We start from the raw sequence: 107,198 nt of genomic DNA, 5'->3' as shown, positions 1-107,198 counted from the left end.
TATATCTTCCTCAAATTATGGCAGGCAAAAAGTCTGTAGCACAACAATGGCACTTAATAACATTCAAAATAAGATTCAGATAGGCAATGCAATGGCATAATTCAGTGCCTCAAGTTAATATGATACAATAAAAATTTCTTAGATTTTAGATTTTTTTTCACCCTCTCAAAGAATTCAAAAATTTTTCTGTAAGTTGTTGATATTTTTTATTTGCTCTTAATAAAATGGAAAGCTTCCCTAAAGGTATAAACATAGACATCTGATTTACACAGAACTGTAAAAAATTTAATGTACCTTTTAAAATGGTACTTGGGGTATAAGTACTTGTCATAAAACTTCTTCCTTGTGTTTCATCGTTTGCTTGTTTTATGTTCCATGTAGCACTGGCCTATTAATAATATCTTTTTACCTTTCACCTCAATGTTTCTTTTCTTACTTCTCAAAGGGCAAATGTGTTTATCACAAGTATTAATGTTGTGTCCAAAACTTCTTTTACATAAAAAATTAAGGTGCAGTTATGATTTTTAAAAATATATAAAAAATTAATATTACTTATGGTTTATCATTGTCAAATCCTATTGAACATGATGATAACTTACAAATATTTGCCTCAACAACATAAAACGTCTTCAAATTGTTTTATAAAGGATAAAAATTCCTATTTCTGTTATTTTCCAAAGTGGGAATATACAGCAGGTAAACCCTAATATAAAAAAATCACACTTTAATTTGCAAAGGAGGGACTTATTAATATTCAACAGCCTAACTAGTATCAAAAACAAAATGCACAGCCACTAATGAGAGACTAAGAAAAAAATGGAACCATGAGTGACTGGAGGAGCCTGAAAGTATATATCCTTTGAAAAATATGGAGCTTGAAAGACTGGACAGAATTCAAATTCCATCAGTTTCTTTCTTTTCTTTTTTTCTTCTTTTTCTATCAGTTTCTTTAGCTAGGTTATATTGAATCCAATTCTTTGGCAAAGTTCTGAGAAGTTAGTTTGATTACACTACATTTACTATGAGATGTGGATTATAAATTTTGTAGGATTATCTGAAATTAATTTGACATTTCCCTCATTACCTCTAGCCTCAAAGTGTAACTATTTGAACTTTGAAGTTAGACTGAATACTAAAATGATTATAATAAAGTCAAATTAGGAGAATAGGGTTAAGTCCATAAGTCAAAAAGTGAGAGTATTAATGCCTCACTTTATGTGTCTGAGTATCTCTGATGAGTACATTTCTATAGTAATTCCTAACTGTATCAAAATTTAAATACAAATGAGCTTTAGAATGACTATGGTTTCTTTTTAATCAGTTGTACTTCCCTTCTCCATTTCTTCTTATAACAGAGAAAATAGATTAATGCCTTAAATGTATTATAAGAGCACAGTCTCAACAAATATTTTTTATAATATAAGAGGAAGCCAAAAATAATAATAATAAATTAACTTAAGCATCCAGTGCACTTCTCATAATAGAAACATAAAAAGTAATATAAAATATTGCTATAAAAATATAAGTTCATGGGAGCTTTCTTATACATACATTCCTATTTTTAAAACATAGATTAACATATAATTTATGTAGTGGTTTTCTTATGAAATACTTTTATGCCTCAGATAAAAAGGAGAGAAAATGAGGGAGGAAGATATTAAACATATATACACACACACAATGAGACAGGCAGAATGTGGAGTTCCATTTATCTAACTAACTGATGCATTTTAATGAAACGTGGAGGGAATCTTTTTCTTGCCAGTAACCATTATATTTTCTGGTGGCTTTTTCTTTGTTGATTGTAAAAAAATATATTATAGCTATGGGTAGGCTTTTTAAGTGAATCTTCCTGAAAAGAGCTTTCAAAACTAGCAGTTTTAGGATTACCAAATAGCATTGTCTTTTTTCTAAAGCTTAAATGCTGAGAGTGCTGAAACCTGCATGAGCTGGTACAGGGAAGAGATAAGATAGCAGTGACTGAGTGCACATCTGAAGAGAAACTCATTGCTTATTCACTTGCAAATTATTGAGAATCTGCGCCTTATTTGGTTGCTTTTAAGTAAAGCAACCCATAGATTTAAAAAATAATAATAATAATCCACTTAGCTAAATTTGTATCAAACATTAAGGTAATCACTTCTGTTAGTAGGGTTGTGAAAAGCAAATGCGGCTTCTATTTTATTACCAGGAAGGTAAAAAAGACACCAAGCATTTCCAAGTCTTGTTTTCTAAATGTATCTATGAGCTTCTGTGCTATTCTTCTCCCTACTTTCAACCGGTTAGATCTCTCTCTTTAAACTTTGTAATTTATAAGTATCACAGAGATATACACAAGCCCACACTCTCCAGTCCATGTTCATCGCTGTACTTGACACCATGTGGAGATTTGGAAACAACATCTTCCACTCAAAGGGAATGTTATAAATGCTTCCAGGATATTAAACAGTGTGAAATGAACTCAGGAAAGTTGTTGGAGCATGGATGGGACTTGGAGATTATTATGCTAAGTGAAATAAGCCAGTTAAAAAAAAAGACAAATATCACAGGATCTCACTTATAAGTGAAATCTAAAGAACAAAATAAACAGAAAGACAAAATAGGTCCAGAGGTATGGATGCACAGACAGAATAATAGACCTCAGTGGGAAAGGAGAGAGAGGTTAGAGGGAGGAGGACAGAAAGAGATTAACCAAAGAATAGATAAGCATAAACCAGGACGTAGACAATAGTATGGGGAAGGCCTGGGGTGGGATGGGGGTGAGGTGGAGGGGGGCAAAAAGGGAGCAAATGAGAGACATCTATAATACTGTCAACAATAAAATAAAAGAAAAACATTAAAAAAAACAAACAAACAAAAACACAAACACAAAATGGTTGGGCAGTAAAATTGCCTGTACCTACAAGTTATGTAAATTTCAAGAGCTTTCTAATAAGGAAGAATTTTTAAAGGAATGGTTCTTGCATTATATGTCAGCTATGACTAAAACTATTGCGAAGGAGCATATGGACACCCAAGTTGTAGAGGAAGTCATTCTATTCATTCATTTCCTTTGTGAGTACATTCAGTACATTCCTTTGTGAATGTTTCTGGAACTGTGCTAGGTGCTAGGATGAAATGATAACAAGACCCCGCCCTTGTTGATATCACAAAAAAGGAAAAATAATTTCCCCTCCATCCTTCCGAGTGCTCAGCTGAGACTTTCTATAACAAAGCACAAATTAACAAGAGAAAAACAAATAGGTTATTAGTGTGTATACCTCAGGGAGAAACCCAGGGAAAATAACCCTCTGAGGTGGTTTAGAATTCAGGATTAAATAGCATTTTATTAGGGAAAGGAAGAATTGGGGGATGTAGGCCTCTTAGAAGAGAGTAAATGGTTTTTAGAGAGGATGGATAGGCCCTTAGAAAACTAGTTGGGAGTTATGATATTATGTGGCAAAGTCTGCCAGTGTGGTATTCTCTTCTCATCCCCTCTCTAAAGACAGGAGTTGACATAATTCCTGGGAGAGGACTTATGACCATTGAGTTCCTCTGAAGGACGTATGTTTACTCAAGTAAGAGAGTTCAGAGAAAGTCTGTCCTATTATTTGCTGTTTTTCAAGTGCCTAGAGATCAAAATAATCACTACCACGAAGAGGCATGTTTCGGTATGGCATGTTCTGCCACCCTTCGCTATCTATAATGTCCTTGATGACTTGGACCCAAAACAGGTAGAAAGTTAAGGAACCTGATGTAGAGTGAGATACATTCTGGAAAAACAGTATAGTGCTCAGATCAGCAATGAAATGGTGATGCGGTGGTGGGAGGTATTAATATGGTGTTGAAGAAAAGGCCTCTAGGTTAAGAGAGACACACGAGGACCACAGAAGGAAGAGCCAGCCACGCAAAAAGCACTCCAGGCCTGGGAAGCACCCATAGATTTTCCCTGTGAATATAAAGGACCAACCTATCTGATTTCCGTAAAATTCATGGATTTTAATTGTTTCCTTCCACTATTACTTCAGGCCTTTGTGTGATTCAGGGGCCAAATTTTTCTAGTTGTTTTAAATTAATGAATAGTTTATCATTCTTGGTTTCTGTATCTTTCCCTTTCATAGTTAAGTGGCAAAAATAAAGGTCTTTCCATAAAAATGACAGCAAACATTTATTCACTGAGCAACCAACAGGAACCATTTATTCCCTCGCAATTTTCTGCTGCTACTAGGATAACCAACTGTTTCCTAGGCGAGGAACCTGCAGTCAAGGGAGGTAAGTAACTGGCCCCAATCACAATACTGGTAAGTGATTAAGATGGAATTCAAACCCAGGTCAGACAGCAAAGCTGAACTCTTCCCCCTGTACCAGACTCTCATTATTAAACCTGCATACAACACATAATTCTGGTTTCATCACTTAAATACAAGTTTAGGAGCATCTTCTGTTGTTCTTACATCTGTATTATTGTGGTTTTTATTGTTAAAATTACCACTAAGTTGTATTTTTTTTATTCTGAGGACATGCTTAGAGCGGGGAAGTAGAGGGGGAGAGAGAGGAGGAGGAGGAGGAAGTTGGTTGCCTTCAGTATGTTCCCCAACAGAGGATCTAACCCGCAACCCAAGTATGCGCCCTGACCACGAATCTACCCAGCAACCTATCAGTGCACAGGATGATGCTCAACCAACTAAGCCACTCCGGCTGGGCACTTCTAATTATTTTTATAAGCCAGAATTCATTAATCTACTTTGTTAATTCAACAAAGTTATGTTTGAGGAATTGACATTTACTTGGTCCTAAATGAAAAGTAGGAATTATCCAAAAATTTGAAAAAACATTTCAGGCAGCAGACATTAGAAACAAAACTGTAATTCACAAGACAGGAAAGCTCTGGTAACATGTGCAAACCTGTTAGAAGGCCTGAGTAGTTGAGCCAGAGTAAGAGGGGAGTGACTATTAACTGGAAAGTGGACATGGCAAAGGACATGCATGAACTTACAGACCCCTTCACTCCAGGATTTTAGATTTAATCCTCAGTCCAGTGGGAAACTAGGAAGAATTTTGAGCTGAGGAGTGACAAGATCCATCTTATGCTTTTAAAGGAACATTCTAGTTGCTGTGCTGAAGAATTGGGGGAAAGGACACAAGAGGAAGCAAGGAGACCAATTAGGAAACCAGTTCAGTGACTCCAGTGAGAGACGCAATAAGACAGATTTAGAGCAGCACCTGAGAAAACTAGACAATTTAAGGGACATTTTGGAGTTAAAGTCAAGGAGACTTGGTAGTAATTGGTATCAGCATGAGAAAATTTTAGAAAGCTGATCACTTCTGATTTAAGTAGCTGAGCGGAAAGAAGTGTCATTTGCTGGGATGATCAGGAATTCTGCTTTGAATATGCCATGAATCACCCAAGAGGAGGGGGCAAATAAAGCAATAATAATAAAAAATTAGTAGATATTTATTAAATGCTTAGTATTAATAGTTATTAAAAATTTAACTGGGCCAGCCACTGTTTTTAAGAGCTTTAAATGTATTAACTCATTTATCACCAGAAAAGCCCTATAAAGCATTTACTACTAGGTTTTCTAGTTTATGGAGTCATTTTTCCCCCCCATAAACATAGAAATGTCACATAACTTACCTAAAGTCACACAAAAAATAATTTGTAAAAGGTGGATTGAATCCCATGTTGCTGACTCTGGCTCTGAAAATGTACCCACCCCTGAGGTCTCTCTCTTTGGTCATTATCCAGGGATACACAGCACAGACGAGGATTCGAGAAGTATTCCTTTTAGGAATCAATATCATGTAGGAAGTATGAAATCCAAGGGAAAGGAATACAGTGGAGAATGAGAGGATTCCTGGAAATACCCAGGAGGAGCTAAAAAGAAGTCTGAGGAAGAGTAGCCAGGAGACTGTGGAAGTATGTCAAGACAAGGGAAGGCTCAACTCAAGGAATCCTGCGGAAATGTCTGTCGGGTAAGGCACAGACTGAAAATGGTGGCGCCATCTGGCACCAGAGTGGTCATTGTTCAACTGAGCAAAAGAACAGGACATGATGTATTGAGCACAAAACAGACCAAACTAGAGACTCAAACATTCTTGAGCTGCTTGACTCCGAAGGACAGCTTTGAGATGAAATTTCTAAGGGACTAGGGGTGAAAGGAGGTGAGATTTATATTTTCTCCATTTGATGGGATGTAATATGGCATGTTTCAATCTGGTGGGTGGGAAAGGAAAAGTTGGAGTTGCAGGAAAAGCAGGAAGAATGTAAATAGTGAAAGAAAGGAAGACATGGTCCTAGCCTGTTTGGTTCAGTGGATAGAGCGTCAGTCTGCAGACCAAAGGGTCGAGGTTTGATTCTGGTCAAGGGCATATACCTTGGTTGCAGGCTTCTCCCTGGCCCTGGCCCTGGTCGAGGCTTATGCTGGAGGCAACCAATTGATATGTTTCCCTCACATCGATGTTTCTCTCTTTCCCTCTCTCTTCCACTCTCTCTAAAAATCAATGGAAAAGTATCCTTGGGTTATGATTAACAAAAAAATAAAAAAAGAAAAGAAAGAAGGAAGGAAGGAAGGAAGAAAGGAAAGAAGGAAGGAAGGAAGGAAGGAAGGAAGGAAGGAAGGAAGGAAGGAAGGAAGGAAGGAAAGAAGGAAGGAAGGAAGAAAAGAGGGAGGGAGGAGGGGAGGGAGGGAATTAGAGCGCAGAAAAAGGAAGAAGCCCTGGGTGGGAAGGGCCAGTGGCCCCTCTCTGAAAGGCATTCTGTGTGGCAGTGTGTGGCTGAGCATGGAATAGTCACTGAGTGTGCTTCCTTGAAGCCCTCTGCTTGTGCTCACCTGGGAACCAACTTGCCCCCCACTGCTCTGAATGAAGGAGGAGTGACTAACTCTAAAGAGCACCTGGGAACTTCTGAAGCACAGAACTGGATCAGCTACATGTGGCAATCAGCAAAATAGGGAAGCAACTGAGTTTTTCATCGGCTTCCTCTGAATTCCTTCTGTTTTCTCTCATTCCCCGGTGTTGGCCAATTCCGTGGATGAGAAGGAATCCCTGTGACCCAGGGAGATCATTCAGGAGATGTCATCTCAGCTATCAGGCCAACCCCCCCTCCCCCTCCACCACCACCACCACCCAAGGGTCCCTAGGTTTTCTTCCTGAGATTCTTGCATTGGTTCAGATCTCTGATTGTTGTCAGCAAGTGTTAAGAGGAACACAGCCTAATTATCATAACTCACAGGAATTTACAGAAGAAGGATGCAACTACTCCCAGCATATTTGCAATTGAAAATAGACCACTTAGATCTAATGAGTCTCTAGAGATATATTAATGTTGAGAGAGAAGATGCCTGTAGTCCCTCAGTATTCTCGAGGGAGCTGTCTATACTGCCCAATCTGCCTACCATCAGGATGGCCCTTTATACACAGAGGCACACCAGATACACACAGGCACACAAACACACACATGCAGAGACTCAGACACATGCTAATTCATTGAAACATGCATATTTATTCACAACGTGCACATAATCACATCTATGCATGCAAACACACAAAACACAGATACACATGTGCACACAGTGTGTGCTAATATACCTAAATACTGTGTAGTTTTTTACATTGAATACACCTTTTTTACTAACACATATTGTCATCTTTATCTTCTTGTCATTCACAAAGTGTATGATCCCATCCATTATTCATTAAATCAGAGTTTCCTACTGGTGTGCCCAACTTATTGGTCCCAAATATAGTTATGATATATTTTTTTACATAGTCTGCACAAATAGAAAATATCCCTCACTTTTATGGGATATACCTGACTTGGGTATTCTGTCCAATTGCTTCCCATAATCACTATTCAACCTATGGATTCTAATTATTTTTTAAATCAATACTCAGATTTTAGTGCATCTTTAAAATATCATAAATAAATCTGAGGAATCATCTGGCTGTTTCTATAGCTGGACAACTTAGATCTTGTTCATCAGTCTTCTCAACTGTCCCTTTTTCAGAAACATAAATGCCATCCAAAATTGTTCTGATATTTGCTGAATCAAAGTGCTGAATTTAATAAGTTCAATGTCCCTTCTTTCAAGAACTAATTTCATCTTCCTCAGTATTTCTGGGCTTGAAATATAAACAGGCAACTCCTGACGTCACCTGAACCCTGCGGTTGTATTCTTCAACCAAGAAATGTATGAGTTCAACAAGTGAACCATTCTCCTGAGCAGCCCATTGATGGGGACGTGAGCGTACACAGACCTCATCTTGTAACAGAGGCCCAGTGTGGCACCGTGATCATGTTCTGTACCTGACTGCAGAAAGTGCAGACAGTGACCAGTGTCTTTCTATTTCCCCACCATTTGCCAGCCAGGAGCCTCTTCTTCTCACTACTGAGTTTTACACTGATGTGATTGAAGTCCTTTCACAGCGTGTCTGTGGGGCCCTTCACAGTAACGGTGTGTCCCGCCAGAGTGATGTTGACATTTCCTGATTGCTGAGAATGGTCTTCTTCCTCTCTATAGATGGGACAAAGAGCTACATATTCTAATTTTTTAAGTTACAATTGAAGTAAGATTTAAATTCCAATTTAGATTTTTTTTTTTCTTACCAAACCATATCACATATGTGTGTGAAAGAGTAGGAGAGAGACAGTATAACTGGCTAGTGGGCAGGAAAAAAGAATATGTAAAAATAACTCTAAGTCAGAGCAAGGAGTTTGCATTTATTATTCTAAGTGAATTAGAAAGCCGTAGAGAGTTTTAAACAGAGGAGTGACAAGAACTGATTTCATTTGCAAAATACTCCAATGGCTGTACAATGGAGAATACTTACAACAACCAGAGAAGAAGGTAGAAAACCCATTAAGAGGCAATTGCTATGGTTCAAATGAGAAGAGAGGTAGCTTGAACTAGAGTGGGAACAGTGGAGATGGAGAAAGTTTGGTAGATCCAGGAAAGATATTGAAGGAAGTGCTGACAGGCTTGCTGTGGGATTAGTCATAAGATAAAGAGGCGCTTAAAACAAGTGGGTGGATTTGTTAAAAAGAAAAGGCTGGGAAAGAAGCAGGGGGAATCCAGAGTTGTTAGCCATGGTACATTTTAAATTCATGTAATCTGTGAGGAGATGTCATAGAGCAGCTGGAGCCCAGCCGGTGTGGCTTAGTGGTTGAATATCAACCTATGAACTAAGAGGTTATGGCTTCAATTGCGGTCAGGGCACTTGCTAAGTTATGGGCTCCATCCCCAGTAGAGAGTGTGCAGGAGGTAGCCAATCAGTGATTCTCATCATTGATGTTTCCATCTATCTCTCCTCTTCCTTCCTCTCTGAAATCAATTCAAATAATTTTTTTTTAAAAAGAAGCTGGATATACTTATAAATCTGGGATTTCAGGGGGATGTCAGGGCTGAAGACAGTCGTATGAGAATTGTGAGAATGGCCAAGACCGGTTTGGCTCAATGGATAGAGTGTCGGCTTGGGGACTGAAGGGTCCCGGGTTCGATTCCGGTCAAGGGCATGTACCTTGGTTGCGGGCATATCCCCAGTAAAGAGTGTGGAAGAGGCAGCTGATTGATGACTCTCTCTCATCGATGTTTCTAACTCTCTATCTCTCTCCCTTCCTCTCTGTACAAAATCAATAAAATATATTTTTTTTAAAAAAGAATTTTAAGGCAAACAGAGGAGGAGGGGCAGCAAAGAAAATAGGGAACACTATCAGTAAAAAATGAGATATAGCAACAGAGAGATTTTTCTTTACCAGTTTTTACCAGTTTTACTAGTATGTGAAACAGCCTGAACAGGAATACATTTATTTTATGTGCTTCCTCCTACAAAAGCTAAGAATTTGGACAAGGCATTGCGGTGGTATTAAAGATATATCCACAAATTCTTTGCTACTTCTCCCTCCAAGAAGTGGAGCTGAATGCCCTCTCTCCCTCATTCCCTACCACCACCCCTGTAAGCCTCATTAATGAGTCACTCCTGGTTAACTGAGTTTGTAAGAGTGATAGATGGGTTAACACTTCAAGATTATAAAAAGATTGCAGCTTTTATCTTGGGTGAGCCTTCCCACTCTCTGGGACCAATTGCTCTGAGGCAAGCTGGCTGCTGTTTAGTAAGGTGACCCATATGGGGTGATAGTAAGACCCCCAATAGAAAGCTAGTATCCACTTGCTACCAATGCGAGCGAACCATCCCGGAAGTGAGCCCTTCATTTCCAGTCAAACTCCCTGATACTACAGCCTCATCTAATGTCTTCATTGGAGGCCCTTAACCAGAGCCACCAGCTATGGGGTTCTCTCAGAAACTGTGAAACAATGTTTGTTGTTTTAAGCCACTAACTTTTGGAGTAATGTTAGGGAGCAATGGGCAACTAATTCATCACCAGAATGGAGACAGAAAACACTATGGAACTATGTGTGAAAATCTTCCCCGTCTAACGTTCTCATTGCTTTACTCCTAGGGAGGAAAAAAAAAAACAAAACAAAATCTGCTAAATGTATTTGGAGAGACCAAAAATGATATCATATTTTTTCTCCACAGAGAAATGCAATCTTGTGGCATGGGTCCATGTGTTTAACATCTTCTGCCTTCAGCTATTTTGGTCAAAGTATTGCCTCCCTCAATTAGTATTGCTGGTAATAAAACACAGCTCTAGAGATAAGTGTCAACACACTGTGGGTTTCACAAAGAATCTTCCAAAGGAATTACTTGTAACCCTCCTCAGTATTCCTGAAATTAGAAGGTCAAGATCAAGAGAACACAGAAAGGGTAAGGAGAATGAGGAGTCGTGAGATATAAAGGAAAGGGCAGACACCCAGGTTCTACCACCTCCTAGCCGTGACGCCTGTAAGTTGATCCAACCTTTGGAGCCTCAGTGTCTGCATCTCCAAATGAAGTTCTGCCTAGCTCACAGATAGACAGAGGGTTGAATAAGATAAAGCATATAAAGGCCCCTTTAAACGACAAGGCTTAGGATGATCACAAAGGCCATTCCTGTATACTCCGTTTGCGATTAATATGTTGATGGGGAAAACAGGATGGAGGTCAGTGGTTTGTTGGAGGGTAGAATACATTTATTCAGGTGACCTTGAGTGTTCCCCTCTCAAATTGTTCAGATTCTGTATGAGCTCAGCACATTTCACTCCAAAGCACAGTTCCCTACACCTGATTCAGCTAGTCTTCTATTTTATGTTTTATTAGTATAAGTATTTTTCCTCCTCTCGAGCAGTTATTGGTATGAGCTGTTTTATTCGAATTAAAGGCAGAAAATCTTGGGGTATAGCTGCAGAACTCAAGTCAAGTTAGCAAGCATTTTCAGCATCAGTTTCTACTCTCATTTCTCTCTGTTTAAATCATTAAAAACAATCATACTAATCGTAGCAGCCACCTATAAACAGATGACCACTTAAAAAATCACCTACTGGACTTTCAGGATGGCTACAAAGTAGGTGAAGGCAACACATACCACCTCCCAGCGCCAAATTGGATTTACAGTTAAAATTTAGAGCCATCAACCTAAATAAACAACTGAAGGGCACCCGAACAGGAATATTTTACCTGAGGCTTGAAAAAAGAAGCTACACGGAGAATAGTAAGAAGGGTGGAGAGGCAGAGAGGGCCGATCCCTGAACCCAGGTGCAGAAGCTGGAGGGATACTGTGGCTGCCAAAGTCCTCCCTGAGGAAAGAGGGGTCTCAACTCCTGAAACTAGAGCATCAGGATCAGGAAGAAGAAATATCTGGAAGCAAAAATAAGCTGCGGTTTTTACCTGCTGGAAAGAGGAGGGAGTCTGCTAGACAAGGTCTCTCCTTAAGGGTCAACACACAGGAGCTGGGAGCATAGCTAGGAGCTTGGGAGCTTTGGAATGCACTCCATCTGGGTCTCTGAAGGAGTGGCAGCCTCAGAGGTAGGGGAAGGAGGCATGCAGCTTTCTCCCACCAAGCAGGCTAGTGCCACCATCAGTGGAAGACTGCCTTGACCTGTTTTCAGAAGCCCTGCTAGCCCTGTCTTGCTGAGCTCAAGTTTGAGGGGAAAGGAGGCTCTGCTCAGAGGAGTGCATCTACCTCAGAGATCTCCAGTCCATCATTTGGTCTGGACTGGATATCTCTGACATAACACGAACAGCATGGTTACGGAGCTAAAAGAAAGAGTCTAGCTTGCCCCTCTCCCACAGCACAGTTGGTGCCCCCCCCCACCTTCCTCCAAAGAAGGCTTTCTCAATCTGCTTCTCCAGGTCCAGTGACCCCATCCTGTCCTACTGAGCTTGCTCCTATATGTAAGACAGCTGGCTACACCCAACTTGAACAGGCAATGCACTCCTCCTAAGGAAGCTAAAGTTGGAGACAGAGACTGAATGTTATGGCTCTGGAGTAGGGGCCACATTCTCCCCATTGAGTGCCAGACAACACTTGCCCCAAACTAGAGTACCCACTAGCCTGAACTGGTCACCTTTACCTACGGAGCTTGAACCCTCTGGAAGGGTTAGTGGGGCATGGCCAGTTCAGGCCCACTCTACAGCCTTTCTGCATTAGACTCTGGAAGAAATCCAGGCAACATTGAGAAAGAGTGGAGTATCCAACAGGTGGACACCAACCTCAGTGAGCCTTGGTCTTTATTGATCAGACCCCAGGTCAGAGCTCTAGGAAGCCAACCCATATACATGGATTGGCCTCTCCTATGAGGTCCAGCAGATACAGACACAAACAGTGAACAGCATGGTACTTCCAGATAGGTAGCCACAAACAAGTTACACAGAACATCTCACAGCAACCTGTACCTGAACCCCACCCAAGTGGATCCAGAACCAACACAACCAATGGTAGACTTCAGACCATACCACAGCTCAACCAAACCATTCACACAAGTGACACACTCAAAGGAAGATTTCAATAGGCACTAGACTCTGCTGGGAACAATCCTATATTACGGGGAAGACCCTGCACAGCAACTCATACATGGTGATCGAGATTTACCCTTATAGCCACCCAGCTTGAAGGATCAGTTCCACTCATGAAAGGGCCAACTGCATTCATCAAGACACACAAGGAACATTCTTAGAGCACGGAGCACAGGGTGATCTGGATGATTGTGTCACTGAGCCCAACAACACACCTTCAGACTATACCTGCACTGCAGCTTGCACACAGTAATTAGTGTTGAGCCTCAGTCAGTCAGCCAAAGGGTCAATCATACCCACAAATGGGCCAAGAGTAATTAAATACCAATTATAACAGGAGGGCAAAATAGGCAATACAAGAGACATTCCTAGAGCACCCAACTTAGGAGATCAAGGAGATTGCACTATTGGGTCCCATAGGACAACTACTGCAGAAGGCCACCCCACCAATACTGGGAGTCGTGGCAGTTCTATCTAATACATAGAAACAAACACAAAGGTAAAGCTAAAATGGGGGGAAAGAAATAGGCACTAAATGAAAGGACAGGAGAAATCTTCAGAAAAAGAGCTAAAAGAAATGGAGGCAAAACATTTATCAGAAATAGAGCTTAAAGTAATAGTTATAAAGATGCTCAGCAGCATGAAAAATGACATATAAACCACTTAAAATAATAAAAGCATAATATGCTAATTAGACCAGACATCCTTCTAGACAACCTTCCAGACAAAGCTGGGGCTGCGAGGGAAGCCTGGGTCCCAGGTGCCTGTCAATGGCCAGAGGGAAGCTTGGGTCCTGGGTGCCAGAGGGAAGCTGGTGTTGGCAGCCAGTGGAAGGAAGGCCTACTCTTGCATGAATTTCATGCATCAGGCCTCTAGTGAAAAATAATCAAATGAAAATAAAGAATGCCATAGTGATTATAAAGAATACACTGAAATGAATAAACAGTAGGTTCCATGAAGCAGAGGATCAAATCAGCAATTTTGAAAACAAGGTAGAAAAAAATGACCCAATGACAGCAGCAACATGAAAAAATAATTTAAAAACATGGTGACAGTTTAAGGGAACTTTTAGAAAACATGAAACATAACATCCACATATATGGGTACCAGAGAAAGAAAGCATGCAAGAGCTAGAGGAAATGTTTGAAGAAATAAAGACAGAAAACTTCTCTAACCTGGTGGAAGAAAAGTCACTCAAGTTCAGGAAGCACAGAGAGTCCAAAACAAGATGAACACAAAGAGACATACACTAAGACACATCATAATGAAACTGGCAAACATTAAAGACAAAAAGGGAATCTTAAAAACAGCAAGAGACAGTTAGTTGCCTGCAAGAGAGTTTCCATAAGACTGTCAGCAGAGTTCTCAATGGAAACACTTCCAGCCAGAAGGGATTGGCATGAAGTATTCAAGGGAATGAAAAGCAATGACTGAAATGAAGATTACTCTATCCAGCAATGCTATCATTTAACATCAAAGGTAAAATAAAAAGCATCTCAGATAAAAGAAGGATAAAGGACTTCAATACCACCAAAGCTGCAATGCAAGAAATGTTAACAGGTCTGCTCTAAGAAAAATAAGAAATAGAGAGAGAGAGGAACATAGGTATAAAGAAGGGAAAAAAGGCAGTAAATAAGTACCACTCTGTAATAACCTTAAATATAAATAGATTAAATGCTCTAATCAAAAGACATAGCTTAGCTGAATCGATAAGAAAATATGACCCATATATATGCTTTCTACAAGAGATCCACCTCAGAACAAAAGACTCACAACAGGCTGAAAGATGGAATGGGGGAAATATTCCATGCAAATACAAACAGAGAATAGCTAGGGTAGCAATACATATTTCTGACCAAATGGACTTCAAAACAAAGGTTATAAAAGGGACAAAGGTCACTATATGATACCAAAGTGATCAATCCAACAAGAGGATATAATCCTTATACATGTATATGCACCTAATATGGAAGCACCTAAATATATTTAAATTTTATGATGGACTTAAGGGAGAAATCTAGAGCAATACAACCATAGTAGGGGACGTTAACACCCCCACTGTCATCACCAGATAAATTTTTCAGAAAAAAAAGTTAACCAGAAAATAACGACCTTAAATGACATACTAGATAAATGAATAAACCAGTAATTGATACTAGAGAAGATTTATTCATCCCAAAGCAGCAGAATATACATCTTCTCAAGTGTACATGGAACATCCTCAAAGAATGACCACATGTTAGGACACAAAACAAGTCTCTACAAATTAAAAAATATTGAAGTCATACCAATCATCTTCTCAGATCACAATGGCATGAAATTAGAAATAAACTAAAAAACATTCAAACACATGAAAGCTAAATAGTATGTTATTAAACAATTAATGGGTTATCAATGATATTAAGGAAGAAATAAAAAATTACCCAGAAACAAATAAAAAGAAACACAGGATAATCCAGAATCTATGGGAAACAACAAAAGTCATCCTGAAAGGGAAGTTCATAGCATTCATTACAGGTCAACCTCAAGAAGTAAGAAAAATTTCAAATAAATCATCTAACTCTACAACTAACAAAAAATAGAGAAAGCACAACAGGAAAAGCCCAGAGGAAGTAGAAGGAAAGAAATAATAAACATCAGAAGAGAAATAAATGACATTGAGACTAAAAGAAAACAATTCAATAGAACAACGAAACCAAGAGCTTGTTCTTTGGAAAGATAAACAAAATTGATAAACCTTTAACCAGACTCACCAAGAAATAAGGAGAAATTAACTCAATAAATAAAAATCAGAAATGAAAGAGTTAAAGCAACAACTGACATCACAGAAATAGAAAGGACTGTAAGAAAATATTATGAATAACTATATGCCAACAAGCTAGACAACCCGGGCCAAATGGACAAATTCCAAGAAACATACAATCTTTCAAAACTCAATCAGGAAGAATCAGAAAACCTGAATAGACCAATAACAACTAATGAAATAAAAATAGTAATAAAATCTCCCAGCAAACAAATGTCCAAGATCAAATGGTTACGCACGTGAGATTTACCAGACATTCAATGAAGAACTAATACCTACTCTCCTCAAACTATTCCAAAAAAATTTAAGAGGAGGGAAAACTTCCAGGCTTTTTTAGGAAATCAACATTATCTTAATTCCAAAACCAGATTAAGACACTACAAAGAAAGGAAAATTTAAGCCATATCCCTGATAAAAATAGATGCTAAAATCCTCAACAAAATATTAGCAAACCAGATCTAGCATTGCATTAAAAAAGATCATACACTCTGACCAAATGGTATTGATTTCGGTGATGCAAGGTTGGCACCATATTTGCAAATCAATAAATGTGCAAAAGTTCTTACTTATTTTGGAAATTAACCCCTTTTTTATAACTTTTGCAACTCAACACCAGGAAGACAAATAATCCAATTAAAAATGGGTAAAGTACCTGAGTAGACACTTCTCCAAAGAGGACATACAAATGGCCAATAGACATATGAAAAAATACTCAGTCACTAATATCAGAGAAATGTAAATTAAAATGGCAATGAGGTATCACCTCACTCCTGCCAGTATGGCTGCCATCAATAAATCAACAAACAATAAGTGCTGGCAAGGATGTGGAGAAAAGGGAACCCCAGTGCACTGTTGGTGGGAATGCAGACTGGTGCAGCCACTGTGGAGGACAGTTTCCTCAAAAATTAAAAGTGTAACAGCCAACTGGCCCAGTGATCCCACCTCTCAGAATATATCCTAAGAATCCCAAAATACCAATCAGAATGAATATATGCAGCCCTCTATTCATAGCATTATTTACTTTATCCAAAATCTGGAAATAGCCCAACTGTCCTTCATAAATGAGTAGGTAAAAATTCTGTGATATGCCTGGCTCAGTGGTTGAGCATCGATCTTATGAACTAAAAGGCCATGCTTTGGTTCCTGGTCAGGGCACATACCTGGGTTGTGAGCTCAATCCCCAGTAGGGGGTGTGCAGGAGGCAACCAATCATTAACTCTCTTTCATCATTGATGTTTCTGTCTATCTCCCACTCTCCCTCTCTGAAGTCAATGGAAATATGTATATTTTTAAATGTGTGGCATATTTACACAGTGGAATAATAGGTGTCTCTTTTTTCCTTTTGTGACAGCATGTACATACCTGGAGGTTATAATGCCAAGAGAAATAAGCAAGAGAAAGACAAATGCCACTTTTATGTGCAATCTAATGAACAAAATGAACTGACAAAATAGAACCTGAGATATGGATGCATGGTACAGTCTGTCAGATGACAGAGGGTGGGGTCCATGGGATGAAAGAAGGTGAAGAGATTATTCAAAGAACATATATGCATATTCCATGTACACAGACAACAATGTGGTGGGGGCCGGAGGGAGGGGAGAGTGGGTACTAGGAGGAGGGGTAAAATGGGGAACATCTAATAATGTCAACAATAAAAATAAAATAAAATTTTAAATTAAAAATAACTTACCAATAATGCCTTTCAGATAAAATATGTATAAACAGAACACAAGTGCTGATGGATGTTTATTGTGATGACTGTTGCTTCAGACTTAGTTCTTTTATTTTATTTTCTTTTGGCATCTTCCTCTAATCTTTTGTATAGAACAACATGCTGGTCTTTAGGAAGAAATGCACAAAAACATGATGCCAAGATCGATCCACATAACTAGTCAAAGAAACAGGCAGAATTAGCATCTTTTCATTTAAAACAAATTAAATTAGAACATGCATTTCATCTATTTCTGACTTTGTCTTCTGAGAAGTTAATTTTTTTCTTATAATCAGTTCATTATAAGGGCCCTTATTTCCAAACTGTGGCAAACATTTTCCAATGTGATCTGTACTACAAACATATGTACTTTGTAACTCTTGGCTTCATCTCAACTGTTTGAGATTTTTAAATATTTTAATATGAAATGCTGTGAAAAGTAGGAAGAATAAGGAAACAATCATGTTCTCACCACCAGCATCCAACAAATGTTAACATTTTGTCTCTTTGTTTCAGCTATTACAGAGCTTATTGAACTGGCTCAGAGCTAACGCTAATCCAGGAGCTCCTCTATGTCAGTGTGGACTAGTAGTCAGAGTAAGAATTTATGGAAGTCAATTACCTACATTCAGTGGGGTTGAGAATTCAGAACTTCTTTATTATAATGTAGAAAAGGAATGCAAAAATCAGAATCCATCTCACGGTGAACTGAATGGCTCTGTGAACTCTCCTGTGCTTAACTACTCCATTTCTAAATGCAAATCATGCATTATTCAACAGGAAATCTACCCATTTTAGCTCTTTGATCTATGGAGCAGGAAGGGTCAAATGAAATTGGCTAGAATAGCTCCTCCCTTCAAAAGTACAAAATCACCAATAATATTTGAGTGATTAGTGCCCCTATCAAACTTGACAGATAAAGGGTGGGGATTTCTAGCAATTCTCCCATTTAATTCACCTAGGAGGTGTATGCCAAATAAAGATGGGTTTTGTAGCATTATGTGATTACCGTAAGTATAATCAGATAGTATTGCCACTTGCACAGTTGTTCAAGATGTGGTTAACAATATGTCACTATTAAATCTGGCCACTGCTTTTTCTCTAGCTCAATTAGTAAAGATCAGAGAAGCAATTCACTCTTGTGTAGCAGGGACAGTATTGGATTTCCTGAATTAACTCAGGACTTTGAAGTCTCTCTGCCTCTCTGTGATATTCAATGTCCATGGACCTTGATCGCCAGACATTATGTTGGTCCACTAATTGGTAACATCATTCTAACTGACCCTGGAAGCACATGTGTGGGAATATCCTTCCACTGAAATGGAATTCCTGCAAGTCATCCTTTCCCTTGACAAATGCTGCCTTTTCTCAGGTTGCATCTCCTTTCCTTCATTTTGTCACTGACCTGATAAACATTTTCTTTCCTCACAATTTCCCCTCAAATGGCTTCACTTTAGCGTGTTCATTTTTAAAAATGTTTCTGACCATTCCTTCTCTGTGTCTTTCAATAGTTCTATTTGTTCTCCAACACACAAAATAACATAGCTCATTTTTAGTCATTGATCATCACCATTACAGTCAGTGTTTATGTCTCAGGATTCATGAGGAAAGGGGACTCCAATCTAGAAAGGGGTTTAATGCAGGAAATTAGAGTCATACACAACTTTAGGGTGAGAGGAAGCAAAAGTTAATCCAGTCCTGTGTTTGATAGCAGTTCCAGAGATCGAGCAGGTCACGATGGCTTCATGGTTTCTAAATTCCTCCTCCCAGGTCCTTTTTCTAATGGGAGTTAAGTTGCCCAGGTGTGACACTCATTCCGTTTAGGATTCACACGTTAGGACATGACATGCTTGCATAGAACAGCTTTTGTGTGGAGGATACCTGTGAGTAGGGGAATCAGCGGTGAAAGGACCCCATGGCGGATTTAGAATCCACCTACAGGGAACCTCATTCACCCCCCACATGTCTCCCCACTGCAGTCTCTGCATGTCTCCCTCAGCGGCTGGCCTGGGCATGCGGGAGGCTTGGCTTCCTTCCTTGAAGCTCCGTGGCTGTGGCTGGCACTTCTATCTTTGTGGCTATGGACACCACCATCTTTGTCTCAGAGTGATGGTTAATTTGCATATTACCCTTTTATTATATAGGATTGATGAGTACTTAGCCCACAATAACCCAGTGTCCTCTATTCTAGGCAAGAACAGATGACCTCCTTTAGTGCAATTTCTCCTTATTGGAATTATTTTGGACAATGGCTTTCTTTTGTCCTCACTTGAGGATATATTTATTGATTTTAGAGAGAAAAGAAGAAAGAGGGAGAGACTAAGAAAGAAAGAAACATCAATGTAAGAGAGTAACATCAAGTGGTTGCCTCCTTTCTGCACCCCGATCAGGGATTGAATCTGCAACCTAGGTATGTGCCCGAGTGAGAATCAAACCTGCAACCTTTTGGTGTATAGGAAGATGTTCCAACCAACTGAGTCACCCAGCCAGGGATGGACAATGACTTTTGATTCATTAAACTGACTCATAATTCACAAGCAGTTGGGGGGAACCAGGCCTGCAAGGGAGGACAGTTAGGGGTGACCAGGCCTGCAGAGGAGGGCAGTTAGGGGCAAACAGGCTGGCAGGGGAGCAGTTAGGCATCAATCAGGCTAGCAGGGGAGTGGTTAGGGGGTTATCAGGCTGGCAGTTGAGCAGTTGAGAGCCAGCAGTCCTGGATTGTGAGAGGGATGTCCGACTGCCCGTTTAGGCCTGATCTCACCAGGCTCGGTCCTAAATGAGCAGTCAAACATCCCTTGAGGGGTCCCAGATTGGAGATGGTGCAGGCTCGGCTGAGGGACCCCCCCTCCTCCCCCGTGCACAAATTTCTAGTAGTAAATAAATATGCAACTGATATATAAGAAACACTACCTACTCTTATGTAAAATGTTGAGTGGGATATAAAACAATATAATACTAATTCTCAAGAGAGACCAGACATATAAACAAAAATAAAATAAAAATAATACTATGAAATAAAAAAAATGCAAGGATAAAACAATATAATACTATAAGATAGAAAATATATGAACCAAATTAGCAATAAATAATTGCTGAACTCAGAGCAGGAAGGGTTGCTGTGGGTGGGGTAGTCAGGGAAAGCTGCATATAGGAAGTGACTGCTGAGCTGAGACCTGAAGGCTGAGTGGAAGGTGAACCTTGAAGATGAACCACCAAATAAGCAAAATGAAGGAAGTGCAGGATATGCAGGGTGTTAGAGGCAACAGGTAGACTATGGTTGGCCCATCTGGCTGGTGTATAGTGACATGTAGGAAAGTATTGGGATTTGGGCTTTGAAAAATAAATTCAAGTAGATTTTATTATGCAGGTATTGAGAAATATGGCAGAGATTGCTAGTTGACACAAATAAGCCTTTCCCCTTTTTCTGCAGTCACAGAACTTACTGGTTAACGGGATACATGGGTGTCAGATCGAAGAATCTACCCCCTCCCATAGCTGTGCCATGTGAATGGAAGTGATGTGAGTGTGCTTCTGGGGACATCCCTAAAGGGGCACAGGCCTCCTTCCCATTCACTTTCCCTCCCCGGCCTGCTGCCTGGAATACGGAAGTAGAGTGTGTCATTTGGAATGAGGTGAACAAGGAAAAATGATACTTAAAATAGGTGATATATATTTCCTCCATAAAGTTGATTAAAGAAATTCATTTCACTGTGTGTGTATATATATGCAAGATAGATCATTGGGAAGAGACAAGAGATTGGCAGGGGGGAAGAGCAATGTATGGCTTCAGTCAAAGTCTTAGATAATTAGGACTTGTTCTGGGAAAATAGGAAGGATGACATTAGAGCAAAGAGCTGTCTTGAGGGAAGAAGTAACAGGCTTTGGACACAAATCAAACCTAGAGACATTGGTTCCGGTGTAGAAGGATCTGGCTTTTCTATGAAGGATCAGCCGAGCCCCTCCACTGGCTGACAAAGACGCCATGTCACAAAGTGGAGAGAACGGACCCAGAGCACTCCACTTGTTGAATGTGTTTCCTTAGTCTCACTAAGTCCCTTTTGTTCATGTGTAAGATGGGGTTAGTGATGCCTACAGGTTGCACAACAGTTGTAAAGAGCAGAAAAAATATGTGTAAAACACCTAGCGCCCTACAGCCAGTGCCTAGTAGGCTGACATAAATGCCTGAGATAAAGAATGATCACAAGGCGTATTGGAATAGAAAATAAATGCACTCTCAAGATGATATCAAAAACTCTCCCATCCATGTTTCTACAAGGTGCTTGGATATAAGGAAATAAGAACTCAGTTAACTTGAAAGACAAACCCACTTATAAATCACAGTATGATAATAGGAAGGGGAGCTAGGGGAAGCCAATAGCAGTTGGCAGTGTTGTTTTAGAGAGGTGGCTTCTGCCCTGGCTGGTGTTGCCAAGTGGTTAGATACTGACTCCCTGCACCAAAGGGTCTCAGGTTCGATTCCAGGCCAAGGGTCTTGCAAGTTCTTCTTGGCCATTGATATTTCTATCTCTCTCTCCCTCCCTCCCTCCCTTACACTCTTTCTAAAAAAAAAAAAAAATCAGTGGGGAACATATATCCTTGGGTGAGGATTAACAACAACAACAAAAAAAAAGGGTAGGGGGGCTCCTTTTGCCACAGATGTTTCAGAGATGCATTTTTATTTATTTTTATCTACTTTTTACCTCCGTTGACTCATCCACAGGAGTGGGAGTTCATACAATAGGAAGTTCTTGCAGCATCCTGCTTAAGATTCTCCTCACAGAAGATTTGGTTCTCGGCCCATTTTCTGTCAGGCTTCCTGAGTTCAGAAGGCAAAGCACAAAAATTCTCCGGCTCCACACTGAGCTCTCTGGAGCTCCCGCCTGGAAGGTTACAGCCGCCCGCAGACATCACCATCTGCATGTCCTGCAGGCATGTCCAACGCAGTGCGTCCCACCCAGATTAATCACCCTCCCACAGCCGTCCCCACTCTTCTCTTGTCTAGGGCAATGCCATTGCCAATGTGCCAGGCACAGAATGTGGAAATTTCCATTCTTTCATTTCTCCTGCGACATTCTCCAAGATCCATCTGCTGCCCAATGTTGGAGATTCACCCTGTGTAACCTGTTCCAAGCCCTGTGCTTCTGACGCCCATTGTGCCCGGGAGGGTCCTTCTCTCTCTCCTGGCCACAGCAACAGCAACCTAGCCAGCCCGGCTCTGGAGTCTCTACAACCCCAGACAGCGCCATGCCCGGACTGGCTAATGAATGGTCCACCTTGGGGAGGTGGATGATGGACACTTTCTCACTGGGTTACTCCAGTTACATTTCTGAAACACAGATCACTTCTCTTTCTGAAAATACTTCAGTGGCTCGCCATCGAACTTACAGAATGAAGTCTAAGCACCCACATTTCACCCATTTCCTCTTCCATGATATCTCTTCAAGCACTCTACTGCAACCACATTGAAAAACAGGCCCTGCCTCACAAATAACATGTGCTTTCTTCACTTCAGGGTCATGGCCCATGGCATGTTCTCTGTGAGCCAGCTAAGCTCCCCTCCTCTTTCCTGACTCCGCCTGAAGGTCATTTCCTCCATGGAGCTGCATTAATTCTCCGCTCCTCAGTCTCATACTGCTAAGAATGGCCCCACTGACTGTATGTTCTTGTACATATTGATTTTATAATTCACAGAGCTAGAAGATACACAGCATCTCTTATTGTCATCTCTGAATCTCCAGGGCACTTTGAATTGATTCTTAGCTTGAGTAAAAATAATCTTCTTACATGTTACTTTAAAAAAAAAAATGGTGATTTTCACAAGAGAAAGCTTTTAAAAATTCACAGAACCAGTTAACAATGTTGTTTGCAAAGGAACCAAACAGTGAACTCCCTGAGCTCTGCCATATTAAATACATTTTTTGTTGTTGTTAATCCTCAGTGGAGGCTATTTTCCCATTAATTTTTAAGGAGAGTGGGAGAAGGAGAGACAGAGAGAAACATCAATGTGAGAAAGATAACATCGATTGGTTCCCTCCTGCATGCAACCCAAACATGGCCGGGGAACCTGCAACCAGGTACGTGCCCTCGACCAGAATCAAACCTGGGACCCTTCAGTCCATAGGCTGGAGCTCTATCCACTGAGCAAAACCAGCTAGGACCTAAATATACTTTTTAAAGTCCATCCCAGTATTATTATTCCAGGTGCACTGCTACCATAAGAGGCTTTTGTAGACCTCTGCTAGGTTTCACTTGTTTCCATTAAGCAAGTGCAAAAGAATATAAGATGATTGTCTTTATGTTGACTAGTATTAAAGCAAACAATATATCAAAATATCTGAAGTCTAAAGATGTAGAAATTGACTTTTATCTACAAATTTAATTTTTTGGGTGTGTGTGTGTGTGTGTGTGTGTGTGTGGTGTTTTTTTGTTTTTGTTTTTTTTACCAAGGTCAATAAAACATTTGCTTGTTCTTTCTGTGCAGAAATTTGACTGCTAGTCAAATAATTCAAATAACACTCATAACAGCTTCATTTACTTAGGCATTTTAGGTAAAATTATGAAAATTTGAGGTGCTAAAGAAGTTATAAAAAGGGTTGCTTTTGATTCTGATTAAGCAAGTTATTTACTGTCTTCATTTAAATCTATGGAATAGATGAAATCTAGCTGTTGATTTAAAATATTATAGTCCTTAGGCTATTTTTCTCTTCAAATTACTTTAAAAACTGGGATATGAAAATATTGAGGAGATAAAGATAAATGGGTACTTTTATACATTATATCAATTAATTACATTATCATTTAGCTCAAAATCAAACTTGAAAAGTAAATGGGCATCTTTTATCTTTTCTCATTGAAGATGCACCTTATCTAATAGAAAATATACTAATTTACTGTCACACCCTCACAAAGATGGCAGCGCCAACAGCCAATAAGGAGGAAATATGCTAATTAACTGTCACACCCTCAAAGATGGCATCACCCACAAGATGGCAGCACTCAATCCCTTATGCCCCCCAGGGCTAGCCCAAGGTGCAGGCAATGATGGCTGCCCATCTGCCCAGGGCTGCCCAAGGCTCAGGTAACCAGGGCCGGCCCAGGCTTGCACTGCCAGCAGTGGCAGCAGCAGAGATTTGATGGGGGCATCCATTTCCCCCAATTGCCAGGTACAAGGTTGCCATCTGCCCCTAAGGGCTCTCAGACTGTGAGAGGGGGTAGGCCAGGCTGAGGAACCCCCCATCCAGCACATGAATTTTCATGTACCAGGTGTCAAGTATTCTATATAATAGGTTAGCTTGAGTTTGAAAATCATTATTATTACTATATTAAATCATTTCTTCTCACATTTTTCTCCCTTTGCTAATCTTCTTGAGTGGTAAAAGGACTTATAATTAAATAAATTAGACAGACAAATTATTACTCTCTAGAAAATATTTATTGACAAGTTTTCATTTTATTTCCATTTTCTGAGAAAAAAAACATAATAGATAAAATACAGTAAAATGCACTTTTCCCATTTTAAATAAATATATTTACTCTTGTAAAAAATTTAATAATCTGTGTATTTCACCATAGTATCTTAATCAGTGAAATAAAGCAAAGAAATTCTCTGGTTAAGTTGCCACTTATCTTAATGATTCTCACAGCATTTCCCTGGAGAACGGGAACACTATTCTCTGAAAAATTATATTCAGACTTGGATACTGTCACTTTTTTTTTTCCAGAAGGCAAAGATAAGCTTTTTAAACAAGTGTTTAATGTCAAAAAGCGTCTTAGTTTGAGAGAAAGATAGCATCCAGGTCTTTGCTAAATGAGCTAAGTTGTGTGTAAATTTTCTTATTAACACTTCCTAGGAACCAGACCGCATTCTGAATTATTATGACTCCTTTTGTATCACACTAGCAATTTTTCAAAATCAGTGGTTACGTATTTAAATTAACAATTATGTAATGTACTGTAATGTAAAAACCAAGACAGATTTTTAAAACTCTATTAACAGGAAAGGTTAAGAATAATGCTGTTATACAGGACAAATGTATCCTTTTCACAATTGTTATTAACATTATAAGAACTGAAATCTAGTGGATTATACAGACTTAACACAGATTCTCATATACACATAGATCCCTGATCAGCTTAAGACAATATGTTAGTTTGCTCTTGGAAGTAGTTAAGAATATTTTAGTAACTAGCAAAAATCACATTTAGGTAGTCACCAATCTTCAGACTTTTCTTACGTCTAATCTATTTTACCCTCAAAAAATATATCACCAAAGAATAAAAATCATTAGTATTGTTTTACTTTCTACGTTAGCAGTTAACTGGTACTTTATATACTAGAGAGCTTTCAGAAGTAAATAGAGCGTTACTGTAGCTCCAATCCCTCCATAGTAGGCATGCAGAAACATTGGTCAATCTGTACCAAAGCAGAAACCTCAAAGCATAACTATGTTTAGTAAAAATCTGGCACAGCTATAAAGTGGATTTTAGATCTGGCCTTGGCATTGTAAATGGCATCAACTATTGTCCATGTGGTAATATAATATATATGGAACTTTTACCTCTTTGTTTTAAAGATTTCAAAATGACATGCGTAGTCGTCGATTTATAACATTTTTATTTCTACACATTTCTGGAACAACTCTGTGCTCAAAAACTCACAAGTAAAATAAAATAACTGGGTGGGTTCCTTCTTTGACATTCTCTATAATTCCTCCATTTCAAAGTGTGTATCGAAGCTGTTTGCCATGGAGGTGTGTTCAAAGATCCTCGTCAGGCTTGGTTTCAACAGTTCCACTGAGTGACATGACAGGTGCTGAGTCGTGTCATTCTTCAGGGACATTATTTGGTCTGTCCCAGGCTCCCTCCTATCATAATAGAGAGCCCAGAGCAAAGTGATGGTGAGAATCATGGCCAGGATTTGTGTCACTCCAATGGAGATCCCCAGAAACCTTAGCACTTGCAGTTGTTTGGTTCCTCTCAGAAAGGAGTACATTTTCTTCCCACAACCCTGTAAAAGAAATGACACAGTCAAAGTTACTTTGGATGAGTTACAGAGGGCCAAATGGTGAAAACAATCACTATCAGTTAATGGAACAAAACGACTAAATCCTAAAGTTTAAAACAGTGACTCTCAACAGGGACACCTGTGAGAAGCCAGAGGGGAGATTGAGATGGGAACTCTTTGAGATTGAGATGGGAACTCTTTCTTCTTTCTTCCTCACAACTTGAAGTTGGGAGCTGCTGGTAAAACACACGTCTAGAGTAAGGGTTGGTGAACTTTATTTTTGATAAAAGGTCAGATAGTAACTCTTTTATGGTTTGTAGGCCACGTGGTCTCTGTTCCACCTACTCATCTCTGCCACTGAAACACCAAAACAGCCACAGACAAAATGTAAATGAATGGATGATGTAGCTGTGGTCCAGATTTGGGGTACAGGCCACAGAGTGCCAACTTCTGACACAGACTGACTCAAATTTTTCAAAACTAAAGTTTCATCATTATTATTATTTGTGTAGACTGTTTGATTATTGTTCATTTGGTCAGAAGCTTTTCCCCAGAAATCAGGAATATTTCCCCAGGCTGCTGCTGAAGCATGCTGGTGAGCGGAAGTCGATTTGTTCCCTTCTCCCTACCTCCCACATGCACACATGCCTCTGTCCACTGCCTGCAGCAGATGTTTACATGGAGGACTTCCTGACATGGCTCCAAGTTCTAGTTCTACCCGGTAAGAATTTGACATCTGACTTAAAAAAATAAGCAATATTTTTGTTTGCGTTTAGTTTTAATTTGAAAGGTTAGCGAGTACCTATGGTAGTCAAAGAAGATAATACAGAAAGAAGAGACAAGAAGGAATAAAAAGAGGGGGAAAAAATCCATGAGCAAGGAAAATGGGGGGTGAGGGGCAAATACATGGAGGTAGAATGTGGCTAACAACTGTCATAAGTCACCTCACAGGTGACCGAAGTATAGGCCACCTGCCATGTCGCTAATGAATCCACAACAAAGAAGTGAAAATTCCCTCTTCTAAAAGGAAGCTGGTTCTAGATTAAGGTAAAAATATGGAAATTTTATAACAATTAACAAATTTCAAAAACTTTGAAGATTCTGAGATGTTACTCTATTTGGAAGCTAACAAACTAGCCTGTGGTGGTTTGGTGGATGCTGGCAGAAGGAGAAAAAGAACTTTATCACTCACAGCAATAGCAATAGCCAGAGTATATTTCAGTTCCTTGAGTCCCCAGAACAACATGAAGATAGCGAGATGACCCCTGAACATTGAGTGGGTTGCACAACCCCAATCTTTTGGGAACCCTAATCTTTTATAATGGGCAGGAAGAATACTTGCTCTTTGCATTGGAGAGAAACATTATCATCATGGTATTGAACAGTAAGAAAACCTGCCCTTTTCTCTGGAGGGACACACTTTCTTCGTTGTGAAGGCTGTTTGCTATGCACAACCAAACAAAATATAAGCAGCCAGTGACTCTTCTCTCACAAGACAAGAGACACATGGAAAATTATCTCCCAACAAAACCTTGACTTTTCCAGTTTTTACTCTAGGTTCAGGGTAAAAGTGAGTCGGTGCTTACCCTATTAAGGCAGCTACTTGAATAAAAAGAAATTGATCATTATTTATATAACTGCTTCCTTGTTTTCTTCTCTAGATTCCACAAAGAACTCAACTAAAGCAAGGAAGGCAAGAGTCAGTTGTTAGAACTTCTGCATTATATTGAAAGAGGGAATGAATGATACATAATTATTAGATTTCCAAAGATAATGATTAGTAATTATACCCCAATAACTCATAACTCTCAATAAAAAAAATCATGTATAACTACTCAGACATATTTCAATAACTACGGTTTTTTTCTAATACATAATGTAATGCAAATTAACAGTAAAAGATAATCCATGTTTCATCAATTTAACCAAAAGTAAAATTAAAATATTTATAATTTACTATTACTTAACATCAATATAATAAGATCACTTCTCTGGACATCTTACCTATTTGATACATACAAATATGCATTTGCACCAGACACTCTGGAAAACCAAAATAGATTTCACAAACACAAATTATCAATGTTCAAATATTTTTCAAAGAGTTCAACTGAGCTAGTCTATCAGAAACCCATTCACACTTAGGTTTGTGTGTCATTTCAGCAAGCATCCTTTTGTGACACAGCACAGAATGTTCAAGATCATGAACTGCAGAGCCTGAATTCTGAATTTCAAATCCCTGCTCAGTTACTGATAAGTTATATGACTTTGGGCAAGTTACTTAATCTGTCTATGCTCCAGTTTTCTATCTGAAAACATTCATAGTAATACAGCCTACTGTTAGAGACTTGGAGAGAATTAAATGACTGAACATATTTAAACACTTAGAATGGGGTTTGGTACATGGTAATGAGGTTTTGTGTACCCTTGGCAAAGGCTGGGAGACTTACTGGTTCTAGGCATCTAAGGAAATATCTGTTCATTCATTAACTGACCACGAAGCTAACAGAGCATAGACTTTAGGGGCCACACATGACAAAGAATAGAGAACCTACAAAATGAGTTCAGAAAAGTCATTAATGAACAAATAACAACAACAATAAACCACAAGCTTTTGGGAGGAGGTAGAACCTGATTTACAGAGTTGCCACATTATATTATTTAAAATGTCCAGTTTTCTACAACAACAACAAAAAAAAAAAAACACAAAAAATCACAAGAGGTGCAAAGAAACAAGAAAGTATATCACACACACACACACACACACACACACACACACACACACACACAAGATACATCAAAGAAAATGCCTTGACATCGAACAGGCCAATCAACCTGACAGGGAAGGCATGAGTGGGATGGGTAAGAGGTCAACTAAAGGACTTGTATGCATGCATATAAGCAGAACCCATGGACACAAACAGTGGGAGGGTGAGAACTTGTGCTAGATTGTGGGGGTGGCCAGGAAGAGGTCAATGGGGAGAAAGGAGACATATGTAATACTTTAAACAATAAAAAAAATTTTTTTAAAAAAGAAAATGCTTCTAATAGAGGAACTCAGGGCCTCACTAGACAGCTCTGTCCACACTTGAACACAGTAGTTAAAAATAAATAAATGTTTATTTTTAACTACTCAATATATATAATTGATTTCAGAAAGAAATAGAAACATCAATGATGAGAGAGAATCATTCCTGCAACTCAGGCATGTGCCCTGACCGAGAATGGAACCAGTGACCTCCAGGTTCATAGGTCGACACTTAAGCACTAAGCAACACCAGCCGAGAAAAAAACAGTAGTCCTTAACAAGCATTTCCTTGTTGGAACCTGTCTTTCAATAAGATACAGTTCTGCTCTCAGACAATCCTTTTTCCAGAAGGTAGAGAGCAATGCCTGATGAGCTGTCACAATCACTTTAACCATCCTCTTCTCTAGACTACGTATTCCTACTGCCTCCAAGTTTTCCAAGTATATACACTTCATCATCTTGATGATCTCTTCCGGATTGCCTGGATTTATCAACGTTTCTTAGGAAAGAATACTGATTTTTAACTTGAAAAAAACTAGAAAATGCAATATAATATTAAAACAACTAAGGTCTTATAAATGGATTTTGAGTCCATGCAAAAAGCTCTTCAGGTGCCCCAGGAGAGTGGACATGGCATTGTATCACATGGCACATGGTTAGGCCCTGGTCTCCTTCCTGATAACTGGGACCTGAATGTTATGTCTCTGCTGAGGGGGCCAGGGTTGTCTATTCAAAGCAAAGATCCTAGTTCGATTCCTCAACTTTTATAAAAATGTGTCAGTATTATCACTTCCTCAGTTTACACAACATATAGATAACCCCTCAAAACAAGATGGAATTTAAGTACTTATGTCTGTCATCAGAATTCATTAATTAAAATTTACCCTTCTCTATCAGAAAAAAAGTTATTATTTAAAAGATGAAATCAACTGACATCTCTATATATTTTTAAATTACATCCATGTATCAAACCAGACTATCAAAATCTGCTACACTGGAATATATTAGCCTATTCCTTGTATATTTTTCTCCACTAATGTGTATTTAAAAATACCATAAGAGCCAAAACCGTTTGGCTCAGTGGATAGAGCGTCGGCATGCAGACTAAAGGGTCCCAGGTTCAATTCCAGTCAAGGACATGTACCTTGGTTGTGGGCACATCCCCAGTAGGGGGTGTGCAGGAGGCAGCTGATAGATGTTTCTCTCACATCAATGTTACTAACTCTCTCTCTCTCTCTCTCTCTCTCTCTCTCTCTCTCTCTCTCCTCCCCCCCTTCCTCTATGTAAAAAAATCAATAAAATATATTAAAAATAAAAATACCGTAAGAAACTGCTCAATAAAATTAATGCAAAATAATATTGAAGATATTATCTTAGGTAGTAATTCAAAGTAGAAGATTTTTTAAAATCTCACTTGAAAAAATACTTTCAAGTTTCATTCCCTTTGAAAATGTAAAATATTCTACTCTACCATTAAATCATGCAAATGATGATCTCTCCTTTTCATCTGAGCTTTCAGAAAACTGTGGGGCAAGTATGAAACTCCACAACCCCATCTGTCCTCATGTTAGGCATGTCTAATTATTCTGTTCTTAACCCTGACTTTCCAATGTTATTTATATTTCATTATTAATTCATTGCATCATTCTTGTTGTGTACTGCATTAAACCCTTTGTTTAATAAAAAGATACAGGTTGTAAATCTCTCTATATAAAAGCCTAAGCGACTATTCAACTGGTAGCTACGACACACACTGACCACCAGGGGGCAGACACTCAACACACATGGAAATATGGAACAAATTGATAAATCTCCGAGGGAATGGGGGAGGGGAGGAGACGGGAAGAGATTAACCAAAGATCTTATTATATATGCATACTAGAAGCCCAGTGCACAGATTTGTGTACTGTTGGGGTCCCTCGGCCTGGCCTGCACCCTCTGGGGGGAAAATTGGAATGCTGGTTTCAGCACAATCCCTGCAGGCCAGACAGAGGGACCCCGCCATCCTCTAATATGTAATAAAAAACTAGTTTATAAATAAAAGCACAAATCTTTCTATACTGACACAATTTAATATTTGATGACTCAGACGGCATTGTAGAAACTTGCAGCATATTGCTCAATATTAGTGGTTCATTACACAATTACTTAATGTTAAAGGTTAACTTTCCAATATCCCTCTTCTTGATAAGACAGTATTTTCCCAGACTTCTTTGCATAAAATAACTGTTCTCCTCAGCCACTCTCTAAATTTTTAATAGAAACAACTGTGAGCTTATGGTCCTTTCTGCATTATCCCCATTGAAATAATTCAGTCTGAACACAAATTGTGAACTTAGTTTAAGCCAATCAAATAATCATGCATAGTGTTTACACTTCTCAATGCAAACTCTGGTAGTTTCATTGAAAAGCAAGACACTAAGTCTAGAGGAAAAACAAATATAGATGTCTTTCCATATAATCTATTGTACTATTCATAGATATTTAGTTACATAAATTAACATTTCTGTTGAGTCAAAAAGAGAAAATAGAAATGTTAAGAGTTCAAAACTGCATTCTACTTCACAAAAGTTGTTTTAATCAGAATTGGAAAGAAATGAATTGCACTTATTTGCTTTTCTCAAAGTAAAATACTCTGAGTTGATTTACCTTGAATATGTTTTCTTCCTAACCAAAGTTATGCTAGCCTTACATTAATAACCTCAGATAATCCAAAGCTATGAAGAAGACATATTGGCTAACCTACTTTACTTGCTGCAATATTAAAATTCTGATCACCTATTAACAGTAAATAACAACATTACCTTTTTATCAAAGAAAAATTACTAATCCCTACATTTCCTGGAATCTATCTAAAGACATGTCAGATGCCTCATTTCACTCGAGGAAATGATACACTTGAAATTATTCTCTAATCTATCTTCAAAATGAGTTTCTAAAATTAGAAAAGCACCGATAGCTTTCCCAGACCTCGGCAAAGAGTTAGACAGCTCTCCTGGGCTTATGAAATAAAAGTATAAATACAGTCTAGGTGCCATACATACCAGTACTATATTTTCCTAATGGATTTTTTTATAATAAACACGACTTTCAAGTTTGAAAGGACTGTGCTAATCATCAGGTACAAATATATAATCTCTGCACTAGTGCTTCTAAAATTAAAAAATGAATGATAGGAGTTTATGAGTTTTAAACAGTTGGACCACAAGTTCTCCACCGACAACCATAAGCTTTGCAGGGAAATAAATGTGTCCTTTAAAAAAAAAAAAAAAGCTCAGCAGCAAGTAATAAAATTCACTACGGGACTTTCTGTTCTCTTAAAAGAAAGGTTAACCAAATCCATGCACAGGAAATGAAGTAGAGAAAGTCTTATCTTATATAATAAAACTCCAATATGCAAATCAACCAAACGGTGAAACAACCAGTAGCTATGACACACACTGACCACCATGGGGGCAGATGCTGGACACAGGCATTGCCCCTGGTGGTCAGTGCTCCCACAAGGAGAGCGCCGCTCAGCCAGATGTCAGGCCCAAGGCAAGCACAGTGGTAGTGGCAGAAGTCTTTCCCACTGATGCTGCAGTGCTAAGGACCCCTCGGGGAATGTCCACCTTCCAGCTTAGGCCCACTCCCCGAATGTTGTGCATCAGGCTTCTAGTATTAGCTAATAATGGACAAACATGTATATTGACAGTACCTCTGCTACGTCCACCAGCCAATCAGGAGGGAATATGCAAATTAGAAAGACAAAGATGGCAGCTGCCCAACTGCCCCAAGCATGGAGTGGCCAGGCGGGGCAGGACGCCTGCTATGAGAGGGAGGGTGGGGGGTGAGGGGATCTACAGGAATGGCACTATGGCCCTGTAGTGAAGATGAAGAAAGCAGACTCTGGCTGGAGTTAGAGTCTGCAGCAAAGGCAGCAGACTCTGGCCGGAGCAAAGGCCTGGGTCCCGGGTGCAGGAGGAAAACTGGTGCTGGAAGCCAAGGGAAGGAAGGCCTATTGCTCGAATCTCTTCATGCAACAGGCCTCTAGTTTCTTAATAATGGCAGACCCTCAGGTCTCATTTAATCATAAATATATCTCCATTAGATAGCAAAACCATTGAATTGAAAAGACTACATTTGCCTAACATTTTTCTTTTTCTTTTTCTTTTTTAAATATATTTTATTGATTTTTCACAGAGAGGAAGGGAGAGAGATAGAGAGCTAGAAACGTCGATGAGAGAGAAACATCGACCAGCTGCCTCTTGCTCACCCCCTACTGGGGATGTGCCCGCAACCAAGGTACATGCCCTTGACCGGAATCGAACCCGGGACCTTTCATTAGCAGACCGAAGCTCTACCACTGAGCCAAACCGGTTTTGGCACATTTTTCATTTTTATGGGGGAAAAAAAACAAACAAACAAAAAACGAACAAATAAAATGTGGTCCTAGACTAGAGTCAGGAAGCCCAGCAGGTGCTGGCCTCCCAGTGAGGCCAGTTCCAGGAGCAGCACTCGCTGCCAGACGGAGCAGAAGAGCCTTCCCAAGCTGCCCATTCACACTGTCTTTCACTGGGCCTTCCGTCCACTGTAAGAAGTGGGAAAGTGTTGAAACAAGAAAAGTGGGAGACCACACGAAGCCCCCAAAACCTTGACCTAAAAATCTAGCTTCAGCCAGACCAAAAATATATAATCAGGGGCACAACCAGGGGCAATTTGGCTAGTGTAAACTCCAATCAGAGGCTGCTAATTTTTCTATTGACTTTAATAAGTTGTTAATAAATAGCCGAAACCAGTTTGGCTCAGTGGATAGAGCATCAGCCTAGGGACTGAAGGGTCCCGGGTTCGACTCTGGTCAAGGGCATGTACCTTGGTTACGGGCACATCCCCAGTGGGGGGTGTGCAAGAGGAAACTGATCGATGTTTCTCTCTCACCAATGTTTCTATCTCTCTCCCTTCCTCTCTGTATAAAATCAATAAAATATATATTTAAAAAATAAAATAAAATAAAATAAATAAATTACTGTTATTATTGTCATTAGCTACTACTATGCTTTGAAGATTTGTATTTATTATGTTCCCAGTGGTTTGCTAAGGGTTTCCCATTAAGTAGCCTTATTTCATCTTTGTAAGACTATAATGAGGTAGATACTATTATTATCTCACTTAATAGATAAAAGTGAGGTTTAGAAGTGGGGGAAAAATATCTATAAAAGCTCAGCTTGCTCCTCACCAGTATTTCACATCTCAAAATCTTGGGATCAATTAGATCTGAGCTAAGTCACTGACTAGCTCTATGACTAGCTAGGTCCCTTACCCTCTTTGGGCCTCATTTTTCTCATCTGTAAAACGGAGATAACAATACTGTAACCTTCAAAGAATTGTGTCAGGGCTTAAAGGGGATAATCCATGTAAAATACTTGCTCATAGATCTATTAAATAGGTATCCTATTAGAAAAACGCAATGGGTACTTTTCTGATTTACTTTAACTCTCAGCTATTACCATAAGCACATGCTACAGACAGGCACTGTTCCAAGGGTTTTTAAAAGGTTAAATTCACATAGCTCTCCAAACATCCCTATGAGATAAGAACTCTGGCAATCCTCTTTTTTCCAGGTTGGATCTCACCAATAAAGGTGAGAAAAATGAAGCACAGAAAGATTAACAACTTGCCCAAGGTCACATAGCTAGTAAGAAGCAGATCAAAGATTTAACCCTAAGAGTCTGGCATGGGAGACTAGTCTGAACCGCCAAACAACACTCATTCCTAAAATCCTCTTCTCCTTTGGCCTGCAGGACACTGCTTCCCATTTCTTCTTTCCTACAGTTGGTGACTCCTAGTGTTGCCATCCCCCAACTTCTGTCCTTGGCCGCACACGTCACCTCACCTCTTGGCGTGGCATTCTTTACTCCCATGCATTCAATTGCCTTATGCCCTGTAACCTGTTAGTGCTCTGACTCACCCCAGTCTGTTCTCCACCTCTTAATAATGAGTGAATCGTGGAGTCCAGTGGTTGGCAAACCGTGGCTCATGAGCCACATGCAGCTCTTTGGCCCCTTGAGTGTGGCTCTTCCACAAAATACCACGTGCTGGCGCACACGTACAGTGTGATTGAAACTTCGTGGCCCATGCGCAGAAGTCGGGTTTTCGGCTCTCAAAAGACATGTCAGTCGTTATACTGTTGGTATTTGGCTCTCTGGACTAATGAGTTTGCTGGCCACTGGTGTAGTCTATGGGAACACAGACTACCATCCAGAGGCCACATTCCCCAGCCTTCCTTGAAGCAGGGCCCAGACAAGTGAGCCCTCCCCAGTGCAATGTGAGCAGAGGTGACGGATGCAGAGCTTAGCGCATTGGTTGTGCTCCTTCCCAGTGCCTCCTCTCCCCACTGACTGGAACTGGAGGAACACAGGAGCCACTCTGGAAGGCAGGGATTACAAAGAAGGTGAGGTGTCTCACCATCCCGGGCCCCTGGATGGACCTGTGCAGCAGAGTTGCCTGACAGACTGGGTCAGCGACTAGTCTACGAGAGAGAAATACTAGCAAACTCCCACCTTCTCCAAGCTATTGTATTTTGAGTTAGCTCTTCCCCTGATTCATACACACAAAATCCACATCTCTGAGTTCTTTCTCCTCAGTTTCTTATTTTTTTTACTGGGAGTACATGGACAAGGACCCTTAAAAGCCAGCATTTCCAAAGAGGAGTAATCAAAGCCAACCCCCGCTCCCTCAAAAAATGGTTTCTACATCTATTCAGGGCCCAAGTCAAAGTCAAGTGTCCTTGTCACTCACTTCCCACAGCCAATTCATCACCTAGTCCTTTTCATCCTCCCTCTTTCATATCCTTCACTCCCACTCCCTCCTCTCCATCCTGAATGGCACAAGAGAACCCCAGCCTTTACAGTCACCCACATGAGTGACCTGCAACAGTTTCCTACTGATTTCCTTGCTTCAAGCAAGACCCCATTCTCACCTCAACCCATTCTCTGCCCATACAATGATTTTTAAAAATATATATTTTATTGATTTTTTACAGAGAGGAAGGGAGAAGGATAGAGAGTTATAAATATCGATGAGAGAAACATCAATCAGCTGCCTCCTGCACATCCCCCACTGGGATGTGCCCACAACCAATGTACATGCCCTTGACCAGAATCAAACCTGGGACTTCTCAGTCCACAGACCGATGCTCTATCCACTAAGCCAAACCGGTTTTGGCTATACAATGATTTTTAAGCACAAATCTAAAATTGTTATACTTTGTGAGGTACTTCCCAGGTCAAACCTATTATAACGGCTTTCACATGAGTAAATTCTAAAGGCAAAATCTACAAATAGAGCAGGGGCGGGGGGGGGGGGGGGGGGGGGGGGGCGGAGAGTGGGGGTGTTTGAATAGTGAATAGGTAAGGAGAAACTCACCATTGAATTAAGTTGAGGAAGAGAATGAAAGGAAATAAGAAAGCATTTGTAACCTGAAGTCAAGCTGGCAGGATAGTTCAAGGCCTGATTAGATCAACAAAGCCTAGAGATAAAAGGGATCCGCCCTCCTGGCCAGGACTGGCCTGGCAAGGCTTTGAATGGTGAAGCAGATATCACCTGTCAGAGTCCAGCTGACCCCTGCCAGCGGTTGCTGAGGAGATAATGAAGTCAGCAGAGAGGCAGGAGGGAGTGTCTTTGACTCTAGATAAAAGAACCCTGGGAATGGAACTTCTTGGGGATATTCCATCTAAATCACCACTGAGCTGGCCAGAAAGCAGCCTACCTTTTACTATCCGGGCAGAGGATTCTGTGTGTGTTTAGCTGAGAATGGAGCTTCATTCTGGATAAGTCAGAATCCCAGGACTACTCTGCCCTCAGCATTCCTTTCATAATAATGCTTCCATTTTGCAAACATGCTCGCCTTCTTTATTTCGCAACCATCCGCAGACTTCCGCCGAACACGCACGCGTTATCAGGTATCCAGGGCTCTGCAGAGTCCAGTTCCCGTCTCTCCAGCCATGTCTGCCTGGCCCTCCTCATGCCCGCAGTCCCGCTGTGCTGTGATGTCCGCCTTCCAGCTCTCACTGCATTGCAGCCTCTTTGCTTGGAATGGCCTTTGTAGCCTCATGCCACCCAAATATTTGCTGCCTTTGGTAATGACTGCTTATCTTTTAAGATCGGAAGTCCAGCCCTAGCTGGTTTGGCTCAGGGGATAGAGCATCGGCCTGTGGACATCAAGGTCCCAGGTTCGATTCTGGTCAAGGGCACATGCCCAGGCTTGGTTCCCAGTTGGGGGCGTGCAGGAGGCAACCAACCAATGATTCTCTCTCATCGTTGAGGTTTCTATCTCTCTCTTCCTCTTCCTTCCTCTCTAAAATCAATAAAAATATATTTTAAAAAGATTGGAAGCACAATGAATTTCTACCTCCTCTGTGTGCTCTCATTGCATATCTCACGCAAAAACACAATGGCAATCAAGGACTGTCTATCCCAGGTCTCGGCAACCTACGGCTCCAGAGCCGCATGCGGCTCTTTTGAAGCTTTACCGCGGCACCGACAACTTGCAAGCCTGTGTGAAAATGAAGGTAACGTCTTACAGCCCTGATGTGCTGACACTGTGCACTGAGGTTCAGGAGCAAAAATCCCATTAATCAGGTAAATTAAATATTTTAATTAGCTATTAATTTGCAAAAATATATTTTACATTGTTAAGTGAAAAAGTCCTTTTTTTCTTCAGATTGACAGCTAACTGCACGATCTGGTATATATAGTAGCATTAAGGTAAGAAACAATATATGCAGTGTTATATTTGTTTTAAATGTCGCAATGGTTTTGCGGCTCCCAGGTTTTTTTTTCCTTCGGAAATGGGTCCAAGTGGCTCTTTATGTCTTAAAGGTTGCAGACCCCTGGTTGCAGACTCTATCCTATGCCGGGCTCCTTCTTATGTCCCAAGTCAAGATCATTCCTACCTCTTATTCTAACTGCCGTGGGACTCATTTCTATGCAGATGTGACTCACAGTTAGATTAGCATTATTGGCCAGGACCTGGCCTGGGGCCTAAGCTGCTACCTCTCACTTTCTGCCTTGGACTTGTCTATCAACACCCCCCCCCCCCCAACTGTTTGTTTCCAGCGTGGTAATTTACTTGGTTCTAAGAAGAATGCCACTAATAAGGTTACCTGGGAGAAAAATGATCAATCCCCACTCCCACCATCTCCTTTTCACCCACAACACTGTCCAGTCTCTACCTCTGGCTCAGAAATGCTGAGGAAATATTTACATGTCTCAGAAGTTGTGTGAGAAAATGATAAAATAAAAGTTGTTTCTATTAGTCAAAAGAGACATACAGCTTGACTCACTTTTCTCACTGGTCAAAGATGTTAGCAAAAAAAAATGTGTTAATAAAAGTGCCAAGGGCCGCAATACTGCCCAGAAAATTTAAAAAAAAAAAAAAAAAAAAAAAAAAAAAGTATGTCCATTATAAAACAAACTACTTGCCAATGAGGTCTGGGTACAAAGGAGATGGGTAGGGATAGAACCTCAAAACTGCTCTCAACTCACAGAGTAGCACTTAAGTGAGAGAATGAAAACCTCTAATCATTCACCCACATAGTTCACCATGAGTTAGTTGTCCCACCTTCAATGTGGGGGAGCACCCCTCCATACCCATCCCCTACCGTGAGCACTGGAGACCGTACATACTTGTCATCATCCGGTTCTCTGTCCCAGAAGCCAGAAAGATCACTCTGCTCATCACTGACACCCTGCCCTTCGCTAGCTCCCTGTCTGTGCATGTTTCCTGTTACTCAGAGAAGAAATAAACAACCACATAAAAAGGCAGAAAGGGTTTGCTTCCAATTATTTGTCACAAATGAAATTTTTAAGAGCATTTGAGCCTGGCTAGTGGGGCTTAGTGGTTGAGCATTGACCTATAAACCAGGAGGTCATGGTTCAATCCCTGGTCAAGGCACATGCACGGGTTGCAGGCTCAATCCCCAGTAGAATGTGTGCATAAGGCAGCCAATCAAGGATTATCTCTCATCACTGATGTTTCCATCTCTCTCCCTCTCTCTCTTTAAAAATCAATTTAAAAAAACATATTTAAAAACATATACTCTTCACCGAAACCGGTTTGGCTCAGTGGATAGAGCGTCGGCCTGTGGACTGTAGGGTCCTGGGTTTGATTCCGGTCAAGGGCATGTACATTGGTTACAGGATCATCCCAGATGGGGGGTGTGCAGGAGGCAGCTGGTCGATGTATCTCTCTCATCGATGTTTCTAGCTCTCTATCCCTCTCCCTTCCTCTCTGTGAAAAAATCAATAAAATATATTTTTAAAAAACAAACATATACTCTTCAACCGATATTTGCATGGCTGGGCCCTTCTCATCATTTGGTCTCAGTTCAAATGTCACCTCCTAAGCAAGCTTAGATCCTACCTGTCCTATCGTAAGTAGTTCCTTCATCAATAAAGAAATTCTCCAGCACATGAGCCTGTTCAGAGTCTCCAAAGTGCTTAACACCACCTGAAATTATTTTTATTGCCTTTTTTTGTTAATTGTTTATATTCCTAACTAGAATATATGTTACACAAGAGGAGAGATTTCTGTCTGTAGCATTCTCCACTGTCTGATCTTCAACACCTGGATCTCAGTCGGTCACCACAAAACATTTGAATGAATGAATGAATGCAATGGAACCAAACTGATGGTCAGAGATACTTTCAATTGTGATTTTTAAATGTATACTTTCAGAGATGTGTTTTACTCAATGCAGATATTTAAGGAGTTGTATACCAGACCCAACAATAACTCTGATGGGAATGTTCCTAAAATGTGCAACTATTGCTCTATTTCTGCCCTGTCATTTTTCACAGGTTTTAAATGTGTCATAAAACATTATTGGGTCAGGGACCAAGCAGGCCACCAGATGGTTGAGGATGATTTATTTCCTTGATTTCAGACCTCTGAACAGAAATCGCAGGGAGAAAGTCGGTTCTTATCTCCGAGCTAACAGAATATGAAAGATAAAAGGGACCTTGAAGTTCATCTAGTCCAGATTCACTCTTAATTTAAAAACCCATTCTAACACCAGTGATCTTGACTTTAATATTTTTTAGAGATAAGACACTCACTATTTTACAAGAGAACCTGTGCCACAATTGGAAGGATTTTGATGAGCAAGCTCTTCCTTCTACTGACTCAAAATTTCCTTCCTGTGACTCCCGCTCTGGGAGCAGCAATGGGTAAGTCCAGTTCCTGTTCTGACTGATGAACTTTGAAATACTTGAGGACATCTGAAATATCTCCCCTTAGGACTCACTGCTTCAGAATAAACATTGCAAACACCTCCAACTGTCCCTCCCTTGTTCTCCTTTCTAGATCCCTCTTCTTCCAGGTGGATGATCCCTGAGCACACTGCAATTAGAAAATGTGCATTCCAGGGCAAAGTGAAATTAAGTCTTCTTTTTAATGATGGATTTATTTATTTTTATTTTTAAAATATATTTTATTGATTTTTTACAGAGAGTAAGGGAAAGGGAGAGAGAGTTAGAAACATCGAAGAGAAACATTGATCAGTTCCCTCCTGCATACCCTCCACTGGGAATGCGCCCACAACCAAGGCACACGCCCTTGACAGGAATCGAACCTGGGACACTCCAGTCCGCAGGCTGACACTCTATCCACTGAGCCAAACCGGCTTTGGCATTAATGATGGATTTAATTGTACTTGTGCCATAAAGCTACTAAGTGATTCATGTTGGTAAGGCAACTACATATATAATGATACACTATAACATTACCAATAGCAACATCTGTTATTAATTAGAAAGTGCAAAAGCAGATTACTCTGATATAATGAACCTCCATCTCTGCTGGAATTCTGTCTAAAGAAATATCTCATAACTGACAATGCCAGGTTGCTACTGAAGGTCTTTTGATGAAAATATGAAAAACTTTTTAAATAAACTGGACCCTCAGATTTGCGCAGGCACAACAGTGTGGCATCTTTCCAGCTTAAAATTCATAGAACAAGCAATTATCAACATCCTGAAAGTAAAGAATCCCATTATAAATATTACTAGTGGAGACCATTAAGATAAGCTAGTAAAATTGAATTGCACTTTTACAAGAAATTTTTATTAAATGTTAACTGCAGGCTTTTCAACTAAATAAAGTAAAGCTGAAGTAAAGACCTTGTGGGAACATCTGGAAAATTGATTCACATTTTGCTATTCTCATGATCAATATTGGTAATAATCATATTATCAGTATTAATCACTAAAAAAAATAGAAATCACTATACACTGAGTGGCCAGAATATTATGATCTCTGAACGCATAATAATCTGGCCACTCAGTGTATATTCCTATAAAATAAAAGGCTAATATGCAAATTGTCCCCTCGACCAGGAGTTCGATCAGCCAGCAGGTTGGCCAACTACCCATGTCCCCTCCTCCTGGCCAGGCTGGACCCCACCCATGCATAAATTCATACAGAGTGGCCAAATTATTATGCATTCAGAGATCATAATAATCTGGCCACTCAGTGTATTTGGGGGTATAGTCCAATAATTTCCCATACTGACTTGCCACTCCTAAAATTAATAGATGAATTAAGTTTACACAGGATAAGTCAATAGGTGTTAGTTCACATGTTTACATTTGTACCTATACTATAACCATCTCTGTGTGTGTTAAATCTAGTGGTGTTGTAATGTGTGTGAATGTGCACAATTATGCCTGCGTTTAATTTTTCTTAGAAATGTTCAGCACTGCTTCTGCTTTATGGAATAAGCAGACTTTGACTGTTGTACTTGTAAGCTGGCCATCCCTGCTACCAGCCAATATTCAGCTTTCACCCAGAACACAAGAGCACAACCACTGAGGAACTCAGGGACACTGACCCAACAATTCTTTGTTCAATATATTATACAAGACCTTGTAATTCTTTTTTATTCAAAGCCAAAATGTTACTAAGCATAATATGCTTCAAATGATAATATCCAACACAATGCTTCTCAGTAGCATGAGGCATGATGATAAGTATTTTGGTTATCTTTTAAAATAAACAACCTGAGTTACTCAGCTGTTTCAACAAATCTTGTTATGACTTGAATGTTGTCCCCTCCCATTGCTTATGCTGAGGTCCGAATCCCCACTAACTCAGAATCGGATCTTACTTCGACGCAGAGTTGTTGCAGGTGTGATTAGTTAAGACGAGGTCAGACAGAAGAGTGAGTGACTAGCATCCTTGTAAAAAGGGAAATTTGGAGACAGACACAAACAAGATGAACTCCGTGGGAAGGTGAAGGCAGAGCAGGCGGTGCTGCAAGCCGAAGAGCGCCAATGATGCATCCCGCCACAGAAGGTGAGGGAGAGGCTGGGGTAGGTTCTTCCTCGTTCCCATCAGAAGGAACCAGCCCTGCTTACTAGCACACCTCCATCTCAGATCCACAGCCTCCAAACCGGGAGACAAGTACCTGCTGTTGAAGCAACTCACTTAGTGGCACTCTGTTATAGTAGCCCTGGGAAATTAATAAATTGTGACCCTCTTAAAAAAAAAAAATACGTGGCCCTCCTTCTTGCATGTGCCTTTAGAGCCCAAAGCACTTAATTTTGGACATCCCTCAAGGTGGCCGGGGCTTGTCCTCTGAGACGACTTTTTTAACAGCCCAAAATTACTCATATCTGAGACACGGATGTAACAAGTCATTTGTGCCAGTATTCCAGTATCTTTTTCAAATTAGTTCCTTTATGCTATAAATTAATGAAGCTCATTCCTGTGCATCTCTACAATTGCCTTTGGCAGACTGGCTAAAAGATGTTTTGAACAATGTTAGTATCTCTAGGAAAAAACGCCTAACCTCCTAAAGTCATGATCTTGAAACACATAAAAAGACATGTTTTATAAATCCTGGTATGATTTTTTCTTACAATTTCATTCTTTATAGCATATACTGTGTGTGTGTGTGTGTGTGTGTGTGTGTGTGTGTGTGTGTGTGTGTATGTATCATGAGTGTGTCTGTTAAGCAGGTGTGTGTGTGTGTTGTATCATGAGTGTGTCTGTTAAGCCAGAGGTTTGAATAGTGCTCTGTGCACCCAGGTGCTTGCCTGGAGATGTATCTGGGAAATGATTCGGCTCCTCAGCCTGGGCAGCTTCCTTTCCATTCTGAGCTTCCCCTCTGGATCGAGGCTGCAGTAAAACTTGGGTGAGGATGGAAATATCTTACATCTGCCTGGTCTGCCACAGAAAGAGCTAACTCGGAGAGGCTGTTGAGCATTTGAAATGTGGCTAGCACATGCCAAAACCGGTTTGGCTCAGTGGATAGAGCATCGGCCTGCAGACTGAGGGGTCCCAGGTTGGATTCCGGTCAGGGGCATGTACATTGGTTGTGGGCACATCCCCGGTGGGGGATGTACAGGAGGCAGCTGGTCGATGTCTCTCTCTCATCGATGTTTCTAGCTCTCTAGGTCTCTCCCTTCCTCTCTGTAAAAAATCAATAAAATATATTTTTTAAAAAAAGAAAGAAAGAAAAAGAAAGAAATGTGGCTAGTGCAGCAGAGGGAATGAAAATGGTATTTGATTTCATTTTCATTCAAGTGGCTACACATAGCTCTCGGATGCTGTAGAGGATGGTGTATTCTAGATTTTAATTGGAAGAAAAAGAATTCTGTGGCTAAAAACATTTGAAAATCACCACAAAAAGTGAAGTGATAGGAAAACTTCTGCTAACAAGGAATAAGAGATTATTCTGATAAATTCTTCCCAAAAACACAAATATGCAAGTTTCTTGGGCAGGGGACAACTGATTTTCATTCCAGTGAGCATCTAATTCCTTTCCAACGGCTAACTAAAACTCCCATCACTGCTCACTACTAGCAGGGGAGAGGGAAGAGGCCTACACTTTCTCTGGAGAGTGGGATTTTCCCTACACATTTTAATCTAATGGTATGTGGAGGTCCCATCCAGTGTGGTCGGCTCGCTAGCCACATGCGGCTCTTTGGCCCCTTGAGTTTTTAACAAAGGCCCTCTTAGGAGCACCCTAATTAAGTTAATAATAATGTACCTACCTATATAGTTTAAGTTTAAAAAATTTGGCTCTCAAAAGAAATTTCTGTCTCTGTACTGTTGATATTTGGCTCTGCTGACTAATGAATTTGCCGACCACTGTTCTATACCATAGTCCACTCAGGAACTCCAATGTGTGTTTTCCTGACCTCCAGAGTCAGCTACACCCTCTGCCTGCATCTGTTTTCAAAGGACCCTGAGGAGGGGGCAAGAGAACTTGATTCTTAGACAACAGATTTTAAAATCCAATTAATTCTAAAACCTACACCTTCCCAATGTCCTGTTCAGTGTTCAGATATGTATATTAATTTTTTAAAAATATTTTATTGATTTTTTTACAGAGAGGAAGGGAGAGGGAGAGAAAGTTAGAAACATCGATGAGAGAAAAGCATCAATCAGCTGCCTCCTGCACACCCCCTCCTGGGGATGTGTTCGCAAACAAGGTACATGCCCTTGACTGGGATCGAACTTAGGACCCTTGAGTCCACAGGCCGACACTCTATCCACTGAGCCAAACCAGTCATGGCTGTATATTAATTTTTACCTTTATCCTGTTTTTCCACATACCAGAGCAAAAATTTCAAGGGCCTTTGTATTTGCACAGAAGAGTTTAGTTCACCGGCATGCTGCGGGTTCTATACTTGTCATTATAAGGAAACTTTTATCTGTTTAACATACGGCCTTACCTCTTGGTACAGGTCACTGAGATCTTCCTGGTGGGCCTGTTTGGAGCATCCTGGGAATTCCCTAACGCAGCAGGAGTCTGGGGGCCAGTCCATCTCTGTCATTTCCAGCCAGTCGGTGAAATACACCACTCCACAGCACTTGAACTGTAAAAGAACACTGATCAGGCTCAGAGACTACATAAATATTTTCTTTATTTATAAGAAGTTAAACAGCAGATTTCTTAAATTTTTGTAGCCAAAGCGAACATTATTCTTCGTCACTTAATGACATGTGTACATTCTCGGTGGATGACAGAAATGTCGTAAAGGAGTCCCCAGTGGAACAATTCTGAACACTAATGCCCATAACACCTGAACACAGGCCAAGCAGGACTCAGTCTCCCTCCCCCTGCCCACCCTAAGGTCCTCCACAAGAGATCTTACAGCCACAGAGTTCATATGCACAACCTGCAAGACAAATAGCTCAAACCTTACATTCATCATTAAGCCCCTAGACACCGAAGAGCAGCTGATCAATCTACATGTATATGCCTAGTTACCATTTTAACTACTTAAAATTCAAATAGTATATTAAACGTTTCTGTAATCTCCAGAGAAGGTTTGTTGACCAAAGTTCCCCTCACAAAGATCACCAGACTTGTGTTCATTTACACACACAAAAAAAAAATCTCCAAAATTTTTTGAGATGTAAACCTAACTTAGGCCAATACATTTTTATCCATCCAAATAAGATTCTAGAAATAAACTATCATATTCTATCACATAAATCACAGAAGAAATGATATTCCTTTAACTTAAGTAAAATTAGATTAAGAAAAAATATTTTTCTTTTTCCTCTTCTCTTTGTCTCATTTCCCCAAGGTTTTGCAAAATCTTTCTCTGGCCAAGGTTTAGCTACATTGCTTAAGGATGGATGTAGATTAGGTTCAGAATAATTAACTATGATAAATGTTGGCCTTGGGTAGAGTGGGTTACTCTTCACAGAGTGAAAAACAAGCGCTATGGGCAGGCTCTGAGAAGAACTCTGCCAAGAGCGATTGGCTCTGTATGTTATGGAGCCCAGCACAGCCACCCGTGCCCAGGACGGACACTGTGCCACAAAACACCACAACCCACCATTTCAAACTTCAACCAAAATCCACTGTGAAGAATTCTGAACTTCTCAAGTAAAAGGAAACAAGGAAAATCCTAAAAATGACTTTACTTTTTTTTTTCATTTGCCTAAATGTATAATGTTTAAAAGCAAACATCACCTTAAGAGTATTACAAATGATGAATTGCTGAACGCCATGAGTAATACTAAAATTTTCCAAGAAACTTTAAAATAGTTTTAGTAATTTCCTTTTATAAACTCGTTCTCAAAGCCATGCATATATATATCAGAGGCATCACACATTAAGTCAAACATCATTTGACATCACAGATTTCATGTCATTAAGATTTTATAAAAAAAAAAAAAATCGTATGCGGTAAAAAGAGTCTACTTTTTAAAAACCATACAGGACTTACAAGAGTTCCAAGCCAGTCTTTTAAAAACCCTTGCACTGAGAGAGAATGCGCCTCTCTCGTTTCCTAACGACATGTGTTTTTTCTGGTTGATGACAGAAGAATAGCTCTTGGCACATTCTCACCCCATCCACAACAGGACGGCCCATTCATCTGGCCTTGTCAGGAAATGAGGTGCTCCACAGAAATTGCTTCTTCCAAATTGCTTACGCATATCACCTGCGGTGCCAAACTTTTTTTTAAATGTTAATGTCACTGAGATATTTTTTTCTTGGTACACACTTGTTTTTCATCTTTAGCTGAAGATACCGAATTGAAACTTTTCCTGAAAACTCCCTTAAGCAAAGCCATTATGATGCCCCGTAGAACTGTGGTCTACATCTCCCTGTGGTTTTCCTGCCTCCCTCAAAACCACAGCGTGAGGCAGGGCCACTCTAGCTAGCATTGTATCAAAGTCAAGAAAATCCCATAACCATATAAATCCCGTTTTATATATAAAGAAACTGAGGCTCTGATGGCCCAAGTAACTTGCCAAGATCACAGACTAGCAGAACCTATTAATTCCAAAGCCTATTCTCCAAACCCTGTTAAAATAAATAACCCCATTTTTAAAAAGCAGGAGGGTTTTTGTGTTTTTTTTAAAATAAGGTATTTAATAAGCATCCCCAGGGCTTGAGAGTCCACGAGGCTGAAGGACATACGCAGAACAGCACGGAAAGAGTCAGGAAAACGGGCTGGCAGGTCCCTCTCAGTTCTACTATTTATTTTATTCAAAAGGAATGCTAGGGGCTGAAAGGCATGCCACCTAAAGTTCCTGGTGAAGTCCTCATCCCCAAAATGTGACCAAGTTTGAAGGCAGTGTCTTTGCAGGGGTGATTAAATTAAGGTCATCGGGTGGACTCTAAACCCATATGGCTGATGTCCTTCTAAGGAGATGAAACTGAGACGCAAACACATACAGAGGGAAGCCCACACGAAGCCATAGGAGACGGCCATCTGCAAGCCCAGGACAGAGGCCTCCAAAGAAACCGACCCCACAGGCCGTGGTCGCAGGCTCTGAGCCTCCAGACAAGTGAGACAGTGCATCTCAGTTGTTTGAGCCCCCAGCCTGTGGTACATGGCTATATCCACAGCCCTAGGAAACTAGGACAAGGGTGTGTTTTTAATCCTTTAGGATACCCAGAGGTCTTCACCACCTCCTCTGGGGTGAAATAGGCCTGATATGGAGGAGGAAATTTAGCATGCAACAAATCTAAAATTTGCAATGCTTGTACATTCTCTATCTAAGTGGAACTCCTTTTCCTACCATTTAAGAAAAAAAAAAAAAAGTGCTTTGTTTTTTAACCTGTATTATCATGGTCTACATCACAACCCGCCCCCCTCCAAAATAAATAAAATAAAGAACTCTGGGCACCTTCTACCCAGGGCAGTAGCTAAACACAGCTTCCTATAAATTCCCTAATGCTTTACTTATTTTTGCTGCATGTTGTTTTTAGTACAAATGAACAGTAAACAAACAAAGTCAGGACACATTTCAATAAACAGGAAATCTGTGTTACAATGATAATGGTCACCATCCCAACAGCTCGAACACAAAGGGCCAGATTTGGAGATTATCTGGGACTTGAACTTCTGCCCATATTCAAGCCAGAGTAACTGAGCAGAGAGCTGGTTATCCAGCGTGGAAGACACTGGCCCTCCAATGCTGTGTGGCCCAGCGCTAAATAAAATGGAAGGAAACGGATATACTTGGTCATCTGGAAATGTCACTCCTGTCACAAGGAAACTGCTTGGAAGAGAAGCTTGGTTTGAAGCAAGATCAATGGTTAAGTTCAAGTCACCAGACTTTCAACATCTAAATATATAATCCCCATGTGAGCAGATGCTTGCATGTAGTGCTATGTGGAAGTTAGGTAAGAAAAGCTAAAAGCCCCTGTACTTTGTAATGTTATTGCTAATAACCATAAGCTAAATAAAATCAAAGTTATCTAATCTTCTCAAAAACTCTAGGAGGTATTTTATTATTCCCACTTTACAGCTGAAACTGAAGCTAAGGAGGTAAATTATAGAAGCTCATGAAATAGTAAGCAGGAGAGCCAGAATTTTCCTGACTAGAAAGCTCATGCCTTGAACAACATATTGATTCTTAATTCTCCAGTGAGAATGGCCATTTGTAGTTTAAATGATGTTTAAAATACGAATAGCTCTAAAAGTGATGAAAAAGTAATCTATTCAAAGTGAAGGTGGATATTTACTAACTCATGAAAAGGAAACTTCACAGTAGCTTAGTAAAAAGGCTTTTAAAAAAAATGAAACTACAGAGAAGCATGTGAAATGTAAAGGAAATGGTATACGTGGGAGGCAAGCAGAATCTGGCTTTCCTTAAGGTATTTCTCAATAAAGAATCCCACCGACGGTCACTGAATCTCAGGCTTAACTTTTCAGCACAGAGAATGTGACCAAGGCCAAAGCTTTGAACATTTGTTTTGAAAGTAAGCCATTTATTCTATACCAGTGGTCAGCAAACCGCGGCTCGAGAGCCACATGCGGCTCTTTGGCCCCTTGAGTGTGGCTCTTCCACAAAATACCACGGCCTGGGCAAGATTATTTTGAAGAAGTGGCGTTAGAAGAAGTTTAAGTTTAAAAAACTTGGCTCTCAAATTTCAATCGTTGTACTGTTGATATTTGGCTCTGTTGACTAATTAATTTGCCAACCACTGCACTCTACCCTTCACCTCAGCAATGGTAGCACTTACCTCTCTCTGAAAAAAATTCCAAGCGTGCGTAAGCCAGCGGTATCTAGGTAAGCCATAATTCGTCATTCTGGCTTTCAAAGTGACTATGTCTGACCACTGTACTGGAAGCTGAAGATGAAAAACAGAATATCAGCAACTGTTAACACAGAGACACACAGACACACTCAGACACTCACAGATTCACAAACTCGGTCACTCGTAGTCTCATACACATACTCACACATACCTGGAATGTGCTATAATTGACAAGTACTTTATATTTATTGTAGCCTATGTTAACTCAGAGCTACTAAATACTTACTGCACAATCTCTGCTTGTAGGTTTTTGTACTAAATGTAAAGGTATGTCTTATAAAGCAAAGTATTGCCAAGTCAGCTAATGCCAGTATTGAGCTCCAGATGATGGTATTAACATAAAGGGGGGAGAATCAAAAAGACAAAAAGCTCAACTCAAGGAATAAGTTTGTGAACACCCTTTCAAAATTTGGATTTCAGAGGCATGCTGGAGTTCTAGAAAGATTAGTTCCCAAATCGAAGCATTGTCTGTGCTTCTATTCTCAGATCACCTAGCACCGTGTTCCTTGACAGAATGTTTAATCGTGCCAGAGCCTCCGGTACACAGCACAACACCTGACCAGAAATCAAGTCAGCACAACTGTGGGAATGGGGCCCACACATCCCCATCCCATGGCATGTGCAGAGCTAAAGTGGCTTTCTGGAGGCTGGGCAGACATCCACATCTGGCCTATGGTGTCATACAGACCAGGCTTAGACAAGCAAACTTGACACTCACTCAAGAACTGGATCACTTGGAAATCTTACTTTAAAAAATAGTGATATCAATAGGGTAAGTTTAAAAATTCCTGATCACAGACATTCTTCATTTCACGCCCTCCCCCCCCTGTTAATTTTCTTTTTTATGACTTGGAAATGCCACGGTACAAAAAAAAACACCCCAACATTTACTTGGGCACACAACTGTGTTCCCTACATCACGGCTTAGTGTTCATGTGGTTTCAACAAAGCTCAAGGTGCTAACCAAAGCGCAAGCTACTCACTATGAATTATTATTGCCTCCTATTCTTTTGAGCATAAAATACATGAAAGTGAAATGAATTTTCCAGAAATTTATCATCTGACCTAATATCACTGACAGATATATATATATATATATATATATATATATATATATATATATTTTTTTTTTTTTTTTTTTTTTTTTTTTTTTTGAGAGAAGAAATAACGAATAAGAGGTGACAATGTATGGAGAAAGAATGGAGAAACAGACAGTCTGGTGTCAAATCTTTTGATTTGGTGATTAGGACAGTGTCATTTTTAATGTTATTTTCCAAAATAAGTATAAATTGTTTCTCCCTTTTGGCCACAATCAGTCTTGAGACCAAATGTGGCAAGAAACAGAGAAGATCATTGAAGTTCTGGAATAAAGTACTAGGATCCGGTCCTTAAAGGAAAACACTCCTTTGCTGCCTCCTTGCATGGAGCAGCTAAGAGCACAAAGCCGTCTACGCACAGGCTAGGTTTTGTGCAATTTGGCAGCTAGTAAACTTTAGGGGCACTTTTCATTCACACTGCTGTTAGTGAAAAAACAAGTTAAAAACATGTAAAAATTGCTTACTTTTACACAGGCCTTGCTCTATCCTGGTGAAGGATAGATTAATGGAGAAGATTACCATAAGCAGAACCGTGATGTATTCCATCAACTGAAATGACAGTCTGGACCCACCTACTACCACTGTGATACTTAAAAGATATTTGCAGATGGCCCTTAACAGAATAGAAGACAGTATCTAAACAGTAAGGATAAATTCCTTTCGATGAACTAAAGTTTCTTAAAATTATATTAGAACCAAAATATTCCCATTCAAATACATTAAATTAATCCATTTCAAACTGTTTTAACTTAGAAGATTTACCAATATTAGTATGGCATAAACACCGTAGAATCATTTTTAAAATCCAGAGAAAGTAAACTTATCTCTAAAAATCCTTTAGTTATCCAAAACAACTCAATCAAAAGCTGAGGTGAGGGGATCAATAATTAATTATACAATTTTCTATATTTTTGCTTGAATGTCAAAGAGACAGATGCATTTTTTAAAAACAGAAGAATTTTAAGAGACCATCTCTTTATCATTAAAACACAAAAAACGGAACCCCTGAAAACAACTAGTTTTTCACCCCCTTACATATGCAAAGTTTCTAGGATAAGAAGTGAAAATACGATTATTAAAGATAACATGAATATTCCTATTTAATAGATTTCGTTTTCAGAAAGTTTACATTAAATTACTTGGAATCTGTCGATTTTTCAATTTTCATAGAGAAATATAATTACAAGTTCTCTCTTCTTTCTGGGAGTTGTCACACATTGGGGACACTTCAGGGAGCTTTTCAGAGGGATTCAGAGTAGAGGCAGTGTCAAAGCATCATTTACATATAAATTGGAGGATGCAGAGAACCAACTCTTCTGCAATTACCATTTAGTAATCAAAACAGTGTCACCGCAGATTCAGCATAAAATCTTTAATAACTGCATCAGTACCATAAACAACTTCAATTTTCTTACACAGCTGCCGAAATGCCTCTCTCAAACAAATGCAAAATGATCTGCCTCTCTGCTTAAGAACTCTTACATTTTAAAGAGTTGAAGACTCTATAGGGAAACTGTCACAAATGCCCATGCCCAGTCCTCTGCCCCTTCTCCCTCTATTCTGATTTAGCAAACCTGGCCTCGAGCCCTAGAATGCATAGTTTTGAGAATCACCTTGAGTGACTCCTGATAGCCAATCCGAGGACTCCATGTTGAAAAGCATCATCTTACTGGAATTACCCTGACACTTAAGTGGGGAAATCTGGCCAGCCACCATGAAAACAGCCAGCAATCACAGGCATGCAGGGGTGTAAACCTACCAACGTCCACCAATAAAGTGAACAAATGGTAAGTAATAATGGCCCACATGAGCAAGAGTGAAGTGCACATGGTTAAAGCAAACATGACTGCTAACATCTTAAGACTTTGAAACTCTTATTCTTATCCATTCTAATCCTATCTAATAAAAAAGTAATACACAAATTGACCATCATTCCAGCACACAAGATGGCTACCACAAGATGTCCAGCAGGAGAGGGCAGTTGGGGGTGACCAGGCCTGCAGGGAAGGGCAGTTAGGGGCAATCAGACTGGGAGGGGAGCATTTAGGCATCAATCAGGCTGGCAGGAGAGTGGTTAGGGGGTGATCAGGCTGGCAGGCAGAAGTGGAAAGGGGTAATCAGGAAGGCAGGCAGACAAGCAGTTGGGAGCCAGCACTCCTGGATTGTGAGAGGGATGTCCAATTGCCCATTTAGGCCCAATCCTACCAGGCTCAGGCCTAAATGGGCAGTTGGTCATTCCTTGAGGGGTCCCAGATTGGAGAGGATACAGGCTGGGCTGAGGGACATAAGCCTCCCACACACACCCCCACCCCCACCCCCGTCCCTGTGCACAAATTTCGTACACTGGGCCTCTAGTATAATTGTAAACATTGGTCCCGTGGCAAAAATAAAAGAGAGAAAAACTGAAGAGTTGTTTCCATGTAGCCAAGTGTCCAACTGTAAGAATGTTTCTAGGCTGGAGGAAACACAGCAACTCTTCTTGAAGTGGATGATGGCTCAGCGTGGGGCCAACAGGGGGTGCATGCCTCCCAGTCATGGGTGAACAGCTTTTTATAAGGCTTTTGGGCAGATTTTCACACTTTCTTAAACTTGTTGCAAATAAGAATCTTTCCGAACTATACACTCCAAAATTGGTAAAACTACTTTAAAACATATATTATTTTAAGTCTAATATATCCATGTTTAAGCAATCTGTGGAATTAAAAACACATATCAGAGTACACCAAATAAAATATTGCAAATTAGGGTTGGAGCTATGCTTTAGACACAGAAAAGACGGTGTTACTTTTCAGAAGGACTGGGACTGCATGCTGTTATATGGTATAAATATTCAAATCAAGAACCAGGTGCCTAAATTACTCCAAAGGATCTGACCTATAAGGCTGACCTGGATATAGTTTCAGATTGTGACTGTATCCCATTTTGAACTCACCATAATTTCCTGCTCATATGTCCAAACACCACAAGCCAGTTCCACACAGAAAATGACAAGCAAACTTCCAAAATACTGTGGAAAAACAGAAAATTAATGCTGTTAGAGTAGAGTCAAAGTCAAATGTGGTCATCTGAGACAAGCTAAATAGTACTTAGTGCTGTTTATCCAGGGAAAGAGAGAGGCACACATCTGGGAAGTTCCCTCAGGAACAGATGGGGGAAATTTCAGCAACTCAGAGACATCTGCAGACAACACTGAATATCCACCTAGTGCTCTATTCATCAAATACTTTCCTAATTTTTTTTTATTAATCTTAGTCCGAGGATAATTTTCCATTGATTTCTAGAGAGAGTGGAAGGGAGCAGGGGAGACAGGGAGGTAGAGAGAAACATCGATGTGAAAGAGACACATCTATTGGTTGTCTCTCACATGCACCCTGACCAGGGTCAGGGATCGAGCCTGCAATCAAGGTGCATGCCCTTGACCATAATCGAACTCGGGACCCTTCAGTCCACAGGCCAATGCTCTATCCACTGAACCAAACTAGCTAGGGCTCAAATACTTTCATAATTAATTCATTCAAAAACCTTGTGAAATGGATAGATCTACCTCATTTTGCAAACAAGAAAATCAATGCAAAAAATAGATAACGTGAGTTGCTCACGAATGTGCATAGTAAATTTTGGAGAAGCTGCCAGCCATGTTCTCTATTGTACACCTTGTCATCTCCAGTTGTGCAGATAACTTTACAGAAGTAGTAAAAGTGTGAGAAAGAATGGGGTTCTCTGAGAGTTCTGTGCACTAATTTCACCAGAAAGAAAACAGTGCCACTGTTCTCGAATCTTCCACTCTGGGTCAGAATGGGAGTACCAGGTTGTGATTGATTATTTCCTTTCACTGGAGTGGCAACTCCCTTAAGGCCAGGAACTTTGTTGTGTTCCTCATCACAAAGCAGCAGTTCCATAAAAGCATAAATGCAGACAGAGCAGATGGCCATGTGGTCAGGGACCGGGAGCTCCCTGGGGCTGGGTGATCGGGAGAGGCCTGTTCATGAAGGGAACCTTTAAGGTGAATCCGTAATGACAAGGAGAGGGTGATGCTGTGATGACGTGTGGGAAAACAACCAGGAAGAGGCAATATCAGAAGCAAGGCCACCTTTCAGTGTGAGCTAGTCAATCAAGAACTCAGTGGTACCTGGGTGGGAAAGGTACAGGGCACAGATTTACTTGACCTTACAACAAATTAAATCCCAAATGTAATTCAAAGAAAATGTGTTTTTTGTTGCAAATGATGCTGCAGCTTCGTGGTCAGAGGTCTCTGCTTCATTGCCACTGCATTCGCCTCAAACATCCTGTCTTCTAATTCCAAGGAAAACTTTTAATATAGCATACACAGCTCAAATGCATTTATGCTTACATTTTCTTATTTGTGTGTTTGTGTTTTTAGAGAGAGAGGAAGGGGGAGAGAGAGAGACACACACACATGGACTTGCTGTTCTACTTTTATGCATTCATTGGTTGACTCTTGCCTGAGCCCAGACCAGGGATTGAATGAACCTGCAACTTTGGTGTATCAGGACGGCGCTCTAACCAACTGAGCTACTCAGCTAGGGCTGCGTTTCCTTTTCCAGTGCCCTCTGAGTCCTAGATAAAGGCATCCTCGTGTTGGTTATTGCACAAAGAGTCACTCTGCCATTAATTGGTTTAAGGCTGGATCTAATTGAGGCATCTATGAGGCACGGTACTAACCCATCGTTTTAATAAAACAAAACTAACCAAGAATTAAGCTACAGCTCCGCTGAGCTTGGATGTGTACATATGTGTCATATTTCACTACGAAACCACCGGTTGTCTTCAACAGTATTGGGAACATGTATACACAATTCTGGTAATGTGTCTCTTATGTTTCTTACTTTCCCAGCACATGTGGTTTCATGAGAGGATCTGTATCAACCTAGTTTGCAGATCTGTTCTCTTCTCTCTTCTCCTTACTGCTATCCTACTAGAATGTCGTAAAGAGCTCTGAATTTGGAGTCAGAAGATTGAAGTTCAAATACAGCTCTGAAACACACTCTGTGACCTTCTGGCAAAATCATTATACTGCCCTGGCATCAGTTTGCTCATCTGTATAATGAAATAAAAAATAAGGCCTTCTCTACTGCTATGAAGGTTGATTTGAAAAATGGGAAAGTGCTTTGAAAAAATTTAATCCTCAACCAAGGTCATTTCTCTATTTATTTATTTATTTATTTATTTATTTATTTATTTATTTATTTATTAAAGCGAGAGTGGAAGAGAGAGGAAAAGAGAGGAAAAGACAGAGACCAAGGTCATTTCTTTATTTATTTATTTATTTATTTATTTATTTATTTATTTATTTATTAAAGAGAGAGTGGAAGAGAGAGGAAAAGAGAGGAAAAGACAGAGAGAAATATCACTCAATTGATTGTCTCCTGCATGAGCCCTAACCAGGACCTGGGCCAAGGAGGAGCCTGCAACCAAGGTATGTGCCCTTGACCAGAATTGAATCTCGGACCCTTCAGTCCACAGGCTGATGCTCTATCAAACCAGCTAGGGCTGAAAATTCATAAATTTCAAAGTTGTGAAGTATTATATCAACACCGTTCTGAACTAGTCTGTGACACACAATCCAATATTAACTAGTCCATTTCTCCCGGACTTAGCCTTCATGTCCAGCGGTATGCCACGGTTTCTTCCTCGTCATTATTTTCCAGTATTTAATCTCCTGTTCTTTACCGTTTTTGCTTTATTCCATCTCCCTCGTATCAGGGTTTCTCTGCTGGCTGCACATCAATCCCGGGAGACTTCGGCGTCTAAGCCAGCTGGCTGCCTCCCCACGAGTCTCGGGCTCCCTGATCTGCCAGACCACCAGTTCTGACTGGCAGATAGCCTATCCTTAAACATCATTTCATCCCGGTGTCTAAACAGTAGCTGTCACACAGCAGGCGTTCAATAAATGTCAGTAGAAATAATGATCAGCTTACCAACTGAAGAAAAGAAAAAAAAAATACACACAATTTCAGCTTTCCTTGAGTTTCTCTAAATGAGAGTTTCCGGTTATCCTTTGACTCCCCAGGACTTCTGCTTACACATTTCTATTTTAAATATTGCCTCTGTTTTGCTATGGGAAATATATGATGATAATTTACTGTTCCTTTAAGCATTTAAGACAATTGACACGGCTAAAAAAAAGAAACAAGCCGAAACCGGTTTGGCTCAGTGGATAGAGCATCGGCCTGGGGACTGAAGGGTCCCGGGTTGGATTCCAGTCAAGGGCATGTACCTTGGTTGCGGGCATGTTCCCAGTAGGGGGTGTGCAAGAGGCAGCTGATCGATGATTCTCTCTCATGGATGTTTCTAACTCTCTATCCCTCTCTCTTCCTCTCTTTAATATATATATATTAAAGCTAATCTTAAAAAAAAAACACAAAACACCAATATACAGGCTCCCCATATTTCCCAGGTTACTATTATCTAAACTTACTTTAAACAAATGAAGACTGGAAAAGCATGTGCTTAGACAAGGAAATGAAAATGCAATTATTTGCATTATACACTCTTTTATTTGCTTAAAATATTATTCAATACTGAGTTCCTTAAAATAGCTAAGTTCTCCTACTGTAATTAAAGTTAAATTTGTGTTATACAAAGAAGTTTTATTCCTAAACATAATGTTCATTAAAATGTAATCAAATCAGGCAAGCTGATAATAGGATACAGGCCCAAAATGATGTAATTAATTTGTGATTTTTTCCCCCCATCAAATCTCTCAAGCTGAGAATAATTAATTTTAGTTAAAATGCGAGGGCCCTTGCCCTGGTCTAGCGGTTCAGTGAGTTGGAGCTTCATCCCGTACACCAAAAGGTGGAGGGTTCAATCCCAAGTTGGGGTGCTTATGGGATGGAGGCAATGGTTGATGTTTCTTTTTTTCTCTCTCTCTTTTTCTCTGTCCTTCCCATCCTGCCTTCCTTTTCTCTCTCAAATCAATAAAAACGTATCCTCAGGTAAGGATGAAAAAAAAAAGAGTGCCTCACTGGGTTAGATAATAGGAGATTTTATAAAACACTGTATGTGAAATTGGTTTGTTGATTTTTTTTTTTTTTTAAACTATACAAATGGAAGAACACGGGCTCTGAAATAAAAGAGACCTGGCTTCAGACTCTGGCTCCTCATAGGCCAATTGGATGACCTTGAGCAAACCACTAAGCCTCCGTTTCCTCCGGTGTAAGATGAGAATGTTAAAGCTGCCTTGCAGTGTTGTGCTAAGGATTCAGGCAGGTCAGGTGCTGTCTCATGATAAGCACGGCCTAAAGATAACCGTTATTAACCAGATGACAGCATCTGTTAGAATATAAACTCCATGAGGACAGGAGGTATCCTGTAATGCCTTAAATACCGTACTGAACACACACCCTGACATAGGGCACATACCCAGTGCGCATTTCCTGAGTAGATGTAACTATGATCGGAGGTGGTGAATAAAACTCTTCATCTCCACCTAAGACTATCAGCGTTGTTCTCACTGAAGCACAAGGAAAATCCCCGTCCAGTGCAAACATAGCTGGTATTCTTTCAAAACATCTTTATTGGGAAACTAAAGCAGGAAGGGTGTGGAGCGTGTGGAATCCAACTTTTTTTATTAAAATACTGAAGTCCATTCGTCTGATATTTTAAACTAAAGTTGACCAAAGAAATGGCAAGAATGGCAAAGGCTACCAGTATTGTCGCCTGCAAGTATCTGAGGAGAAAGGGAGGGGCATGAAATTTCACTTTCCTATGGAAGCCCCTCGTGACTTGTAGGTAAATTCATCCCCCAATAGAAATAAAGGACATTCGTCACCGTTACTGAATGTTTCATCTTATTCTATGCGTGCAGACAAAATAGGAAAATCTCAAGGAAGTCCTTCTTAAAGGAACGTTTATTTATAAAAATGATTGGGTTCCCTGTCACTCCCACACCCAGGATTTTCTAATAGAGAAAGCAGATTAAACACCTCCCCTTGTCCTCTGTCCCTCTAGAATTTTGTTCTGTGCAAAACATAAAACTGAGTCTCAGGATTGGGGACAGAAGATACAGTAGAGGATAAACTACAGAGAATTGAAGTTCAAATTTACATACCTTTTTCCACAAAGGTTCAAAACTCAAATCATACTAAAATAGCATTGGATTTCTCAATAAAAATATTGGAAGCTAGAAGACAGTGAAAGAGGTTTTTCAATATTCTGAGGGAAAAATGACTTCTAACCTATAATTCTATAGCCATCAATGTGAACACATAGGCTATCTAAAGCCATTCTTAGGCATACAAGCTTTTTTAAAAAATCTACCTCCTCCATTTGCTTTTTCAGGAAACTACTGGAAGATGCTTCCCTAAAATGAGAGACTAAACAGAGGACAATGGCTCTGATACCAGGAAACATGCGACCTAAAATAGGAATGAGGCCAAAGAAAATCCCAGAATAAAAGTGTGATGGGCAGCTATGCTGGCAGAAGCAGAGCAAGGAGGATAGCCCCTTGCAGAAGGTCATCAGGGCAAAAGGCCAGGAGCCTAGCAACAAGCAAACTGGGAAATCAAGAATTCACCCCAGGGTAACCTTTCCTTCACTAGCAGATCCCTGGTCACGCAGTTCGACCCTCCTCTGGGCATGTTGCTAGTCATTTGGTAAATGCACTGGAAGAGGAACAACTGAAGATCGGCCTCATGGGACTCCCATACAGACCTTTGCACCACTCCCTTTGAGAAGGCAAGTTGAGAGCAGATACTCCCACAACCCCCCTTCTTGGCTGCACCTCTGTAACCACGCCCCTGGCTGGCTTCTTGGCAGATTGACAGTGAGAAGCAGGGGAGGTCTGTGTCCTGCACCCATGGCACTCTTTCCCCCTCGGTCCAGGGCTTTCCCCTAGGCCAAATAAGGACCCGAGTGCTCCGTCTGTAGCCTAGGCAATAGGCCTTCGGGGTGAACTTCGAAGGGTGTAGAAAGACCAGGAAATATCTGGAAGCTTAGCATGTAACATAGAAAGAATGTGTAGAATGTGTATGTACGCCATATCTGTGAGACAAAGAGCCCAGCGGTATATAAGGCCAATCCCGCTGTTCGGAACTCAGCCTTTGGAGATGACTCTGATGGGCCGGCACCAGTGCGAATCAACAGTCCTTTTCTGAACCTCCGAGTGCGAGTGCATATGGTTTGTAGCTTCTGGTGGACCTGATTTTTGCCTTTATACCCGAAGCATTAACCCCTAGGGATGACATCTACACCTCAGTGTGTTCCAGCTCCAGGCAGAGAAAAAGCAGCCAAACCAGGCAAATGATACCTTGAATCTGCTTCATCAACTAATGACCTGTTTGCTGCCCTGGTGTGACAATCAGTGCAGACCAGGACCCTGAAAAGACACATCTGGAAAGCTGATGAATATTCTACTGAGACCTCCTCCAGAGACCTCCAGGTACACAGGACCAAGCACACATCTTTCTTCTGCCTTTGTAACTTTATTTTCTGAGCCCATTTCTTCTCTGACTCACTTTTTCTACCTTGTGTGTCTCTCTAGATAAGCTTTCTTTTATAGTTTGAGTCTTGACTTTGAATTCTTTCTTAGCCAAAACTCAAGCACAGAGGTTGCTGAGCCAAGATCTGCCAGTAACCTTCTAGTACCCCTTTGCAGCCCTAGGAAGTAAAGGAATAGCTCAGGACAGCAACCCTTCAGCAGGCCTCGACTGGAGCAGGTCTACAACGCTCGGGGAGAGGAAGCTCTTGGAAAAATCATCAATAAAATGCCCGAAATATATGAAAATATAAGGATGAAACTTACCCTGGGGGAATTTAAGAGTTTGAATAAACAGAAATACATAGAAAACAGGAATGTTAATTCCAAGAAAAAGAAAGTATTACTTCAGAAAAAAATTATAACCAGTCCTTTGCCTAGCCCAGAGGTGAACAGCATTTGCATGGTCAGGATCAGGTAAACACTGATCCAACCAAAATGATGATGTGTCCGTGTTGAGGTGAGATGGGAAGTCTGCCCGGGAGAGGAGGGAATAAAGGCAGGAAGGGGCCAGTTCTTCATCTTTATGTGAAGTCAGCACATGGTGCTTAAAACTGAAAATTAATTAAATGAGAAGAGTTACATAAGTATGTGCTTTCGAGGGAATCTGCTAAAAAAATTGGAAGTGACTGTGTCTTAGGAGTGGAACTGTTAGGGGTGAAGGACTAATACTTCTCATAATAAGACTTTTAGAACGAAATTAACTCTAAATTATGTGTATGAAGCACTCTGATAAAAGTTTAAAAAAAAATTTAAAAACAAACAATAGCCTCCCTGATGCCTTCATACCAAAGAAAAAAGGTTGGTAGCCGAAGGATGTTATATATATTTTATGTAGAAAAAGTTATTCAAAATGGCTGAAAATTATAAGTAGCCCAATTATGCTTCATGGTTATTAGGACTATAGAGGGTGGATGATAACTGGAAACTTTATGCTCAGAAATCATCATCCTTTTGCTAAACTTTCTTTTAGAAGCTCAAATTAGGAGCGCTATAAAGAAATAAACAAGTGTATATTTAAATGTAATTTATAGACCATCCAGAGGTCTCTTTCACCAGACCCTGTTTGGAAATTTGGATCTTCCCTGAAATGTTGCTCATTTAAAACTACACATACAGTCTGCTAAGATCACTGTGGGGTGAATTATTTCCCAGGGTAGTTCACTTAAATCACAAAATTATAAAGCTTACGATCGATAATTCTCTCTCATCATTGATGTTCTATCTCTCTCCCTCTCCCTTCCTTTCTCTAAAAATCAATCAAAACATATTTTTAAAAAATTTGAACTTAGAATTCTATCTTACATGTGGTTTTGTTCAATGATGAAGACCTGAATTTTAATTATTGGCAGAAAAGATATATATATATGGTGAGGCAAAAATAGGGTTATTGTTGTTCATATGGAAAATCCTATCTAATAAAGAGAGAATATGCTAATTGACCATCATACCATTGCAAAAGATGGTAACACCCACAGCCAATGAGGGAATATGCTAATTGACTGTCACACCCTCAAAGATGTTGGTACCCACAGCCAATAGGAGGGAATATGCTAATTACTATGCCCTCAAAGATGGCAGCGCCCACAGCCACAAGATGGCAGAGCTCATTCCCTTCAGGGTGGCAGGCACATGGCAAGGCCTCCATACTCCCCCAGTGCCCTCAGCCCCCAGCCACCCAGGGCCGGCCCAAGACGCAGACAAGCCTCGGATTGTGGCTGCTCAGCTGCCCAGGGCCAGCCCAAGGCACAGGCAAGCCTCGGATGACAGCTGCCCAGCTGACCAGGGCCAGCCGAGGTGCAGGTAACCAGGGCTGGCCGACCAGTGGCAGCAGCAGAGGTGTGATGGGTGCATTACCTTCCCCTGATCGCCGAGTCACCTCCCACCACTGAGGGCTCCCAGGCTGTGAGAGGGGGCAGGCAGGGTTGAGGGACCCACCATCCAAGGCATGAATTTTCATGCACTGGGCCTCTAGTAACACAATAATGAATAAATAATAACATAAGAATAAACTCTAAATTATATGTATTCAAAATTGTTAACCTATTTTTGCCCCACCTGTATGTAATCAAGCATTATGACTATATCAAATTTAAAGTATGTAAAATAGCAATATTCTTATCCTATAAAAAAAAAAGCCCAGCAACCAAATGGCAGAACAACCAGAACAACCAGTCGCCCAGTCACTATGATGCAAACTTACCACCAGGGGACAGACACACTCAATTTAAGAGCTGCCCCCTGTTGGTCAGTGCACTTCCACAGTGGGAACACCGGTTGGCTGACCAGGATGAGCAGTGCTCTCACAGCAGGCCAATTCCTGCAGGCCACGCATCCCACCAGTGCACAAATTCCCTGAACCACGTCTTTAGTGTGTATGTAAGTGTATATGCAATTGTGTGTATGAGTAAATACACACAGGTATGGATGCCCAAATCATTTATTGTGCAAGAGGTTCATATATAGTATTTACTTTACTCCTCAAAAATATTACATAAAATATCAAAAACTCTATTTTGTTACGAGAGGAAACGGAGCTAGGTGCTTCCATCCATGATTGAGAGACAACAGAATACCAAGTTGTTCAGGGCACAGGTTTGGGAACCAAGCATCTGGGATTCGGATTCCAGCTCTACCACTTCATAGGTGGCAAACCTCTTCACCGTACTGTGTCTCATCTATAGAATAGGGACAACGTAGTGCCAACTTCCCAGTACAGTTGGGAGAAGTTGTTAATGAGCCAATACATTAGAGCACACATAATATTGGCTGGTGCCGTGGCTGGCAAACCGTGGCTTGCGAGCCACATGCGGCTCTTTGGCCCCTTGAGTGTGGCTCTTCCATAAAATGCCACGGCCTGGGCAAATCTATTTTGAAGAAGTGGCATTAGAGAAGTTTAAGTTTAACAAATTTGGCTCTCAAAAGAAATTTCAATCGTTGTACTGTTGATATTTGGCTCTGTTGACTAGTGAGTTTGCTGACCACTGGGCTAGTACATAGCACATATTATATTAGGAATGTTGGTGGTGGTGTTAGCAACACATCACAGTTCATCATGTACACCCCATCTTCTGGGCACACATGCAATACGTGTTCATGCAGGTAGTTATAAAACCTTTCTTGTCTTTGAACTAAGGAGGAATGACCTAAAACCCCTATATTCCCATCTTTAATATTTTCTGGTAGGGAAAAAAAAAAAAAAAAGACTTCCAATAATATTAAGACTCTAAGGATGGCTAAAAATATTCCTTTATTTTTTTCCTTCCTCCTAATACTTCTAGCTAAAGGCACAAATGCTGCTTTAATTGCTATGTCGAAATCCTCAACAATTATATCAACAATTCCATCTTTTGTTTGTAGGTTTTGAACTTATATTAAGTGAGTCAGAACAGCTTCCTTTAAAATTGATTTAAAAATTAACTTTTGCCGGGACCAGTTAGGCTCAGTGGATAGAGCGTCGGCCTGGCAGACTGAAAGGTCCTGGGTTCGATTCCGGTTGAGGGCATGTACCTTGGTTGCAGGCACATCCCCAGTAGGGGGTGTGCAAGAGGCAGCTAATCAATGATTCTATCTCATGGGTGTTTCTGACTCTCTATCCCTCTCTCTTCCTCTCTGTGAAAAATCAATAAAAAAAAAATATATATTTAAAAATTAACTTTTGTTCTTATTACATCTTATTTACATTTATATTTACATATAAATTCTTTATTATTTAAAGTATTGACAAAAATAGAATCAGAGGCATAGTAGCATCGAACAGACTGTACAACCAATGAGGGAAGGCAGGGGTGAGGGGGTAAAATATATTTTTATTAATTTAAGAAAAGAAGGAGCAGGAGAGAGAGAGAAAGAGAGAGAGAGAGAGAGAGAGAGAGAGAGAGAGAGAGAGAGAGAGAGAAACATCAATGATTAGAGAGAATCATTGATCAGCTGTCTCCTGCATACCCCATACTGGGTATTCAGTCTACAACCTGGGAATCCCAGGAATGGAACTGCTGACCTCCTGGTTCATTGGTCAATGCCTAAGCACTGAGCCATGCTCACTGGGGGCATTTTTCAGTTTTATAGTGAAGTATATAGTATCATGTAGCCAATAAGTGCTTAATAGTTCATTAAACTCAACTTTGATAAAAGCACTAATAAGTTAAAGTGATTTATTTTCTTTTTACATCTTCACTTCTTTATTATTACTAATCAATATTAATAACATTAATAAGAAAGTAATATTTGATTTTGCCAAAAAATACTTCATATTATTTTCACTTTGGGGAAGATAGGTTCTTTTTAATTTTCATTTCTAACTTATCAACCTAAAGAAAGCAAATAAATACATAAATCTGCCCTTAAAAAGCCACTTAATTTACTGAGGGCATATATTTATTGAGAATATTAAATTTAATAAGCAGTGGACAATATAGGAAAAAATACTCTAAATTAGTAAGCCTTAAACTGAGCCTCATTCTGTCCAGTTTCCTACCACAAATAGACAAAACAGTTGTTTTTAAACTGTTTTTTCTATATAAATGCCAACTAGGAAAGAATTTTTATATTAAAACAAAAATGTAATGTCTTTCTTGAACATCCACGTGTTTCTCTGTGCAAGCAAGCAGATAATCAACCAAGTATCACAGAACCGCCTCACTGAGAATATATTTCACTGGGAAAAGCGTAAAAGTTATAAATACTGGAAGGTGCTTTTAACCTGCTACGCTCTTAAATTATAACTAAAAACATAGATCCTTTTTTTATAACTAACATTCAACATATTTTGAAACTGCAGAAGTCAGATTAGCTTATCCTTGAAAATTAGTACAGTCTGAGATTCAACTCCCCCAAATAAAAACTATTTCAAAATATAACATTCTTTACTGTATATTTTAGTATTTTTAAAACACTGTGCCTTTTGACTCCTAGCTACATGCTACATAACCAGCACTTTTGATAAACAAGAAGTCTGATGAAAGGCCTGCCCTCACTAAGTGATAAATGGTAAACTGCAGGCTCTCCCCTGTCAAATACTGAACCCTGCAAGCTTTCAGTGCTAAGTAGGTCTATGTCAGTTGTTTATTTTGCCTTTCTCAGTGATTGGAGGTTTAAAAATATTGTATTACTTATAGTTAGTAAATAAGAGAATTCCAGTGCCAAATATTTGTACAAGATAATGGAACAGCCGACATTCTGTTAAGAATCCGCTGGGACTAAACTAACAGTCCAAGAGCCCTCGCTGCTTAAAACACACCTACACATGCCTCTGTTTTAGTCTCCTCTAGGAATGAAGTCATAGCAGATACAGGCTTTCTTCTTTCTCAAGGCCAGTATTCACGTCCTATGTCTCTCTACACAGTCTGAAAAGAAAAGGCAGCATTAAATATCCTTTCTTTTGAGAATCATAAATGGAATGAGTTCAGTCTAATTGAGAGAAAGCTAGAACTATGAACCAATTTTTGAAGAAACAAAGACTTGTAACTTCCGAGCCCACGCAGAAATTCAAGCTAAGGTAAGAAAGTACTGGTACACTGTGGTCCTTTGTTCATGCTGTGGGATTGGGCCTAAACCGGTAGTCGAACATCCCTCTCACAATCCAGGACCGCTGGCTCCTAACCACTCACCTGCCTGCCTGCTTGATCGCTCCTAACCACTCTGCCTGCCAGCCTGCTCGCCCCTAACTGCCCCCCCTGCTGGCCTGATTGCCCCCAACCACCCTCCCCTCCTGGCCTGATTGCCCCTAACCACCTCAGCCTCGGCCCCACCACCATGGCTTTGTCTGGAAAGACATCTGGAAGGTCTTCTGGAAGGTCTCCCAGCCTAATTAGCATATTACCCTTTTATTAGTATACATAAATATAGAAGAACATGTCTAAAATGTATCTTAATTTACTCCCCTTTTCAATTTTATTTCCACTGGTTATTACTGAGCCAATTTCTTGATCAAAGATGCTGGGGAAGCTCACATGACTATGTGACTGCTTCATGTGCCCTTCAGGTGCTGTTCAAGCCTTTCGGCAGAGAACTGTGTTACACCAGGTTCTGAGGGACTTAGTCAGGTGCTGCGAGTCGCCAGCATTGGTGGTCTTTATCATGAGAGATAAAGCATGAAGACTGAGGCAGTACAGTAGACAGGTCACTGCATAATCTCTGTTGCTTTGTAAGCTAGGTCTGCTTGCTTAGCCCCATCTCAAAAGATTTACAAGCGGCTACCAGTCTCTGAGGAGACTGTCTCTACATCTTATTGGACCATTCCTCAGAGTGCAAGACAGGGATCTTCATCACCAGAACCCGGGCAGGAAAGTGCCAGTAGAGAGGAGCCTTGGAAATAGATCCTGGAAACACTGCCAAAGTAACGCCAGACTTCATTCTGATCCAGAGCATGTCTCTCACTCAGGCCCGGACAAATATGGCCAGATCCCTTCCAAACATAAGGAGCCAGGAATTTATTGCAGGTACTATTATGACACCTTTTACAAGACAAAAAATATTGGGAAATTGGCAATTTTAAAAGATGATGTTTTGGGGTGTTTTTTTAAAAATATATTTTTATTGATTTCATAGAGAAAAGGAGAGGGAGAGAGTCAGAAACATCAGTGATGAGAGAGAATCATGGATCGGCTACCTCCTGCACTCCCCTCCTGGGGATCAAGCCCACAACCCAGGCATGTACCCTTGACCGGAATCAAACCCTGAACCCTTTAGTCCACAGGCCGACACTCTATCCACTGAGCCAAACCAGCTAGGGCTAAAAGATGTTCTATTAGTTAGAACAGGAACTCATTCTTTTTTTTTTTTTTAATATATTTTATTGATTTTTTACAGAGGGGAAGAGAGAGGGATAGAGAGTTAGAAACATCGATGAGAGAGAGTCACTGATCAGCTGCCTCTTGCACACCCCCTACTGGGGATGTGCCCGCAACCAAGGTACGTGCCCTTGACCGGAATCGAACCTGGGACCTTTCAGTCCGCAGACCGACGCTCTACCACTGAGCCAAACCGGTCTCGGCGGAACTCATTCTTTAATACCTGCCAATAACTTTTGCATCTATCTATGGCTCTATGGCTCTGAAAGTGTCTTCTTTTAAATCATGTTCTTTTATTTTGCCTTTGTTTTTCATGCAAGGTGTACATTTGAACTTGTGTTTGCATATTCTCCAGAATAACCACAAAGCTGTTTGTTGAACAAATTAAAGGGAAAATATTTCCTTTAAATTTTAAAAATCCATGTATACAAATATTTACTTTTCTTGTCTTTTTGATTAATTGATTCAAGCAAAAACATTTTCTTCCTAAACCAAAAGAAATAAAATAAATTTTCTTCTTAAAAGAAGAAATTATAAGAACACAACTTGATTCACAATCATGCTTAATGTTCAGGGAAAGAAAAACTGGCTGGAATAATGATAAAAGCACTAAATTCTCACCAGATCTTCCCAAACATCAGTAATACGTGCTAATTGATAGAATAAATATTTTGAATTCAATGGAATAAATCACAGAATTATTTTAAAGACATGCACTTTGTTACAACAAATATTTGAGTTATAACGATGTTGAGAAGTAGAGGCCCTTGAAGACCTGCTTTTGTAAGCAGGTCAATGATGAGTTGAAGGCACCACATCCACTATCAGTTTGTTCTCAATCAAGTTTAAGCAGTTCTATAAGGATCCTCTGATACTAATGACTAGTTTATGGGACCACCACACACACACACACACACACACACACACACACACACACACTCGCACTCCGTCTGGAAATTGCTGTAGCGTTCCAAGGAACGGCTGCTGACCTCCCTAAGGGTACCTTAGCCCAGCAGCCAGTTTCCTGTGACTACTTTAGCTTGATAATTATATTTTTGCTATGAAACCCAAACTAAACACCCCCCTCCCAAATCAACAGAATTGCATTTATAATGTACACCTGGAAAACATTCCAAAATATTAGCCTTCCCCACCTGAGTACCTTTATTACTTCATCAGAAAAGGCACATCATTAGAGTAAGAGTATGTCTTCCATTCTCTCTTCTATTATTAAAACAAAAAACAAACAACAACAACAACAAAACAAAAAAAAAATGGTTCTCCACCCTCGCCGGTTCTGCTCAGTGGGTAGAGTGTTAGCCTGTGGACTGAAGGGTCCCAAGTTGGATTTCTGGTCAAAGCACATGCCCGGGTTGCAGGCTCCCTCCCCAGTGTGGGGTGTGCAGGAGACAGCCGGTCAATGATTCTCTCTCATCACCGATGTTTCTCTCTCTCCCCCCATTCTCCTTTACTCTCTGAAATCAATAAAAATATATTTTTAAAAAAAAGTTCTCCAAATGGGAAGGCACCTTAGTCCAGAGTGGCAGGACCAGGTAGCTATTTTCTCCCAGATAAATAAGCAAAAGGCCCAGGAGCAAGCAAGAACAGACCCTGCTGGTAGGGTTACAGAGCAAAGGAGAGATCACATCACTCTTCAGCTCACAAAACTTCGAACTACAGAGTCATGTGCACAATAAGATTCTCCCTCGGTCACACAGCCCACTCTCAGCCTGCACACTTGGCACACATCTACCCATGACCTACGCACGCCTTCTCCAAACACACCCTGCGCTTCTGAGCGTTATCACTGATGTTCCTCCACTGGCCTTCCAACTCCTCAAAGCATCCTTCTCCCCAGCAAGGGCTCTTCTGGAAGCCAGGGCCCTCCTTCTGGCCACAGGGACCAACCTTCCCACTGCCCTCCCCACCACATCTCAGCTCACACTTCTCCTGTCCCTTCCTTAAAGCTTCTCTCTGGAGCAAGGCTATTGTTCCTCAGAGTTCGTTTAAAGGAACTTCAATAACACAGAGAAAACTTTTAAAATTAAAATATTTTCATTATAGAAGGCAAACCTCTCACTGTCTTATTTAAAAGTTACTAGTCCATGTCTTCAGCTAGCTGTGCAAACCCTGCACAGAACTTGGAATTTTAAAACATTTAAATTCTTGTTTCATATAATAAACACCGCATTTGTACTTAATTAAAAATAATGATTTCATTGGCAAGTATCACCTAAGAAAATTCCTATATTCATAAAGGCAGTGTTTCTAAAATGTCTTGCAGTTGTAATCATTTTAAGGAAATTTTCAGTTTTCACATTTTCAAGTTTTGAAACTAAAATAATGGTAACCTAAAGAAAATTCAGAAATAAATACTTATTTTAGAATAATTCAAATGTACTGCTTAACAAGTTGTAAGTGATACAACTTAGTATTACTAAGTGATACAACTTAGTATACAACTTAGTACAGTGTTTATACATTTTAAATAAAATTTAAATTAGTGCTTCTGTCACCTGAGCTAAATATATGCACTGAGTAGCCAGATTATTATGATCTTTGAATGCATAATAATCTGGCCACTCAGTTTATGTCCTATATAATAATAGGCTAACATGCAAATTGTCCCCTTGACAGGGAGTTCAACCAGCAGGCAGTCTGGCCAACTGCCCATGTCCCCTCCCCCTGGCAGGACCTCACCCATACACAAATTCATGTACCAGGCCTCTAATACACACACACACACACACTGAGTGGCAGATTATTATGCATTCAGAGATCATAATAATCTGGCCACGCGGGGTATATCTTAATCTGAGTACATAACCAGGGCCTGTTATTATTTGTCTTAAAAAGGGAAAAACTATATGGATGACAGTTTTGAAAATGATGTAAGATTATTAAGTTTGTAAAATTTCATGCAAAAAACCTTAACTTTAATTCATGAGCTACTGTTTAGTCATCAACTTCACTAGACACGACACATAAAGTAAATATTAAACATCATTTTTCTAAAATATTTCTCTGAAAGTTACTTCAGTCCCACACCTTCCTCTCAGGCACATTTCCCTGGCCTCTCTGTTTCTCCTCCTCATGGGCTTAAATGACTTACTTCTCTCGTCTTTTACATGTGCTATCTGTCTTCTTATTTTAACTTTGTTCATTGAGGGACACTATATCTGGAATCATCTAGACAGCTATATAATTTTAAATGAATGTCTATGTTCTGTGTTTGACAAAGGGAGTCAATAGACTGACAATGTGGAAGCAGATGAGAACACAAAAACCCTGCCCAATTGCTAGATTTGACTCCAGGTAGCATTTGAACTGGTGAGCAGCATTCACAGCTGGACAAGCATTTCAATAGCATGTGCTGATAGAGAAATACCTGGCTTTGAACTCTGCACAGACTAAGGTCCGTCACCCAATCAATGGCTATAGGTTAACATGGCTTACATTTAAGCAAAGTTATCTCAAATGAATATATGGAGAAACAGTATGTAATAACACTTGAAATGCATCCTATGATAGAGTCCACCAGATTATGCAAATGACAGAAATATAAATACTTGAAGCATTTATATTCAAATTCTAAAGTCAGCAAAAAGTCTCATGAGCACTCAAATTCTGTCACAAAGACCCAACACTAAGGCCACAAATTTCACAGGTTTGTCCTGGGCCCAAGTTACTGGCATGATATTTACTGTTAAAGACATCAGCGCACGTGCTTTTCAAAGGCATAATTAGAAGCATTCGAACAAACACCACGTAAGCAGCAGGAGTGGTCCTGGAGCTCGATTGAGGCTCTTATATAATATATTCAGAAACGAAATGTACAAACTGAGCTTCTCTATCCACGTAAGCACCTTCAGGTTCCTCTGCTTGAGATTTCTGTGAGTTTAACAACTATAGTTAACAACTGTGGTTTTTAAAAATTCTAGTCAACATGCAAAATAAAATACATACATTGGAAGGATATGTTCCTGTTATATTAAAAATGCATAAATATTGAATACTGTATTCCCAGATGTCAAGTAATATAAACATTACTGTGGTAAGCAGTTAGACAGGTATGTGCAGAGAAAGGAGTTGGGCCAGGTATAGAAGGTCACCAGGGCAGAAAGCCCAGGGCACCTAGCAACAGGCAAAACTGGGAAAACAAGAATTCACCCCCAGGGTAACCTTTCCTCCACTAGCATATCTCTTGTCATTCAGTTTAGACCCTGACCTTTCATATAGCTGGTCATGCACTTTGACCCTCCCCTGACCTTTCCCCCCAGCGCATGTTGCTAGTCATTAGGTAAATTCTCTGGGAAGGGGAACAAGGCCCTGAAGAGTGGCCTCAGGGGACTCCCATACAGGCCTTTGCACCATTACTCCCTTAAGCATTAACCCCTGAAGGTAACATCTACAGCTCAGCTGTGTTTCAGCTCCAGGCCCAGAAAAACAGCAAAACCAGACAAGTGAAGCCTTGGCTGACATCAGAATCAGCTTCATCAACTAATGACCCGCTTGCTGCTCTGGTGTGACAATCAGTGCAGACCAGGACCCTGAAAAGACACATCTGGAAAGCTGATGAATATTCTACTGAGGTCCTCCCCTGAAACCTCCAGATAAATACCCTCAAGACCCACCCACTTCAGTTCCCTCTGGAGCACGCCCACACCTTCCTCTCAGGCACATTTTCCTGGCCTCTGTTTCTCCTCCGCTCCAAGGGCCCTTCTTTTGCCTTTGTAACTTGTTTCCTGAGTTCATTTCTTCTACAGCTCACTTCTACCTCTTTGACTTTCTAAATAAAATTTCTCTTATAGTTGCCCTAAGCAGTTTGGCTCAGTGGACAGAGCACTGGCCTGCAGACTGAAGGGCACCGGGTTCAATTCTGGTCAAGGGCATGTACTTTGGTTGCGGGCACATCCCGAGTGGGGAGTGTGCAGGAGGTGGCTGATCAACGTTTCTCTCTCATCAATGTTTCTAGCTCTCTACCCCTCTCCCTTCCTTTTTGTAAAAAATCAATAAAATATATATATTTTAAAAAGATTTCTCTTATAGTTTGAGTCTTGCCTTTGAAGTCTTTCTTAGCCAGAACTTAAGTACTGAAATTGCTGAACCAACATCCATTCTGACAGCTGGTGCCTTTTTTGTCGTCACCAACATTACTATCATGTGCAGTTCTTTATGCATAATTCTATTCCTGCAAGGTCTGCCGAATTCAGCTACCCTCCTTAATTCCCCCAAATCTTAGTTCCACCCATGGCTTCTGAAAACGATGGTCTGACCCCTTACGGAGCTTCCCAGTGCCTCCTGCCCTACACATTATCATCTCATCCCATGCTGGAAACACCCAAGCACAACATCACACTCTCCTATAAAAACCTTCACAATTGGGCTACTTCCTGTGTTTCTCACTGTGCACCCACACCACAGCCACACTGACTTTCTAAGTTGTGTCTAAACTTGCCAAGTTCCTTTACTCCTCCTTTTCTTTATGTCTTTGCACATAATCATGTTGCTCTAAAGCCCCTTTCCTTCTCTACCAGTAAGCTCTTACACATTTTCAGTCTCCGGCTCAAATAACTGTCCCATAAAGCCTGCCAGAAGCCTCCAAGTACTTCTTATTCTGTGTCCCCACAGCAATCTATTTTTTACTTTAATATTGTATTTTCCTTTGTTATTTTCTTTGCATTCTCTCCTTTCTTCTTTGCCCCTCCAGTGTCTAACACAGACTTGGGTACTCAATATATGTTTAAGGGGGGGAGGAGGGAAAACAGGAGGAAAGAAAAGGAGAGGAGTGGGAGGGAAGAATATAGAAAGGAAAGGAAAAACCATTTATTCCTTGACGGGATGAGAGAGAACCATGGCAGAACTTTTAGAGTTCCTCTTATAATAAGGACATTAAAAGATTATATTTTAAAAGTTAAATGACTACTGACTGCCTTGGAATTATAAACAGAGTCTATTTAAGTCATACAGAAATAATGCCAGCAATTAATTAACCATAGCAGTGTGGTGGGTGAAACATGCTTGGGCTTTCAGCATAAGACAGTGTTTGCACACTACTGATAGTAACTATAGCAACTAACAGCTGTGTATCCTTGGGCATCCTACTCCCCTCATCTGTGAAATACATCCTTTAAGTATTTCCTCAGAAAATAAGGGTAAAACACTGGGCACATGCTGAACAAGCAGTCAGTGATACGATGAACTTTGGTTTAGAAATAAAGTTGCTAAGCCTGGCTGGCATAGAGCAAAAGCCTGATTGAGTATTGTCCTATGAACCAGGAAGTTAACAGTTTGATTTCCGGTCAAGGCACATGCCCGGGTTGCAGGCTATATCCCCAGTGTGGGGATTGCAGGAGGCAACTGATCAATGGTTCTCTCTTATCACTGATGTTTCTATATCTCTTTCCCTCTTTCTTCCTCTCTGAAATCAATAAAAATATATTTAAAAAATAAGTAAAGAAGGTTGCTAACCATCTACCGATATTAAAAATAGAATATTAAAGATATTAAATGTAATAGTTGAATTTTAACTTAATAACTATATAAACAAAATTTATAACTACTTATGAAAAGGCCTTAAACAGAGCCTATAGAAAAACTATTTATTAAAGGTTATCCAGTTTTATATTATGATTTTAAACAACAAAAAACATTGAGGATGGCAATCTCTCCATGATCACTAAAAATTAATTTGATTTTTCTCTAGCCAGTTTGGCTCAGTGGATAGACTGGGACTGAAAGGTCCCAGGTTGGATTCCAGTCAAGGGCATGTACCTCAGTTGCAGGCTTGTGCATGTGGGAGGCAGCCAATCGATGTCTTTCTTTCACAGTGATGTTTCTCTCTCTTAGTCTCTCCCCCTCCTTCCACTCTCTCTAGAAATCAATGGGAAAATTTCCTCGGGTGAGGGTTAACAACAAAAAAATATTGATTTGATTTCCTTTAAGAGAATCATTTCAAACCTGGTTTAATCACTATATATTATAAGAACGCTTTAGAAAAGCTTCCATACAATCAATGGCCATATGAAAATTCTCCTGAAAATAAAATTGGGAGAAAAGGAGGAAACTTCTGCCTTTAAACAGAAGGTACTGCGCTGAAACACGTGACAGGTATCCCCCTTACTTTTTGACCAGGGCCTGACTAGCTGTGTTTGCTGGCAGTTGAGCATACATTAGCATCCCACTCTGACAAAGGACCATCTCCTGACAGTGGCGTTCAGCCGTTGTCAATATTGTAACCATGTCTGCTCAATCTGTTTACAATCCCCCTGAGCTGGCACAGATCCCTTACTGCCTGTGTTAACAGCAAGGTAGAACTGCAAAAAATAAATGAATTTCATTTGGTCTACAGCTAAAAGCCTTGGGAAGTACCCATATAAGCTTAAAACCAATTTCCATTTAGCTCCAATTTCTCTTTTAAAAAGAAGGAATTTCTGCTACTGAAATTACTTTGAAAGTCACGGTATAATCAAGTTTGTTTTCCTAGTCATTTTTGGCTTGCTTTCCCAATATAATTAGAAGTTAATTTTTCCCAATCTCCTCATATAAGTATAAAAATGTTTCTCTCCTATGACAATTTCACATTTATTAAGAACAAATGTAGTCAGAGTAGGGTTGCCAAATTCAGAAGGAAAAAAAAAAATACAGGATAGTCATTTAAATTTGAGCAGCAGCCTAACAATGAAGAATGTTTTAGTACATTATAGCTTAATATTGCATGGGACAAAGTTAGACTAAAATATTATTTGTTGTTTATCTGGGATTCAAATTTAAGTGGGTGTCCTAAATATTATTTGGGAAGCTTAAATTAGGATATTTTTAAATTATATCTATAATTCAATAGATGGTCAAATTCATGACCAAGTTTTACTGGAAGTATTTTCCTACTGGTGTCCTCTGAGCCTGAAGGGTTGTTTTTTGGGGCAGACAACTGTGATGCATAAATGGTTTTGAAATGTGTTCTAAAGCCTTTAGGTTCCATGAAATATGCTATGCACCGACACCCCCACTCCATCCCATCGTCCAGGGGCCATCCAGTCATACGAGCTGGGGGAAGAGAATAGTGGTCACACTTAAATTGCTGTAAATAAAACATCATTGTGAGATTGTGGGTTTAAAGAGTATTTGGAGCCCTGGCCGGTGGTGCTCAGTGGTCAGACCATGCATTGAAGGGTTGCAGGTTCAGATCCCTGGGCTGAGTTGGCAGGCAACCAATGAATGTGTCTCTCACATTGATGTTTACATCTCTCTCTCCCCCTCTCTCCTCTCTCCCTTTTTCACTCCCTCTTTCTCCCTCTTAAAAAAAAAAAAAAAATAGAAAAATATCTTGAGGTGAGGATTAACAAAATAAATAAATAAATAATAATTCTGAGTTTTTTTCGGTTTAAAACACCTCACCCATGAACTATCAGCTTCATTTAAAGTAAGTCCTTCAGTTTTATGTTTAAATTGTTGTCCAGATATCTTAAATGGCAAAATCAGGTTCCAAAGCCTTCACCATGCTTCTCAGCGGCGTGGAGCGCAGTGAGGCCCTGGGCATGTCCCCCTCCTCTGAGAGCTGGGTGCCGCCTGCAGCACATCCTGTTTCCTAACCACGGCCTGAGGAGCTGTCCTCCGAGAAGCCAAGGAACGCATGAACACAGGTTGTCCCTGGGAGACGCGAAGGCTCCGTGCAGCTTCACACGAAGGTTCTGCTTCATCGGCCGGGGAGGGAGCCATCCCGCACCCGTGTGCCAAGCTGGCCCCTCAGAGCCCATTGGCGCTCTCTCTCCCCAGCTCTGCACTCACCGATACCTCTTGGTAACCTAAAATCCTCATGCTGGGAGTATTTGCCTCACAGAGACCAGCAAACGCTACAAATCAGGGCTTGCATATCAGCACACAGAAATTTATTATGTTCCCTACAAGGAATTAATGCATAACTAGCCTTGAAGCCCGCTGCACAGAAATGAATATATTCAATGAATTCTCGGAAGCACCTGATATGTTTGCAATTATATTAGAAGCCTCAATACCCGGTGCCACTAACATGTAACACTTTATACACTCAATGCACTTCAAAAAATCTTTACAGCCCTCGCCGGTGTGTTCGGTGGTTAGACTGTTGGCCCACGCACCAAAGGATCTTGGGTTCGATCCAGTCAAGGGCACATGCGTCGATGTATCTCTCTCACATCAATGTCTCTCTCCCTCCCTTCCTCCTTTTTTCCCTACCTCCCTCCCTCCCTCTCTCCTTCTTCCTCTCCCTCTTTTTATCCCTCCCTCCCTTCCACTCTGTCTCAAAAACAAAGGAGAGTGAGGATTAGCAAAAAAAAAGTTTTTAAATCTTTATATAAGCTGTACTTTTAATTAACTCAGATTTTTAATGTTAAAAGGGAGTTTGCTAATTTTTTTCATTAAAAGTTTAAGCACAGATCTTGGAATCATAGAACTTGAGTGCTGGAAGGGACTTTAAGAAGTAATCTAGCAAAGTCTTTCAGAATTAAAAATAAAAACCCACTGAGATCATAGACACCGGGACTCACTTGTAGGTGCTAACCCACATAAAGGCAGTCCCAGGACGATAATATCTGTCTGCTACCCGACCCCCTGAACTTCCACACTAGCTTAGACGGCAGGTCGGTTTTAAAAAGAAGAAACTTCATTCCATTATGATGTCTCAGGGGCCTGTCAGAGTGGCCATAAGGTCCATGACTCTAGACAAAACTCATACTTTTTTTTTTTTTTAATGTTATTAATTTTAGAGAGGGAGAGGGAGAGAGAGAAACATGAATGATGAGAATCATTGATTGGCTGCCTCCCGCACGCCCACCCATTGGGGACGGAGCCCGTAACCTGGGCATGTGCCCCCCACTGGAATCAAACCCAGACCCTTCAGTCCACATGCGGATGCTCTATCCACTGAGCCAAACCCGCCAGGGCAAAACTCATACTTTTGAATGAAAACGTTAGCACACAGCCTGAGTGAGACAATTAAGTAGAGCACATACTTCCATTCCTCATCATTTGAGGAAAGCAAAGTCTGCGGTTAAAGTCATCTCTCCTGGAAAAAGCTTCCCTCCGCACAGGCTGTTGGGGCAATGACCCCAGGTCAGAGCACCGCTGCCACAGTCCCAGAAGCACAGAGTCTTGGGCACTGATGTCAAACAGCCACTGCGGGTCTTTTTGACCATAATAAAGAGAAGACAGAAACGCCATACCCATGCCAGAAGCAGCAGGTTTCTTTTCACGGTTCCACAGTATCCCAGCATCCCCACGATGATAAGGAAACAGCAGACGGCAATCATGACCGGATGGACCACGGGGAAGTAAGTCAGGATGACAGCCTCCTCCACCCTGAAAAAGAACAATCACGTCACCTTACAAAGAAGTGTGATCAAGAGGCACCCGAGACTCGGTACAAGACACCGCTGTGATTCGCCTGAATAATCTTTAAATCGTCAAGCGCAAGGACAATAGCTGTACTGCTATTTTCAAAATCACTGTGCTATCTCAGCAATGTGCTTGCCTGTTTATTTTTGTTGTTTTAGTTTTTTAAAAAGGGGTACATTCCAACTTCAACTAATTTAAAATATATGATGAGCTAGAGGTCCTTAACAAGAAGTCGATCTGTTAGTTCTGAAGCCTCAGCCTCGGGAGCCACACTGGACCCTTCGCTCTTTCCCAGCTAAGGAGTCTCCATCCTCCTCCTCTCAGACCTGGGGCTCCATTTAAAAGAAAAAGGAAGGGGGAGAGATGATTTTTGCTAGAAAACGATGAAAAAAAAATAATTAACTACAGCCACAATAGGAAGAATAATAGGAACAACAAAAATTACCCTTACAACACTCCATTGAGTTGAGGGCTTTACAAAAATATATCTCAGTGAATCCTTAGGATGTTTCAGAGTGGAATATATTACATTCCCCATTAAGAAATGAAAAGTTTTGAGGCTAGGAGAAGTTGAGTAATTTGCTCCTAGTGAGCTTAGTGGCTCAGCCTTTGAAATTTGAGAAGAAATGGCATTGAGTGGGTTTGGTTTCCCTGAGCTCAGGAATATGAAGGCAACAAGTTTGGGGATGATTTTTGTAGAAAAAAGTAGCGCTGCTGTCCTTTATATGCAAATATGACAGAGCTGACACCCTGTCAGGAGGACAGGAGTGATCTCTCAGGACCTTAATGAGAATGCCAGAAAAATGCAGACGGCTGTAACAATGGTTGCCATAGACAGGGAAAACTTTCCAAATGAACTTAGGGGCAATACCCTCTAAACAGCTGTAGAAACTAGTGCCTGAGGAAACCTGATCAAAGAAATCAATCATTACTATAAAGCCTACCTTGTTTCTGCAGTTAAAGTCAGAACATTACTTAGGTAGTCCCTCATCCAAGCAGAAACCGCCAACACGCTGATGGACATTAACTGGAAAGAAAAAAATACCAAGGTTACGAAGGATTTATGCAACATTCTCTGCCAGATGAACAGTAAAAATTTTTTTTTAAATGAGGATATTGCCTTACATAACCACTATACTTTTTCCTAATTTCCTGTTGAGATTTACTTTTATTTTATCTGCCATTCCATTTTGCAATCGTGACATAGCCACTAAATAGAAACTCACCAAGTAGGACACACAGAGCTAAACTATTTAACGGCTGATTCCAGGTCCAGAACGGGAATTGCACAAGATGAAGAGGCCACAGAACAATTAAGTTATGAAATGTACAAGATAAGCCTAAACTATGTCAAATGTAAAAGCAAGGAAGCAATCAAATACTACTGATGTTGTTGAAAATAAAAATCAAAGTCCAAGGAGCTAACTTGGAAGAGCTTCCACCGGCTAAATTTCAAACAATTTGAGCATCAAAATAATAGCAATGATAATAATGATGATCAATACAATAGTTTGAAACATCAGATATGCTAAAAATTTATAAATTCACAAGCACACTTAAACTAAACTCACTGGTCACCTTTGTAGAATGTTGGATACTCAAATCATTATTCAGAAAACTATTAAGAATCCAATATTTACTCAATCTTTTCCATAAAAATTAAAGAACCGAAGACTTAATGAAAGCTTTTATAGTGAAAAAAGCATGACAGAGTATCACTATTTATCAACTCCTTCTGAAATAATGAATTTCTAGGCAAGGATCTTCAATAGAGGTCAAAATGATCAGGATAGTAGTTCTGAATCCTGTCTGTACATCAAAATCACCAAGGACTCTAAATAAAATTACTGAGCCTGATCTACCCTGCACCAATTAATGGTTGAGAGTTGGGGCTAGGCATCAGAAATGTCTAAACACTTCACAGGTGTTCTAACACATAGTCAGAGCTAAGAACCACTGCATTCCATGAAAGTTTAGAATGGAGAGAGCAGGCAGACCCACTGATCAATCTTAGTATCACAAAAAGAGACAACCAGATGTTTCTCAACACGATGCAATGAGAAATACACAGATACATTTGAAATATTTTTACCAAGAAGTCAAACCTGAATCTAATCAAGCCCCTAGCTGTATAAGTTTATAGGAAGTACAGGGAATAGATTTAAATTTGTTAAATGCCACCATGGGGATGCAACTAGCAAAACTGAGAATATGAGAAATTTACAGGACAAATTATCTGATTTATTTAATTTTAAAAGTTGGCGAAGGGATGCAGGGAGGAGAAACCATTAAAAAGTAAAAGAGATTTAAGAGGTTGCTCAATGCAACATGTTGACTTGGTAGGAATTCTTATTCAAACAAACCAGTAACAAAGAGACATTTATGAGACAACAGGAGATATTTTGACATGACTGGATATTTGAAAATATTAAAAAATTATTTTTATTTTATTTTAGATATACTAATGGTATTGAGGGGGGTTTTTTTGGTGTGTGTGTGTGTTTTTAAAGGATCCTTGCTGAAACCGGTTTGGCTCAGTGGATAGAGCGTCAGCCTGCGGACTGAAAGGTCCCGGGTTTCATTCCGGTCAAGGGCATGTACCGGTACCTTGGTTGCGGGCACATCCCCAGTGCGGGGTGTGCAAGAAGCAGCTGAACGAGGTCTCTCTCTCATCGATGTTCTAACTCTCTATCCCTCTCTCTTCCTCTCTGTAAAAAATCAATAAAATATATATTTAAAAAAAAATAAAATAAAAAAAGGATCCTTATCTTTTAGATATATATGCTGAATGTTTAAATAAATAATCCAAAAGGCTGAAGTCAACCCCTCAGTTCTGAAGGTCTTTCCTATTTTGATGGAAATGTTTCTAAAATGTACCTTATACTTGGCTTTTAAAACACAATATAGTGAAGTTCTATTTCATTTGATTTTTAATAATTTCTAGCAATTTATTAATATATCAATTACCATTATATGTTATAGATTTAGTTTTAAATGCTAAAAGAAATGATGAAAATACAAGATGGAATGTGTCTGTCCTGATTCAAGCCGTGGCCATGAAACATGCTTTCTGGAAAAAGGCTTTTGGACAGTGACGTATGAACACCTGCTTGGAAAATCCATTAGTGAACTCACGTGTCCTTCATTCAGCTGCAAATATTTACTCAGCACATACTGCCTGCTTTGTGCTGTCTGTGCTAGCTTCAGAGACCCAACACTGAGTAAGACAAGCAAGACGCCAGACTTTGAGGAGCCTCTTGTGGGACACGAGAAATAAATATATAAATCAGGTGATCACAGACTATCAAAAGTACCATGAGACACAGAAGAGTGAGGTAACCTGTTCAAGGTCTTACAGACTCCAAGCAGCAGAGCTGGGATTCAAATCCAGGCCTTTGGAGCTTTACCCACAGTAATTAACTACCTTCCCGATTTAGAGACAAGTGTGAGAAATTCCACAGACAGGGAGGAGACCAGCCTGCAGAGCACACAAGCTTCCTTTTCAGCAGGGGTGAGGAGCAGGAGAGGAGGGGGAGGTAGTGGATAGTGGGCAGGCTCAATTTGAATGTCTGAACCATATTCATTGGTGAACAGGAGCTCAGGGGTTTACTGTCCAACACAGGTTAGGAGCCTTGGGACCACAGTTCAGAGGAGAATTAGGCCAGTTATTACTGTTATTACTATTACTGTCCTCATTTCTGTTGGGAACCTAATAAAGGCTACTCAGGGACTCAGCCACAGTGAATTGCTCCTAGCTTCTGTACACTTGATGCTTTGACACCTGTTCTACAGGTTATGCTTGACCTTCCTTAGTCTGGAGAAACTAATAATACGCCTGAGTTAGCGTGTCCCAGCCACCTGCTGTCCACTGCCTTGGGGAGGATCCTTCTCCTGGGACAAGCTTTTCATTTTGAAATACAAACTGACCAACCCAAGCCCACCTCCGTTACTGAGCTCCCTCAGGCTGGGCTACTCTACACCTGCCCTAACCACTGCAAGACCCAGTGCCAGACAACTAGAGGCAGTCCCTATACTCCAAAATGCTGAAAGTATTCCAAGTGGCCAATATAAAACCCACTTACCCTGCCTTGCCTGGTCCGTCTCAAAGAAGCCACAATAAAAGCACATGCCTGGTCCCGCTACCTCTCTGCCTTGTGGTAGATCCCCCTGCATCCCCCTCTTGGCCCACTCTGATGAGACATGTACTCTCTTGGGATTTGTGAGTATAATGAACTATCTTTTCAATGCCAGACATCTCCTGACATGTTGGGCTTACCATCTATACTAATAAAAGAGTAATATGCTAATTAGACCAGAGACCTACTGTACATCTTTCTGGACAAAGCCATGGTGGCAGGGCTGAGGCAGAGGCAGTTAGGGGTGATCGGGCCGGCAGGGTAGAGCAGTTGGGGGTGATCAGGCCATCAGGGGAGAGCAGTTAGGGGCATCAGGCCAGCAAGGGAGGGCAGTTGGGGGTGATCAGGCCAGCGGGGCGGGGGAGGGATGGGGGAGGCAGTTGGAGGCAGTTAGAATAGTGGGGGCCTGTTGTGGGTGATCAGGCTGGCAGGGGAGGGCAGTTAGGGGTGATCAAGCCAGCATGCAGAGTGGTTAGGGGTGATCAGGCAGACAAGCAGGTGAGCAGTTGGGAGCCAGCAGTCCTAGATTGTGAGAGGGATTTCCCAGATTGGAGAGGGTGCAGGCTGGGCTGAGGGACACACACCCACACACACACCCATGCACAAATTTTGAGCCCTGGGCCTCTACTCAGAGATATAAATGCATAACTGCAAACTGTGATAAGTACAGGGGAGGAATAATACAAGTTGCTATAAGAACTCCTCTTGGGGTGACTATACCAAGGGGTCAAAGGGATTTGTCTAAGAGATCTGAGGTCTGAAGGATAATTATCAAGTTCATTAGGGCAGAGTTTTTCAACCGCTGTTCCACGGCACATTAATGTGCCGCGAGATGTTGCCTGGTGTGCCGTAGGTGCAGACAAGACAAGAATTTTATAATTTTTCACTATTTTGTTTACTTAATATTTCATAATAAAGTAATTATAAAATACTTTGTGTTTATTTGATTCCTATTCAAGAGAATTACTTTATATATAGTCAATATAGGCACAGAGTTAAATTTTTTAACATTTTCTAATGGTGGTGTGCCTCGTGATTTTTTTCATGAAACAAGTGTGCCTTTGCCCAAAAAAGGTTGAAAAACACTGCATTAGGGAGAGAAAGGCTAAAAAGAACATTCCAGTCATGAAGAACAGAAAAGGTCTCAGGGTAGAAGGCATCATGATATATCCAAGGAAGGGAAATTGGCATGTGGTAAGAACAGAAAGCCAGGCAGAGATCAGGATCAGATCACAGTCTTAGAAGTCATTGTAAGGTGTATGAACTTGACCATAAAGACGAGGAGAAGCCATCATCTAAAAAAAATAAAAAAATAAAAAAAAAATTCACACCTCCGTTTGAATTCCAGCTCTGCTCCTTTTCACTATATAACTTTGGGTTGTCATTTAATCTATCTCAAGTCACTTTTGACCCAAGGCTTTCTCTTAATCTTTCTCCATAAGCTTAAGAGACAAGTCAACTGCAAAATGAGTCCAGAAATGAAATCATCATATATTTGAAAGTCTACCAAGTGGGTCAGGGCAGAAGCAGGTGACTTCCATGGCCATTCTCACTTTTGACATCTCTAAAACGGAACTAATTTCCATTCCTATGAAAACCTCACACCATTTTCCCTACCTCGGTAAGTGGTATAATCAACGTTTCAATCACACAAACTGGCAACTGGGCAGGCAGCCTGACCCTCTCCTTCTTCCTCAGTCCTACAACGAATTACTTGCAACTCCTGCAGATTGCTCCTGCAACGCGTCTGGTGAATTCCTCCCTCTTTCCTGCCACTCCTGCCTAGTTCAGGCCCTCAGTCTCTTGCCAGGCAATTACAATCACCTTTCAATAGAACTCTCCAGCTCACAGATGGCACCTCAAATCCACCCTTCCATTCGCTTTATAAAACAGAGATCAAGTTCTTCTGCTTTAAAGCTCTAAGAGCTGCCTCTTATGGCTCCTCCCCAACTCTCATATCCACTTCCCCCAGCGCTCTCCTGAAGAAGTTTAACCTCCTCAGCAGGCCCTCTTCAGTCTCCCTCTGACTTACCTCTTGAACCCGTTTCCTGCCAGCTCCCACCCACACACATTCTGCATGCAGATGACCCCCCCCCAAAAAACAAAACAAAAACTGCTCACACATGTCTAAGATGCACCGTGCACATCTCCAAAGCCTCCATGTCTGTGCCCAGTTTCCTCCGCCTGCAGTGCTATCCTGTCCCAGGCTTCCCATCCTGAGAGACCAGCTCAAGTGAGTGTGAAGACATTCTCCCAGCCAAAACCGGTTTGGCTCAGTGGATAGAGCGTCAGCCTGCGAACTGAAAGGTCCCAGGTTCGATTCTGGTCAAGGGTATGTATGTACCTGGGTTGCAGGCACATTCCCAGTAGGAGGTGTGCAGGAGGCAGCTGATAGATGTTTCTCTCTCATCGATGTTTCTAGCTCTCTATCCTTCTCCCTTCCTCTCTGTAAAAAATCAATAATATATACATATATATATATATATATATATATATATATATATATATATATATATATGACATTCTTTCAACTCCCTCCTCCCCAGTCAGGCTGCTAGTTCAGACCTCACAGAGCAGCTATCCAGCTTCCTATTTTTACTGGTCTGACTCCCCCAGAGGACACAGACCACTACTGACAGCTCCATCAAATAGCAAGAGCACCAGGCCCCACGGTGAGGCCTAAGACTGTTAGATGAATGAATGAGAAAAAAGTAAAGGGAGATGATTTCAACTGCTAACCACCACGCTCTCAGAGAATGTTAGCAAAATTAGGAGCCACTTTAAGCCAAATGAAGCCTCCTATCCCTGGAAGGTTTCCAGTGGAGAGATGCTTGCTGAATTATAAGATCAAGAATTTACATATCAGGTCAGAAGCCGGCTTAGTGTTCTCAAATGTCCTTTAAACTACAAACCTTGTGTCCTACTTGGCCCTACTGTATTCCTCCCAGCAGTTGCCCAAGCACAGAGCTGTGCACAGAACATTAATCAGCATAAATTACATCAGCCCAGAGCCTTATTTAATAGCAAACAAGCAACCCTGAGAATAAATTGCTTTTTATTGTGACGTTATTAAATGTTTAAGAGCAGTTTCATTCTCAAAGAGTGATTTTATCCACTAGGGTTGAGAAAATAATAACAGTAACAACAAAGATAGTGCAAGCTATAGCAAGCTAAGTTGTAATGAGACACAGTCACCTTGACAAGTAATCCTGATGTGTTCAATCCAGGAAAATAAATTACTCAACTAATTCCAGACTCCTTACGAACCACAGTATTTTCTACTAGTTTTCCAAATTAAAATACAATAATTCTTAAACTCTCTCATGATGGTTAAATTACTATAAACGCTGTAGTTACCCTATGTAAATAGACTTATAGCTCCTTGCATTTTCTCCCATATTGCAAAATATTATTTGTAGTTCAAAGGAATATTTAGCAAATAATACAAATATTACTTCCAAGAGCTATATTTAACATACTCCTTGGCAGGACATTTGCCACATTCTGTCTTGAAAAAACATTTAGAAAATGCTAGCTCTCAATAAATATTTATAAGTATGAAATTTCTCGTGTAGGAGATATATTCTGGTTCTGTTTGAATCTAATTATGTAAAACCAAGTACTGAATCAAGTTGTTTTCTAAATCAGAATTTTATGTGTACTCATATACCCTAGATTTATTATGAAATGTATATCTAGAGTTTCCACCAAATAGTTAGGTCACAGTCAAAAAACAGATTTCTAAATCCTTCCACTGTCTGCCATAAAAATATATATATAGTCTCATAAAAAGTGACAGTGACACCAATCATTTCTGCTCAAGGCTGACAGATGTCTGAAACCACCTACTTGAACTTTTCCTTTTCTGTCAGATCGTTAGAAAGGAGCAGAAGGCAGGAGAGATGGGGACTCAGTTACAGCTCTGTCTGCAGAGAGCTTGGAGAAGCAACACAAACACTGAACTTTAAAACTGCTCATCTTAAAAATTGAGAAGATGGACTAGAGGCTTTTAGATTCCCCTTTTTCTTAAAAAAAAAAAAAAAAAAAGACAAATAGTTACTTAGTATTAAAATGCAAAGGTAAATCAAAGGGATGAGCAGCAGAAAGAGAGCAAAGAGGTAACACCATTTGAGAATGCTGTTGGAGGGGCAGGGTGCGGGGTAAGGGCTCCGTAAATGATGGCCCAAATGAGTTCCGGAGATTACTTGTGGGTATGATTTGGAGCTGAATAAATCAGTAGCACGCTGGAGCTGATTTAACTAGTAATTTTTATAGGTCGTCATGCTGCCCTGTAGATGGGGAGGCCATACGTCCTTCTCTGGCCAGGCTGTAAGCCTCCGTTGTCCTGTCATAATTATTAGTAGGAACACCCCCTTCCCTTCCTGGCTCCCAGAGCAGGTCACATGATCACCCTACAGAGACTGCAGGTAACAGGAGGGTAAAACGCCTCCTTCTGCACCGCAGTCTCTGTGCAGACGGATGAGAGTAAACTCCACCTCCACTTCCCCCGTAGCCCAGCTTGTGATTATTCTCAGAGGAAACAAATGAGGGGCTACCACCCCAGTCTGTGCTCCAAAGAATCCTCCCTGCCCTTCTCCTCAAAAGACATTCCTTAAGAACCATGCAGTGTGCCCATCACCGCCCTGCTGAGCACACTATAATATATATATATGTATATTTATACGTATGTACATGTGTGTGTATATATATATATGTGTGTGTGTGTGTGTGTGTGTGTGTGTGTGTGTATGGGTGTGTGTATATATATATCCTATATAATAAAGAGGTGATATGCAAATTGATCCTCATGCCCTCACACCCTCACACAAGATAGCCACCTCCATGTGGTCAAAAGTGGTTGCCACAAGATGGCCAGCAGGGGAGGATAGTTGTGAGTAATCAGGCCAGCAGGGGAGGGCAGTTGGGGGTGACCAGGCTGGCAGGGGAGGGCAGTTGAGGGGAGACCAGGCCTGCAGGAGAGGATAGTTGGGGGGACCAGGCCAGCAGGGAAGAGCAGTTGGGGGCGACCAGGCTGGCAGGGGAGGGCTGTTGGAGGTGAACAGGCCAGTAGGGGAGCAGTTAGGCATCAATCAGGCTGGCAGGGGAGTGGTTAAAGGTAATCAGGCAGGCAGGCAGGGGAGCAGTTGGGAGCCAGCAGTCCCAGATTGTGAGAGGGATGTCGAACATCCACTGGTAGTCAGACATCCCCGAGGGGTCCCAGATTGGAAAGGGTGGAGGTTGGGCTGAGGGACAACCCTCCCCCAGTGCATGAATTTTATGCACTGGGCCTCTAGTATCCTATATAATAAAAGCATAATATGCAAATCTACCAAAGCAGTGGAACAACTGTCTGATGAGCAGGAGGCGGCACCAGGCCAGCCAAGGTACATGCCAGTGGGCAGAGGGAGGGGATGGCAATCAGGGTTGGGGTGGGGAGGAGCAGCGACCAGTGGCAGTGGAGGGGCGATGGGGGTTCACCGTCCCCAGATGCCCAGTGTATCGCCTCCCCCAAAGGGAGGCCACCAGTGGCAGTAGCAGCTGTGGCAGCAGGGGATGGGGATGGCCACTTGCTGGCCACCACATCCCCTGATCGGCCTGCCCAGTCACTTCCCACAGAGGGAGGCCAGACTGAAACTTAAGCCTGCTCCCCTCAGGGAATAGGCCTAAGCTGTCAGTTGGACAACCCATGAGGGCTGCAGTACTGCAAGAGGGCACAGGCCAGACTGAGGGACCCCCCCCCCACCTGAGTGCACAGATTTTCGTGCACCAGGCCTCTAGTATGTGTGTGTGTGTGTGTGTGTGTGTGTGTGTGTGTGTGTATATATATATATATATATATCAGCTTTGCCCCTGGGACTAAAGTTTAGTTAAAGTCTATTTTTATAAAGCACTAATATTTGTTTGAGGGCTCTGCAGTACTCCTTCAGAAGAGTTAAAGGAAACTGGAAGCCTGTCATAGAGTAAAGCTGAGGGCATTCATTTAGAAAGCAGTACTTGAATGTGACTAAATATAAGTGCTGTGGGGATGTAAATGTCCACTCATCAAGAACCCCTTTAGGGTATGCATGGGTCAAACACCCAAGGCTCACTACAGATAAGGGGAAGGGGTATGGGGGGGGGGGGTGTTGGGGGGACAGAACATCATTTTTGTTTCACCTACCTTTCATATATTCCAAAAGTATGAAATAGCTAGGCCAGCATACCTCAGTGGTTAAGTGTTGACCTATGAACCAAGAGATCACAGTTCGATTCCCAGTCAGGTCATGTGCCCAGGTTGCAGGCTTGATCCCTAGTGTGGGGTGTGCAGGAGCCAGTCATTCAATGATTCTCTCTCATCATTGGTGTTTCTATCTCTCTCTTTTCCCTTCTTCTCTGAAATCAATAAAATATACATGCATTTTTAAAAATATATATAAGATAAAAAAGCATAAACTAGATGCCCATATTTTAAAATATGTTTTTATTGATTTCAGAAAGGAAACAAGAGGGAGATAGAGAAAGAAGCATCAATAATGAAAGAGAATCATTGATCATCTGCCTCCTGCATGCCCCCTACTAGGGATCATGCCTGCAACCCAGGCATGTGCCCAGGACTGGAATCAAACCGGGACCCCCAGTCAGCTGGCCGACGCTCTATCCACTAAGCCAAACTAGCTGGGGCTAGGCTTTCTTTTATATGTTTATTTTCATCAAGGTAGTTTAAGAGCCATTGCTATTAAACAAAGGCTCTTATCTACTAAGGAGAAATAGGAGTTTAAAACTACTGGTTTGGCTCAGTGGATAGAGTGTGGCCTGCAGACTGAAGGGTCCGGGGTTCAATTCTGGTCAAGGGCACATGCCCAAGCTGTGGGCTCAATCCCCACTAGAGGGCATGCAGGAGGCAGCTGATAAACAATTCTTGATCATTATTGATGCTTCCATCTCTCTCTTTCTCTCCCTTCCTCTCTGAAATTAATTTAAAATTTTTAAAAAACTACAAATACGGTATTATGCTTTTAAAAAATCATAAACATATTTGAGGAATTTTATGTGTTCACCAATTTCAGGAACTTTCAAAGAGAATCCTATTTGTCCATATTTGCAATAGCAGAAAATTATCATTGGCACTCATTATAAATCCATAGAAGTTGTCTTTAAAATGGAGAAAAGCTTTCATTTATTTCAATCATATGCCATTAAATAGTAAAATTAGGATAAATGTAAAGAAAAGATAATCCAGCTCCTTGCTCCATCTTGGCCAGACTGTGAATCATGGCCTCAAGAGAGATTTTAGGGGTAGTTTTCTTCCGTTACAAAACCCCCTACACACTCATCACAAACCTACAAGGTCCAGTATCTGTCTGTCAAGCCCTGCGCAGCTGTGGGGGATCGTGCTTCTTTGTGAGGAGGAAAACCACTCAACAGGACAAACCAAGGTGCCTGGACACATACCGTATTTCCCCGAAAATAAGACATCCTCCGAACATAAGGCCTACTTACAGGTTTCCTTCTGAGTGAAATATAAGGCAGCCCCCCCGAAAATAAGGCCCCCCTAGACTAAACATGAGAGATTTGGTCCACTGATTCTGAAAGAAATGGAGTCACAAGAAATTCACCAGGAAATTCAGAAATTGGATTGTAATGATGATGTTCTAGAAGATGATGACATGATTGTCATTGAATAAATGAGTAAATTCTTGATACTGTAGGATTCACAGTTTGTCTGGTTTGTGTTGACAACTACCGTACTACCGTACCATATACAGGTAATAAATTTCCTTTATTTTCATTTAACAATAAATGTGTACCGTATTCTTCTTCATGAAAAAATAAGACATCCCCTGAAAATAAGACCTAGCGCATCTTTGGGAGCATAAATTAATATAAGACACTGTCTTATTTTCGGGGAAACAGGGTAGCAATGTGAACGCAGTGCATTTTCAGTCCGAAATGTGCTGGGTACTGTTTCCTCTTAGTCATGTCAATGCCTCACACCTCCAAAAATTAAATACTTAAGATATACTACTTTTTTACTAAAAATAATAATAATGATGATAATAATCATTCAGCGTGATTTTTCAACTACTAGAACAGCAAAACAAAATTGCATATAGGTTCCCAGTGTTTTCCCAATTAATATTTCTTTTTCTTTTTTCTCAAGTCCCTGTGGGGTAGAGAAGGGGAGAGGGTGCCAGTATAGCAGACACAGGCTGGAAAAAGTCCATTTAAAATGCCGATTGAGAGCAAAAGACTATGGCTCTTGATCGAGAGGAAGGAACAACTGTCCAATCCATACTCAGGCTGTGAAGTCTGGTTTAAGAAGTGGGATTTATAAGCCACACTGGTTTGTTCTGCTTCCCATTCCAATGAGACCCAAAAGCAAGGACAAAGCCTCGCGCCACAAAAGGTGGCCCTCACACCAGCAGCCTCAGCTGCACAAAGAAGCTTCTGAGAAATGCAGGCGCTCAGGCCTGATCCACACACTGAATCAGCATCTGCACTGAGCACGCACGAGCCCAGGTGATGTTCCGCACGGAGAGGACTTGGAGTGCACAATGGACAGCTAATCCCTTCCGACGGAGGCTGCTTACGTCTTTGCTGCAAATAAATTCCCCACTGTGTCCAGAAGTCCAACTCCCCTGGCACTTGGAGAAAAAAAAAATGGAACTTTACATCCCTGTTCTGTTACTTACTAGCAAGTTACAGAACTTCTCTGAGTAACTTCCTCTGGGGGGTGGGGGGGGTGGGGGTGGAGGGGGGCGCCGGGGGAGATCTTCCCTTGCTGTGATGAGAATTAGAGGAGAGAGTGGTGTAAGGATGGCCAGGCATGTGCCCAGCCCAAGGCAGAAAACTGCTTCTGTTTCAGTAGCGAGAGGAAATCAAGGATCAGCAGACACAGCGTTAGCATTGAGAAAAATAATGGCAATTTCCCCAAAGCCGGCACATACATTTCATACAATTCCAACAAAACTCCCAGTTATTTCTAATTGTATATAACAATCTTACAATCAGTATGTAAAAGGAAATCTGTAACCAAGACAAAAAAGGCAAGTGCTTTAAAAAGAACAGAACATGCAAGAATGCATAAAATTCTAGAGAAAAATTCTATTAAAAACACAGAAAATTTTGTTTCTTATGCAGCAACAGATAACATAAATAAACCGAACAACAGCACAAACTGGAATTTAAATATAAAATACTTAATGAATGTTAATTATGAAATGAAGTAATATATATATAAATATATATGTATATGTAAATTGATGCTATGCTCACTGATAGTGGAGGAAGTAAAAAGTAAAGTAACAGTGAGATAAAACTTTAAACCAGCGATTTTCAACCCATGTGCTGCAAGAATTTCTAAAACATACAATGCCTTACTAGTTAGCCAAGGACAGTGACCTCTTTTCCCTTAGGCTGTCAAATTTAAAAATGACAACAGCCGACACAATAGCCATCGGGTGTGAACGGATCCAAATTATACCTATTTTTTGTCAGATAGGCAAAAAGTATGTCATACTTTTTGGTGAGCTGCTGGATTTTAATAATTAGTGTATGTGTGCCGTGAGATGAAAAAGGTTGGTCATCACTGCTTTAAACCGTTCAGGATGGCAAAAATTAAAAGTGCCATCACCAAGATGGCAACAAATATCCGCATCCTTATAACGGGGGGTAGTGGTGCTCTGATTTCTAGGGGCTGGGTTTCCAGCACAGGACTGCGGCAGCTAAGGAGTGTCGTCATGCCGAAACCGGTTTGGCTCAGTGGTGGAGCGTCGGTCTGCGGACTGAAAGGTCCCAGGTTCGATTCCGGCCAGGGGCCTGTACATTGGTTGCGGGCACATCCCCAGTAGGGGGTGTGCAAGAGGCAGCTGGTCGATGTTTCTCTCTCATCGACGTTTCTAGCTCTCTCTCTCTCTCCCTTCCTCTTCTCTGTAGAAATATCAATAAAATATATTTTTTTTAAAAAAAGGAGTGTCGTCACAGTGGTAACACTGGCAGCAGTGGTAACCACAACCATTCCAATTGCCGCCATTACCACTGCCAGGCAACCCCTTTGACTCAGCAACCCACCTCCTGGTGATCTACGTACAGGAGGTCTTTATTGCAGTCGTACCAGTAATAACAACTGCAAGTGCTACTACTACTGCTACAGAGACAGTGCTTAAGTGCCACTGTTCAAACATGTTACATACAGTAACTCGAATCCTCACAACAACTCTGAAAAACAAAAACTCTCATTCCTATTTCACAGACTAGGAAATTGAGGCATAAACGTGCCTAGCAAACATAAGAACTTAGACTGATACTGGCTCTTTTGCTGGTATTGTTACATACCCTCTGACAGCAATTCTAACCCAAAAGGAAAAAAAATAATAATAAAAATATTGTGAATGTACATCTGAATGTTCATGAGTGGGAATACGTGGACAGGTATGAAGAAAGATATCTTTATATGAAAACAAAAAAAAACACACAAAAAAACAGGAGGAGCCACACTAGGCAGCTCGCAGGGATCATTTTGGTGGAGGAAGGTGATTTCTGAGAGATGAGGCGGGCTGGAGAAAAAAGGAAACAACTCACTCCTTTATGGATAATAAAGAAAATTATAAATTTTTGAACAAAAAGATAGATGCAGAGACAGTAAAGCATCAAACAGAATGTCAAATTACAGGAGGAAGGTTAGAGAGAGGTGAGGGAGATAAGAGATCAACCGAAAGACTTGTGTGCATGCATATAAGCATAACCAATGGACGCAAAACTCTGGGGGGTAAGGGCATGTATGGGAGTGGGGGGTGGGCAATGGTAAGATATAATACCTTAATTAAAAAATGGGAAAAACAACAACAACAACACACACACACACACACACACACACACCAAGTGAGAAAGCTGAGGTATAAATAGAATAAAAACAAAGACATAACATTCCACAGTCTTTGGGGACACAAGGAGCTCTACAGGAGTTTGAGGGACAGGTATTTTCAAGCAAACTTCATTGCTCAAAAGAGCCATATTTTTGTTAAATGATTTGGGTTTTCCCCCAGGTTATACAAATTATGGAGAAAATTTCCAAATCATTTATTCTTTGTTCAACAACAACAACCAAAAACCCCTACTAATTCCCAGGTACAGAACCCATCCTCATACATGGAAAGGCACTGTGTAGAGCAAGAATGTCAAACTCAGAGGCTTACACAAGCCAGATAAACAAGGTTTAAGTTTATGTGGGCCAGGCCGCAAAAAACCTTGTTCTCAAAAATCGAAATATTTCCTGTTGCGCACAACAAACAAGTCAGTACAAGACTAGTGACATGGCAATCAGCTGCTAAAATATTCGCTGCTAGTATTAGTGGAGAGAAATGGTGTGCTGGCACATATGAGCATAAGGAAATGAATGCAACACCATTACAGTCATTAGCGAATGTTGTAGTTCATTATTAACAACTAGAGGCCCGGTGCACGAAATTCATGCATGAGGGGAAGGGTATCCCTTAGCCCAGCCTGCACTCTCTCCAATCTGGGACCCATTGAGGGATGTCTGACTGCCAATTTAGGCCCGATCCTGCAGGGGACAATCCGGGACCATTGGCTCTTAACCGCTTGCCTGCCTGATAGCCTGATCACCCCCAACCTCTCCCATGCCAGCCTGATTGACACTAACTGCTCCTCTGCCAGCCTGATTGCCCCCAACTGCCCTCCCCTGCAGGCCTGGTTGCCCCCAACTGCCCTCCCCTGAAGGCCTGGTTGCCCCCAACTACCCTCCCCTGCAGGCCCGGTTGTCCCCAATTGCCCTCCCCTGCCAACCCAGTTGCCCTTAACTGTCCTCCCCTGCTGGTCTGGTCACCCTTAACTGCCCTCCCCTGCTAGCTTGGTCGCCCCTAACTGCCTTCTCCTGCAGCGTGGTCCCCCCACCACCACCCAACTGCCCTTCCCTGCCAGTCTGGTTGCCCCCAGCTGCCCACCTGGCAGACCCAATCACCCCCAACTGCCCTCCTGCAGCCTGATTGCCCACAACTGCCCTCCCCTGTCAACCATCTTGTGGTGGCCATCTTGTGACAGCATGAGGGCACAAGGGCCACCTAGGCTTTTATTAACACAGATTATGTTTGACACGCTTGGTAGAGGAAAGAAAGCTGGGTTTTGCTCCTGGCACTATCATCTTTGGGTTATTTGGCCTTTGGATAGTTTATAACCTACACTTAAGTTTTCTCATCCACAAAGTAAGGAAGTTCAACCTGATCACCCTTAAATACCTTTTTAGATATAAAAGTGTGATGATTCCATTATTAACAAGTACAAAGGAGAAAAGTGAAAAGTTAGCAAATAGGAGTGATGGTTATTACCATTTTAAAGAAAATGATAATTTAATGAGTCCCTTAAAATTATACATTTTTAGAATGAAAAACTGTAACAAGATTAATTAGAATTGTACAGTTTCAAGTGGTGAGTTGAGGGGGGAAAGTTACCAGTTTCGGTATCATTCAGATTACTTGATTTGTCACCTTAAAATGGAGCCATCCATAAGGAAAAGTTCAACAAATTGTCCTCCTCTAGAGACCACATGTAATGGCTTTCTGAAAAAAGGCTGGTCGGTGACAGCCAGACAGCCAAATTAAGTAAGTTACACATTACAATTTCGAATGGAACATTCTTGAATATGCTATTCATAGAATACAAAACTGTCCAAAAACGTACCTGCTTAAGCATGACCGTTTCCTAAAGCAACAAAGTTTTAATTTTTATATTCTCCTCACAAGCTTTATAAATAAGAATGTGAATATGAGTGACACTAAATGAACATTTGTGTCTGAGTGCAAAGCATAAAAAGTCACTACTAGCTCATAGGGCATAAAGATTTCCATGCTCTTGTGACACTGAGCGTATTTTATTTTATTAACCGATTGTGGGATTTTTCCAAAAGGACACACAAAATTCCTGAAAACTTCCCCAGTTTAGGAACCCTTACACGAAAACCACCTTTTCAGACTGATTGGAATCTTCTGGAAAAAAATCCACCAACTCTTTAGAACCTAAGTAAGCCTGGTTCCTACGTAAGCCTGGCTAGCCAGGTTTTCGGGCTAGGATGACACAGGGAAACAGTTCCCGGCTGGCACAGTTATCTGAAATTCCTGAAAACAAGCAGCTCCCCAAGGAGCAGGTCAGAATTTCCTTATCTACAAGCGCGGGCACGTGCATTTATTTATATCCCCAGATTAACTTCGAGTCTAATTTTACTGCCACTGCGTATCCAGGGGTGGATTTCTTTTTTTGAAATGGAACTTGAGCTGAATCAAAGACATTTTAAGGTCAAAATCGACTTCTCTGAAAAACAGAGGGTGTGCGCCCACGTTACTCATGAAGGCTCAGCCATGCCCATTCCGGGGTGGCTGCGGGCAGGAACCCCCGTCCAGCCAGCCGTGCCCACCTGTCGGCGCGGTGGCACAGACTCACCCAAAAGAGCAGGTTGAGGGCGTAGAGCAGGCAGCGCAGGCACCGGACGGAGTCTTCTCTGGCCATGGTGACCCCCGGGAGGGAGAAGCCCCATTCTCTCACCACATCCTATCCCCGAGGGCAAGGCGGCAGCAGCAGCAGCGATCTGCAGCGGCGGGCAGGGGAGGACTGAGGACTCAGCACCGCGCTCCGCTCCCCCCGTCCATCCCCTCTCTGCCAGCCCGCGGCTGGGTCCGGAGTCTGGTTCCTGCCAGACACCGATCCCCCAAAAATCACTTTATTGAAGTTCTTAAAGTAATCTCCCCACCTCCCTCCGCCAAGTCCCAAACCGCCCGCAGAGAGCACCTGCTGAGCAGAGAGGAGCGGGGCTCCCCGGACGAATGGAGGCGCGGAGCCCACTCCGGTTCTGTCTTTCTGAATTCCGAGGAGACACCCCCAAAAGCCTCCCTCCATCCACGCCCCTCCTGGGGGACAGCTCCGCTCAAACTGCCCGCGGGAGCGCCCCCAGACGGAGGTCCCCCTCCTTAGGACAAGTCCTGGGGCCCCCACCCCGCGCCCCCCGCCCCGTCCCGCAGCCCCAGGGGAACGCGCGGCTCCGCAGGGGGCGCAGCGCTGGGCCGGGGCTCCGCCCGGCGACCAGAGAGCGTCTCGGGGGGAGAACGTGAGAAGCGAGGTCTCGGCCCGGAGGGAGGGATGAGCAGCCCGGGGCAGGGACGGGACTGGGGATCGGGGCCCGTGCAGCTGTGCAGGCACCGGGCTCGTCCCCCGCATCCCCTCCCCCGGCACCGGCCGCGGCCGCGACCCCGCGCTCCCTCCCGGCCGCCCGGGAGCACAAAGCCCAGCGCGGTCCCCGCCCGCCACCGCGTGCGCGCCCCCGGCGGGGATCGGGGCGGCGGGGGGCAGCGCGGAGCGGGGATCGGGGCGCGGGGGTCCGGGAGCGGCAGGGGCGCCCCTAAGGGGCTCAGCACCGGCGCCCGGGCAGCCGCCGGCGGGACCCGGGCAGGAAGGACGGCAGACCCGCGGCCACTCACCGTCCGCGGCCGCCCCGCGCCGCTCGCTCTCTCGCCGCTCAGCTGTCCGGGGCGCACGGAGGGGGCTCATCGGCGCCGGGACGCCCCCCGCGCGGGGCCGGAGGGCTGCATGGGCTCCGGCTGGAGACGCTTCCCCGGCTTCCTCTCCGCCCGCCGCCGCCGCCGCCGCCGCCTCCTGGGAAAAAGGAAAAAAAAAAAAAAAAAGAGCCCCGGGCAGCAGTTGCTGGAAAGTCTCTGCTAAGCCACCTCCCCGCGCCGCTGTCCCTCCCAAGTTCTCGCCAAGTCCGGACGGGCTGCGGCGGCGGCCAGGCTGCTGCACGCCCTCTCGGCGCATGCTCCGGCCGCCGGCCCGGGTCCGCTCCGAGCGGGGGTTTCTGGTCCCGTCCCCCGGGTGAGCCCCCCGAAGGGACGCCTCACCTCTGCAAGACACCGGCCCGGAGCCGGAGCCAGGGACTTCGGGGAAGTCCGCCCAGTGAACCCCTTTAAAATGGTGCAGCCGGAGGAGGGGAGGGGAGGCTAGAACCATAGGGAAGCAGGCTCTTATTATATGAAAATATTTGTGTTTGGGAAGGGGGGCGAAAGAGCGGACCAACCCAATTCCTGCAAGGAGAAACCAGTTTGCACAACCTTTTGGGAACCACCTCCTGTGATTTGTCACCAGAGTGGTGCCCTGTGATCCTTTGAATTGCTTTGTTGCCTCCCAGACTAAAATACACACACACACACACACACACACACACACACACACACACTCACACACACACGCACAGTTCTCTCCAACTTCCATAATGCACTAGGAAACACCAGGGTAAACGTGTCCGTGTCTGACATCCAGCAGAGGAAGAAGATAGTTTTAACTCTTTCACAGGTAATGCAAAGACTTCAAATGTTCTCCCAGTAAGATGGCGTTTTAAGGGGCTGATTTGCCTTGAATTGTGTACATTTTTTTAAGCTAGAGATTCAGGAAGTGTTAAAATAATAATGGGAAACTACCCTTCTTTTTAGAAGTTTCTTTGGGGAGTAAGAAGTTTCACACATAAAAATCACTCCATCATATCCCCATATAAAACTGTGATGTTTTATGCCTCGTGATAGCCCACATTTCTATAATTACTTTTATGCACATTGTGTGGCAAATAAATCTACACTAACAAATCTGAGTCCCCAGAAATAAATAAATAAATAAATAAATAAATAAATAAATAAAAATATTTTTAAGAGAATTATTAAGAATTATTTGAGCTGAATTGACAGCAGTTATCGGGAAGCAAAATCTCAACGAATTGAGGAAATGTGCCAGAAAATGGCAGTTATACATCTTTTTATTTTATTTTATTATAGTTTATATGCAATGTTATTTTGTGTTCGTTTCAGGGGCACAGCACAGGAATCAATCACACTTCACAAAGTGCTCCCCCCCTTCATATTTCCAGGACCCGCCTGGCACCTTCCATAGTTGTTACAATGTGATACGGTATTTGTCTTCCTCTGACTAACTTATTTCACTTAGCACAATACTCTCTAGGGCCATCCATGCTGTCACAAATGGAAAGATTTCCTTCTTTTTATGGCTGAGTAATATTCCATTGTACAGATACACCACCACTTTATATCTCTTTGTCTGCACTTGAGTTGGTTCCATATCTTGGCTATTGTAAATAACACTGCAATGAACATTGGGGCACACATTCTTTTGAATTAGTGTTTCAGTTTTCTTCAGATATATACCCAGAAGTACAATTCTTGGGTCATAAGGCAGTTCCATTTTTAATGTTTTGAATGACTGCACCAATTTGCATTCCCACCAACAAGGGTTCTCTTCACATCCTCACCAACACTTACTGTTATTGATTTATTGACAGTAGCCATTATGACAGGTGTGAGCTGATATATGTTTGACGTTTTAATTTGCATTTCTCTGATGATTAGTGATGTTGAGCATCTTTTTGTATGTCTATTGGCCATCTGTATGTCCTCTTTGGAGAAATGTCTGTTCAGGTCCTTTGGCCATTTTTAAGTTGGATTGTTGGCTTTTTGGTGTTGAGTTAAATGACTTCCTTATAAATTTTGGAAATTAACCCCTTACCAGATATATCATTGGCGAAAATATTCTCCTATTCCGTAGGTTATCTCTTCATTTAGCAAGCAACATCTTTGAGAAAACCTAATAATAGGAATCCTGTTTACATTGCTCTAAGAGGGGGGTGCAGGGGGCGGGGGGCGGGAAGGAGATAGAATACTGTGTTTGTCATTGCCTGTCTAAGGTCAGTTGCTGCACAACCAAAATGGCAATAAGACAGATACTCATTTGGGTAGAAATAAAATCACCACTGCAAGAGAACCAGTGTTCTGTGTTAGAGGTAGCACAATCTGGGAAAGCAAGTCACTAAGCTGAAGATAAGGCAGCAAGAAAGAGCTCAAGAAAAGTGGCCAGGCATCCATTAGGCGACTTTAATTCTGGCAGCAAAGTATCTTCTAGAAACACGGAGAAGAGTGAAGAAACCCCCTTTTATCCACCATCAGTTTCCGCTCAAATGAGAGAGCTGTGGAGACAGCCCGTCATCTGAATGCTGCTGGAACACACGTCCCTCTGAGAGATAGAAACACCCCCACACGGGCAATCTATGACTAGCGTCAAAACTGACAAAAACAGCATGAAAAACTTCCATGGCACTGAACAGAGATCCTCTTCTAATTCCAGGACACAGTCAGTGCCTTTCCATAATTCATAAACTTTTTGATGTATTCTTTATTAACTTCAGAGAGGACGGGAGAGAGAGAGAGAGATAAAAACATCAACGATGAAAGAGTCATTGATCGGCTGGCTTCTGCACGTTCCCCACTGGGGATCAAGTCCGCAACCTGGGCATGTGCCCTGACAGGGAAGGCAACAGTGACCTCCTGGTTCATAGGGCAACACTCAGTCACTGAGCCAAGCTGGCGGGGCATAATTGTTAAACTCTTAAGGCCCTAGAATAATACAGTTTTAGAGGAAGTTGCTTTGGAAGTATGTATGCCCCCCCACACACACTATTTTTTAGTACTAAATAAGTAATATGGAACCATAGAAGTTAAAGGAGTTGCTCAACATTATACCTATAGCTAAATCAGATTCCAAACTAAAATTCAGAATCATACTCTTGAACTGTATGTGGGTTAGTGATTCTAAAAATTGCTGTCTGCTGGGACTGGTTTGGCTCAGTGGATAGAGCGTCGGCCTGCAGACTGAAAGGTCCCGGGTTCGATTCCAGGCAAGGGCATGTACCTTGGTTGCGGGCACATCCCCAGTAGGGGGTGTGCAAGAGGCAGCTGATCGATGATTCTCTCTCATCGATGTTTCTAACTCTCTGTCCCTCCCTCTTCCTCTCTGTGAAAAATTATTATGTATATATATATATATATATATATATATATATATATATATATATATATAATATTTTATATATATATATACATAATAATTTATATATATATATATATATATATATATATATATATATATATATAGTAAAAATTGCTGTCTATTAGAGTCACTTGGGAAGTTCTGAAAAAATTCTAACACTTGGGCTGTACCCCACACCCGTCAAGCTAGAGTCGCTGCAGATGTGGTCTAGACATGCAGGTTTTTCAAAGTTCCCAAGTTAATTCTAATGTGCAGCAAAGGCTGAAAATCACTGCAACTGATGCCTTACAGATGCCAGAAAACTAGCAAAGGGGTCTCTTCAGGTTTAGCTGGATCCAATCCTTCTCTTGTGAATTGATAAATTAAAATGAATATCCTCATTTTACAAGTTAAGAAGAAAACAGAGCCCTGGTTTCTGCTGTAATATGCCTGATAAACCGTTATCAGAGTATATGAGTCAACATTTCAGTAGAGGAGATGGCACCACATTGGGGACACTGCGGGACCGGGCGGTCGTGACTGTTTCAACCTGACCATGCCTCCCTTCAACACCTGCCCCTCAACCCCAGTTCTGCCTTCTGGAGTCCACAGCTTGAGCCATCCTTCTCCCATCTGCAGCCCTTCAACTCCCCGAGGGCAGCTGCTACCCCCTCCCTCTCCGATTCCTGTCTTCTCCAGAATTACAGAAGCACAGTAAGACTTGACATCACAGCTGTCATTTGACGGGCTCATATTTTATTCTGTGAGAATAACATCTTTTTCTGTACACACACACACACACAAAAAAAGGAGGGTAGAAAAATTCCAAAATGGGCATGACGATTTGAATGTAGAATAACACATTAGGATGATTGTGTGGTATATTCATTGCCAGTGAGGCAGGAATCCAATTCCGTAGCTACGTGTGCTTCATTAAATACCTTTTGACTGTGTGGCACCTACTAAGAATACTAAGAGACTAGGAATAAGATGGGTCCCTATCTTCTAAGAAAAGGCAAAACTATTCTTTTCAGTCTAGATGATAACAGCTGCTATTTAGGAACAATCTCAGATGTGTCAGTCCCAGAGTCAGAAATAAAACTCAGCTATGCACTAAGGTAATATAAGTTCCTCACTCCACGAGGCAACTAATTTGTCCATATGTTATTCCACTCATTCTGCTCAAGTTGTACGGAGGGAAGCAGCAGCATAGGGATTTGGTAGAATGAATTTCTTTTTTAGTATAATACCCATTACAGTACACTTAGAGCACTTCTACACAATCAATGCAGAAACAAGGCATAATGTGTTTTGAGCAAGTAATATGTGTCTGACATGCTAGATGCTCCTCATAATGTATCTTGTTAATGTATCATAAACGCACAGTGAGATACTGAGATTCACTTGATTTCTCCAGGGTCCTACAGGTAGCAAGTAAAGAAACAGACTATAAGACGTGTCTGACTCTTTGCTATGTTAATCTGCATTAAAGTAATATTTCAAATCTGGATAGGGAGTCATTGACAAACCTCAAAAAATATTCTAAGGAGTATTTATTAGTTCTTGAGAATATGAGGCTGAATTTAAAATATGTATACTCAAACTATGATTGGTGAATCTAATGTTACCTTTAAATCTCAAACAGTACACCCAATAGGACCTGAGACAAGTTTTTTTTATCACTGAGTTAGGCAGACTTCTTTCAACTACAGGCTTAAGGTTGGCAAACAAAATACAGGATTCCCAGTAACAGTAGAAATTCAGATAAACAACAAATACTTTTTGGTATAAGGATATCCCAAAAACTGCATGGGGAAAGTACCACATTGGACACACATGTACTAAAAATTTATATTTATTGAAAATTCAAATTTAACTGCACATCCTAGATTTTTATTTGCTAATTCAGGTAACCCTAGAAAATTCAACTCAAAGTGCCACAACAATACTATATGATAAAAGGCTAAAATGCAAATGGACCAAACAGAGGAATGACCAGTTGCTATGATGCGCACTGACCTCCAGGGGGCAGATGCTCAACGCAGGAGCTCCCCCTTGGTGGTCAGTGCACTCCCAAAGGGGAGCGCTGCTTAGCCGGAAGCTGAGCTCGTAGCAACGCTAAGGATGTCTGACTGCTGGCTTAGGCCCAGTCCCCCAATCGCCCCTCAGGCTTCCTGGCTGCTCCAGCCACACAGGCTTCCTGGCTGCTTTTTCATTTATCCATCTCCTCACTGTTCCTCCAACTGAGGGGCCTCTCTCCCCAAGTGCACAAATTTCATGACCAGGCCTCTAGTAAGGATATAAATAAATACATTATTTTACATAACAATAGTTCCAAAATAACAATTCATCCATTCCACCATAGCCTCAAGGAATCAATCTTTCTCTACTTTACTCTTCTGACATACCCAATGTGTCAGCTAATGTCCTAGGGCTACCTCTTCTCCTGATCACAAGACAGCTGTGCAAACCCAGCCACTGCATCCGGTTACTACTTCTTCCAGAAGAAACTCGTCCTTCCTGTTGGTCTTTCATAGAATCAAGGAAACTTTTCCCAGAAGAATTACAGCACGCTATTCCTTGTGATTCACTAGCTGGAAGCCCATCACATACTCAGGCATGTGGTAACTACTGGCAAAGAGGATGGGTCTGTTGTGACCGGTTTAAAATAATCGGGACATATTCCCTGTGCCTGGAGCAACTCCTCTCTGGAGCACATGGCCAAGTGGAGGAGGGTAGATCATGGAACACAGTCAGAACTTCGTTTGAGCTTTGGGGTATAGAAAGAAGACGATGCTACCATCCTCTCTCCTACACAGTGCTCAAACAGCCCAGCCCTCAGTCCACTACTTCTGTGGCACTATTCAGCAAGCACTTTTCAGTCATTCAGACAACTGCCGAAGCAGGATCCTAAGAAAACTCAGATCACATTATTTCCATCCAGAGCCATGAGCTTACATCCTATACTACATTTGCATATGCTCACCATACTATTAATTAAAGGATTGCCCAAAGCAGCAGCCTCAGAGAAACCCCCTAGAATACTTTCTTGTTAAAATCTATCCCAACCCAGCCTCCATTCAACATTCACAGATTTGGACTCATTTCACCGGCTTGCATGGGTACGAATAATCCAGTCCTATTCAATAAATATGTGCGGCATTGTTACTACAAATTCAGAATTATGCTAAGACATAACAAAAGTTCTAAAATAACTTTGACTCTCAAAGAATTTACATCTTCATTATATATATATTCTTTAAAAAAGCAAGAGCTCTCTTAGCATAAACTCTTTAACTTACAGTTCTTTGAAGCAAACTGTAAAGAAAAGGAGGGGACAGCCCTGACTGGTTTGGCTCAGTGGATAGAGCGTCGGCCTGCAGACTCAAGTGTCTCAGGTTTGATTCCGGTCAAGGGCATGTACCTTGGTTGTGGGCACATCTCCAGTCGGGGGGTGCAGGAGACAGCTGATTGATGTTTCTCTCTCATCGATGTTTCTAACTCTCTATCCCTCTCTTTTCCTCTCTGTAAAAAATCAATAAAATGTATTTTTTTAAAAAAGAAAAGGAGAGAACACAGGCTCCACTTACAAACAGCTGTCAGACCTTGGTTTTCTTAGAAAGATCCCTCAGGAATTATCCCTTTATACTAGCACAACACCTTCTTATCATGCCCACGGTACAACAGCTTAGGAGAAAGATAAACTGTTATCATGCATATTAGTCATTTGTCTTCATCTGCTGTCCCTTCAGTTCACTTGCTGTGTTTTAAAACTTCTATGCTATTCCAATGGCACATTAACAACATGTTATTTCTTTACACCAGGAAAATATTTAATTTTAAAATTTCTTTTAAATCAGCTAATCCAAGCTCACAAGTGTCTTCATCCTACCACATATAAACCAACCATTTTACATACAAAACAATTGTGATTTTGGTGGTTATAATTCAGTCTTTAAAACTTTCTATGTTATTATGTGTGTGTGTGTGTGTGTGTGTGTGTGTGTGTGTGTTAGCCATAGCCATGTAGAGATGTAGTGAATTTTCATTTTGTATTTCATGCTATAAATGTATTAATGATTGAGTGATGAATAAGAAAAAGTTAGTGTCCCTGCTGATGCCACATTTTTTTTCATTGCAAAGAACTAACAATTGCTATTAACCTTTGTGTAGTCAGTATTCTTTCTCAGAAAGCAGCATTAATGATTACTGTTCACAGAAATAAAGGAAGAGATACCATGCTGGGGACAGAAGACATTCACATGTAACTCCTAGAGTTAGTTTTAATAACTTACATGCATTTCTGTATAATATGTTTGGTTTAGAAATCATATGCATGTATGCATATTTTCCAAAATGACTAGCAGGAATTAAAGAGTGTGTTTCTGGTGTGAGTTTGTATTGGTGGTGTTCTATGAGTCACTGCCACCTTAGCGCTGGGTCACAGGGAGGAATCTCTCCAGGTCTGTCACCGTGGAGATGAGCTGTTTCTCGCTTCAGGGAAGGTGGCCTGTGGCTTGTAACCTGGCAGCAGTCGGTTTGGGCTGCGAGGCTGACCATATGTTAACTTAATTAACTGGGTCCCGGCAGCCATTTCGTGCCTCAGACATAAAAACTGAAAATACAGCAACCAAGAATTTATGTTGCTTAAGTTTACTCTCTTTTGTCCCCGACTTGCACTGTACTGAGCTGTGATAAATCACCTCCCTTCTTCCCTCCCCTCCACAATCCTCACTGTTATATTCAGGCCGGAATCGCCAACCACCCAGTGCACTCATCATGTTTGCTGTGCATCCGAAGATTCCCAGACATGCCTCATTTCACGATGGGAGCAGACAGGGATGGCCGGGACCTAAAAGCCAGGCCGATCCATTGGGTGTGACTGGGGTTTGAGTGAAGACCCATCGAAAGGCTGTGCAAACCCAGGCAGTGGAGCGGAACCAGGGATGAGGGGAGTGTGAGGTGCAAAGCTCAGCAGGAAGACGGATGGCAACATCAGAGAGGCCCAGCACAGGGTGCCAGGCAGGTGCCTTGGCAGGCAAACAGAACTCCGTGTTCCAGGACATGGCAGGGAGAAAAAGAATGAAGAAAAAGAAAAAACAGGGAAAACAAGAACATACCTTCTCCACGTCAAGGTGATTGAATCACCCTGCCCAAGGCTCAGTGGGTGAGGCTGGGCCAGGGAGATGAAGGCAGATTCTTCAAAAAGCAAGACTGTAGAATAAGAGCCACAGTCTCCGAGAAAGTGCTCCATCCCCAGTTTGAAGAGCCATACTGGGAAGATTAGAAACATTTGTAGTTTCCAGGTTAAGGAAGAGCTTAAATGCTGAGCCTAGGAGTGCCTAGGAGTTTGCACTTTATTCAGAAGCAACGGCAGCCACTGACAGGTTCTGACACGAGCAGAAGAATAACACAGCCAACAGCAGCAGCAGACATTTCGAAGTCAGACCTAGATTTGAATGCTCTCTCCGTTTGCTGGAAGGGTGATGATGAACGAATGACCTCACCTTCTCACCTCTATAAGCCTCAGTTTCCTTCCTCATACCCATCTCCTAAAGTGGGCATGAGTATGATATAGGACTAGAAGCCCCGGTGCATGAAATCCATGCACAGGGGTGTGTGTCCCTCAGCCCAGCCTGCACCCTTTCCAACCTGGGACCTCTCTAGGGATATCCGACTACGTGTTTAGGCCCGATCCCAGTAGGATTCCCTTGTAATCACTCTGGGAATTTTTGAATGGGGTAGGAAGGGAAAAATTATTTTAGAGTTCTGAATCAATTTATGGACCATCTTGTGATCTCAAGAATGGTATTCTTTTCTCTGAAGGGTGACCATATGCAGGAAAAGATTCCTTCCCTCTCGAAGTACCAAGCTGACAAGCATAGCTGCCTTTGACTGAAGGGATTTCAGTAGCAGCATGACATAGAACTCAAAAACAAATATTAGAAACCCTCTGGCTATGGGGTGGCTGTGGCAACCACAAAGCTGGGCCTCCCTGAGGGGACAGCATAGAAGCTTAACATCATGGGGGAAATAGACCTCACTAGAATGATCCACCCAATCAGTACACAAGCAAATCGCATAAACAAGTCCCAAAGGAGGAGGGGGTGACAGTACCTAAAGTTGCTGCAATATGTTATCTAAAATGGCCAGTTTCCAACAACAACAACGAAAAAGGTTGGGACCTGAAAAGAAACTGGAAGATATGACTCATAACCCCACCTCCCCCCTGGCCTGCTGTGCCAGTGGGCCCGGGCCAGTCTGACCCACACCACACAGCCCCTCCATCTGCAGAGGCAGGTACTGGGAGAGGCAGGGCAGCACCCTAGCCCAGGCCCATCCCACCCTAGCCACGCAACCCCTCTATCTGCAGAGGCAGCACTAGGAGAGGCCCCCACATGGTCATGAAGCCCCTGCAGAGGTTGGACTGAATACCATTAGAAATTTGTTCTACAGACACCGGTGCCAATAGAGTGACTCAACTTCCGTTGTCACTGTTGACTTCCAATTCAAGTCTCCTGTGTCTCCTGGTGAAGGAAGCAAATCCCGGCATGACTGCATTGCCTCCTTCCTTCCTACTGTCTTTTCCACACCTTCCTCAATAGAAGAGGAAGGATGTGTATCAGCAGGGTGGCTCATCCTCCTCCAGCCAAGCATAACAACAGTTCTGTTCATAGGTTCATGATCAGAGTGGTTTGGCATCCCAGTATTTTCCGGTACAAATTTTTCATGTGAGCTCTTGATGAACTTCCTGGGGCAAACTTCATTTGGAGCTGGATGGAAGTTACCACAACCAGCAGAAATCAATTCTATTCATTCATAATTGTATCCACAGGTCTAACATGGAACATCTGCTCTTACTCCTTTCCAGGCTGAATTTCTGGGACTAAGCCCACTGTTGAGAGAAATTCCTGTCAGCTTCAGGGACCTTGTTTCAAAAAGCACTTGGAGGTAAACAACCCCTTCAGGACACTATCTAGGTCTCAGAGGATTTCAGGAGATGAAATCTGTTTGATTACCACATGCACACAATGGGGTGAGCTACAAGAATATACCTCCTTTCCCAATCTTCCTTGCTACATTTAGCATTTTCTTCTGAGTTGTTACCCTTAATTGCTCCATCCTAGTCATAAACATATCCAAAATAACTGTATGAGTTTCTATTTCACAAGATAAAGTACAGAGGTGCTGAATAAAACAACGCCATCTCTTCTTTCTGCATGATATGAGAGAAAAAACATTTTACTGATGCAAACTCTCATTTTAAATTCAGCATTTTGTTTTCTCCCTCTCCTTGGAGTTAAAAGGGCTTCGGGTGAGAAGTGATAGAACATTGATGTGTCACATGAAACTTTCCCTTCCCACTCAGCACTAATGAAAATATTTGCCTTCTACTTAACTAACAGGTCTTTTCTTTAAAACTTGCTGAACTTGTTTTTTAACTTAGTAACTTCAGTGCAGACCATAACAGAGATGCTTTAGATTTTCATCTCTTTCATTCCTTAGGGGGAAAAAAGAAAGGGGGAAAAAGTACCTACCCTTACAGGCTAAATAAGGAGAATGAAGAAAAGTTTCTTAGTTCATAAAATAATAATTTTTAAACATTCATTGGTTTATTAAATTGTTGCTTTCCTTTAACTACCAACCAAAAATCACTTACTATCACAGACCTAATATATTTAAATTGTCAACATAAATCTATCTTATTTAATGACAACATGGACAGTACAAATAGAAATGATCATTCCTCATCAATAGATGTACAGTAGAATTTTAATGCTAGTATTTGCTCATTGGACTAACGTATACTGAACATAGGACATATTCAAGTCTTTCATACCCTAAGAACATCTCAATTGTACCAGTAAATGCCCTTCTGTAAATTTACCTATGCAATTTTTTAAATTGGGAAGACATAAAGGCATATACAGTCAGCATAAAAATACTTTAAACTATTTTATCTACTCAACAAAATTATTCA

The 107,198-nt window shown here is 41.3% G+C and overlaps 1 protein-coding gene across 4 annotated transcripts; it reads right to left on the bottom strand.

The window, feature by feature from the left end:
- Positions 1 to 25,987: 25,987 nt before the first annotated feature.
- On the bottom strand, positions 25,988 to 96,328 carry TSPAN12 (tetraspanin 12). 4 transcript variants are annotated; one of them, XM_084897020.1, is made up of 9 exons: positions 96,253 to 96,328; positions 95,836 to 96,010; positions 94,805 to 94,949; positions 78,182 to 78,264; positions 77,066 to 77,201; positions 53,509 to 53,583; positions 49,405 to 49,512; positions 45,143 to 45,286; positions 25,988 to 26,397 (listed from the first exon to the last, which is right to left on the bottom strand). In XM_084897020.1, the coding sequence occupies exons 3-9, from the start codon at positions 94,868 to 94,870 to the stop codon at positions 26,092 to 26,094; spliced, it is 918 nt and encodes a 305-aa protein (XP_084753146.1). In that variant the 5' UTR covers positions 94,871 to 94,949; positions 95,836 to 96,010; positions 96,253 to 96,328; the 3' UTR covers positions 25,988 to 26,091. The 4 variants fall into 4 exon arrangements, with proteins under 4 accessions (XP_084753146.1, XP_084753147.1, XP_084753145.1 ...); XM_084897021.1 differs by having other exon boundaries at positions 95,836 to 96,007; positions 96,253 to 96,295; XM_084897019.1 differs by lacking the exon at positions 96,253 to 96,328 and having other exon boundaries at positions 95,836 to 96,169.
- Positions 96,329 to 107,198: the final 10,870 nt, after the last annotated feature.

Source organism: Pipistrellus hanaki, assembly GCF_964339955.1.
Source record: "Pipistrellus hanaki genome assembly, chromosome: 10".
NCBI lineage: Eukaryota > Metazoa > Chordata > Mammalia > Chiroptera > Vespertilionidae > Pipistrellus > Pipistrellus hanaki.
This window is presented reverse-complemented; position numbering and strand designations above follow the sequence as displayed.

Bases quoted from the DNA above. Each gene is read 5' to 3' on its own strand.
- TSPAN12 (XM_084897020.1), bottom strand. From the start codon at position 94,870: ATGGCCAGAGAAGACTCCGTCCGGTGCCTGCGCTGCCTGCTCTACGCC. The intron at 77,202-78,181 runs GTAGGCTTTATA...GTTCTTTTTCAG, and splicing joins ACTTTAACTGCAGAAACAAG to GGTGGAGGAGGCTGTCATCC. The intron at 53,584-77,065 runs GTATGGCGTTTC...GTTTTTCCACAG, and splicing joins ACCTGCTGCTTCTGGCATGG to TATTTTGGAAGTTTGCTTGT.